Genomic DNA, 144,179 nt, shown 5'->3' with positions numbered 1-144,179 from the left:
CTGAAGGGGCGGGGGTCAATTGGGGGAAAAGGAAACTTATGTAAAACTTTAGACAATAAAAATTTTTTGTTTTATGGCAGAGAAAAAATGATTTTGCTTGAGACTAAAACCAATGACAAAAGTTTTTGCCTTTCCCAGAAAAGAGGAAGTAAGATCCTAATGCCTGGCTTATAGTACTTAAGTATCCATATGTGTTTGCAGTAATAATGTTATATGTGTATTACCCATCCATCCATTCATTCATACAGCTATGTACCAAGTACTATGCCAGGCACTGGAAACATAAAGACATATTAAGCTGGTTCCAAGGATCCATGTTTAGTGAAGCAAATAAATATATAAACACATAATTAAAAAAAAAAAAAAAACAGACAAGAGACAGCCCCCTGTTAAAAATTAAAAATTCATGCAGAAGACAACAAACAGCCACTCTAAGGTAGGTTGACAGACATGCTGAGTTTATGACAGTGATAGGCCCCCAAGCAGAGATCAAAGGTTCTGCTAGTCTCCCCCACCTCCACCCCGGCCCTCTGCGTTCCTGCATGACCTGGGTGGGTGCATCTTCAGAACGACTTCCTGCCCACACAGCCGGTCTCTGATCAGAAATTCTCTCAGGGTCCGATTCAGCAAACCTGTTTGCTTTCCCCTAACTCGGCCCCTGTGTGCCCTGTGTCCACAACTGACATCTAGGACAGAGGTTTCCAAACTTGCCTCATCCATCTTGTTTTGCGACAGCCCTGCTTTGGGTGCTGTCTGTGTTTGTTGAATGGAATGGGTTGTCAGTAGTGCAGAGTTCACAAGTTCATTTAGTCTATCTGTCCCTGGGCAGCTCTAATAGGATGTTACTCCCCAGCAGAGCTAAGACCTATTTCCATGTAATGTGCTCCTCACAGATGGACAGAAGGTGGAGGAGCATATTAGATCCTCTCTGATAGGTAGCAGGAGGAGACAGCAAGAATTCTGGGAGCCTCTGCAAGCAAAGGTTCTGGAGACTGGTCCCTACTCACTTTTTGGTATTTTAGAAAATCCCCACACACCAGCAATAGCCTGTAGCAACTGGCCACTGGGCCTCCTTGACCCAACAAGCGCTGGCAACAGAGGACTCTTCTTGCACCTTCTTCCACCTTAAAAGCAAAAATTTGTCCTACAGTTAGTCAGTCTCCATGGGTTTGTAGTTTTCTGTGTGGCTGAGTGTAAGCATCATCACTAGGTTCCACCCCTCCCCCACCATTTCCACCAACCCATTTTATGAGCTAGAGCACATGTGTCAAACACAAGGCCCGCGGGCCAAATCCGTCCCGCCAGGCCTTGCAATGTGGCCCGCACCGCGATGTCATCACTGCACTCCGCTGCGTTTCCATCACAATGACAGTTTATGACTGTTCAGTAAACCATTCGGCCCGCGATTTAGGCTGGATTTTAGATTTTGGCCCCCTTCTCTGATTGAGTTCGACACCCCTAAGCTAGAGGTTCCTACCTTCAGATTTTATTTAATATGGAGCTCCAGTGACGAGAAAGGCTCAAGAGATCACATGCTTTATCCAATACAGCAGCCACCGGCCACACATGACCACCTTCACTTTAAACTAATTAAAACTTGACATTGGAAAACTTGGTTCCTCAGTTTCACTAGTCATGTTTCAAGGGTTAATGCCCATGTGGGGCTGGTAGTATTTCATACTAAAAGTGCAGAAATAGAACATTGCCACAGGAATTTCTATCAGGCATGCTGGCAGACAAAAGCACTGATGTTGGTGAAGGAAGACATTCAGTACTTCACCCAAAGTCCGAAGTAGGACTTCTGTGAATGAAGCCCAGTTTTCCATACTTGAAAGCTCTTGCTCTCTCCACGACACTGAAGGAGGAGCCCCTTAATGCCAGAGAGAGCTTCTCAGTGGTAAGTTACCACATATTGTCACAACAGGACCATCCAGCCCTCCCTAGAAGAAGCCGTGTCAGGCAGGGTGAAGAGCTCCACAGTATGAGTTCCAGGAGCTGAGGGCCCACCATGATTCAGAGTTCAGGGTTGGGCAAGCCCAGAGGCAGGGTGGGTGGACCAGAGCTGGGACGCATTGGGCCAAAGGAAACAAGAGGAGCTGGGGTAGCACCAGTTGCTCTGTGTCAAGCAAAGGGACAGTTAGGAAAGACTGGGGAGATTCTGAAGAATGGTCTCTGTGCCAGTTTTTCCCTCGGTCTTGGCCTGGCCTCTTAATGTATGCTGCACATCCTGGGATACGAGACATCATTTTGTAGCTGTTAAACTTTGCCTTAGTTTGTATCATATGAGATTTAGTAATGAATTTTCAACCTATTATGAAAAATAGACCAGGCATAAGTTACAAGTTTTGTTCCATTTTATTTTGAGTAACTACAGAGCAGAGCCACAGGACGAAGAATAGGAACTCGGTAGACCCGGGTCTAATCTCCAGAATTCCTCGGATCTGGGCACCTCACTTAACCTCAGTACCCTTATCTGTGAAACGGGACAACAGTAAGGATTCCTTATTAGGATTGTTGAGGAAATCGATTGAGATAATATTCAAGACAATTATGTTCAGAGCAGAGCTCCACACAGGTGTTAATTAGTTGTTATCTCTATTACTGTTCCCTCATTTGGTACCTCTTTCGTAGTATTAGGTCTAGTAATAATTAATGTCGTTTTCTAATACTTTTAAAAATCGAATTTATTTAAACAATACAACAAAATTTAATCAACAATATAGTTGTCGTTGTTTTCTACTACTTGTGCCCAACGCTCAGGAAGCATTTTAATCCCTCTGTTGTAAAATTCTTGTGATTTTGATGCAAAAAATTCGGTCAATGCATTTTTGAGGCATTCTTCATTATTAAATTTTTTTCCAAGAAGAAAGTTTTGCAAAGAACAAAACAAATGGTAATCAAAAGGGGCAATATCAGGAGAATATGCAGGTTGAGGGAGAACTTCCCATTCCAACTGGCGCAGTTTGTCAGCAGTGATTCTTGCAGTATACGGTCGTGCGTTATCGTGGTGAAGAATTACGCCCTTCCGATTAATCAGCGCGGGTTCTTTTTCTCTTAAAGCTTGGGCTAACCTTTCCAATTGGGCACTATACACTGCACTTGTAATGGTTTGGTTAGATGGTAAAAGTTCATAATGAAGAATTCCTTTAAAATTCCACCAAACACACAACATCACTTTTTTCGCATGCAAGTCAGGTTTTGTCATGGGCTGCGGAGCCTCATTTTTGTCCAACCATTGAGGCCGCCTTTTCAAATTAACATACAGCACCCATTCTTCTTCTCCGGTAACAATTTGCTCTAAAAACGGCAAACGGTTTTGATGAGAGAGGAGCGAACTGCAAATTGTGACTCTTTGATTACGGTTGTTGTCGGTCAACTCATGAGGAACCCATTTTCCAAACTTTTGGACTTTGCCAAGTGCACGCAATTGATTGGAAATTGTTTTTTGTGAACAATTTAAAGTGGTCGCAAGCTCTTGTTGGGTAATTTGAGGATTTTGCACCAAAAGAGCTTGAAGAGCTTCTTGATCAAAATTGGACACACGGCCTTGACCACTCTTGTCATCTAACAAAAAATTTCCCTCGCGAAATTTCTCAAACCAACGCTGGCATTTTCTGGCACTAATTGCATCTTGACCAAGAGCACTACAGATGTTTTTTGCAGCCTCACTTGCTTTTCTTCCTAATTGGAACTCGTAAAGCATGCAGTGCCGAATATGCTCTTCATCCGCCATCTTCTTAGCCCTAGTTTTGCAACAAAAACCAAACCAAACACAAACTTTTTCAAGTAAAACTTGTTAATTGCACTTCACATGTTCTGTAGATACCACGTGTTTGAAGGTTATGTCAATACAAGTCAACACCAAGCAAGATTTTAAACGAATGTTTAAAAACGACATTAATTATTACTAGACCCGATAATTATAGTGCTGGATTCTGGGTGGCTACTGTTACCTTAGGTTTACCAGATGTATGTGTCTTATTGTGTTTAAACAATCAAAGGATCTATCTAACATCCTTATTTGAAGATGATGTAGTCACAGCCTATGTGGTTTTGTGAGCCAGCAAAGAATCATTTAATGGTTCAATTAGCTCCTTGCGGAGATACATGGTGCTTGAGACGTGCCAAATAAGCAGCATGCAACCTCTGTGGGGAGAAGAGAAGTCAGCCTACTTCCTGTGAAGACCTAGCTTCCTGCAGAGCCAGATGTAGTTCGCATTTTCCTCTTGCTTTTTCCCCCAATAGCAGTGCTCAGGGGGGATAAACTTTACTTAACCTAATTAATTTTAATCACAGCTTTCAAATCTCATACTGTGAAAAGAATTACAAATTGGAATACATTAATAGAAGCCATAGTTTATGCTGTAAGCTAATCATGAAATGTGCATTTACATTTTCTGCATGAGTTTGCAATTACCATTAAAATAAAATTCTGTGCGTCTTTTTAAATTACCAAAGTGTGAAGAGCAGATTGAGTCAGGCCAATTTTTGTGCTAAATTACTAGAAGAATGTCTAAATTTCCAAGAATTAGATGGCCTCTTCCACTGAGTTGTAGCGAGAAATGATTTCCAGTTATCTGCTCCAAGCTATTTCTGTTTTTAAACAATAACCTTTTAAACTAATTGCGCAAATGTTTCACCTACTTCAACAAGCACTCCTTTGATTTTAGTACAGAGGAGAAATTGTACTTATATATCTCTATATATACATACACACATACATACATATATCTGTACACATGTAGGTGTGTTTAGATCTACACATGTAATTTTGCTTTTAGGTTTCATATAGACTTTTATTTGATGGATGGAGAGGTGCAACTAAACCCTGCCTGGTCTCTTAAAGGACCTCAGGTAGTTTAGAAGAAACACAGAGGGTTAAATAACAATTTAATAAAGAATTAGTTCCAAAATTAGAATGTTAAGACACCTGAAGAGTACTATCATGGCTTCTGTGTGTCAGACATGGCAGCTTTTACCTCCTTCCGCATACTTCGTCTCTCTTGGTGCTGCGGTGGGCAGCACAAGCGTGATCACCTCCATTGTACAGGTATGGAGACAGTGTCAGTGAGGAGAGCAGGGAGGGTCTCTGACTGCAGGCCGAGGCTCTTCCAACAGGAAGGCTCCTGGTGCCTAGACACACAGTTTGGATGATGGACAAACAGTTTGGATGACAGATCAGTGAGGAGGAGCCAGTGGGCACGAACAGTGACCACATGTGAACAGCAACTTAAAATCTGAATCTTAGTGATGCAGAATGTTGTGGGGGTGGATGCTCCTCCATAAAACATTATGAAGCTTCAACTGGTTTGTCTTGGTCACCTGGGTGGACTCATTTATACTTTGGTTTCCTGGAAATATTTCGTATCTAATTATGCCTGAGTACATTGCTAGTATATTGCTGGCTGGTTCTCCCCACAACAACAATAGCAACAGCCACCAACAACTGCTTGCTTACTATGTTCAAGATACTATGTCATAAAAGTCCTTCCCATTTAGCACTCCAACTTTTTTCCTCAGGTAAACATTCCATTTCTGCCAAACTTTCTATCGAAGGTGGCCTTAAGATACCCACCACCAAAGCTGCCCATCTCTGCATGTGCCAGGACCGTGCGGGCCCTATCGGACCCCTGGCTGGCCTAGGGGAGGTGGACCTCCTTCAGGTTCAGGAGAGCCAGGCTGTTGTGTCCTCGGCGGTCCAGTTCCAGTGACCAGGTCTCCGTGAGATGCTGGCTTCCCTCCACCTGCTTCCTCCTGGCCTAGCACTGTCTTCATTCATGGCTGACATCGCTTGCTTTTGGATCCAGATATCAGAAGGCCCTACCTAAGGCCCAGGCACAGAACTGGGACCCCAGCCATTGTTATAAGGGACAGCAGACAGTGTGTGGCCCCTGAAAAGACCCGGGCTTTCGGACCATGCAGGTCTGGGTGTGAACTGTGGCTCCACAGTGTGCCTGCAGGGGGTCAGGCATTTACTGAACTGCTCTGCACTTTAGCTTCCTTCTCTTTCAGCAGGAATTTACAGTCTGCTCTGCAAAGGCTTTGGGTGACATCTATGTAAAGCACGAGCATGGTCCCTGGTACAGTCAGTGATCAGTGCTTGGACTCCAAGGCTCTGCCCGGGCCCTTGCCTGACCTCCTGCTTCCTTTTCTTGTGTCCCTTAGGATCGTACTTAACTCCTGTCACAGATCTATGGGCCTATTTTCTGAGCAACTGTCAGCCCCATTTACCCTGTCTACCTCCTTCCTCTCTACTCCACCCTTCAATTCTAGGTCTATGGAGCCAGCAGCCAGTCCTCCTGGACCTGAACTCCTGCTGGATGGGGCTCCAAGCTTGGTTCTCCAGTGGTCTCTGCACTATGGCTACTGAGGGCAGTGAACCCCTATGGTCTGTCCAGGTTGGCAGGCAATCAAACAGGCAACAGTGCACAGATCTCACTGCCAAAGCGTGCTCCATGGGCCAGCAGCAATGACATCACCGGGGAGCATTTAGAAATGCAGAATCCTCAGCCACTGAATCAGAATCTGCATCATAACAAGATCTCCAGAGAAGCCCCAAAGGACAAGGGTTACCCAAATCATCTCTACAGGAGATCTTGGGTGGTTCTTCCCAAGCGTCCCCGTCGGTGTCTACAGACCTCCAATAGATGTGTTGGAAACATGCACTAAAGTCAAATTTATCTGCATAGGAGCCAGTGTTTTCTTCTTTCCAGGTTGTCTAAGCAAACCTTTGGGTCCCAAAATCTACAGATAATACTGGTGCTGCCAGCTTGCTGTCCCAATGCCATTAAGTAAAGTCTCCCAAACCATACCTGCCCCTGCCCTTTCCTAATGTGAAAACACAATCACACACAGAAGCATACACACAAACATTCATGCAAACATACACATGGACACACACACACACACACACACACACACACACACACACATACACGCCATGCCATTGCCCAGCCCCAGCCCTGAACTTGTGATGTCACTTCTTTCTGAGACATCCTTCATCCTGTTTTGCTACATTTATTTATTTATTTTTTTAAGTGTCAGCTCAGAACCGCCACTCGGCTCCCACCGGGCCCTATAGGAAATGGCCGTGCGATGTGTGATGCCATGTCTACTGTCACCTCATTGCTGTACAGGGTTCTGTTTACGGCTCACTCAAGCCCTGGAAACACGGCACTCAGTAAGGGTATTTATTCATCTTTGTATTTATTCATCTTTTATCTCACCCCCAGCACCAAGCCAGGCACTTTGTAGACACGCCACAAAAGGCTCACTGCGTAAGCGAAGGGAACAAAGGCTTCGCTTGTTCCAATGGCTCGGCATTGTGTCCCGTTTAGTCCTTTGAAGTTTAAACAGAATGGAATGAAATTACTGCAGACTCAAAGTGTTTGGGGAAAATTCTGTAAAACCTTGCAACCTAAGTGGAAAAAAGCAGATCAAAGAGAAATTAGATGGCAATTTGTTTTTGTTTTTTTAAATCTGCAGCAGTAGTATTTTAATTAGAGAATATTCTTCTCATTGAAATGAGGAACTCCCAGGGAAACACTTGGTGTGTTAGAGTTTCCCTCCGTACGCTTTTCATCAGCTATTACAGGGCCTGCTGAGCAGCCTCTGTGAGGGAGAGCTCTGCGGACGCAGCACAATGAGACGCTCAGCTCCCACACAGAACTCACACTTGCAACAATTAAGCTTTCACCCCTGCGGGGAGGGGGAGGAGTCCGGAAGGCCGGCGTTATTGACTGGGTTCGATAGCTGAGGTAAGAGCGCTCAGCATAAATGACTCACTCGATTTCACGTAGCTGGATGGTCACATGCAGAACCCAGTTTCGGGTCCTCCTCTCATGTCAAATAGTGTTCTTCCCTGCCTCAGGGTGCAATCCCTTTTGTAAAACTGTAAACCTCAAACTCAAGACTCTTCACAAGGAGGCAGTTTGGACTGGATCAGGGTGTCACAGATCAGTTGAAACTAAGTTTAAGGGTGACTGAGGTTAGAATTGTCAGCTTTTTGCTTTGTTAATTAGGAATACTAAGAAAACCGATGGTCAAAATTAGGTCACAAGAGAAAATAAAGGCTGACATTGAAAAACAGAGAGATGCACTCCGGCTAAAGCACAGTTCTTAAATGGAATACATTTAGCCTGATAAAAAACAACTCACCACACTGTCATTATTCTGCTCGTGTCGCAGTGGCCAATGAGAACCAACAGTGGTTTGTAGCGGTGTTCGGGAGATCTTGCTGGTCTTCCACAGCTAGTTCCATGCATTTTGTTGGAACTCCAAAGCCAAGCAGAGTCAAGGTCCACCGGGTAGCATCCCACACCCAGGCCAGCCACCTGCTTGCTCCGTACACGGCTGTGGCATCAGGCACAACCTGCTCCTGACGCTGCTCGTCCAGAGTCTCTGTTCATCAGAGAAAGAAGAGGGAGAGCATGGAGCCTTGATGTGATTTCCCCTAGTGAGTTTCAGGCAGGATTAGGCTACACAAAAGATTTGAGTGAGGACTTTATATCGTGGTACAGCCTACTCTTATTTTTGCTTTGTCCACACAAGAAAAATAAACGGGGTACCAGTGTTGAGATATGAATCTGGGGGCTTCTATGCTAAGGGGAAATAAAAAGCAAACAGAGAACTCTGTATACACTATGTGGAAATTATGGAGTAAAAAAATCTACTGTGATTGTCTGAAGGAGGGAGGTTGTGGATAGATTTTGTTGTTGTTGTTGTTTGCTTTCCAAGTGTTGTTACTATGTTTATATTACTTTTGGGATTTAAAGTAATTTTGTAATTATAAAGAAGTGAGAAAAATTGAAGAATGACATTTTTACTAACTTTAAAGAATGTCAATGAAATATTGTGAGAGCAAATTGCAGAATACTGAGTGTGTTATAGCTGTTTTCCAAAGATGCTCCTCTAACAAAAGACCTTAACCCTCCTCCCAGTGAGCTCTTCCCCTGAACCTGGACAGACCTGCGTAAGGGCCACCAGATGAGTACAGGACACAGTGTGACCTGTGGGCTAGATTGTAAAACTGCCGTATTTTTCTGCTCTGCTCTCTGAGTTCCTTTGTTAATTCGACTTCGTGCTACAGGAAGTTCAAAGGAGCAGCCCACATGGTGAGCCCACGCGAGGAGGTCCTGGTCCACAGCCCAAGTGAGGACCCAGCATCAGCTTCCAGGTTCGTTCGTTCGGCGAAGAAGCCTCCCGGCAATCCCAGCTCCAGCCTCGGAGTCTTCCCGAGGAACCTCCGACACCACGGAGCAGAGGTAGCTGTCCCTTCTGTGCCTACGTCAAACTCCTGATCCAAAGAATCCCTAATTCTAAGCATAATTAAATGGTTGTTTCATACCATTAAGGTTTGTTACATGAAGAATGTGTGTGTACCATATTCTCTTTTAAAAAACAATCAAGAGCAAAACAAAATTCCTATACATCTATATGTAAAAAAACATCTATATATACAAACAACCCTAAACCTGTTCGTCTATTAATTTTATATATATATGTAATTAACTAAACATTTACAAATACACACACACACACACACACACATATGTAATTGATTAAACATTTTTAAGTACACAATTCTATGGCATTCAAGTACATTCACATTATTGTACAATCACCACCACCTCCAGAACTTTTCACATCTTCCCAAACTGAAATCTGTACTCATTTAACACTAACTTTCCACTCCCATCTCCCCTCAAGTCCCCCCAAACCATGCTTCTACTTTCTGTTCCTGTGAATATGACTACTCTAGGTACTTCATATAAGTAGATTCATACAAGATTCGTCCTCTTATGACTGGCTTAGATTACTCAATATAAGGTCTTATAGGTTTAACCAGATTGCAGCATGTCAGAATTTCCTTCTTTTTAAAACCTGAATAATATTCCATTGCATGTACACACATTTTGTTTACCCATTCACCTTCAATGGACACTGGGGTTGCTTCCACCTTTTAGCTATTGTGAATAATGTTGCCATAAACCTGGGTGTTCAAGTCTGTTTCCAATTCTTTTGGATATATACCCAGAAATGAAATTGCTGGATCAAATGGTAATTATTTTTAATTCTTTGAAGACATACCATAATGTTTTGTGTAATGGCTGTACCACAACACATTCCTACTAGCAGTGCGTAATGGGTCCAATTTCTGCACATCTTCAACAATGCTTAATTAGTTATTGAATAACAGCCATCCTAATGGGTGTGAAGTGGTATCTCATTGTGATTTTGATTTCCCTAATGATTAGTGAAGTTGAGCATCTTTTCATGTGCCTGCTGGTCATTTCTACATCTCTTTGGAGAGATAGGTATTAAAGACCTTTGCCCTTTTTAAAAATTTTGGGTTTATTTTGTTAATTTTTCAATTATATATTAAAAGAATATAGACAGAGGCAGAGGAAAATAGCCCATAGAATGGCATCTCACAGGTGGTGTGTTGGGAATAGAAGACGATGGTGACATCTTTGCCTTCAATGTCATGTGCTGGAGGGTTTCACTTGTTACCAGCCTGTGTCACTAACTGAACCGAGAAAACAGTTTACAGAAATGATCATTAAAATGTGATTTTGCTTAAGCATCTCAAAATATCTGACTTGAGGTTTCTTTTAATAGGACAGCCCCCAAAATAAAATAGTCTTGAGCTGACCCTCCAAAAAAATTTCATTGGTAAAATTTTAATTATGAGAAGAAAACTTCCCTTCATTGTTCTACCTGCAGATCCTTGGCCTTTCTTTTTCCATCGCTCCCCTCCTCCCTCTGGAAAGTGCTCAAGCTAGGAGAGGAGCCTGTCTCTCTTTAGGGAGACTATTTGTTTCCATGGCAACTTGCCTTCTACCTCTTCAGAGTTGTAACCTGGGAAATTCTATTAAAAGCTTATCTAGGCAGTTGCTTTGGAAATGATGTCAGATATTAGCCATTTGCTTCTTCCACCTTTGCTGCCCAGTGATCCTTTGAATTTGGTGATTCTGCTTCTATCAGATGGAGGAAGTAAAGTAAAACAATACGAAGCTGATTAAGATTGGTCGGGCTGGGTCCTCTGGGCCCTCTTGCCAGGCACTGTCATGAGCCCCTGGTGACCCAGCCCTAACTCTGCCCTGAGCCCGGCAGCAGAGCCAGCACCTCAGCAGAACTTCGTGGAGATGTGAGGTCAACTGGAGAAGAAACAGAAAATACCTCTGTTATCAAAAATGACTGGAATTACTAAAGGAACTTAAGCCTTACCTATGAAATTCTGACATGGACACGTGGTGTGATTATACATACTCTGCTGTGAAAGCAACTGGAGTTCAAATAAAGCAAGTAACTAAATTGCCTGAGGTTGGTGATCTATGCTTGTAAAGCTTCATTTATTGGTTCTTAGAAGGTTTTTTTTATTTATATACATAAAATCTATATACTTTTTATCTCTCTGGACCCTCAAACAAATGACATTTAAATCAGTTCATAAACATAGAAGATGTTTCAAAAGCAATTTTTCTATCTAGGGAATTCAGCAACTTCATCAAATTATATTGACAAAATATTTTATTGGTTTTCCTTTTTTTAAAAAAAGGCTAATTGTTGATCAATATTTTACTTCTAACTTTTGAACAAATTTCTTAGGTAAAATATTAATATTTAAATATATTTAGATTGGGATGATGAAAGGTTCTGAAGATGAATGTGATAAGGTTACATAACAATGTGACTGTAATTAATGTTACTGTATGGAACACTTAAAAACAGTAAACTTTAGGTTATGTGTATTTTACCACAATAAAAATATTTAGAATATTCTAATTGGAAAATTTAACATTTCTGCAATGGCTAAAGAAAGCACATGTAAAAGAAATAAGGAGGGAAAAAGAAAGCAAAACTCAACTGTATGAGTCTCAGGTTCCTAGCTTTCCTTCCCCAACTTTTTTCAGGTATAATCAAATAAAAACTTTATATATTTAAGGTGTATAACTTGTTTTAATATATGTTTAGGTTGTGAAAGGATCACCACAATCAAGCTAATGTACCATTTTCTTTCTTGCTTGCTTTTTCTTTGTTATAATCTAACTCCTTAGAAATTTCAAGTACACAAAACAATATTATTAACTACAGTCACCATGTTATACATTACATCTCCAGAACTTATTCATCTTAAAACTGAAAGTTTATGTCCTTTAACACTTCCCCATTTTCCCTCCTTCTCCCCCTCCCACTAAGGCCCTGGCAACCACCACTCTACTCTCTGCTTCTATGAGACTATTTTAGATTCCACATATAAGTGAATTTTGAGGAGGAAGAGGAGGAAGAGAAAACATACCAAAGGAACTTATTTTAGATTGGGATCAAGGAAGGATTCCTGGGGGTGAGAAAGTACTATTTAAGCTGGCACCAAAAGGCTGAGTTTGCTGGGAAATGGTTGAGAATGTGCCATTGGCAAGAGGGTATAGATGAAATGAAGGGGAAGGCAGTGGCACATGTGGTAAGGGTTTGTAGGAGGAGGAGGAGGGCCTAAATGGACAATTGTACATCCGTCTCACAATCCAGGACTGCTGGCTCCCAACTGCTTGCCTGCCTGCCTTCCTGATTGCCCCTAACCACTTCTGCCTGCCAGCCTGATCACCCCCTAACCACTCCCATGCAAGCCTGATTGATGTCTAACTGCTCTCCTGTCAGACTGTTTGCCCTCAACTTCCCTTTTCTGCTGGCATGGTAACCCCTAACTGCCCTCCCCTGCAGGCTTTATTGCCCCCAACTGCCCTTCCTTGCAGGCCTGGTCTTCCCCTCCACCCCCCAACTGTCCTCCCCTGTTGGCCATCTGGTGGCGGCCATCTTGTGTCCACATGGGGACAGCCATCTTGTGTGTTGGAGTGATGGTCAATCTGCATATTTCTCTTTTATTAGATAGGATAGAGGCCTGGTGCATGGGTGGGGGCCATGAAGGGTTTGCCCTGAAAGGTGTCTTGGATCAGGATGGGAGTTCCCTTGGGGCATGGGCAGCCTGAGGGAGGGGCTTGTGGTGGTTTGTAGGTCAGCCACACCCTCTGGTGACCCAAGTGGTGGCCCTGGTATCTGGAATTTCTTTACCTTCTACAATTGAAACTTTGTAGACTAGAGTAGAGCCAAGCCTCCTGCTTGCTCCATGGCCATGGCACAGCCATTTCTGTTGGAATTTGTTTACCTTCCATAATTGAAACTTTGTAGTCTTAAGTGGAGGCTTAGGCCGGCAAGGGCAGGTGGAAAGCTTGGCTTCCTCGGTTGCCGGGGAAATGCCTCCCTCCTGCTCTCTGTAGCTGTAGCCATCTTAGTTGGGTTTATTTGCATACTCGCTCTGATTGGCTGGTGGGCGTGGCTGGTGGGCATGGCTTGTGAGTGTAGCAGAGTGGTGGTTAATTTGCATATTACTCTTTTATTAGGTAGGATAAGGGGTAAATAGAAAAAAATGGATTGAGAGCTGGGGGTGAGGCAACAGATGTTCATTTGGTAGAAGATAAATTTGATTTTAAAACTATCTGCATGAATTGCCTTAAAAAATTAAAGTCTGTGTTCAAAATGCATTTTAAAAGTCAGGCAAAGACAACTATCACATGATCTCACTCATATGTGGAATCTAATGAGTAAAATAAACTGTTGAAACAAAATAGACCCAGAGACATAGAAGCATGAGACAGACTAAGGAATCTCAGGGGGAAGGCGAAGGTGGGTGGAAGAGATCAACCAAGAACTTGTATGCATATATGCATAACCCATGGACACAGACAATAGGGTGGTGAAAGCCTGGGGGATAGAAGGGGGGGCTAAAAAAGGGTCAAGAGGACATGCATAATACTTTTAACAATGAAGATTAAAAAAAAAAAAAAGTTAGGCAAATTGCTGAAATACTTGCTGAGATGTGTTCTGTTTCTTTGCTCTGAGGCACCCACCATTCTGGACCTGTGGCCAGGCACTGTGGATGTGCTATACAAGCATGACCCTTAAAGAGCTGACCCAGCAGGCAGAAGTGAAGGAGGTGTCAGCACTTCAAGGCTTGTTTTGCCCTGGTGTTAAACAGAGCCAAGGTCTGAGGAGTTTTAATTAAGCTCAAATTGGGAATGAAGAGATGAAAACCCATTCCTTGTTACAAGTCTTGCCATATATTATTGCTTACATAGCAGTGACCAGCCCTACTCGCTATACCACTGGGGAAATTATCATATGTAAATAAGAAATTTGAAGTTATAAAAGGTTCTTGAATGCTGAAAGTGATTAGTGCTCAGCTTAATCTGCAGGGATTAATATTTATGCCAGGTTAATAACTGAAAGAATTCTCCGTAAATGACTCATTTATGTGTACATTTATGATATTACACAAATAATCGCTACAATTTATTGTGAGTGGAGTATTAAGCTCAATTTCCACCTATGTGTGGAGGAAGCTTTTCTCTCAGTGTCCCTCAGATTTACTACAAGACTTGCAATGGGGGATTTGTTGGATCTGGGAATGCTACCCTGCCATATTATCTGAGACAGTTTATTATGCTGGGTTTGCAAATGCATCTCTTGTGCATAGCAGCAGTAATTTGGTCCAAATCCAGGACTCTCTACAGTACTAGACATCTTCCATGGAGTCTGATTTTGACATTTATTTACATAACATTTAATGACTCCAAACTCACGGTAACATTTTTCTAAAAATGCCCTGAGAATCGAACCAGCAACTTTTCAGTGCATGGGATGATGCCCAACCAAGCCACACTGGCCAGGGCAATCAAGGTGATATTTTAAAAAGGACTATGAAGAATGTATGTTAACACTGCTGTTCCTGAAAATGAGAGGACTTACAATCACTTCTGAAAGGAGGACTAAACAAATACACATTCTATTTCCCCACAACATTTTGGTTCATCTTATTTTATCATCAACACCTTTAGTATAGGTGACAGAAGAAATGATTAGCCTTAGTGGAGGATGGGAGAGGCAACATTAACAATATTAAGACTATAGGCATTTAGAATTGGACCTAGGCCTTCCTTGTGTTTACTTGATGAGGAAACTGAGGCCGGGCCTCTGGACGCTACCAAGTTTCCCAACTGCAAGGTGGCACCCAGCCAGGCCCAGAACAGGTCTGCCACTCATGTCTTTTTCCTCCAGGAAGTGCTATTCCCTCATAGTCAGTGACAAGCCTCTCAGTTTCAGGCTCCAAAGCAGAGCTCCTTTACTGACTGTAGTGCTTTCACTGCCTCCAGGAGCAATTTGATGAATGCTGATGTAAGAAAAGGCAGAAATGTACTTGTTACCATTACATCTAGAGTTGGCATGCCTATACTCCAATTACAAACAATAAAAACTGGAGATTGTCATGTCAGTGAATAGCCTGCCCTTGTCTCCATCATTACAGTTTACTTTTCCCTTTTCTTTGTATGTATTAAAAAAAATATAGCTATCCACCAAGAAAAAAATTAAAGGAGCATATTCATGTGTTCTTGAAATCGATTTGTAGAAACAGTCCTATGAAACGAAATGTATGCATCCCTATGTTCATTGCAGGGTTACTTATAATAGCCACGATTTGTGAGCAGCCGAAGTGCCCGTTAGCATATGAGTGCTTAGAAAAGCTACGATAATTTACACAATGGAATACTACTTGGCCATGATAAAGAAGAAAATCTTACCCTTTGCAACAGCATAAGTAGACCTAGTGAACATTATGCTAAGTGAAATAAGCAAGTCAGAGAAAGACAACTACCAAATGATTTCACTTATATGTGGAATCAAATGAACAAAATAAACTAAAAATAAAAAACAAAACAAAATAGAAACACTCATAGGTACAGTAAACAGACTGACAGCTGTCAGAGGGGAGCTGGTTTGGTGAGCTAGAGAAAAAAGTGAAGGAACTAAGCAGGAAAAAAAACTACCCGAAATAAAAAAACAACAACTTGTAGATACAGATAGCAGTATAGTGATTACCAGCAAGAAGGGGTGGGAGAAGTAAAAGAGGGTAAAGGGGGCATAAATAGTGATGGAACCTGGGGCAGTGTACACACAATACAGTGTACAGATGATGTATTATAGAATTGTACACCTGAAACCTATATACTTTTATTAACCAATGTCACCCCAATAAATTCAACAAAACAAAAAGAGGTGACATTTTAATGGATAATAAAATACTCCAATTCTAATAGCCAGCAGAACAAGAGAATCTGGAACAAAGGTAAAGGACATCTTTTAAGTAACCAATACTTAATACTTCTAAATCCCATTTGGCTATTTTTGAGTATAAAATAGGATATTCCTTCCCCCCCCCAATAACCAAAGCCCTATGTCTGGGTAGGGGCAGATTTTACGTTTCATTTTAATGAACCTGCTTCTTGCTCATCCACTGAACAGTAAGCTGAAACACGGCCTACTTTTGCATTGCAGACCAACCACCACCGCATTCATCACGGTGACAGGTTGTTATTTAAGGGAAATGGCAGATTGTTCAGATCCTAAATGAAGTTCTAAGGAATAATTATAGCAACGCTTAAACATTTCAAGCAGCAAAACCAGCCCAGGTACTAGGTTGCTTAGGCAAGGAAGAAAAATAAACATAGATTTCCTGTATTTTTTAATTTACAGTCTTACCCAAAGAGTACATGATTTCTGTTCGTTTTAAGATAGTCACTGAAGCTAGAGGCATGTAGTTTTAACTATGATTGTTGGTATGGCTAATATTGGGGAAAGTAGACTCATCTGATCCCTTCTCTCAGTGTGAGAATAAGCTACAACACATTTGAAGCTAAGGTATCTCTCTGCAGTATTTTCTCTGGTCTTTTGCCATGTCCTATAAGTGGCTGGCAAGTGTCACCAATTGGCAGGATCTGAACAGAAGCACAGCAGGAAACTTTCACTTCATCTGCTTAAAGAAACTGAGTAAGCAAAGGTAATGGACATTTCATGGCTAGTGAAGGTGTGTGAGTGTGGAGAGAGAACCACTTCCTGAGAGCTCCTTAGGTTTCTGGTTTCAGTGTCTGATCACTTTTAGGCACAAAGGTGCTTTGTTTACTCAAGTTTTCTGTCCACGTGTATATTCTGTTGTTAAGTCTGCACGTAATGCTATAAACGGAATGTCTCAGGCAGAGACAGGGATTTGTTCCTCATTGATTTATGAATTTGCCTCCATTTCTTTCTAACTCAGGGGAGACAAGCTTTCCATGTGTGCTTCCGATCAAGCACCTTACTGAGGTGCGGAGAGATTTATGATTCATATATATGTGGCTGTGGAAGAACTCTGATAAACTGTTAGTTGTAATTTGTCCTCTTCCAGGTGGTTATAGACCAAATCATTATGCTGTGCTCTTGTGTTTTCCTTCCCTCTCTTACTTCCCTCCTCATTCATTAGAGTCTTTGTGACACTGTTTGCATGCAGACTAAGAAATCATAGGAGATCCATAAAAAAATGTTCTTGATGATCTAAAAACAATTATCTTTGAAGGTATACAATCAGAGTTGTTTATACTGCATCTGCTATAAATGCCTATAATGCATTTCATGAAACCCTATTCCTTTGCTACAACTTGCAAAACTATTATAATTAAAAATTATTTTCAAAATATAAATCAATTTGTAAATCAAAGAATTCACTCCATTTTGTTGCAGAATCTTTTAAAATATACAAATTGCCTAACTCCCACCCTCCAACAGCAAATTGTGCCCCACATACCACTGCATCTTTTAATGCATGACCACACATTGTCCCGTCTCCACATTAGTGTCCTCCTGCTGCACATTTGCTTAGATTTTTAAGTTACCAAGTTAGCCATTCGCATTACACATGCCAAAATAATTCAGAAATATAAAAAAGGTAATAATCTCTCCACCACATTGATCTACCATTTCTGGATAACCACTGTTAGGGCTACCTTCTTCACTATATTTATATGCATGTCATATTACACATACAGTTTTTGTTTTGCTTTAAATTTTTTTTTTTTTTTTTTTTTTTTTTTTTTACCAAAATAGCGTTATGCATCTGCTTTACAATGTCCTATTTTCACAGCACTAGGTCTAATAGACATTGATTTGGATCAACATACATAGACCTAATTCTTCCTTTAATATATTACATAATTTATCATAATTAGTTTAATCTTTTCCCTGTTGATAATTTTTGTTGTTTAGGGTATTTTTTTTTTTTTTAGTTAAAAAAAAGTATTTTTTTGCCTTTATGCAGTGTTTCAAGTAACTTCATAACCTTATATACAGATGCTCTTCATCTTGTAGATTCCTCAGAGTGGGTAAGCCCTGTCTAAAACTACTTTACTTTTAATAGAAGCTAACATACTATTTTGGAATAAATAAAACAAAACATATCCATGATCTGTACATTACAAAATACAAACCATTGCCACAAGACATCAGAAATTATCTAAATAAATGGAGAAAATCACCATGTTCATGTATTAGAAAATTCAATATTATTAAGATGCCAGTTCTTCCCAACTATAGATTCAAAGAAATTTCAATCAAAATACCAATAAACTGGGTTTTTTAAATAATACTTAATAAGTTGATACTAAAACAGTATGAAGTTTCCTCAAAAAATTAAAAATGGAACTCCCATTTGGACCAGTGATCTGATCCCATTCCTAAGAATATATCCTAAGAAAACAAAACAAACAAATAAACAAACAAACAAAAAACAATCAGAAAGAATATATGCACCCCTATGTTTATAGCAGTCCATTTTTAATAGCTAAGATGTGGAAACAGCTCAAGTATCTATCAGCAGATAATTGAATAAGAAAGCTGTGGTATTTTACACAATGGAATACTATTTAGCTATATTAAAAAAAAAAAAAAAGGAACTCTTATCATTTGAAACAGCATGGATGGACCTGAAGAGTATTACGCTAAGCAAAATAAGCCAGTCAGAGAAAGACAAGTATCACATGATCTTACTCGTATGTGGAATCTAATGAACAAAATAAACTGTTGAACAAAAATAGATCCAGAGACATGGAAACATGGAACAGACTGAAGAATTTCAGAGGGAAGTTGGGAGATTGGTCAAGGGCATGTACCTTGGTTGCAGGCATATCCCCGGTGGGGGGTGTGCAAGAGGCAGCTGATCGATGACTCTCTCTCATCGATGTTTCTAACTCTCTCTATCTCTCCCTTCCTCTCTGTACAAAATCAATAAAATATATTTTTTTTTAAAAAAAGAATAATAATGGAGAACTTAAATTATTAATTTCAAGATTTGTTATAAGGCTACAATTTGATACATATCAATGTAAATGAATAGTAAACTTACCAATAAACTCATATTTATTTTAACAAAGGTGCTTAAGGCAATTCAATAGGGGGAAAGGAAAATTTTTACAAAGACAATGGGATAGCTGTATGGAAAAAAAATAAACATTGATCCTTATTTTCAACCAAACACAATAATTACTCAAAATGGGTCAGAGTCCTAATGCAAAATCTAAAACTGGAAAACTTCTAGAAGAAACATAGGGGAAAAAATCTTTGTAAAAATATTTTAGACAGAACTCAGAGCATGAAACATAAAATTTTAGAACAGGTAAGTTAGACTTCATCAAAATTTAAAGTCTTATTTCTTTAACAAGCATGAATGAGAAAATGAAAGAAGCAAACTACAGACTAGGAGAAAATACAGCACAAATATCAGGGAAAGAACTATAACAAAAGTAAACATAAGTCTTACAACTCAATATTAAGAGGAGAAACACCTCTATTTAAAAAGTGGGCAAAGGATATTACCAGACACTGCACAAAATAAATTACGTGACAATAAGCACATTAGTTATTAGGAAAATGCAAATCAAAACCACAACCAGATATCATTCCATACCAATTGGATAAAATTAAAAAGACTGACCATACCTAAGGCTGACAAGGATGTGGAACAATAGGAACTCTAATAACTGCTAGTGGGAATACAGAATTGTACAACCACTTTGGAGAAGATTGGCAGTTTCTTAAAAAGTTAAACAAAAACCTATTATAAAACTTAGCTAAGCCACTTCAAAGTATTTATCCCAAAGGAATGAAAACAGATGTCTACATGAAGACTTGTTCAGAAATGTTCACAGGAGCTTTATTTGTAAGAGCCAAAAACTTGGAAACCCAAAATATCCATCAATAACAAAATTAGTTGAATCTATACAACAAAATCCTGCTCAAAAATAATAAAGGAACAAACTACTAATATATGCAACAACTTGGGTGAACATCCTGGGTGAAAAGCCAGCCAAAAAGAGACTATATTCAGGAGGATTAATACTAGAAAATGTCAAATAATTATAGAAAGCAGATGGGGAGGGAATGGAGAAAAATTGAATTATCAAGGGGCACAAAGAAACTTTTGGAATTGGGGGAAATTCACAATCTTAAATATGGTTTCACAGGTGAATACATTTTACCAAAACTTAACAAACTGTACACCTAAATATGGTTTCACAGGTGAATACATTTTACCAAAACTTAACAAATTGTACACCTAAATATGTACAATTTGTAAGTTATACCTCAACTGTTGAGTATTTAAGAGTTTTAAAATCATTGGTCCCATTCAAAACAAACCCATTCCTAATTTCATTGGATTTTTTATTGAAATTACATTAAACAAATAATCTATATGTACATATAGCTACAATATTTTATCAAACTGTTTTCTTATTTAGGAAAATGTTAAATTCATTTTAACATTTTCCTAAACATTTATTTTTAAAAACAAAAATAAATTCTTGTTTTATATAATTCATGAAGACTCTGGCTTCTTTAAATTCTTATTTCCTGTTACATGTTTTCTTTAGTACTTTATAGTTTTATTGCAATTGTCAGTATAATTTTTAAAAATCTCACTCCTACTTCTAGTTATTATTTTATAGAGAAAAACTACTGATTTCAATACATATCACACTTTACCAAATTCTATAATTCCGTAGAATTTAAATAGAATCTTGTGAACTTTCTATACAATTTTACAGTCTGCAAACAAAAATAGTCTTGTTTCTTAATTTCCAGTGTTTATACTAATTATTCTACTTTGGGGGCTTTTTACATTAATTAAAACTTTAAAAATGTTGAATGAAGATAGCGAATCTCTGTTTTGTTTCAGATTTAATTAAAATGTTGCAAATTTAATTAAAAGGTTGCAAATTTAATTAAAATGACAGTCACTGATTTAATATGCAGTTGATTTAGATGAGTGGCTTTTATTAAGTTTGGGAAATTACATTTTAATCCTTCTATTTTATTTGTATGTATTAGCAAATGTCCTTTAGGCATCTATTGATATATTGTACAGCTCCTTTAAGTTGTTTATATAATGAATTACACTGAGACTTAAGAATGTTGCATTTTTCTTATAAACTCTACTTCCAGGTGTATCAATCTTTTAATATTTTGACACTCTTAATTTGGACAGATTTATACAGTGATGATAGAACTATATCATACTTTTTAATGCTATATAATATATAGTATATCTCTACTGCTGGAAACCAAGATCAGCAGTAATTAATATAAATGTGAGAGACCACCAGAAGGCTGAGTTTGGGCTCCCCTTTTATATTTACAGGGTAAATATTTATATTTTATTACTTACTGCTGACTCAATGGCCTAAAGAAAACTCCCCCAAACCTCATAATCTTACTATTTACTATACACATTACCATTGATGTCTGTTTGCATTCCTAAAAGGCAATTGTGTATTCTAATAAATAAAAGCAACTGGGGCTGAAACCGGTTTGGCTCAGTGGATAGAGCGTTGGTCTGCGGGCTGAAAGGTCCCGGGTTCGATTCCGGTCAAGGGCATGTACATTGGTTGTGGGCACATCCCCAGTAGGGTGTGTGCACGAGGCAGCTGGTCGATGTTTCTCTCTCATCGATGTTTCTAGCTCTGTATCCCTCTTCCTTCCTCTCTGTGGAAAATCAATAAAATATATATTTTTTAAAAAAGCAGCTGGGAAAAGAGACTCAGTGGAATGTGACTGCTAGAGTTGAGTTTTCCCTGGCCTCCCCCCATAATTTCAAAATTAATCTTGTCTTGTGTATCAATTTGTGCGTCAGCTCTTTTTCCAAGCCTTCAAACCCGAAAGCCATGCGGGCGGTGGCTTTTCACACTCCACCAGTTCAACCCTGATGACTAATGCCTATTTAGGTTGCCTTTTTATACTGTTATAATAAACACAAATGTAGAATAGTCTACCTCTAAAATAATTTCTGACTTCACCTTTACTTGCTTTGCTTCTTCCTTTGGTGGAAGAGACAAAGTTCATATACTTAAATTTTTTCATTTTTCTGATATTCAGGTAAACCTTCTTATATAGGAAGTCAGCTTTCTCTCCACTCTGCGTCCCTGCCTCCACTTATTTAAAACATTTTGAGTTGGCTTTCCATTATTTTTGAAAACTCTCTGCATCTTTCCAAATGTTATTCTTACCTCCATGCTCCTATTTTGTATGAACCCCAGGAATATGGCAGATTTTATCTTTCTCTGACTCACTAATGATTCTGACTCCAATTCTGAAGTGTGGGTTTCCTGTCTATACCTAGCAATTCTTAAGACACCAGCTGGGTGCCATACAAGTCAACTCAATTCTGACACTATCTACTGAGAGAGAGCATCTGATTCCTTAAATTAGAGATTCAGTCCCAAGTGACTGCACTCCCCCACACCCCAATTCAGACACCAATCACAAATCCAGATTGTCACCTGTGCTTCTTTCTGATGGATCAGCTACAGATTAGAGGATCCAACGACCACTCCTTAGATTCAATTAATTTGCTCACTCGGTGAAACATTTTATTTACTAAATCATCCTTTTATTGTAAGAGGATGGAACTCAGGAACAATCAGATGGAAGAGATGCAGAGGGTAAGGTGTAAGAAAGTGAGAGAAGTTTCCATGCTCCCCGTTGTTCGAATCTCCCTGGTCCTCAACGAGGTCACTGACCTGGAAGCTTTCCTGACCTTGTCCTTTTGGGGTTTTTATGAAGGCTCCATTACACGGATAGGATCAATTCAATCACTGGCCAATGGAGACTGAACTCAATCTCCAGCCCCTCTCCCCTCCCCTGAGGTGTGGAGGAGGGGCTAAAAGTTCCAACTTTCTAACCTGTAGTTGGTTCCCTGATAACTAGTCCCCAGGCCTGCACTACCTGAGGGGAGAAGGGGAAGGCTTTCCAAAAAGTCACCTCATTAACAAAACAAAAGACACCTTTATTACTCTCACCTTAGGAAATTCTAAGGGTTTTGGGAGCTGTATGTCAGGAACAGGGGACAAGACCAAATACATATTTATTGTAACTTACAATATCACATGCATCCTTTTAGCTTTCACAATACTACGTGTTAGGATCTAAAAAATTTATAACTGCTATTCTTTCTATCCACTCCACAGTGTCAGTAATTCTCAAATTTGTCTGTGCAAAAGAATCGCTTGGGAAACTGGGGACAAAAAGTTTATCCCTGAGTCATATCCTGTCATTGTGAAGCAGAATTTGAGGCTGGACCACCCACAATGAGCATTTAAAAAACAAACAAACAAACAAACAAACAAACACAAATAACTTAAAGCCACTATAGTTCTGAATCAGTTTTCCCACCTCTTGTTGGGACTGTGCTTATCTTCATCAAATCTGGAGAACCTTGGGAATCCCAGCCCCTCAGGCCCAGCCCTACCTGCAGGCATCCAGGTTGGGGCTATTAGTGAGGGAAAGTTCCTGTCCTTGTAGTTTTCTTGCAGGCGCTCCAACTGTGGCCATGGCAAAGGGCCTTGGGCTCCTGCCAAAGAAGCATGGGTAGTTATGGGTAAGGTGATCTTTCCGCTGGCTTTTATTTTTACTGTGCAGCATACAATAAAAAGGGAAAGAACTTTTAAAAGAGTAAAATCACATTGTCAACTTCTGAACATCCACTTCATTTTTCTGTTTTCTCTCATAGTCCTTGGAATATTCGGGGGTTTTAGTATCTCATTTCCATTAAAGACCAAACAGACTTTCTTGAGTGGGCTTAGGAACCTAGCTCTCCTCCTCTTTGTTAAGTCTACAAGAAAATACATTGCAAGTTCTAAACTGAGGTTTTTATAGGTCTTGAGGCTAAGACCTCGGTTTGAACTGGAGTCCTTCATTTACTGTATTAGCTGGGCAAATTTTCAAACATCATTGGGCTTCAGTTTCTCTCTAAAGCAAGGATAACATTTAAGAAATGCCTGATGTTATATCTGATAAGGGGTTAGTCTCCAAAATTTATAGGGAACTCATACAACTTATCAAAAGGAAGATAAACAATCCAATAAAAAAATGGGCAAGGAACTAAAGGGAGCATACAGAAGGCCAAGAGACATAAAAACATGCTCAAAGACACTAATCATCTGAGAGATGCAAATAAAACGAGAATGGGATACCATCTCACACCTGTCAGAATGGCTATCATCAACGAATCAACAAATGACAAGTGGAGAAAAAGGAACCCTCATGCATTGCTGGTGGGAATGTAGACTGGTACAGCCACTGTGGAAAACAGTATGGAGTTTCCTCAAAAAACTGCATATATCCCTACAGCCACTTCTAGGAATATATCCCAAGAAATCAGAAACATCAATCAGAAAGGATATAGGCACCCTTATGTTCATAGCAGCACAATTTACAATAGCTAAGATTTGCAAACGGCCTAAATGCCTATCAGTAGGTGAGTGGATTAAAAAACTGTGGTACATCTACACAATGGAATACTACACTGCTATAAAAAAGAAAGTACTCCTACCATTTGCAACAGCATGGCTGGAACTGGAGAGCATTGTGCTAAGCAAAATAAACCAGTTGAAGAAAGATAAATATCACATGATTTCACTCATTTGTGGAATATAATGAACAACATAAACTGATGAACAAAAATAGATCCAGAGACATAGAAACATCAAACAGACCATCCAACCTCAGAGGGAAAGCAGGGGAGGGGGAGGTAAGAGAGCAACCAAAGGACTTGTATGCATGCATATAAGCATAACCCATGGACATAGACACTAGGGGAGTGAGGACATGTGCTGGGGGATGGGAACCGTCGGAGAGAGATCAATGGGGAGAAAAGACCACACACACACACACACACACACACACACATATATATATATAAAAGGCTAAGCAACTGACTGGTAGCTATGACACACAATGACCACCGGGGGCAGAAGCTGCAACCAATAGCTATGATGCACACTGACCACCTGAGGGCAGACATTCAACACAGAAGTTGCCCAGCTGTGGTGACTTGGCAGCCGCAGTTCTCAGGACCAGAGAGGAGGGAGCCAGATTCTGGGGTCGTTCACCTGAGAACCACCCTTGTAATCTGGGGGCCCCTGAGGGATGTCGGAGAGCTGGTTTTGGCTAGATTTTCATGGGTCAGGCCAAGGGATCCCACCTGCTAGAGGGACCCCACTCACTCCGCAGATGCCCTTCGAGCCTCAGCACAGCCTCAGGTGCAGCCAACCAGGGCAGGACTGCAGAGGTTGACTCCAGAGCATGTCCAGCTTATCTTGCCCAGTCCCACCCTGCCAGCCACCTTCTAATTAATTTCCTTTCAATGTGCATGAATCCATGCACCAGGGCACTAAAAAAAGAAAAAGAAAATCCTAAAAAAGTATACTCTTAGTAAATGTTAATTCCATTGTGTCTAATAGTATCTCTTAAGTTTAAACTTTTTTTGTCTTATGCTTTTCTCATAATGGCTTGTTCTACCAAAGTTTCTTTCTTCCTTAATCCCTTGACCTCTTTTACCCAGCATTCCCACAACCCCTTCCCATTTGACTGCTGTCAGTTTGTTCTCTGAGTTCATTCATTTAATTGAGATATAATTGAAAGTTGTTTTCTAAGCTCAATTATCTGTTATTAAATACCTAAGTCACTTTGTCTACTTCACAACTAGTATTCCAACTAAAGTGCTCCAACTTCACATTTTGAAATTTTATATTTCCAAGATGCATCAGTTATAAACACAGCAAAATCTTAAGTACTGTACATCATATTGGTCAGATTTTGATACTAATGAAAACGGAAATTACCTCACATTTTTTTCCTATTTCTCCTTTTACTATGAAAAGTGTGGACAGATGATTCAGAGGGAAATAGTGGCCTAGCTTTTATCCCACCTCTAAGTTAGACACATGTCTGCCCATTACACAGACATTTCCTTGCATCCCTGAAGGTAGGATGGCCATGGGACATGCCATGGTAAATACATGTGAACCTATGTTCTTCTTGACATCATAGATTAATAGTGGCCAGAGTCCACTTCCATAAGATTCAGCTTAAAACAGACGATGGAAGGACAGACTAGGGCACAAGTCTCGACCTTAAGGAACCTATTTTCCCATCTGTGAAATGGGAATTTAACTACCATGAGACTAAAATGGATATGTCACTTGGCAATAGCCATAGCAGCTTGGTTTAGTGGGTGCTCAATAAAAATTTGTTACAGGCATGTTAATGGATGGATTTACTAAAATGAAGGTAGAATTTACAAGTGTGTGTGTCACACACATGTTGGTTGGGGGGGAGGGGTCTAATACGTTGGTAAAGGAATAAAATAATGTAACTTAGATAAATTACAAAAAAATCAGTTTTCTAATTAGAAGAATCACTTAGCAGTGCATTCTATTCTGTACTTCATGCAAAGTAGAATTCACTGAGATTGTGAAGAAATCATAAACTATTCTTAAAAACAAATGAAGAAACTTGGAGGAAAAATAACATTCAATACCCTGAAACAGCGGTCGCCAACCTTTCAGACCTTGCGAACCACCAATCGGCAACCACTGCTCTAAAATCAGCAGTCACCAACCTTTAGGACCTCATGGACCACCAGTGGTCTGCAGACCACCGTTTGGTGACTGCTGCCCTAGAATACTTAAGCAAAAATAGTCAAACATTTGTAACACTTACACAAGTATCTTCAATATGCTATGCTGCTATAGGTAATTTTTAAAAATTTATTTAAATTAAAACTTTTTCTCAATTACAGTTTATCCTCAATATTATTTTACATTAGTTTTAGGTGTACAGCATAGTGGTTAGATAATCATATGCTTTACAAAGTGCTCCCCCTAACATTTCCAGTACCAAACTGGCACCATGCATAGCTATTACAATATTATTGGCTATATTTTCTATGCTGCACTTTACATCCCCATGACTATTTTGTAGCTAACAATCTGTACTTCTCACTCTCTTCATCATTCCTCAAATTCCCCTCTCTTCTGGCAACCATTAATTTGTTCTCTGTATCTATGAGTCTGTTTCCGTTTTGTTTACATTGCTCTTTAGGTTCCACATGTAAGTGAAATCATGTGGTTGTCTTTCTCTGACTTATTTCACTTAGCATAATACTATCTAGGTGCATCCATGCTGCCCCATATGGTAACATTTTGTCTGTCATTTGAATATGTTTTTGTTGATAGAGAAACATCAATGTGAGAGAGAAACATTGATCAGTTCTCTCCCTTATGTGCTACAACCTAGGATCAAATCTGCACCAGGATGATGGTCTAACCAACCAAGCCACTGGCCAGGCCAAGATTTTGTTTTTTATTTTGATTTATTATGGCCATTTATTGTTCATTTCCCTTCCCTTCATCTTAAAGACGACCCCTTTAAAAAAAAATAAAACTGGTTGGTGGTGATGAATTTTAGCTTTTTCTTGTCTGGGAAGATCTTGATCTATCCTTTGATTCTAAATGATCAGTTTGCTGGGTAGAATAATCTTGGTTATAGGCTCTTACTTTTCATCACTTTGAATATTTCATTCTAATCTGTTCTGGTCTATAAAGTTCCTGTTGAGAAACCAGCTGACAATCTTATGGGAGCTCCCTGATAGGTAACTGACTGCTTTTCTCTTGTTACTTATAAGATTGTCTTTAAACCTTAGTATTTTAATTATAGATGTGTCATGAAAATGAGCTTTTTTGTGTTCATCTTGTTTAGGACTCTCCGTGCTTTCTGGACTTCTATAGTTATTCCCTTTAGCAGGTTAGGGAAGTTTTCTGTCATTTTTTCAAAAAAGTTTCAATTTTTTGCTCTCTTTTCTCCTTCTGGCACCCCCAATGATACAAATGTTTTACCTTTGAAGGTGTCCCAAAGGTTCCTTACTTTATCCTTACTTTTCTTTTTTACCTTTTTCCTTTTTGCTGTTTTGATTGGGTGTTTTCTGCTTCTTTATATTCCAAATTGCTGACTTGATTCTCTGCTTCATGTACTCTACTGTTGAAACCCTGTAAATTATTCTTCACTTCAGTTACTGTATCTCTCATTTCTGTCTGATTCTTTTTTTATGGTTTTCATTTCTTTTTTTATGTTGTTAAAGTTTAAGGTAAATATTCTGAACTAATTTTTATTTGTTGAAGTTTAAGGTAAATATTCTGAACTAAGTGTTTTTATGGTTGAGGAGTACTTCCCTTTAGATTAAAGCTTTGCTTCTTTTCTTGGAGGCAAGAACAAAACATAATTCTGGCTTGTTCATAGACTGTTCGTGAATTTCTTACATTGCGAGCTTTTAGCCACCTGTCTTGTTTGTTATTTCCACACAAAAAACAAAACAAAAACAAAACACACACAAAACTAAAAAACCCCTCCCTCACCCCCCAAGGATTAGAATTAATACTAAAATCAGAATAAAAAATTTGGCTCATTGTTAATCTCTTTGAAGGTTTGATGGCTAAGGAAACTGATGAAACTGGCTGTGGATTTTAATGATCACTGAAATAATTTTCTCTGATTATTAATCAGGATTCAAAAATTTTAGCTTGGCAACACAACTACTTAAAAACCAAGTAAGGCTGAACTGTACCCAGTGTCCAGGAAGATTACAGGATTGAAAATCCCAGGAGCTAATGTTAACAAACAGGCAAGTGTGCAAAAAGCCTTTTTTGTATTTGGCATCATACTTAAAACTATTATTTACTTTCATTTACCTAGTCAGATATTTTTATGAATTGACTATATGTAATAGTAACAATAACTTTCTCCTTTAAGTATGTAATGTAGAGCAAAAACACATTAATGACTAAGAAATAAAATAAAAATCTATAATGTTAAATCCTAATGGAAAAGTCAAGCCTTAGTATCCCTGCCGGCATAGCTTATGCTCTTCTCTGATAATAAAAAACATCCCTAAACACTGATTAGGTCCCTTTTGGAGGAGTGACAAATATATATATAAACAATGCTATGGTTGAGTTATGCTTTTCCTTAGTCTACAGTTTTTTTGTGTGTGTGCCAATTTTATTTTACTATTAATATATTGAAGTCCAATATTACTTCCAGCTAGGTAACCAACTTATTTGGAAATAATAACCCTCCTTTTGTTTAAATGAAGTGATGGTAGACATTTATTTACCAGAATCTAAGAGATTTTGAAGAGCTAAAAAAATGACACAATTTAGTACAAACTGTCCTTTGCCTTTATTGCTTGTATACACAAAGATTACATTATAAAACTGAGTGGAAGGAGGAAAAAATAATGAAAGAAAAAGTTACCTGCTTTAGCATTTTTAAGAATAGTTTTGATAACTTAGATCAACCTGCTAATCTGAAATAGAGCAAAACTACAGTACAATCATGATATAGTTCTAATAATCACATCAATTATACTTCCATTTTAAATTTTTCTTAAAAAAACATTAATGCTATAAAAATGAGATTGATGACATCCTTATTTAAAAGACACCTTGTACTGGTATCAAAATATGATTTATTTTAATACCAACTGAAAAAATAGATCTTATATAGCCTATTATTTCAATGAAGTTTTATTACTTTTATTTTCAAAATTGGTAGCAAAGTTATTGTTAACAATATAAATTTTCTCTCTTTATAAGTGTTGGAATTTCCTTAAAAGTGTTGAAAGGCAATAGACATTCTAGGATGGGCTTGCCAGGAAAATCAATTATTCTAATACCGATAAATAAGATATTTGATAAATTTGTAATTGCTTCTTTCTTACTAATATTTCCTGATTTCCTAGTTTTTTAATGCATATCATGTTGTAAAAGTATCTAAGTCCAAGCCTTTTCACTGGAGCAATTATTTCCATTTTCTGTATTTCTCCAGTTTTTCAAATATATAGTAAAATAATCCAATAATTATTACAGGAAGGAATTATGACTTAAGTTGGATAGTGTTCATTTACTTTTTAATTTCATTGGAGAGATATTCATATTAGTCATAAAAGCTTTACAATTTCAACACGCATACATGTTATCACAGAATTAAAAACCTTTAAACTTTATAAAGGGTTCCACTTTGTTTAATGTGTCCTAATCAAATTTTCATCTAATGAAATATGCTTTTATTAAATATAGTAGCCACCACTTACCTTTAAATATTTTATGGATGAAACTAAGTTCAGTACTGATCCAAGGATGTTGGCATCAAAGCCTTCAATTTGAATATTCCTCAAGGTATTGCATTTCTAAAATGCACCACCAATTATTCTAGATTTACCATACCCTGTCTTTAACTTCGTATATACCATCCTCGGGGGGAAAAATTTTATTCATTTTTTTTGAGATGAGAAACAAGAACAGCATCATTCTTGAGGTTCCACCTCAAAAAAAAAAAGGGAAAAAAAGGTGTTTTGCACATAGTAGCTAGTTTGATACCTCCTGGTTTTGTTAGGCTAGCCTTCACACAAAGAGCATGCATATACAGCCATGGCTCACACATCTGTTTGGAAGTTGATTGAGAACTGCTGCTTATTCAAGTCATAGATGCCCCCATGTTACGCAAGGAGACAGTTGAATTGCATGTCCACCGGGAGAAAAGGAAAATAAACAATGAAACAAATGCAGCAAATATAGGTAGTTGGCATTCAGAACATGCCAAAAAGCTAACACTCATGAATGATTGTCATTATAAAGATTTTTGTTTCTTTAAAAAAAAAAAGTCTTTGCATATTTTAAAATTTAAGTCCTAGAGAATCATGAAGTGCCTTGTCGTTTTTGTTGCTGACTTCTGATGACCTCTAGTTGTTTTTTGCATTGCTGGTAATAAGTAGAAAGGCTTTTGTTTTCATCTAAAAGCTTTTTATGTTCCTGTACCAGACGAGATGTATTTTGCTGGTCCTTTTCATCCTGGTCCAGTTCTGCAACTAGTTCTTGCCTGAAAACAAATACCAATAATAAGATATTCTACATGATAGAAAAATTCATATCTTAATAGTTAAAGATGGAAGCTTAATGAAGTATACCTTTAATTCTGGGTTTATCATTATGTAACTTAGGTACACTACTCAAGGAGATTTATGAGCTGGAATGAAAACTATCAATCACTCTTCTGGTATAAACATACAAATATCATAATTCTTTTAATAAGTAACTGTACTTAGGTAATTAATAAAAAGATAATATGGAATAATAAGTCTCAAAACATTTCATTTGATATCCTTTTTGTGAAGGAAGGAAGGGAAAAAAGCTGGGAAGGGCTTCATCTGACTACAGAAAAATAACACTTAAAGATTTTATAGTTTGCATTCCACTTTTATATTCATGTACTTATATTCTGAAGTCAGAATTCTATTTAACTACAGTGCAAAGTGGCAGCCAGCAGAACATTTGCAAGCTATTTAGAATAGACACTATCATCTTAAATCTCTTACCTACTTTAAAACTGAGAACAATATCAAGTACTACTTTTAAATTGCATGTCTGCGTTTTCAGGAAAGATCCTCAGTAGCCTAGTAAACTTTTAAAAGTTTCTTATATTTGGGGGATATTAAGTATTAGCTCCTGAAGCGAAGCTACTGAATATTCCTCAATAATTAATGAAAAATCCTAAAAACTGCCGAGACCGGTTTGGCTCAATGGATAGAGCGTCGGCTTAGGGACTGAAGGGTCCCGGGTTCGATTCCGGTCAAGGGCATGTACCTTGGTTGCAGGCATATCCCCAGTAGGGAGTGTGCAAGAGGCAGCTGATCGATGACTCTCTCCCATCGATGTTTCTAACTCTATCTCTCTCCCTTCCTCTCTGTGCAAAATCAATAAAATATATTATAAAAAAAAATCCTAAAAACTATTTCTGAGTAACATTTCTTAGTTAAAGTAAGTATTTAAATTGACTAAACATATCATAGCTTTCACATCCCCCAATCTACTATTTGCTTTTTCTAGTACAGAATTTTTCTTTCAAATGATTAAAGTATGAAAAAAGTATAGATTAAATATGTGAAATAAAAAATATAGAGTTTATGCCAGTGAAATTACTACAGTGTTTTTTTGTTTTTTTTTCCAACATAGGGCCTATTCGCTAAAATCTGTTAAAAATAACAGTGAATTAGTAACACCAATAAAAAAACAAACAAAAAAATAAATAACCTGTTAATTTAATTATAAGCAAATCTTGGTTAAAAGCATTTAAGCTGAAACCGGTTTAGCTCATTGGATAGAGTGTCGGCCTGAGGACTGAAAGGTCCCAGGTCCAGTTCCGGTCAAGGGCATGTACCTTGGTTGCAGGCACTTCCCCAGAAGGGGGTGTACAAGAGACAGTTGATCGATAATTCTCTCTCATCGATGTTTCTTACTCCCTATCCCTCTCTCTTCCTCTCTGTAAAAAATAAAATATATATATATATATATATATATATATATTTAAAAAGCATTTAAAAATTAATGGGGCGTTAATTTTCACATATGACATATGGACAGGAAGTTTTGTCCAATAAATCTAAAGTCTATTAAATTGAGGTCTGCAAAATCGAGGGTTTACTATATTAGTTGAAATCATTTAAATCACTATTATCAGTAAATTGTGATGAAATTATTTTTTTTATTTTTCTTGGAAGTACAAACAGAAAACTTTCCATAGATTACTTCAGAAAATGAGATTATTTTTTGTTTTATTAAATAGAGGAAATCCTGTTACCATTTGTATATATAGCTTCCATGATTTTTTCCCTACATTTCATTTTAGTTATCACCACAAATCAGCTTAAGAGGTATAAAATTTCATGCTTAAGCAAAGTAAAGTTTTTTAAAACAAGAAATGCAAATAAAATATTGTAAAAATTGTACTTCATGTTTCTAAGACAAAGCACTATTAGTAAATCAAATTATTTTACCTATGTCTAAGAAAACAAATCTAAGTTGCTTAACCATAACTCTAAGAGCATAAAACATGTTTATGTGCCACCAGTTTACTTTCCTTAGTACAACTATAATATGATATGTCAAAAGGGTTAATTTTTGCATGAAAAATAGTGAAAGGGTGCTTAAACATATATAAAATCTCCAAGTTAGAAATATGCTTAATCTTTAATTCTAAAAATGATAAAGTTTTCGTGTCTTTAATACTAGAGGCCCGGTGCATGAAATTCGTGCACTAGGGTGGGGGTGCCCTCAGCCCATCCTGCCCCTCTCACAGACTGGGAGCCCGCAGGGATGTCTTACTGACGGCTTAGGCTTAGGTCCGCTTCCCCATGGGGAGCAGGCCTAAGCCGCAGTCTGGCCTCCCTCTGTGGGAGGTGACCATGCTGATCTGGGAAGGCGCCAGCCCCATCACCCTGCTGCTGCTGCCACTGCCACAGCTGCCAAGGTGCTTTCATCAACACGGACTACAGTTCCTTCACCACAAAAAAAAAAAAATGACAACGTTTTTAGCCATTTTCAAGATGTGTCTTTCATAAGATATGACATTTTTTTCTTTCTTTCTTTTTTTTTTTTTTTATCCTCACCTGAGGATATGTTTCCATTGATTTTTAAGAGAGCTTGGAAGAGAAAGGGAAAGACAGAGAAACATCAATGTGAGAGGGACACTTCAATTGGTTGCCTTCTGCATGAGCCATGAACTGGGAGGAGTCTGCAACCTAGGTACATGCCCTTAATCAGAATTGAACCTGGATCCTGCGGTTGGCAGGCCAAGGGTCTATCCACTGAGCCAAACCAGCTAGGGTAGGATATGACATTTCTTAGCCCCTCCAGCAGCAGAGCTTAGTTTTTCCTCCAGGAGTGTGGTGGAAAAACCCTAGATCACCTTCTTGGATTCTTATTACCCAAGTTACCAAGAACATTGCTAGTGGTGTATTGGGAGCTTAGCCAATGAGCAGTCAGAAAAGGTGTTTCCTCTGCAGCTCATGTGCAGAGGACCCCCTGCATTGTGTCTGCTGGGCTGGGGGCATGCCACGAGTCAAGTGGCGGTGGCCCGGGGTCACGCCCCTAGCCCAGCAGCCCTGCATTGTATCCGCAGCCCTCCCTCCCTTCATGGCTGGGGCACTGTACGCTATGGGCGTCACTGTGTCGGGGTGACAGTTAATTTGCATATAACCCTTTTATTAAATTGGATTGCACCTTAACATATTTCAAACTCAAAATACTTAATTTTAATTTTTATTCATAAAAGATAACTTACTTTCTCTGTAATAACAATGCAATTTCTGTTTGAACTTTCATATATTCTTGTGCCATTTTGCAATGCTGTTCAAACACTGCCATAGATTCTTTGGAGTTTGGGCATGGTGCTAGAGGCTGAAAACAAATTTTAAAATGTTAAAACATAATTAAATCAAATCTCATTATCTAGCTAAGGTGAGATTTAAAATAATGACTGTGATGTATTATTTTTATAGCACTCAAGTAATGATCTTTTAAAAATAAGTGTCCAACCATGCTCTAGAAAATCTGTGTCCTTCTGTCAGAGTTAACTCAGAATTTAAATTTACACTTGCTGTTTTAACAGTTGTTCCTGAGAACCATGAAGAGTACTCTTGGACTCAAGGCTTTATATTTCAGGTTGCCAAAAGGCATTATACCAAAAAATATTTGGTATAATGGAGACACTAAAGTGTATTACTTAGATTTTAGACACTATGAACATGACAATATATCACAAAATTTATTACATAGAAATAAGCAATACATAGAAATTTTATATTTTATTGCACTAAAATTAAAGAACAAAAAATGCTATTCTTGGCATTCTTAAAGGTAAAGAGTATTTTAACATGACTATTAGAGTAAGAACATGATTTTGCCCATTTTAAATTTAATTAACTGAAAGAATAATTTATTTTAACAAGACGAAGAGGTTAAAAACATAAATAAATGAATATACAAAGACCGAAACACAAATGTCAGCTTTAAAGATAAATTCTCTAAACTTTTTGTAAAAAAAAAGTAAACACTGACTGACAAAGTACAGGACTCCTTTACCTGTAGTTGGTGATCCAGTGTAAGATAGGCCATTGGGATGGAGTTGTCTGATCCATTCGTATCTGTAATTCAAGCATGGATTTTATTTATTTTCTGTCATAAATACTTTAAAACAAGAGCAGGAAAGCATGCATGAAATATTGGACTTTTCCCCCTAAAGTAAATAACATAAAAGTTATTACTGGCCCGGTGGGCATGGATCAGTGGTTTGTTGACCAGGAAGTCACAGTTTGATTCCAGGTCAGGGCACATGCCTGGGTTGCAGTCTTGATCCCAAGTGAGAAATGTGCAGGGACAGTTGATCAATGATTCTCTCTTATCATTGATGTTTCTATCTCTCTCCCCCCTCCCTTCTTCACTGAAATAAAAACATTTTTTTAAAAAGTTACTATTGATAATGAAGAATCTAGTTCTGAATTCTAAAGGTAAGCTAAACAGGGAATATCTAATTACCAGATAATTAGAATGCAACCATACTCTCATACTTATAATTTAAGTCGGCTATCTTTTATAATAAAGATATAATATGCAAATTGACCCTCACACCCTCACAAGATGGCTACCTACGACCAGGCCGGCAGGGGGTTTAGTGAGGGACAACCAAATGACTGAATAGCAGGCTGCGTGGGGCAACCAGGTCGGCAGGGGGGCTGTGAAAGGCAAACAGGATGGCAGGGGGGGGGGCAGTTAGGGGCAACCAGGCCTGCAGATGGGGTGACCAGGCGGCAGGGGAGGGAGGGGGAAGTTAGGGGCAATCTGGTGGAGGGGAAAATTGGGGGCGATTAGGCTGGCAGGGGGGGGGCAGTGAGGGGCGACTAGGCTAGCGTGGAGAGGGGGGGCAGTTTGGGGGCAACCAGGCCGGCAGGAGGGGCAGTTAGGAGTGACCAGGCTGGCAGAGGTGGGCAGTTGGGGGTGACCAGGATGCAGCAATTAGGAGCCAGCAGGCCAGGATTGTGAGAGGGATGCCTGACTGCCAGTTTAGGCCCAACCTAAACCAGCAGTTGGGACACCCCCCAAGGTGTCCTGGATTGGAGACGGTGCAGCTAGGCTGAGGCGACAACTCCCCCCCCCAACCTACCCCCCCCCCCCCGGCCTGTGCACAAATTTCGTGCACCGGGCCTCTAGTAAGTTAAATAATATTAAAGCTCATTAAGCCCTTGTTTAATTAAATATAAAAAACAAGGATATACTCAAGTGCTGATCTTTTAAAAGTAAGGAAATCTGTGTCCTTTTGTCAGTTAATTCAGAACTTAAGTTTACATTGCTGTTTTAACACTTTTTTTGTTATACAGAACCATGAATACAGTACTCTTTATATTTAAATTCAGAATCATGGCCTTTACATTTATAATTCAGTCTTCACAGACTTTACCTACGCAAACCCACATCTGCTTTTTCTCCTGATCATGCTAGGTTTACTATAAGGCTGTGTCAACTCCAGCAACACTAGTGTTCCTTAACTGGGGAAAGGGGAAAGCAAGAGACACATTCTCTTCCAGTGGGTCACCTCCAATATATATAGATTCTAGTGAGCCCCAACCCTCCCAATAAGAATCACTGTGAAAAATGAGCGAGATTATTGATGGGAGTATAGTACATATAAGAAAAATGTGGCTCAAAGTCATGCCCAAACTGTTAAATGGGTTAATTCAAACAACCAGTCAAATTTTATCAAACTTTTGAACATATAGCGTTTGTTTGTCTTTTAATAGAGGTAAACTGCCCTAACTACTTGCTTAGAAGCATGGAATGGCCTTTTCCTGACATTAATATTTAAATACAATTCCAGAAGCAGGTAGGATAACTGTGAAGTAATATGGAGTTTTCTATTTCAGAAGTAGCTGCTTTCCCACTCTTAGTGGAGAATAAATGAACTAAACAAGTGAGCTGCTCTTCAGCCCTTTTTCTGACAAGCAACTGACTGAAAGAGCAGTGTGGATAAAGGCAAGGCCAGGGTAGCAGCTAGGCTCTGCATCCAATGCATGAAAAGATGTAAGAGTTTGATGGCTCAGTAACATCCTGAACTTATTGTTGACCGGTACTTTAGTAGTTTTTTGTTTTGTTATTTAACTATTGAGAATGTGCTTGCGAATAACTCCAAAAGCTAACAGACCAAATGATATAATGCATATAAGAAATACCATACAATACTGACATATGATATGCACTCAACACACAGTGATTATTATTCTTGTTATTGATACTAAATGGAGAATAAGAAAGAGAGGGTGTTTTAAAACACTCAAGTTTGTATTTCAGACTGAAAAGTAATGTTTATTAAAGAATAACAGTATTGACTAGGAGAGCCTTATTTACCCTAAAATCATACACTAACATAAAAGTTTTTATGAAATGGCTAAATGAGAAGTATAGTTAATTTGTTGTCTTTCTGACCAACCCTCTCCTCATTCCCAACAGCTATTTCAAACCATGCTCCCAAAGAACAGTACTTTCCACTAAGTTAAAACTGGTTATAAATGATTTTTCCTTGCCCTGGCCAGTGTGGTTGGAATGCTGTCCTGTATACTGAAAGATCACAGGTCCGATCCCCAGTTGGAACGAGTATGAGAAGCAACCAATCTATGTTGTACTCTCGCATTTATGTTTCCCTCTCTCTAAAATCAATAAGCAAGCCCTAGCTGGTTTTGCTCAGTGGATAGAGCATCAGCCTGCAGGCTGAAGGGTCCTGGGTTTGATTCCAGTCAAGGGCACATGCTAGGACTGTGAGCTCAATACCCAGTGGAGACGTGAAGGAGGCAAATGATTAACGATTCTCTCTTCTCATCATTGTTGTTTCCTCTCTATCCATCTACCTTCCTCTCTGAAAGCAATAAAAATATATTAAAATCAGTAAACATATCACTGGGTGAGAATTAAAAAATAAGTTAAAAAAACATTTAATAATAAATGATTTCCCCTTGACTTTATAGGAACAACTGTCTTAAAAGTTTTTCAATTTAACACTTCTATAATATTACGCAATCTTAAATCATTGACACTTGATGTATCTTATTAATCAGTACCCTGTATCTGTGTTTCAGAATTCAGTATAATATATCAAAGTTTCACAATATTCTGGGGGTGGAAAAAAGTCCAAATATTTATTCAAACAATTAAACCCTTCAATGGTGGGAACATTAGTTTTCTCTAAACCAAGAAGTGAGATTTCACTTTCTCACTTACACACAATCTGAACTTTAATTTTTAGTGTCTAATAGTAATAACTGATTGTTAGGCAAACTCTCCATGAGAGTTTGTTCTTTAATGTTTTAATTGCTAATCAAATTTAATCTTGTTTCCTGAATGTCAAGACTCACATTTCTTTGGTTAAATTAGGCCAAAATACATCTTCTGGCTCCTCAAACACAATACTTATAACCATCTCATATTCTCTAAGAAGGTGTTCCCTTCAGGTGCAGTATTGTCTTCTTTCTGCTTTATTATTAAAGAATAAGTCTCACAACTTTACAAAATGTTGCAGACGATGCCAAGTTTTACCTAATTGATCTTAACTATTAAAATTCTCAGCTGGCACTACAAATTTGGTAGTTTATTCTATATCATGACTACTTTACTTTTATATGTCTATATCATGACACTTTCATCAGATTACAGCAATGGGCTGTGTCTTCTACCTTGGCCAAGTACTAAGCCTAGGAGAACTAAGTACGTGGCCAAGTGTTAAGCTCAAGAGAACTTAGTTCTTGGTCAAGTACTAAGCCCAGGAAAACTCCAGTTTTCCCAAGTTCTGTGGCTTCCTCTACTAGGCCCGGGCAACTCTCTCAGTATACATTTATCTTTTTTTTATTTTTAAAATCTCTACTATGTTATAAAAAGAAACCCAGAAACCCATGAGCACTCAATATGTACAGTGATTATTAAATCCTTCTGCTCTTTAATTTTCTCTGGAAAACACATAGACTGCTTTCTCGTTTAAATAATAATAATAATAAAATAATAATTAGGTTGTTTTAACTTATGTATGCACTTCTAATTTTTTTCCTGAATCAGTGGGCCTTCAAAGAAAAAGGCTTTATCTACCCCTTCCCTATAATTTATTATATTAGCTTGGTTAGCAACACTTTTCTTATAAATTGTGCAAAGCTGAACTTCATTAATTATAAATTTAAACCAGAGCCTCAACTTCTAAAATTGCATTCAACATTATTTAAAAATGATAACCACACATTTGTAATAATTTCAAAGCAAAAAAAAAAAATTAGTTAATATAATAAGTTGGACCTATGTACAATTTCTAGCTATTGATATTTTATGGTACTTTAGGTTCCAGATAAGAAAAAATGAGATGGGGGTTGGAAGGGTGGGAAAGCACATGAAGTGGAAACACAGCAGTTAAGTGAGATGGACCTAAGAGAATTTGATTTTACCCGCATGTTGACTTTAATCTAGGCTGAAGTCAGGAGGCCTGCCATGTGTAGTACCAGGTTTAGACAAATGCTGTAATGTCAAGGAGAGTACTCCCTCACTGAGGATTTAGGAACCAAAAAAAGCTGATATTACCTGACTGTCAGTGGTCAAGTATGTCAAGAGCATTTCCCTGTCTGCCTCTAAGCAGAAGCACGTCATGATGAATTCTACACATGTGCTGAGTAGTGGTAAATATTTTGAGCAATCTTAGGTTGGATTCTGCTAGGGGTGAAACTTAGAAGAGTTTTTGCTACCGCTAAATTTAAACTTACTAAAACTAGAGAGTACACCCCTGGCTAAACATAGTTCTATCTTACATGACACAGAGAAAAGCCACCCAAATATTTTTTAAATTAAATTATAAATTTGATTAAACCAAGCCAAGTATTTATAAATACTTATAAGCTGTATTTTAGTTTGTGAACACAGAAAGCCGACTTTTTAATTTCAATTTAATTGCCACTATTAATAACATAGATGATTTTATATAAAATCCCAAATGGTTTAACTTTCCAAGGTCTAAGAGATTGCTGTTTGTTCTCTGACATCATAGCATATAAATAATTTTTATAGGAGAATACTGCTGAGTATTTATCAAGGTATTCTTCTAATGCAGAGGAAAAGTTAATTCTACTATAACATATAATTTTCTGCTTGCCCATAATAAAACTATTCTATCACGAGATTTTAATACTAATATTTTGACCAGATAAATTATTCATGTTAGGGAGTTTTAATAACTCTTAACAAACTTTATAACCAAAATGAAGTTTCCCTATTATTTAAAATTGATTCAAAAGGTCACAATCAGAATTTTTTTCTCACTAAAGTACCTGGTATCTTTAAAACAAAAGACTGAGATGAAGATGATTATTTTTACCATTCTGCTGAATTTAGGAATTTAGAAGATAAAGACTTTACTACTACCAACCAGTAGAATGGATCATAATGGGACAACAACAGGCTAAAGTATCAAGAATACAGTATCTCCTATTTGGGAACCCCCAAACCAACTATCTTCAAAATACATGTTTAGTATCTGGGTGAAAAAAAATGAAGAGGGCTAACGGTCCCTGTCTCCATACTCAAAAAAATATTTTTAAGTTTATTACCAAATATTTTTTTATTAATATGAAAATCTAAACTACTGTATAATGCCTGCTTCATTGTGTAATTACAACTACAGTAATGACACAAGTAAATGAAAATAAACATGGTAAATTCCACTTCATAATTAAAATGAGGAAATAAACTGGTCACCTATGGAATCATCAGGGGTCCATGGATGACTTCGAGCTGACTTTTCTGAGGTTGGTCCTGAGGTAGTAGTGATCATTCTGATGCTAGGACTGGATGACCTACTGCTCACCTATAGGAAAAAGTTAAAGGAGATTTATTTTTTTTTAAATGACAAGAAAAATATTTCCATTATAAGGCAAAGGACAGAATTTCATTTTTATCAATAGAGGTCCCAAAACACTTGCAAAAAAACCTTAAATCCTCTACATACAATATATATACATATAGACACACACATACTGAACCTTGAGCACTAATGGCCTGAAGTGTTTGTTTTGACTGCCTGCTGCACCCAGAAGACCAGATGTAAAGTCTTGGGCTTTTGTAGGGTAGGAGTAAAGCTGGAGAACCCTCATGCTTAAAGCTAAAAGCCAAGAGAGGCTTCACACTCAGGGAAAGAAGGAACTAGGAAAAATAAATCTATACTACAAAAGAAGATAATCTGTGGCTGAGTGGAGGGAAGAAAATGTGTTCACTATGAATCAGCAAAAAATTTCCATAATTGATGAAGACAACAAATGCCAACCATAACAAATTCCAAGCAGAAAAGTGAGAGAAAATTTATGATACCGAGTTAAACCTGGGGCAAATTATAATCAAATTCCAGAAAACAAAGACAAATAGATAAGAGTAAAAAGCAGCATAGAGAATAGATAGATAACCTATACAAAAATACCATTTAGATTCTCAATAGCAACCAGAAGAAAGTAGAATTACCTTCAAACTGCTAAAATAAAATAACTGAGAACCAGAATTGTTTAGCCAACAAAAGGTGAAGAATAAGGTCAGAATAACATTCTCAGACGAGCAAAAACAGAGTCTAGCATTGATAGACTCTTACCATAAGTTTTCTATAACTTTCCATAAGACTCTTTCCATAAGTTCTTCAGGGAGAAGAAAAATGTTTCCCTAATGGAAGGGCCAAATTGAAATGAGGATTATTGGTAAACACAACTATGAATCCATACACCGAAAATATTAAACAATGAAAACAGTGATTTATAGAATTACAAAATAAATAAATAATATAGTACTAAAATCTGAATAACAATAGCATCAGCAAGAGAAACATAAATTTAAAGAGATTTATAATGTTCAGGATGAGGGTAAAGATATTAACTTTAGGTTAGGCATGCATGTTAAAAAGTAATAATACACCTAACTCTCCAATCAGAAAGTAAGAATAGAGTAAGAAATATACTTATTGAATTCAAAGGAAGGCAAAGTAGAGATTTTTAAAAAAGCACAAAATAAGAGAAAATAGTAATCATCAATCTATATAAAAACCTAATATGCAAATCAACCAAATGGCAGAACAACTTGCAGAGCGACCAGTAGACAGGGGGGTGGGGGTGGCAAGCAGGCAGTGCCAAGCCACCAGCCAATGTAGGTACCAGTGGGAGCCCCCCACCCCCAACTGCCCCACTGGTCACCCCATAGATCAGCCCTGATTGCTGGCCAGACTTATGGACCCTACTGGTGCGTGAATTTCATGCACTGGGCCTCTAGTAATAAATATAAATGGATTATAATCTCCAGTTAGATATTTAAAAAACCAGATTATCAGGCTAGATTAAATGCTGTGTAAACAGACATATCTTATTCACAGTGATAGAGAAATCAGAAGGTTAACAAATAAAAAAAGATAACTAGGCAAAAACTACCCCAAATAAGTATATATATAGCTACTAGAGGTCCAATGCACAAAATTCACACACAGGAGGGGGGTGTGGGAGGAGCCTCAGCCCAACCTGCACCCTCTCACAATCTGGGACTGCTGGCTCCTAACCGCTCATGTGCCTGCCTGATTATCCCTAACCACCTCTGCCTTGGCTCCCACTGGGGCTGCCTTGTCCAAATGATGTCCTGAAGGTTGTTTGGCTGTCCGGTCTAATTAGCTTATGTGTTTATTATTATAGACATTAGTATCACTGAGAATATATTTTAGAGCATAAAAAATTACTAGGGCCCTAGCTAGCTTTACTCAGTGGATAGTGCATCGGCCTGCAGACTGATGGGTCCCAGATTTTATTCTAATCAAGGACACATGCTTGGTTGCATGCTTGATCCCCAGTAGGGGGCATGCAGGAGACAGCCAATCAATGATTCCCTCTCATCATTGATGTTTCTATCTCTCTCTCCCTTCCTATATTTTTTAATAAAAATATACATATTAAAAAATTAATAGGGAAAGAAAATCAGAACATAACAATTCAAAATTTACATGCTATGTCTATTATAATATAGGCTATACCTATACATAGCTTTCAAAGAGATAAAACAATAAAACTCTAAGAAACATTCACAAACAATCATAGTGAGACACAATATTTTACTAATGCTCTGTAGCTCTAGCTGGTTTTGTTCAGTGGATAGTCAGCCTGCAGACTGAAGGGCCCTGGGTTAGATTCTGCTGACAGGCACATACCTCAACTGTAGGCTCGATCTCTAGCCCTGATCAATGCGGGTGAGGGAGGCAACCAATTAATGTGTCTCTCTCACATCATGTTTCTCTTTCTGTCTCTTCCCATCCCTTCCATTCAATTTTATTGATATTTTACAGAGGAAGGGAGAGGGATAGTTAGAAACATGGATGAGAGAGAAACATCGACTAGCTGCTTCCTGCACACAATCCTACTGGGGATGTGCCCGCAACCAAGATACATACCTTTGACTAGAATTGAACTTGGGACCCTTCAGTCCACAGGCTGACGCTCTATCTACTGAGCCAAACTGCTTAGGGCTATCATATATTTAAAACACACGTACATATAAACTAAAATGGATTTCTTAAGAATTTTTTTCTTGAGGAGTTATTAAATACCCAATAGTATATGGAGTTACATAAAGTTAAACATAAAAAAAAATATATAAATTCATAAAGGATTTTCTATCCAGTTTCAGTATGTAAACACAGGAACACTCAAAGACTGCATCAAATAAAAATGAGAGGTGGCACAGTAGTGTAAAGTACCCTTCAGAAGAAATTACTAGATGTGAGTTCTAATTATGATGAAATATCTGATTTAGTTTACCTCAAGTCTTGCTTTCCTTACCAGAAGAAGGGGTGGGGCCCAGTAAAAATGTGATGACTTTTAGTGTTCCCTCCAGTGCTAAAAGTCTATGAGTTTAAACACTAAAAACCCACAGTTGGTTGAGAATACTAAATAATGAAAGGCACTCATAATAATAATTTCAGTTATTAAATCATAAAATAATTTGGAAGAAAAGAAAAAATGGTAAAACATTACTTTCTTCTTGGGTACCTATTGAAATTGTTTCAGAAATTTCCAAAAGCTTTTCTCTAACATTAACAATTTAAAAACTCAGTATCAGACTGGTAGTTCCAAAACCGTAGTTCATTCTTATCACTTACAAAGGAGTCGTGTGTACCACTATGCTCATTCTGTTTTCTCCTTGCTAATTCCTCTCCATCATATAAGGCCCAACTCAGGTTCTCTTCAACAGATTTGCTCATTCTTTCTACATCCCTGGTTCTTTGTACACAAAGCCAGAATCTGTGTATCAAGAAAGGAGTGCCTAGCAGTGTGCAGAATAGAAAATGTTTACTGGTTATTATTGGATCAGTTCTGAAAGTCTCACCCTGATCTTCCTCAATTTCCATAGGCAGTTTATCTTACCTATCCAGATCATCTCTCCTCTGACAATTCCTTATATACTGTTTCCCTTCCTGCTCTTAAGTTTGTCCTTATATTCATTCAAGGATTATATGGTATAGTGCAAACAACACGTATGAAACAGAAATATATAACTGCCATTTTTATAAGTCAAAAACAATCAAATATAAAAAAATTCACATGATTTAGTACAGTGATTTTCAACCTTTTTCATCTCATGGCACACATAAGCTAATTACTAAAATTCTGTGGCACTCCATAAAACATATATTTTTTTCCAACCTGAAAAAGAAATGATTTTGATTCATTCACACCTGATAGTCATTATTGTGTTGGTTATTATTTTTTAATTTGACAATCTAAAAAAAAAAGAGGTCAGTGCCCCTGACTAAATAATCAGGTACTATATATTTTAAAAATTCTTGCTGATTTAGTCTAATACTTGGGAGGCCTGGGTTTAAATCTCAGTTCTGCTATTTATAGCTGTGTAAACTGAAACAAGTAACAGCCTCTCTGAGAAGTAGACTCTTCATTTATCAAGAGTAGATAAATAGCAATAGTTAGAAGTCAGGCCTTGGAGATAATACAGAGTTTGAGTCTCTGGTCTGCCATCTAGAGCCCTGTGACTTTAGCTAAGTTCTTTAACCTCTAAGACGATAGTAAAATGAAGACAGTATTACCTACCTCATCAGGTTGTGAAAAATCAAATGAAATAAGGTACTTGAAGTGGCTTGATATAAAGATAGGTATGTATGAATAGATTTGTAGCACCTAACAATTCCCTCTCTAGATAAAAAAATCACAGTTCTTACATAAAACATATTCAGTGACTAAACCCTATCATAAAGACATTTTGCTCCTCAAATTTTTGCAGTATTCATAGTCTGTCCTACATAAACTTCAACTTTAGTCAGAAATGCTTAGACTTTCAAAGTTTGTGATTTTGAAAAAGCATAAAAATCGCCCAAGGGCAGAGATCATGGGTACTTTTGTATTATAGTCCCCAGGATTCAGAAAATTATTGACTATACAACAACCACACAATCAATACTCACTGGATAAAATGATAAGCTGTTAGCACTCAGAAATAAGACTACTGCCTAGGCTTATTTACCTTTCACACATCAGAAGACTAAGAATACACACCAAAGAGAACCAGTGATGAAATATATCTCTTATTTTTAGATTGCTGTTACCCCTGGTACAAGTACAGATGTTATGACATTATTGCTAAGTCTTTTTAACCTCTTTTACTGAAAGCAAGTCTTGTGATTTAAAAAGAGTACAATGATTTGACCATAGTTATACTGTAATTTGTACTGTAAAACATTTTTTAAAAATGCTAGCAAAGGAGGGTTTCACAGTCAATTTAATTTTATATTGTTTTAATATTTTAAAATAAATATAAATATTTATGGCATGTGAGACTCAGTATCAGTTATGAGATATTAAGTAAGATACAAGTAATAATTAGGTTTATAAAGTATAAGAATAGATTTTGTATATTAAAATCTATTTTGCATATTTTGAAACTCTGTCATATTAACACAAATAATCCTATTTGGACCTATGAATTATAGTATTCCTCAAGTTTATTATCTTTCCCAACAGAATTCATTGTTACTTATTTCTATTCACCTCATGTGCAGCCATCTTTTTCCTACTTGAGATTTCCTACAGCTATAAAAAAAAAAAAAAAAAAAAAAAAAAAAAAAAAAAAAAACTAAAAAAAAAAAAAAAAAGCTAATATTTTTGTCAATTTTCAAAACTAGTATTTCTTTAAAGCTTCAAGAAAAGCTCTAATGAGCTACATATAAATCCCTCAAAAGTCTTCAGATTTCGAGGAACCGGTTATCTCAATGAATAATATAGTATTCATATGTTTATGTAAAAAAAAACTAAAGAAATATTTTAAAACTAGAGGTCTGGTGCATGAAATTCGAGCATGGGGGAAGGGTGTGGTCCCTCACCCAACCTGCATCCACTCCAATCTGGGACCCCTCGAGGGATGTCTGTTTGCCTGTTTAGGCCAGATCCAAGTAAGATCAGGCCTAAACTGGCAGTAAGACATCCCTTTCACAATCCAGGACTGCTGGCTCCCAACTGCTCACCTCCCTGTTTTCCTGATTGCCCCTAACTGCTTCTGCCTGCCAACCTGATCACCCCCTAACCACTCCCCTGCCAGCCTGATAGATGCCTAACTGCTCCCCTGCCAGCCTGTTTGCCCCTAAATGCCTTCCTTCCCCTGTAGGCCAAGTCACCCCCAACTGCCTTTCCCTAGAGGCCCAATCACCCCCAATTTCTCTCCTCTGCCAGCCTGGTCACCCCTAACTGCCCTCCCCTGCAGGCTTGATCACTGCCAACTACCCTCCCTTGCAGGTTTGGTCCTTCCCAACTGCCCTCCCCTGCTGGCCATCTTGTGTCCACATGAGGGAAGGATCTTTGACCACATGGGGGCAGCCATATTGTGTGTTAGAGTGATGGTCAATCTGCATATTACTCTTTTATTAGATAGGATTGAGGCGTGGTGCATAGGTGAGGGATAGCTGGTTGGCCCTGAAGGGTGTCCCAGATCAGGGTGGAGGTTCCCTTGGGGCGTGGGGTGGCCTGAGAGAGGGCTGTTTGCAGACCAGCCACGTCCCCAGTGACCCACGTGGAAGCTCTGGTATCTGGGATTTATCTTCTACAATTGAAACTTTGTAGCCTTGAGCGGAGCCAAGCCTTCTTCTCACTCTGTGGCGGCTGCCATTTGTTGGGATTTATTTATCTTCTATAATTGAAACTTTATTGCCTGGATTGGAGGCCTAGGCCAACCAGACCTGCAGAAGCTTGGCTTCCTCCATAACTGGGGGAAACCCTAGCCTCCTGGCTCTCTCCAGCTCTGTGGCTGCCACCATTTGTTTGGATTTATCTTCTATCACTGAAACTTTGTAGCACTGAGTGGAGGCCTAGGCTGGCAAGGGCAGGTGGAAAGCTTGGCTTCCTCCATTGCCAGGGAAACCCAAGCCTCCCTCCTGTTCTCCATGGCCACAGCCATCTTGGTTGGGTTTATCTGCATATTTGCTCCTGATTGACTTGTGGGTGTAGCTGAGATATGGTCAATTTGCATACTATTCTTTTATTACATAGGACAAGCCATAACTGTATTTTTTGAAAACCTGAAAAAAGGCATAATAAGAGGTATAGGTAATACCTGACAATCTTTAAAAAATCTAGTTTGTGGGCTCAATTTGTGTTAGTGATTACAACTTGATATGGAAGATGTCTTATTTTATAGTAGCTGTTTTTTTTAAAAAAAAAAACACTGGTAAAATTACAATGGCCATGATGTTCTCAAACTATTAAGTTATTTAGGTTGCTCCTTGAAGACATTGCAATTATTAGGTCTAGTAATAATTAATGTCGTTTTCTAATACTTTTTTAAATCGAATTTATTTAAACAATACAACAAAATTTAATCAATAATATAGTTGCCGTTGTTTTCTACTACTTGTGCCCAATGCTCAGGAAGCATTTTAATCCCTCTGTTGTAAAATTCTTGTGATTTTGATGCAAAAAATTCGGTCAATGCATTTTTGAGGCATTCTTCATTATTAAATTTTTTTCCAAGAAGAAAGTTTTGCAAAAAACGAAACAAATGGTAATCGGAAGGGGCAATATCAGGAGAATATGCAGGTTGAGGGAGAACTTCCCATTCCAACTGGCACAGTTTTTCAGCAGTGATTCTTGCAGTATGCGGTCGTGCGTTATCGTGGTGAAGAATTACGCCCTTCCGATTAATCAGCGCGGGTTCTTTTTCTCTTAAAGCTTGGGCTAACCTTTCCAATTGGGCACTATACACTGCACTTGTAATGGTTTGGTTAGATGGTAAAAGTTCATAATGAAGAATTCCTTTAAAATTCCACCAAACACACAACATCACTTTTTTCGCATGCAAGTCAGGTTTTGGCGTGGGCTGCGGAGCCTCATTTTTGTCCAACCATTGAGGCCGCCTTTTCAAATTAACATACAGCACCCATTGTTCATCTCCGGTAACAATTTGCTCTAAAAACGGCAAACGGTTTTGACGAGAGAGGAGCCAACTGCAAATTGTGACTCTTTGATTACGGTTGTTGTCGGTCAACTCATGAGGAACCCATTTTCCAAACTTTTGGACTTTGCCAAGTGCACGCAATTGATTGGAAATTGTTTTTTGTGAACAATTTAAAGTGGTCGCAAGCTCTTGTTGGGTAATTTGAGGATTTTGCACCAAAAGAGCTTGAAGAGCTTCTTGATCAAAATTGGACACACGGCCTCGACCACTCTTGTCATCTAACGAAAAATTTCCCTCGCGAAATTTCTCAAACCAACGCTGGCATTTTCTGGCGCTAACTGCATCTTGACGAAGAGCACTACAGATGTTTTTTGCAGCCTCACTTGCTTTTCTTCCTAATTGGAACTCGTAAAGCATGCAGTGCCGAATATGCTCTTCATCCGCCATCTTCTTAGCCCTAGTTTTGCAACAAAAACCAAACCAAACACAAACTTTTTCAAGCAAAACTTGTTAATTGCACTTCACACGTTCTGTAGATACCACGTGTTTGAAGGTTATGTCAATACAAGTCAACGCCAAGCAAGATTTTAAACGAATGTTAAAAAACGACATTAATTATTACTAGACCGATACTTTATTTTATGCTTATATGAACTGCAAAATTTAAGAGATATAGAGAAACCTGAATTACGATAAGAACTGGATATGAAAGTAGGTATGAAAAACAGAAATACCCACATAGCAATTTAAGGCAGCAAAAGAAAACTAAGCCAAATTTAAACCACAAGGGCAAATTACCATCAATAGACATGAATAAGAATTGGAGTTGGACCAGAACTTTATCTCTACATTTATAAAAAGAAATTGGGTGTTATTTTACAGACAAAAATAAAGCTTTGCTTCTTTTTATGTCTCACCTGAAAGACTGGGAAAATATTTTCATGAGGCAAGAATTTATGGCCAGTGCAACTATTTAGACTGACATTTTAAAGTTATTTAAAACCCTCAGAAATCTCAGTTGCTAAAATTATACAAGCACAAAACACAGAGATTATATGTCAATTTATATGATATTCTTGCTAAAGAAACACTTGAATGACATAAATATTAAAAAGAAATAGACCCCAGTTGGTAATTTGGATTTTTAAGGGCACTTCTAGTATGACAGTTACAGATAATTCAATTAAATCCATACACGGCAGTGTGTACTGAAAACATTTTTTTCTAATCTGAAGGTACAGGTTCAATCTAATTCTGGTTTCACAATAGTGCACAATAAGAAAATTTTAGAATTTTATTCTTATATGGTCTTTAAATTCTCTAATATAAAGATACAAAATTTCTATGAACCAATAATTATTTAAAACTATTATGTAAGCTTCTGATTTAGAATTTTCATAGAAAATTTTATACCAGCCGAAGCTGGTTTGGCTCAGTGGAAGAGCTTCGGCCTGGGGACTGAAGGGTCCCGGGTTCGATTCCGGTCAAGGGCATGTACATTGGTTGCTGGCACATCCCCAGTGGGGGGTGTGCAGGAGGCAGCTGGTCGATGTTTCTCTCTCATCGACGTTTCTAACTCTCTATCCCTCTCAATTCCTCTCTGTGTAAAATCAATAAAATTTATTAAAAAAGAAAAAAAAGAAAGAAAAAAGAAAAAGAAAGAAAATATTTATACCAAAGAAGGGTGCAGTTGAAGATGGAGATAAATTATATCCCTTAAATAAATAAAAACAATGTATGATACTACATCTCTGGATATGTGATTAAAGGCCTTAATATTTTCCACTGTCCTTTATAGAAGCTTCTCTTATGAACAGAATGACAGCAAGTTTTACTTCTTTCCAAGTGCTTTTTTGCTTTACTTCTGGATAGTAATACACTACAGTGAGAATAAGGAAGAAGTAAGCGAGTCCTGGAAGGCACACTCTGGGGAGCAGGCATACAACATGTATTAAGCATCTACTGTGTGTCTGGTACTTTCATATGTTATAAGAACCATGAGGTATGGGTATTATGGTCCCCACTGGGAGATGATGTTGCTAAAGTTTAGGAAAACAAAGCATCTTGCCCAAAGTCACATATCTGACTAGTAAAAGTAGATTCTGAACTCCCTACAAAAATATAGTATGTCTAGCTTTCTTAATAATCATAATTGCATAGTCTTCCAATTGTGATTTTTACTGACATCAGCCTCCACCAAAAGAAATCTTGAAAATAGATCTATATTATATACATTCTCAAAAAGGGTAGGCAGGTATACATGAGAATGTATAATTTTAGTGAAACACAGAAAGGCTCACCCAGATGTATAAGACATAAACTTGTGCAGTCATCTGTAGAAATTTTTTATCAAGGTGTGTTAGCCTTGTTCAATCATATGATACAATGAACATTCAACATTACTGATGACTCTTTAAATAATTAATAACAATGTAGACTATCAGAAGCCCAAAAACTTGACATTAAAGAAATTTAGGATTACTTTAGCATGTGTACCATTCAGTTTTATATACACAATGATGCTGTGTAGAGTTTGGGTGCTTTGGATTCAGATCTGGATTTAAAGCATGGCTCAATGGTTAAACATGGACCTATGAACCAGGAAATCGAGGTTCGATTCCTAGTCAGGGCACATGTCCGGCTTGCAGGCTTGATCCCCAGTGTGGGGGGTGCAGGAGGCAGTTGATCAATGCTTCGCTCTCATTGTTGATATCTTTCTCCCTCTCCTACCCTCTCTGAAATCAATAAAAATATATTAAAAGATAAAAAACAAAACTTGGTGATAGCAGTTACTAATGGTGTAAGGGAAGTTAAGAGACTTGGGTAAGTTTCTCTAACCCTCAGTTTTTCAAGCCACAAAATGAGGAAAATAAGCAATATAAATTTATAGGGTTAGATTAAATAAATATATTAAAGGCCTGACTGGCACAAAGTTGGTACACAAATAAATGGCACCTGTTATTGTTATAGCTTTTAAGTGATCTGGGGATAAGATATGCTCAAACTATATCCCAAGAAACCTGAAACATTAATCAGTAAGAATATATGCACCCCTATGTTCATGATAGCACATTTTATAATAGCTAAGATTTGGAAACAGCCTAAGTGCCCTCAGCAGATGAGTGGATTAAAAAACTTTGGTACATCTACACAATAGAATACTATGCTGCTATAAAAAAGAAGTAACTTTTACCACTTGCAATAGCATGGATGGAACTGGAGAGCATTATGCTAAGCGAAATAAGCCAGTTGGAGAAAGATAAATATCACATGATCTCACTCATATATGGAATATAACAATCAACATAATTTGATGAATAAGAATAGATCCAGGGACAAATGGTAGGGGAGGGGGGAGTTAGAGAGCAACTAAAGGACTTGTTTGCTTGCATATTAGCTAACCAATGGGCAGACACTGGGATGGCGGGGGCTTGCCTGGGGTGGGAATGGCTGGGGGGGGAGAGGCAATTGGAGAAAAAGGAGACATGTAAAACTTCAGACAATAAGAAAAAAAAAAAAGAATCTGCTCAAATATGCTCATTGGGGACTGAGCCTTCTTGGTAGTATAGACCCCCCCCCCCCCCCTTCCCCCTGCATGCAGCCAAAGACCAAAAGGAACACACCTGGAGTAGAAGTTGGGTTTAATTTTTGTTGAAGAGAACAAGAAAGCTCACCATGGGGCACTGTGGAGTGTCTCAGTAAGAGAGCTTTATAAAGAGCTCATTACAGGATTTGGAATTTTGTTTTGTGATTTGGGGAAGCTCCAAGGAAGGAGGGGTTCGTTCTAGATTGGCTACTGTCACAAAGCAGGGACAATACTACAGAAAAGACCGACCAGAGTGAGGCTAAAACAACAAATGGACAAGCAGCAGCACCCCCATATCAGCTGGGAGAAGGCAGTTAGGCATTTTGTGGGCGACACAGTAACCTTGTTTTTGTCTATGCTTAGACAACATTTCAAAATGGTCTTGTTTTGTCTCATCTCATCTCATCACGGTCTCAACATAACTTTGTCTACTGGTGTTCTGAGAAACTGTTTATATTTTAACAACACTGAAGCCTCAGTGTCAGATCAATTCCTGGTTATCAGTGGCTGCTTTTTCTCAGTATCTTTTTAAAGTATCTAGGAGGCCAGATACTTTGAAATATCACCTATTACATGTGCTTTATAAGCTTCCTGAATTATTAACTTAAAACTGAGTCTACAAAAATACACAACTACTTTTAATAAAGAAGCTTGCTTGGTTCACTATACCTCTCAAAAAAAGTGGCAGTATAAAAACAACCAATTTAATTTTATTATAGATGGAAAGTCGAAATGATCTTATTAAGATCAGTCTTGAACCAAGAGCTAAAATATAGACTCTGATCATTTTACCTTCCTCTATAACAGTGTTTCCCAAACTTTTTACCTTCCTCTATAACAGTGTTTCCCAAACTTTTGACACCCCTTCTAAAATTTTCGTAACGCTGAATACCCCTCATACTCACAAGAACATAGAATTAGGCGCAGCTAAGCACAGTGCAATGCATATCCCCACCAAACTCCGGTGCAACGCGTACCCCTGGGAGTACGTGTACCACACTTTGGGAAACACTGCTCTATAAGATATAATGTTAAACTTCATTAGTAAGTTCTCTCTTCCTCTGATGATTGTACTAGGTGGGCAAATTATTTTCCTCATCAATCACCATGGTCTTAACGGAAACCAAACAAGCAAACCAGGTGTATATGTTTAATCATTAATTGCTTAGCCAGACTTTGAAAAGAATTATATCTTCAATTTTAAAAATCCATATTATGCATACTTCTCTTCTTCAAATGATGAGTTATTTTCATAAGTAATATAAATTATTTAATGGTCAATTATCATAACAGCTTTAGGGGAACATGTTTTCATAGTAAATTAGGCTTACTGTTTGCCATTCTCATCCCAAACTGGATATTAAGCATTTTAAGTTTTGAATACTTCAGTAATTTTAAAAGAGTGAATCAGTTTTAAAAACTGGCTATACAATGGTATATATCACCTATTTTAGAACACATTTTACTGCTATGTCACACTCCCTTCACTCCAGCTCTCTTGGGGTAATCCATGACAACTCATGCAAATGACTGTCCCACAATCATGGTCTGCCTCAGTTCCAGTGTTTTCCTACTTGAAGATATTGTAAATAAAAAGCATAGCAATCATAATCTGAAGTAACACAGAACTTGTGAGGAAATAAGTAACGAAAGGAACAATAATCGTAATCTCAAGTAACACAGAACTTGTGAGGAAATAAGTAATGAAAGGAGAAATAATCGTAATCTCAAGTAACACAGAACTTGTGAGGAAATAAGCAAGGCTTGGTGTGGTGAGGTCAGTGCTGAATTATAGCAAGGCCTTTATTAGAGGACATAGAAAAGCACTTGTTCTAGCAGATGCTCCTGAACTGTCTAGGGCAAGTTTCTCATTCCTAGTCAACAGGAGAACACTTGGCTAGAGTTTCTCATAACTGGAATATCAACAGCAATAGTAAACAGTTAAAAAAGTTGAACTCATCAAGCCTGTAAAGAATCAAAGCAAATACCAGATGTTAAACTATCTGTTACTAAATGCCATCATTAATACTTTAAGTATTTGAGGGGGAGAAAAGTGGAATACTTCATTCATAAGTTCTGGAGTCTCACAAAAACAAATATATTGAAAAAAGCTGCTATTAAATAAATAAAATCAAGATTTAGAGTGACTTAATATAATAAAATAAATAAATTAATATCTGTATACATATTTTATCTGTGTATGTATATATCTGTATATATGAATATATGTATAGGTATTGTGAGAAATAAAAATATTTCCAGATATAAATGAAGATCAAGGATATTTATAATTTAAATATCACAAGTGATTTTTGTTAGCTAAGTTGATGGCAATAAAGGCTTTCAAATTTTTATTAACAACTATAAAGAATCTCCAAAATTAAAAGTATGTTATAAAAATGAAATACCTTTCTAGGACAAAAGTACTAATACATTTAACCATAAATTAAATCACATTGTTTATAATATATAATCCTATAATTTTATATGAATATGGACCATTATGTGATATTTTCATTAATTCAGATGGATGCTGTACTCACAAAATTTACTTTTTTCAGCACAACTGAAAAAAAGAATCAACAAACACCTCATAATTAGTTCTCATTCATATTAAGAATATGATATATATGTTATATACATCAAGTTTATCAATCTGAATAAGAAGTAAAAAACAATGATTAAGCTGCAACTTTTATATACTTGGAGGGGGGGTTAAAACTCTGTACTAGTCAGTAATGGCTTAATTATAGCACTGTCTGGATCATCTACAAAAAAGCAATGATAAAGGGATAAGAGGAATTTAGCAAAGCATCCAGAAATATAAAGATGAAGAATAAAAATCTTAACCACTGGGATAGAAGCTATTCTACAGTTTATCTACTTGCTTAGTAAATATTATTTTAACTTAGTATTTCATAAAACTATAAATTCAGTCAATATGACAAATTAAAAGATGTTAAGAGTCCTCTACATATGTCAGTGTTCTATGTGATTTCAGAGGAATGACATCTTATTGGGGAAGTATTTCATGATTTTCTTTAGAGGACAATGATAATTATTAAATTACTAAATTATAAGATTAAATACTTCCTTATTAAAGCATTCACAAAAACCACATAACATGCAGAGTGCTATTTCCTAAATTATACTTCAAGTTTAATTAATAATGGCACCTAGATTTTTTTTTCTAAGAACTTAATTCATGTATAAATAAACTTCTCTATCACAATTTTAGGTCAACTCATAAAATAATTTGGCAGAGTATAAATAGTTAATTCTTTATTTCTGCCCATTATTATCCTTCAGAGACTGAGAATTTGAATGTTAAGTCTTACCTGACCAGGTTCTGTTCCAGTAACAGTCAAGTCTTGGATGGATCTACGTCTTGGCTGTCCGTTGCCTTTTAAAAAATAAAAAAAGTAAAATACCAAAATCTATTCAGACATACAATAAGGATTTAATCGCTACAGTAGGAAGTTCAAATTTGTTGCTCCTTGAATCTATACAAAATGTTTGTGAGAAAAAAACTGAATTTATTATTTAAAAAAATAAAGAGAGAAAAGTGTTAAAAAAAAAAAAAAAAAAAAAAAGGGAAGAGAAACAGCTGGAATGTTTTAACTCAAAAGTTGCCGGCAGACAACAAAGCATGTCCTAATACAATAACCACTCCTACCACACGAGTAGCTGCTGAACTCTCTCCCACCATCTTCTGTCATGTATTTAAATAGATGAATGCTTGGGAGGTGGGGCTGATGACGGCATCTATTTCAAGGGCCTTACGTTACAGCTTCTACAGCAAGACAGCTATCAGGTTGTAAGACACGACTGACTTTAACCAACAACAGTACCTTCTTCATTTCAGGGCCTAAAAGGATGCTTAGGCTTAAAATTTATTAAACCCAGTCACACTTACTTAAGCCCATTAGTCTTTGTCAGAATCAGGTAATGTACTGGTTGTGAACAACAACTCGTTAATTTCCTACTGGAGATGAATGACTCTCATTCTGTTCTCAAATATACAGCTTGTTTAAATGGGCTATTGAGTTAATCCTGCTTTAGGAACTTCAGTGCTGTAATAACTTAAAAATCAGTTCATGAAAGAATTCTACAAATTTAAGCCTTCAACAAAAGAGAATGAATTAAGCATGAGCTTCACTCAGCACTTTTATTTGGGATGAGAGATCAGCTGTCTAAAAGGAAACCCCAAAATATTATGAGTAACAGCTGACACAATACTCGAAATTCTTTTGACTCTGAAAGCTATATTATGCAATTTCTCAATTGTGGGCAGCCCCAGGAACATGTACTCTAATAGCTGTGACCTGATCAGCAGGCAGAATTCATTCTTAAAATTTACACTTCCATACCCTAAGTATCTTATTTTAACCAATCAGCAATATAATTTAGCATATTAATCCATTAGACCCCATTACTACTTTACACATAAACTAAAAGGATCATATAATAATGTCTGATGCAATAATGTGTAGTGAATACAAAAACTCAAATGTTTAGCCACCCTTAAAAAGTGTTTTAGAATTCTTTATATAATTATAACTCAAACATAAACTTCAAATTTCATTTTATCCCAGTTCTAACTTTTGATTACAAACTAACAAAGCAATAAACTGCACACTTATTGAATCAGGTACACTAAGATACTTTTATGAAAACTTTTAACTATTCCTGTTTTTGGAAGACAAAAAAAGATCTCCAATACCATGACTAATAAGCAATTTTAGGCACATTTTATTCAACACAATCATTCTAAAATTAGCTTACATGAGATAGGCTTGTAAAAGTGTCTGGAATTCTTTTTTCAGATAAGCAACATTTGCGAATCTAGGGAATCACCCAGCACATGTGTCTAAAAATCATTACATCACCATTGCAATAACAACAAAAACAAACTCTAACCTAGGTGGAGGTAAGAGAAAAGGGAAGTAAAAACTTTTAAGGAAATAGGGTAGAGAAGAGCTGACAGTTCACAAATGCCATAAAATGAAAAATCTTTAAGCTATAGCATGAGTCAAAGCAAGCAATATTAAGCAATGTATTTAATTAGCATAACCATAGCAGAAACCATATGGCAAATAGTTCAGACAAAGCAGAAAAAGATTACAATCAACAAATACTTGTTGCTCCAATATTAAGTTTTAAGTCATAATTTAGAAATATGAATGTAAAAATAAATAAAATACCTATCATTAAAAATGAACATTACTGGGTGTGTTCTTAGTAAATTTAGATTGATTCTAAATTTTTTTACAACTAAATGCTAATTTAGAAACTCACTTATTTTACATTTTTAATGGTTCCTTGATATGTGCATATCTATATTACACATGGTAGTATAAAAGAACAAAAAGTAGAAAAGAGGAGCAAGATGCCTCTCTAACCAGGGTTTCTTAGCACTGGCATTGTTGACATTTTAGGCTGGACAATTCTTGGCTGTGGTAGGCTGTCCGGTACAGTGTTGATGTTTAGCAGGATTCCCTAGCTTCTGTCTACTATATGTCAGCAGCACCTGCCAACTGCGACAACCAAAAATGTTTCCAGACATTGCCAAATGTGCCCTATGATGACGAGAGGGGGGCAAATTCACCCTGATTGAGAACCACTGAAACTATTATTTTCTCCTAGTCTCTCTCTCATCTTGTATAGTACTGGCTGTATTGCCCACTGTGTGAGTATTTATGGGTGTATGTGTATGTGTTTACCCCCTAAGACCTGGATTAAGATTGTACTACCATTTGCCTAAATTTTCCTGATTCCCTCAAACATTTAATATAATCACAGCTCAGCAATATGTGTGTAAAATGTTACCACTTTAGTTAGAATATGATTCCCTTAAGTACCTTTTACCATGAAGTAAAATGATCTCAAGTACTTGTTAATTTTGAAAGCAACCCATGACTAAATAAAAGTACAATGTAAGAAATAGTTTAACTCTATTCTCTGAACAGCCATAGTGATGATGTAAAACAAACTACTTTGATAACCAGAATGAAAAGTAATTCCTCTAAAAAAAAAAAATGTTTTTATAGACACAAAATGGACCCTAGGAATTGTATAACTTATATTTTATACATATTTATAATTTATATGGATTCTATATGTGTGCTAATTCCTGGCCACTGAACCTCATTATAATTTGTTTAAACAGGCACAATTTATTAAACACTATGTAAAAGACATTGACCAGACAGTTCTGATATAATCAAAACTAAGTAATAAAGACATTGTCTCTGTTCTCAGTTTTGTTTCCTAGAGAAGAAAAAAAAAACCCCACTAGGTATTCAATAATATGCAAAAAGCATAATCATAGGCAAAGTACCAGAGTGCTAGAGAATTCACCCAAAACACACCATGAATGTGTGGGAGGGAAATTGCAATTTTCTTATCAAAATTTGGGGGCAGGAGGTAAAGGAAAACCTAAAGTAGAGGGTTAAAGAAATGATAATTTGGATAACATGTATTAACCAATATTAAATTAAAGGTCACACATGCCATTAAAGCGTCTATAAAAAATGGTGATTTAGATTCATCTATAAGATCATCACCATAAGAAATAAAAGCAATTTACCAACTTGAAGTAGCACGTGTGAGTTAGGTATAAAAAGTAATTTGTGGAAAGATTCTCCTGATAATGCACAAAAATCAGAATTGAACATGATTCTTTGGCAAGATACCATGTGAAACAGCAACTTTCTTTTAATTTTACTTTGTTTTCTAAGTTAAGGCAAAATGGTATTTAGCAGTCCTCTTTTCTCAACTTCATATTTCACTTGTTACCAACAGAAAGAGGCTGGGATAGAAAGCCTAGTGGACACCCCTACAATAGTAACTAAGGAAGAAAAGGAGTCAAGGACAAGAAATATTTTTTAAATAGTTGTTTCCTCTTTCTGCTGGGTGCAAAAAAAGGTCTGGGTTCAGTTTATCTACTCACCTAAAAGCTGAGAGGAAGTTGGTAAAGTCTGGGCAGGCATTCTCCCTTCTGTGAAAAGGTTTACTTTGCCTTCTATTTTATCCTCATTTTTGGATATCTGGGGTATCCTGTCAAGCCCACTTCAGTGTAGATAAATGTATACATTTTCAATCTGTCTCCCTAATTACTGCATGCAAGGTATCTATTTTCATGTCCTACAAAAATTGGAGCAAGAAGCATTTTGTAAGTACCAGGGATCATTATTCCGGTTCCACAGTTATTAGACCAACTCAGGTGGCCTATGATACCTGATATGACGATCTCAGGGACATCCAGAATGTTGCCAAATGAAGCAGTTTTACGATGGCCCCGTTTAGGCTTGGAACAGGCTGCAAAAACACATATACACAGTATACATGCAAACAACCACAAAAGTAACACAGAAAACAATAAATTACAAAAACAAAATAGTTTTCAAATAGTTATGTTAATAACACTCCGTGCAGAAAGGCATGCAGAACTATCTGACTTTTCATCCATGCTCAGAAAAGGCGTGATTAAGGAGCAAACAACTACCAATACAAGATGTTTCACACACTGGCTTTAATTAGCAGAAGAAAAAAACAGAAAAAAAAAAAAAAAAAGGACAGAGACAAACAAAGCTGCAAGGTAATAAGGAAGCTAAATATAAATATGTTCATAGAAATAATCTACCTAAGTGAAACCACTGATATACCATGGAGGGGCTAGAATGAAAGTGGGGAGGAAGGGAGGAGTTAAAAGAAATAAGCTACCATATTTGTTTTAATATAAAAATACAAGAATATATGTTCAAGTTAGGTATTTTTTGAACTGTGCTATAAAGTAGAATTCTTTGGTTAAATGATAATTATTTCATCAAAGTATAAAATGTACATACTTTTATAATTATAAATTTTTATATAAACTGAGTGGCCCGATTATTATGATCTCTGAGCACATAATAATCTGGCAACTCAGTGTATATCCTATATAATAAAAGCTAATATGCAAATTGTCCCCTCAACCAGGACTTCGACCAACAGGCAGACTGGCCAACCGTCCATATTTCCTCCCTCTGGCCAGGCTGGCCGAACCCCACCCATGCACAAATTCACGCACAGGGCATCAAATAAACAAACAAACAAACAAACAAACAAACAAACTAAGTGACCAGATAATTATGCGTTGAGAGATAATAACAATCTGACCACTCAGTGTACACTTCTAGTAGACCGAGTTATTTATTGTAGTTTCCAAAGTTTAGGGTACATTCCTGCTAAACATAAATAGTGCTGAAAAGCTAGAGAAAATTAACCTTTCAAAGTAAGGCAATTTACTATAAACATATGAACTGTGTAGAATTCAGTGACTATTCAATAGCCCCTGCTCTACATTTAGGCAGAAAAAGGATGGGGTAATTTAAATGCGTATGGTAATCTTTAACTTAGAGAAATGTCATTTCTGTAAAGATTATAAACAGTATTTGACTAGAATATTGACACTGTCAGATATAAAATTATTATAGCACGACTTCCTGTTTTAAGGAAGAAATCACTAATATGGCTAATCTATCTTGAATGATATCCCTGAAATGGAAAGGATTCCCCAAAGTGTGAGGGCATATCCCTATTCATCTAATACTATAGTGAGACACCCTCCCTCCCCAGAAATATTTGTGACTCAGAGACCAGAAGAGCTTACCAGTGGCTATTGACCTCCAATCAACTTGATTGTTTCTGAAGACCCATCTGTATGGCAGAGATTGCTGGTGCCCTCTCAATCATTATTTTCTCTTTTTTCTTATCAACAGAGCCCTGACTTTACTCTGGAAAAGCTCCATGAAGAGCTTGGATATGTGCCCTTTGGCCTTCTCCTAATTTTTCCTTCCTGTTGTCTGGATAGTGTGGATGTGATAACTGGAGCTGTAACAACAATCTGGAGCACCCAAGTATCTATAAGGATGGAAGCCACACAATAGGGTCTGTGGCACAGAGGGACAGAAGGAATCTAGTCGTCTAATGATCATGGAGCCTACCTCCAGATTTGTTTAAGTGTTAACAATAAAAGTTTATGTGTTAGACTCTGTTACTTTGGACATTCTGTTATATCGACCTGATCTTAATGCTGATTAATAAAATCATTGATCATGATTAGTTGAAGTCAAGAATAGTATGATTGTCCTCTGGACAACTTCTATCTGAAAAGAGCTCCACACAATATCAAAATATTTAATTTAGAAAAAAGACCAAATGAATGACAAAAAAGCACACACAAAAAAACCAAAAACCTCATTAGCTAATTTTTAAAATATATATATGCTAATATACATGTACATACATATATGACACTATGAAAGATTTTTTTTTTTGTTTATATTTCCACATTTTTCACAAAAGAAATGTATTTACTTGTATAATGAATGAACTTCCCTCCACCTCTGAAGGAATCAGAAAGAAGGCAAGTTAAACCACCATTACTAAAATGAAGCCTAGCTAGAAAAGGTTAGATGTTTAGTCAGGGAACAACACATATAATTTTTGTGTGTGACCAGTCCTTCCATAATTAATAATTTTAAGAACTGACAAAATGGAAATGTTAGTGTTTTCAAGATCAAATATAATTAACGTAATCTTTTATTTTACAATTAAAAGCATTAACCACAACCAAATTATACAATATATGAATCTGGAGTACATTTTTTTGCTAATTTCAAAACAAGATATTTGCTATTATTTGAATTTAGCACAAAATTCTAGTAGAATCACTCATAATCTTCCAGCCCTGGCCATTGTGACTCAGTTAGTTGAGTGTTCTCCCATGCACAAGAAGTTCGCTGGATAGATTCCCAATAAGGAAACTTTCCTGGGTTGTGGGTTCGATCTCCTGTCGGGGTGCATATGGGAGACAACCAATGTATCTCTCTCACATCAATGTTTCTCTCTTAAAAAATTAAAATATTAAAAAACTTGCAAAACATGGTTTTGGTAAAATTTCAATTTCTCATTTAGATTTATTTTCTGCTCATGTTCCCACTGAAAGAATAACATTTGATAAAATCTGTAATTAGTAATGTATATATTGTATGGTCCAAATAATTTTATAAGTCCTATCATCTTCCTTATTTGCAATTTGAGAGAAATATGTATAATATTGCTAAAAGTTAGAAAGTATACTGTAAGCCTACTTCCTGCTTCAAAAATTTTTAAGACACAAAAATCCCTGATAATCCTAATACTGAAACAACTGAAACTATCATTTTCGCTCCTCTTCATACTTTTATTTCCTTTTTACCTGTAGTTGCAGCAATCCTGGCTTCTATTTCAGACATGTCAGCACTCATCCTCTTGCCCTCGGAGGTTGGGGGCAAGCTCTCTACGCTGTTCCCACGGGAAGCTCCCAAGCTTAAACGGCCAGATTCACTCTGTTAAAATTACAGGTCAATGTGAATTACTGAAACTCTTTGGATTTAAAATCCTAGACAGCCTAGAAGGAGGAAAAATACCAACGGGGATTCTTATGAGTTCTGTTTCTGAAAGAAAAGGGAAGTTTTCAGGAAAGGAAGCTAAGTTTTCAGGTGTTAAGGGAGAGCAAGCTGTAATACTGGCCTTCAGAGAAGGGTGGTCACTGGAGTTAAATACCCCAATTATTAGTTAACCTAAATGCCTCAGGCAAGATGAATAAAATCACACCTTAAATAGCAAACATATAATATACCTGAACAACATGAAACGATAGATTTAGGACAACTTTAATTGGATAGTACAGCCAAGAAAATAGTCATTTGACATTTTTAAACATTAACCATTAAAGTTAGGAATCAACAGAGAGAGAGCTGCACAGTTGGCAAAGGCAGCAATCATCAGAAGGGAAAACAATTTAGTAATAGGAGTTTCTCATATGTCTCTACTCTTAAGCTTATCTGTTTCAGAAACAAGATTCAGAATTTGTATAATGAAAGATGGCAAATCATTTCAGTTGGTATAACATTATGACTACCAAGATTATCTTATGATTTTACTTTAATAACAAAACAAACCTGTTGCTTTGCCTGATTTTTCAATAATTTTGATTCTAAGCGTTTAATAGTATCATTTGTGGAAGGAACTTGCTCCATATTAGTGTCACTTTTATTACTGGTATTTGTAGAAGCAATGTCCATGAATGAGCCTAGGAAAGCAGAAACATTTATGAATAATAAATACAAATGCTTCATCAACATGTAATGTAAATTCTTTTCTAGACTAGCAAGACATAAATAGAAAATAAGACTTTCTAAGCTAATGAAGATAGCCCCCAAAAAAACTTTTAAGTGAAATTTAAGAATAGCACAAAAAGGGAACCCAAATACCTAAATAGTCTTCTCATAGTCAAAGATGCTTTTTTAAAGTTGTTAGCCTGAACTAGTAGAATGAAGTGCCCACTAATCAAGATGGGGAAGATCAAGATAGGAGTGAATTTGAAGGAAGTATCAGGAGCTTAATTTGAAAAATGATAAGTTTGAATTCCCATTAGATATCATGCAAGTAGTTGGATGAGTGTAGAGTTCAGGTCTAGGATGGAGCAAAACATTGGTAAATAGACAGTACATAAAGCTATAATATTAAATGAGATTACCAAGGAAATGAGTGTAGATAGATAAGCAAAGAGTCTAAATTAATGAGCCCTGGGCACTCTAACATATATAGCCTGGGAAGATAAGAAATAATCAGCATAGAAAACCATCAGAATAGTGGCCAGAGATATAACACAATCTAGGCTAGAATGGGATCCTGAAGACCAACTGAAGAAAGTGCTGTAAGAAGGAGTGCAATGAATTATATCAAATGCTACTTAAGAGTCAAAAAAGATGAGAACTTAAAATTATTCATTTAGATATAATAACTGGTGACAACGTGAGAAGAGCAATTCTGAAGTACTTGATATAATATAAGCCTGAAGAGGAGAGGACACCCAAGAGAATGGGAAGAGAAGCTAGAAAATCAAATATAGAGGTGAGGGGAGGGGACAATAGTAAGATATGTACACATATAATACCTTAATAAAAAAAGAAAATCAAATATAGGGAATGATACCAGTAGAAAGGCTAAAACTGATGATGCCAGAGACAGGGAAGGATTGCTGGAATGGGATTTAATACACAAGTTCACAGGCTTGCCTTTGGCTAGAAGCAGGGTCAGTTCAGCCATAGTAACAGAAGAAAATGCAGAGTAGATGGGCAGATATAGTGAAGGAGCTTGTGGAAACCATCTACTAATTACTCTCATTTTTTCAGATAAATAGTAGACAAAGTCAGCTGAGAGTGAGGAGAGTTTGAAGTTTGAGGAGAAAGGCTAAAATATAAAATTAAATCATGTGGGAGAGGCGAGATGGACTAAAATAAAGTACAATTGTCCAGAAGCATTAAATAGAGATTTGAGGATAGTAAATGTGTGTCATCTTCCAGCCACATTCAGCTGCACTGATATGTGGAGTAAGCTGAGAGTCAGATTTAACCAGGCCTGTGGTTTAGCCAAGCAAGCTTGAGTAAAGGGCTAGAAGGATGGGAATTATTCCCAATGGAATTATAATAGCTGCTTGGAATTCAATGGAGGAAAAAAGGAAGAACCTAGGAGGACTGAGGATCAGTGAAAACATGAAAGGGTTAAAAGTCAAGTATAAAAACAGAGAGAGGGTTTGAAAGCAAAAGCAAAAAACAAAACAGAATTTTAGAGTTCACTTTAAAATTTAGCACAACTAAAATATTCAGTAAAACTGGAATTTGGAAATAACTACCCAAACAGTAACCAGCTTAAAATAAATATAATTATTTTTGAGGTGGGAGATATAGGTCAGTGAAAATATTTGTCAATGAAAATAAAATTTTGAGTATATACATACACATACCTTTTAATTTTAATTAATAATAAAATTTCATAATGTATTCCCAAATATATAGTTAGTACAATTTTGCTAAGTTAGATTATTATTTCTACTATCTTTTTTTTAAAATTTCTTATTTATTTGAGAGAGCAAGGGAGAAATAGGAACATCAATGAGAGAGAAACATTGATCTGCTGCCTCCTGCAAGCCACCTACTGGGGGTTGGGTTGGCAACCTGGGATAGAACCAGTGACCTCTTGTACATGGGTAAATGCTCAACCAAATGAGCCATACCAGCCAGAGCTATACTATCGTTTTTGAATGACCATAATCTATGAATTAATCCCACTTCTTCATATTTAGAAAACTGAGGAACTGTGAACTAAAATTGTAGAATAGTCTCTGTAAACTATTCTATAAAGAGCAAAAAAAAAACAAGGTAATCATAATCAAGAATAATGTTGTTACATATATATATATACACACAATAATTTCTAATAGTATTTGATCTAGCAGTATCTATATATAAACTATCTTTCAAAGAAAGAATAGCATTCACAGTAATATAATATCCAATTGCTTTATATATAACTATGCAAGAATTCTAAGACATGGAAGCACAACTCTAGTAACTCTTTTAATCTTGGACTTTCATGAAGAATGGTGCACCTGGAAACTCAAAATGTAATCAATCTTGTGAAATGAAGAAATTAAACTGAAAATGAGGATTATAATTTTAAAGACACAAAAAAAACTAGATGATTAGTCTTCTGATCTCTCTGCTTACCTGTACTGGTGGCTGAGTTGCTCTGTCCCTCATCTGAGTACTGACAGGGATACTGCAGGGGCTCATCTGCTCCTGGAAAGTACTGCAGATAAAAAGCAAATCCAACTTAAAATTCCTTTCATACAAATGAAATCCTATACAATTAACTTGAAAAGTACATCTGAATTATTTTGCTGTCATGGGACTTGAATATATCTAAGTTTTTGTTATTTATAAAGATGACAAAAACATACTCCTTTTTTGAATTTTAATTGTGATCAATGCCATCCTATAGAATAAAAGCCTAATATGCTAAGTGTCCGGTCGGCCATTCAACCAATCAAAGCATAATATGCTAATGATATGCTAAGGTCACTCAACCATTCGCTATGACGTGCACTGACCACCAGGGGGAAGACTGTTCAACTGGTAGGTGAGTTTGCTGCTGGGGTCTGGCCCTTTGGGACTGAGAGAGATGGTCCAGACACACCCTGGAGCTTTCCCATGGTCCCTCCCAGGCTGGCTCACCTCCCACATCCCTCCTTGCCCTAATCATGCACTGGTAGGATCCCTTGGCCTAGCCTGATCCCTCTCGCAACCCAGGACCCCTCAGGGAATGTTGGAGAGCCAGTTTTGGTCTGATCCCACAGGCCAGGCCGAGGGACTCCACTGGTGCAGGTATCTGTGCAGCAGGTCTCTAGTGTATTAAATAATGCAGAGACCAGAATCTTAAAGAAAATAGCAAATATTCTCTAAGGGAATATGACATACAATAGTATCATTCCTTACAGTTATATAAAACATATTTATGTTCTCAAATTAGGATGTAAACTTCCAAATTGTTGAAATTATTGTTAGTCTGATAACTGAGATTGGTGTGCCATAGAATGATTGTTAGAACTAATATTTTAAATAAAAGGAAAATATTATGCATATCTCTCTATGACTTGGACATATTAGAAACATTTAGTGCACAAAAAATTACAATTTAAGAAAAAAAACTTTTCAAATAAAAAAACATATATTAAGCACAATTACAATTTGACCAATTTATATATCCCAATGTTTTAAGGTATATGACTCTAGAGATTAAGTTGTTTTCTTATGAAAATATCTTTAGGGCCCAGAATTTTATATATGTATGTAGCCGATACCCAAATATGATAGTTAGTTTTAATCAGATTAGTTCAAACTGATTTGTTTAAATTATTTTCAACAGAATGAACAAACTAAATCTTTGGCCATTTAGGAAATCACTTAGCTATAGTTAACAATATTTGAAGATTCTTCTACTGAGCAAATTGTTTTGAAATTCAGGTACTTTTATAGTATGTTAACTTTTTAAAGTCAAAGTACCACTTGATAGATTTGAGTCCTAAAATTTAGAGTCCTAAAATTATTCAAATAATTCTGTATCTGATTTATAGACTACGAAATTTGGTAATCATTTAAGAAGGTTGTTCTAAATTTAAAATTTCTATAAATTCTAGAAGAGAATTTAACTTTTTAATGGCAAATGAAAGGCAGAAAATATGCAATGAAAAAACAATAGGTAAAAAAATCACTTGTGTCTATAAGTGCAATTACTCTATTGCCTTGTATAAGTGATTGCTTGATAAGGAAAATTAGAAGTTTAGCTTAGCAAGTGTTAAGAGTCATAAAATACCTAGGTCCTATAAAGGCCTTAGAGACCATCTAATTGCAGATGAGGCAACAGGCCCAGAAACAAACACATTTACCCACTAAGTTAAGCAGGAGGAAAAAGCAAGTCCTCAAAGCTAGTCTAGCCCCTTTTCATTATAAATAACTAAAATTTTCCCCCACCCCCCAATAATGTTTCCTCCTCTGATTATTGAGTAATAAATGTCCTTTGTAACTTGGAAAATACAGAAAAAAATAAAGCAGAAATTAGCAATAATGTTCTTTTACTTTAAAACTCCATTGTACACATCACATTCCCCTAAACCCAAAGCCCCTCAAAAGAAGGATTATACCCGCATCAAGTGAGTCATTATTTTAACAATCTCCTCCATTGAAGGGCGTAGAGAAGGATCTTTAGACCAACAGCGAGTCATCAGGCTCTCAATGGGCTTAGGTAAATTTTTGATCAGTGGTGGTCGAGTACCTATGAATAAAAATTAAAGGAGTAGGAAATAATTATTTACCTAAAGAATATTGTGAGTTGTTTATTTATTTTTATTTTTATTTTTTAAGAAATATTTTTTTTATTGATTTTTTACGGAGAGGAAGGGAGAGAAATAGAGTGTTAAAAACATCGATGAGAGAAACATCAATCAGCTGCAACCAAGGTACATGCCCTTGACTGGAATCGAACTTGGGACCTTTTAGTTGGCAGGCCAACACTCTATCCACTGAGCCAAACTGGCTTCAGCTGCTGTCAGCTTTTTATATGTAATTCTAAAACAGTATTTATTTTATAGACCTATAAGATTTTTTTTGGAGTAATAAAAGTAGGTTGTGTGTGTGTGTGTGTGTGTATTTTTTTTTTTTTTTTTTTTTTTATCTTTCAGGTTAACACTGTATTTTCATAAAGGGGAGAAGCTACACCTTTCAAAAAGTTCAATGAAAACGTTTATATTCAATATGGTAATAGTAAGCCTGAGAATAATATTTCACTTGTTACAAATATTCTTTTAACAAATAATAATGGCTTAATTTGTGTTTTATTAAGAAAAATGAAATGGTAGCTTGGGGTAATCTTATTTGAACTACATTTTAATTCAGCAAAAATTCCAAATGTGTTTGAAAAATCATCTTCCATTCCTAAAAACTTATTTCCAAATGACTCCTTTGTGGGAGGGAGTCCTTTTGGCTGCTGTGAATCAATCATTTCAGAAGCTGAAAACAGACAATTTCTGTATAATTACCAAACTGTAATATTATAAGTAAGGTCTCCAACTTAAAGAAGGCCTCAAATACAATGAAACCTTTGTGATTTTACCAATTAATAAATTAGTTTTTTTATCCCTTATTTCACTGACATTCAATTATTTACTGACAACTGACAGAGAGAGGGGAAAAAGTCCTGGTCAATGCTCTGGTATTCTCTACAATGACATTACAGGAAGCAAAATGATAGGTAGTACAGGAAACCGGTAAAGTGTTAAGGTTACTCAGTTGATAGTACTGTTTGATAGGTCTACAAATGATCTAAATAGGCAGATATCTGTGCATCACTTTTAAAATAGTGTATTAAAATGCCAATAATCAGAATGATTATAATCAAGTGACAGAAATTAAAAAACAGACAGTGATGTTAAAAGTTAGGAAGGCTAAGTAATTTTCCTTCATGAAGAGTTTATTTTCCCAAAGCAAATGTGAAGTAACTTGATTAATGAAGAAGATGAGTTCTAAAATCATGGGTCGTTAAAAACATTTCTAATTAGAAATATAAAATGAATACAAGGGGTGTAAAGACATTGAATCCATAAATCAACATAACTTAAAAATGTGAAGATTGGATCAGAAAGATATAGACTGAATCCCAGAAATACCAGTTATAATCTTTCTTTAAATCCTCACCCAAGGATATGTTTATTGATTTGGAGGGGAAAAGAGAGAGGGAGAGAAACATTGATCAGTTTCCTCCTGTATTCGCCCCTACCAGAGATCAAACCCAAAACCCAGGCATGTGCTCTGACTAGGAATCAAACCCACAATCTTTTTGGTATGGGATGATGCTCCAACCAACTGGGCCACTTGGCTGGGGCACCAGCTATTAATCTTGTGTGTGACCTTGGGCAAGGTACTGAATCTCTCTAGGTCTCAGTTTCCTAGGCTGTAAAACTGTAAAGTGAGGCAATCATAGTACCCACGTCATAAGGATGAGTAAGATATAAAGAAAAAATATATAGAACACTTTGTGTTTTGCCTTTCTGCATAGCTTAAGTAACAACTCTTATTATTATTCTTTGCTTTAATCTCTCCAGTGAGATCCTTATGCTTCCTCAGGAGAAAAAATTAACTCTCCAATGATCTTAACAATGTGAGAGATTTTTATATACTTGTTAATTTTTAAATTTATTTCCTCCACAGAGTGCAGGCCGTTGCTTCTCTATCCCCTAAGTAGTTAGTTGATTCCCGCTGAGTACTGATAACCTTGCTCAAATCAGCACAGCCAGCAGAACCCCTCAGCTAACTTATGCAAAGGTCAGGACCACTCTAAGCCCTGCCCTGCCTGATTTTGGGTCGTGGGGATAGTGAGATAATGATAGTAGAAATGTATTCTGATACCAAAGATGTTAAAGATAAATGGTCTTCTTTGGGGGTAAACAATTTCTCATATAGGGAATATTCAAATATATTTTTTAAAATATTGGTTCACAAACCGTTATGAACAGCCCACATGATACGGAAAGCTGGGCCACCAATCTCATCAAAGGGTTTCCGACGCGTTATCACCTCCCAAAGGATAATACCCCAGCTGAAGACGTCACATTTTTCACTGTAATTGCTACCTACAAAAAAATGTAGTACAATTTCAAGACTTTTTCCCTCATGACTTAAAGAAACAACTGTTTTCATAAATTTTAAGAATGAACATCGTGTACAAACAAGAGAAGCCCACATGCAGAACTGAGAAATTACTCTTTCTGAAGTTCTTTAAATCTTTGCAAAAAATACCTTTGTAATGAATTAAGTGTTAATAATAAACTAGAAAATCTACTTTAGAAAGTTAGTCATGTTCTACCTTTTCATCTGGGGCAGAGAATGAAACACTTGTACATTCCTTTGTATATTTTTTTAATCTTAAATTTTCTTCTCCCATTCTCTTGCTAAAAAGCACTATCCTTCTACTGAAGCAGAAGAAATATCTAATTTAGTATTAAGATTTTCTTTTCAATATATGGTAAGATAGAATTCTTGATTTGAAAACTTAAAAATAAGTTGTAAACAATGAATATTATGAATAAAAATTTACAGTTGGCAGATTACGCAGCAAAATGTAAAGGATTTATAAGATGGTGGGTGAATCTTTACAATAAACAGCCAACCCCAATCAAAATCCAAACCGCAATCAACCTACTATACGAATGAACAATTATTATAATAGCAGCTCTTCAGGTACTTAGCGTACCATATGTACTACACATGCATTTAGCGGTACACTATAAGCATTACAATGATGTTAGAATCTAATTTGGGCTAAATATGTTGACACTTTTCAGAAATAAAAAAATCTGCATGGCCGAATAGTCTGATTTTTTGCTCTAAATAATTAACAATAACTTTTATTTCTCTCTTTTTTTTTGTGTATGTATAAACAAATATTTTTGGTCTCCATACTACAGGAATGCTGTTATTTTAACTCACAGAAAGGTATATTAAATATATGATTTTTAAACAATGCTAAATTATATGCACTCTGTACTTGAACTTGAAAACATTATTATTCTCAGGCATTGTTTAATTCTGTATAATTTAGTACTCGCTTGTCCACTAACTTTTAAATTGAATTTTATGTCAAAATGGTTCCACTCAAATGACCAGTTGCATAGCAAATTTTTCCTCTCTCAGGCTATGGCTAAAAATGAAAAAAACAAAACAAACAAAAAAAGCCTTCAAATCCATAAAAAAATAAAAAAGAATAAACCTTAATCAGAATCTGATTACTGAATATATTTGAATTTTATGGGCATTCTTGTGTCCTAACATACAAATCATACATATTCAGTTAAACTTTTCATATTTAAACCACTTGCTGTTTTTATAGAGAAACCTAGCATGAAATTTATGGATCATTCTTTTAGAACTTGAATGAAATAGAGATGTAAAAGAAAGTAAACATAAGCTTATTCTTTAATTGTTACACTTATTACTGTGTTTTTGCCTAATTACTTGCATTTTTCCTAAGGCATGCTCATTTAGATGGTATATTTTTAATTCTTAGGAAACCAATACAAAAGCACAGTTAATTCCCATTATTCCTGGCATTTATGTTCTATAAAGTTGTTGTGAACACTGAATTGGTGACACTGAATCATCTGCTCCAGTGGAAATACAGGGGTAGCTTCCTGTGAGCCTCTTCATAACAGAATTGTCAACTGACCAATATATGGCATGTGTGTTTCTGTTCAAGTCACTTTATTGAATGTGTTTGTTGATTCGCTAATATTGAACTCATGACCATCAGCACTCTAACTCCTACCTGAATGAAGATTAGCTAGTAAATGTATTTTCTCTGCAAGACACATGATAACCTTCTTATACTTAAGAACACTAGAAAGCGATTCAATACTATTCTTGGAGGCCATTTAAAACAGTGAAACAGCACACACACACACACACACACACACACACACAAACACACACACACACAACACACACACACACACACACACACCAGAACAAAAACGTGGCACTAAAGAGATGAAAAAAATGTCACAGTATGAGAGCTAAAGGCAAAATGCTGCTTTGTTTGACCTTAGCTGGGATCATGTGTTTTGGGGAACTCAAAAAATTTCCCTGCTTCACCATGAATACTGATTTGAAGGTCCCACACAGGTAATTTTACAGGTAGGGAATCTGAGAATGAGGATCAACTGCACATATGCTTGAACTTGCATAGAAGGTGCTAGACAACTTAAATCTTGCTATGAGATTTAAAATCTAAGTTTATGTTTACTTAATACCTCCTTAGACTTTAGTATATACCTTATAGTTACATACCATATGGAAATAAAACAATAGACAAGATCATGAACATATTGGTAATAAGTTTACTAATCACATCATGCTTGTCATTTTACCTTCGAAGACTTCAGGTGCCATCCAGGCAGCACTCCCCTTGTTATTGGTCATGTGTGTCTGAATATCACAGGCTGTACCAAAATCACAGATTTTTAAAACTGTCCCCCCTGCGACCAGCAGCAAACTGTTAAAAATAAATAAATCACAGGTTGCAAGATTAATGTTTGATTCTACAAGAAAAGACATCTGTGGAAATAGAAAGGGTTAAGCAAAATGTTACCATTCAACTTCTGTGAAATGTTACCTGGTCACCAGGACAACTTAAGTTCAGAGGAGTATCAGTAAAAATTAACTGACCTCTTAGGAAAATTGCTAGAACCATATTTTGATATCTCCATCTTTTTCTTCATAATCTTTCCTGACTATAGTTTTCTCTGGGCCAAAATAAAATTTAAATCCTAAAATTTACAGATTTATGGTATATGGATAGATAGAGAATGAAGGTAGTCATTTAAGCTGTGTAATTATGAAATATAAAACATTAGAAAACTGAAATGAATTCCTTCCTTTTGTGAGATATTTTCATGTATTTTGTTTAATAACTAGGCAGTTATCCCAAAGCCAAAACATGCTCTAATAAAGAAGGAAAGGAATACTTAGGGAGTTGCATCTGATGTTTCTGGCTCTTCCAGGAAAAGGACACTTTGTCTGATGCTTGTCTATATCCTTTGAATCATCAATTTGTTGCTGGAAAAGAGCTATCATTTCCCTGATTTTGCTTTGCTATTCAACTCCATGGGAATGGGGGAGGGGTGAGTGGGGGGCGGGGGGAGACTCAATTTTCATAACCAGCAAAAAAAAAAAGAAAAAAGTTAATGGCTAAGTGATTTCTTCTTCACTTAGCCAAAATAGGTAGCTGAGACAACAGCCAACAGCCTCAGAAGTCAAGTTAAAAAGTAAGTGTCATTATCTGGGGTTTAAACATTATTTGACCAGGGACTTGGGGATAGAGAAATCACTTTAAGCCTCGGAGTAGAAATATAGTATAATAATGAGATTTGGGGCGGGGAAGTGGGGGAGGGGGGAGAGACATGTGAGGACTCTCTCTGTCACAAAAAGTTTTAGCCTTTTAAAATACTTATTTAGGAACTTTTTTTTGTTTTGTTATTATTAATCCTCATCCAAGGGTTTTTTTTCATTGATTTTTAATTGGGGAGGTGGGGCAAAAACAGATTGATTGGTTGCCACCCGCACGCTCCCTGACAGGGACTGGGGATGGAACCTGCAACTCAGGTAAGTGCCCTTGACCAGAAATCGAACCCACAACCCTTCTGTTTTAGTTGACGCTCCAACCACTAAGCAACACTGTCCAGGGCTACTTAGGAAATTTTGAAGTTTTTTCAAAGTCCCAGAATCCTCAATATGGAGAAATCCAGAATATTTTCAAATTCTACCCAGATATCAGAATTGCCCTTTTTCCTTCCTATGAAAGTGTAAATAATAATCACTCTGTAAATTTTCCTAGAATATCTACTATATGTGGATTATATATATTGTGCTAGCTGTTAGGGATACACAAGGGACTGAGACAGACTTGTCTCTGCTCCCATGAAACTGTCTAGAGGCAACAATATATACTGTAGGCACAAATAAGATAGGCTAAAATATTCTAAGTATGCTAATATAAGGTAGGAGTTATTAAAAATAAAATTTTAAATAAAAATGCCACTAAAGACAACATTCTAAAATGCAAGCTTAGCCTGACCAGTGTGGCTCAATGGTAAGTATCAACCTATGAATCAGTAGGTCATGGTTTAATTTAATTCCTGGTCAGAGCACATGCCAGAGTTTCGCACTCAATCCCCAGTAGGGGGCGTAGAGGAGGCAGCCAGTCAATGATTCTCTCTCATCACTGATGTTTCTCTTTCCCTCTCTCTTCCTCTCTGAAATCAATAAAAATAAATTTTAAAATGCAAGCTTAGATAAATTACTAACTGATGCTAAGTAAAAATAAACACTCTTAAACCAGCCAAAAGGGAAGAAAGAAGAGAAGCTCATGTGCGACTTATAACTTGAATGAGGGAGAGGGAGAGGGAGAAGAAGAGAGACAGAGGCAGAGAGAGACACTTACTTTGGTGGTTTCAGGTCCCTGTGAATTAGAGCTTTGGGCTGCATGCTGTGAAGGTAAGCCACTCCTTGGGAACACTGTAAACACCAACTCATGGCATGGGCAGCAGTGTAATATGGCAATGGTTCGGCACCATGCAGCACTGCAAAAGAAAGGCACAAACTAAAAAGAACTTTATTGCATATAACAAAAGATACAAAATGACTGCAAGCATGACTGGATTCTTTTTCATACAGGCTCCTACCAGTCCTGTTTTTAATTATTTTCTAAATAAAAAGATGGAAACATCTAATAATTTCAAATGGATAACTACCAAATAAGCACCTAACACTTTATAGCACTTCCATTAAATTATACATACATTGAAGTCAAATTAATATATATTACCATACTTTTTCATATTGATATAAGTATCTCACACAATTATGTAAATTATAAGCAAAATGATGCACACTATTATAATAGTATAGGAGACAAAATGTATATCAAAATGTTTACAATTACACTTTCTATAATAGTTAATGACTAGAAATAGTTTAACTAAATAAAACAATGGAGTATACCTATTAAGAATGATGAATGCATTGGCAGTAAATATAAGTAAAAATTTATATAAAATAATGTTAATTTGAAAAATAAAATGCAACAATTTACTTTATATAAATGGTTCAACAAGAGATGACACATTTACATATATGGTTGGTGTTTCTTAGAGTGAAAGAGTTCTGTTCTATAAAGGTAACTAGTTAATAATACAGTTTTCTTTAATTGTTACAATTAAAATGTTTTGCGAAGTGAGTTTTCACGGTTTTAATTTTTGTAAAGAAACCAAAATAAAGCAGATTGAAATGGAAGTATAGTTATAGAGTTCTAAAATAGGAAGGCTCAAAGTTAAGAGAGGCAAAAAAATAAATAAATAAAAGTTAGAAGATATTTTAAAATCTATTTAAAAGTAAATTTTACTTTACTCAAATGCTTCTAATATGAAAAAAAACACACATCAATTTAAAAGGTAGATATACCTCAATTTCTAAATTTGACATACTAATGTTGTAGTGTCTTATCTTTTTATTTTTAATCTTTAGCAGATTTCTTTTTTAAATTATTTCCTTTGGAAACTATAAAGTTAAATGTGAAAAACATTAACCTTACATTTTATGTTAAAAGCTTTTCAATTATACTAGATACAGACAGTTCTAATGACACTCACCATTATATAAAGAGCCCCCTTCAGCATATTCCATCACAAGGCACACCTAAAGGAAACAAGCCAGAATAATTAACCACAGGGCTACAGCTATCTCAGAAGACTTGAAAGAAAACTTAGTTCAATCATTGATTTTTATAAATGCATTAAAAGAGATTCTTTTGGCCCCTATGTAAATGACACTAGTGAGGGGTTTGGTTGTACTCAGGGGGAAAAAGGTATCTATGATCTAAAGCCTTGTCAGTCTAGGCACCCACTGTCTAAGAGCAGAAAAGTATGAAAAACATAATCACAAGATCTCTGGGGGCTTTCTCCACTGCTAATGAGTAGGTGTCATCACAGAATAGCGTAAGCCTCATAAGATGAGGTTACTGGATAAGAACACCCAAGACAACTCCTTCAATAATACTGGCTAAAAACAAATACATAAAGTACAATCCTCCCCTTCCCCCAAATAATATAACAGCAAAATAGCTAAACTACACTACATCTGTCATGTCATTTCTTATACTGTTGACAATGAAAAGGTGTCAAACTTACTGGATTCAAACAGGCTCCATATAGCTTTACAATATTTGGATGGTTCACACGGGATAACTGCCGAAGCTGTAATAAATTAAGCTTTCTTTTAAAAAGTGATAACTTTTGAGAAACTGATTTCACAGCATCATTAAAATCTTAAGGTTGCACAAAATATTAATCATTCAACAATCACTGTTTACTACATAGCAGCACTGTGGTCTTAAGTGCTTGCCCAGAATGGCTCAGAATCCCTGCCCTAAAGATCTCCCAGTTTAGTTGGGCAATAGACATGTAAACACATAATTAAAGCAATGTGCAAAATGTCATAACAGGATAACAAGTACAAACAAGAAAAAATTAACTTGTCCAGAAATGTTAGGACAGCATCGGAGAGATGGCACTGGGCTGAGTTACTGAAGCCATAAAAAGCTATCTTGTGGTTGTCATCATCATCTTTATAGCTATGGTTGAATAATCTATCTACTCTATGCTGGGCCCTGGTGGGAACTTTATAGATATTGTACAATTCTCATAACTCTATAAGATGAGGGATCTTTAAGATAAGGCTCAGAGATGGTTAAGTGAGCTGCTAAATACCCTGCAACAAGAGTCTGAACTTTGGTCTGACTTAAAACCAGTATTCTTCCTACATAGTTGTACTCTCTTGACTACACTCCAGATCACATCTCATGAATAAATTCCCTCCTCTTCATTTCCACTACCATTGCCTTAATAATTATAATCTGAACCACTGCAGTAATTGCTTTGTCCTAGTTGATCTCCCTACTTCCAGTTTTAATCCTACGTGATCCAATGATCCATACTGAGGTCAGTGAGGGGTTTGGCTGTATTCATTTCTCTTGTATACATCTCAAACTTCTATTAATATGTCCCCTTAAACTGCTCCTTGCTGCCTTTCTTCTCTACCTTCTCCTCTCTTTTCTGTCTTTTCCCCTCTTCTTCCTTCCCTTTTCTATTACCTACAATATACTGTTGGCCCATATGAAGTCCATTAAGGTAAACGTTTTTACGAATGCAACTAGAAAGCTGTACTTTTCTACAGCCAATATTTGTGACTTTGGTCCTAATAGAATTAAAAACTATTTATTATACATATTCATTTGACTACATATAAACACATATTTATTGTAGTCTAAATTGTTAATATTTAGCATTGAGGTTCAGTTGGCAGGTTATTCAAGAATTTATTCCTGCTCTCTCTCCAAATCCCACAAAGACAGTAAAGGTATTTTTTTTTTTAAGCCATAAACTCAGAAGGATAAACAGAATGTAAACGTTTTGGAAGTTGGAAAGCAAATGACTAGCAATAACTGACAAAGTAGACCTAAAAAGAAATGAGAAAAAGTCAGAATTAAGCATATTTAGCTCACAAAACCTAAAGAAGGTTGAGCAGTGGTGATAGCATGAAATACATAAGCAAATAAGCTAATAAAAGAAGAGAGAGATGGGTTGAAAGTTAGACCCAAAGATCTCCCTCCCAGACTTCAAGCAGCTTAGTGGCTCTTTATCATCCCAAAGATTAGAGGAGTGGATACTTTAGAGAAGATTAATAATAGTCACTGATTGGGAACACCAAACAAAATTAACAAATGAGTTCAAAGTAGCTGCCTCTAAGAAGCAGAAAACTTGATAGTAGGAGGTATAAGGAACTGAAATTTTTTAAGTCAGAGTATATGGAGAACCAACAATTTAAATTAAACATATGTATAACCTCGATTAAATTTTTTTTCTCCAAGCTATTATAATCTTTGACTCACTTCCTAGTATTTAACACTTACGCTTTTACCTAGTTTTGTGAAATTGTCAGAAGAGTATATAATCAATGACCTAATCTAAACTATAAAAAAAATTATGAGTAAGCAAGGCTGAGGCCAGACTCCTAGAGCATACTACTGGAGATTATCTTTCTTTATAATATTATCAAACCGTTCATTAGTATTTCTCAACTCATTCAACTAATTACAAAATCCAATTCATCATATCACAAGCAAGTTCTCATTTCTCAATGTTACACATTTAAAAATATCATTCAGTATATTTAAAAATTATAAATAAAATCACAGATATGAATTCAGAAGGTTTATAAAGACTACTTATCCACTGGCTGATAAGGTTAAAAAGTGATAGAACCACTGATTTTGTGAAACACTTAATTTATGTATAAAATTAAGAGAATAAATCTGATAATATAACAATCTCATGATTATTAAATTCTCCATCAATCCTATATAATAAAAGGATAATATGCAAATTGACCCTACCCGCAGAACAACTGGGAACAACCAGTTGCTATGATGCACACTGACCACCAGAAAGAAGATGCTCAACGCAGGAGCTGACCCCTGGTGGTCAATGTGCTCCCACAGAGGGAGCTTTGCTCAGCCACAAGCTGGGCTGATGGCTACAAGTGCAGCGGTAGTGGCAGGAGCCTCTCCGGCCTCCTCTGCAGAACTAAGAATGTCTGACTGCGGGTTAGGCCCACTTCCTGTGGAATTGGGCCTAAGCAGACAAGTGGACATCTCCCCAGGGATCCCGGACTGCGAGAGCGCACAAGCCGGGCTGAGGGACTCCCCCAAGTGCATAAATTTTTGTGTACTGGGCCTCTAGTCTATACAAATAATAGCCTAGGTGGTCATCACAAGGAGGCTGCATGTGCAGGGTGAGGTCTTGATGCTGCATGCATGGCACAGAGGTGTGGCCTGGTGGCCGCTCCATGCAACAAGGCCTGGGGGTCCCATGGCCTTGCGCACCTCAGAGGCGGGACCCCTGGCTCTGCCTATCTCTTTGGGGCAATCCATGGAGGAGCTCCAAGGTCCCGGATTTCGCAAGCCAGGTCACTAGTATATCTATAAAGAACAGAGTTGTATTTTCATACTATATGAGAAAAACCAAATTTAGAATTATTTTTCCTTAAAATAATCTCATTCAAATTTCTAAAAATATCCAGTCAAAATGAATGCATTTCCCTTCTTAATTTTGGATAATGGGTGAGAATAGTATTTCTTTTCTATTTTAAAATTTAAATTTTAAATTTTATGCCTTGAAATAGATCTGAATTATATTTTAATTCAGGGATGAATTCATTTAGTTAAGTCTCCTTTCCCCCTTATTTTTAATCAGAATGAAGACTGTGAATGAAAAAATGTTCCTATGACATTACCTTTAGTTACACAAACTAAGGGCCCAGTGCACAAATTCGTGCACCTTAAAAGGAACTGTGGGCCATGAGGTTATGGTAGGCACAGGGGTAGGTCTTGGCCCATCCTCTGTGCCACTGTCCAATCCCTCCCACTATAGCCCCCGGTCCCCTGTCTGCCAGCAGCCCTGTTCCAGCCACTGCCGCTTCCATGCACTGACAGCACCGGCCCCATTCACACCCACTGTCAACACGAAGCAATTGGGGCTGGCGCCAGCAGTGGGTACAATCAGGGAAGGCGCCGTAAGTAGGTGCAAGTGGCCAGCTACTGCCCCAATTGCCCCTTAGGAGCAGGGGGAGGTGGAAAAGCACTCAGAGATAATTAAGGCCGGCAGCCGCCACTCGCACCTGCTGATGGCTCTGAGTTATTGGGACCAGCATCAGGCACTGGCAGCAGGTGCAAGCAGAACTGGCACTGACAGTGGGTGCGAGCAATGGCTCCAGCTCTGGCAGTGGGTGTGAGTCGAACTGGAGCCAGCAGCAGGTGCAAGTGCCAGGTGGAACCACGGCACATGGGAGCAAAGAATTTTCAGTAACCACCAGAGGCTTGCCCCGATGACAGCGACTGGTGCCCTGCCTTGGTTTGGCGCCCCCGCTCACCTGCCATGCCCAACGCCCTCCATGTTCCATACATGCCCCCTGGTGGTCAGCGCACGTCATAGCAACCAGCTGTTCTGCCATTCGGTCTATTTGCATATTAGCTTTTATTCTATAGGATAACTGATATTCAAGTTCATGGATAAGTGACAATTGAGAAACGTTTTTTCATAATTAAATTCAGAATATCTTAGGTGAAAAAACTATACAATAGAAATGACATTTCATCTTACCTCTACAATGAAAGCTTTCCTCTCAGATTCACTTTCTATCTGTTTGATAGCAACATCTTTTGCTCTCCATTTAGCTTTGCAAACTACTCCAAAGGCTCCTCTTCCAACAACCTAAATTAAAAAGGAAAAACACACACCATGGGAATTAGAAACAAACAAATCCAACCCAACATATAACACTAAAGCCAAACTGAAAGACTTACTAAAGTGAGAATAAATGAAAAGCATTTGTCTCTATATTTGAAAGTTTATGATGTACACATCTCTTTATTCTCAAATAAAGCCAAAACAGCAAACAAAAAAAGATTCTTGAAGACAGGAAATAAAAGAGACAAGATGAGGAAAGAGAAAATGGTCTGAAAAAAATAAAAAGAAACATAATCAATGTTTTAGCTATCATATTTATGAAATTAAAAATAGTTTTGAATAATTCAGTAACACTAGACAGGGAAGGGAAAAAGTTAAAATGTAGATAAAAGATTGACCACTGTGAAGGACAGTCATTATGTCTAAAATAAAATGTTTTGTCAAGAAAAAGAAACCCTGCTGATACATGCTAACACATCAATAAACTTAAAAAATATTACACTAAGTGAAAGAAGCCAGCTATGAGATTCCACATATTATATAATTCCATTTATATGAAACTACAGGTCTGGTGCACGAAATTCTTGTACTTGGGGGCGAGGGGCTTCAGCCTGGCCTGCATCCTCTCAAAGTCCAGGAGCCCTTGGGGGATGTCAAACTGATGGCTTCAGCCTGTTCCCCAGACATCCTTTGTACTCCCGTGGAGGCAAGAGAGGCTCCCAGCACTGCCGCTGCACCTGCCAGCCGTGAACCCAACTTCTGGCTGAGCAGCGCTCCTCTTGGGAGTGCACTGACCACTGGGGGAAGCTCCTGCATTGAGTGTTTATCCCCTGGTGGTCAATGCGCATCATAATGACCATTCAATTGATTTGTATATTAGCCTTTTATCATATAGGATGTCCAATAAAGGTAAATACATAGAGATACAAAGTAAATTAGTGGTTTGCCTGGGGCTGAGAGCAGAAATAGGGATTAATTGTAAATGAGGAGGAAGAATACTACCAAGGGGGAAAATAAGTTTGAAAACTGAATTATAGTAATGGCTGTACAACTCAGTAATTTGTATATATCACTGTAACACTTTAAATGCATGTATTGAATATTTTGCCGAGACCGGGTTGGCTCAATGGATAGTGTGTTGGCTTGGGGACTGAGGGGTCCCGGGTTTGATTCCGGTCAAGGGCATGTAGGGGGTGTGCAAGAGGCAGCTGATCGATGACTCTCTCTCATTGATGTTTCTAACTCTCTATCTCTCTCCCTTCCTCTCTGTACAAAATCAATAAAATTTAAAAAATAAATTAAAAATGCATGTATTTTGACATGTAAAATACATCATTAAAATTATTCTTTTAAAAAATATAATAAAGATTGGTCATGTATTATATCATTATTGAAGTTAACTGATAGGTCCCTCATGGGTTCTTTGTTCTCAGTCTAGTCTACTTTTATAAATGTTTGAGATTTGCCATAATATAAAAATAACAACTAAACAAAATAAAACCATCATTAGAATCTATCATTGTAAAGAACCTTATTCAAGTGCCATTACTGTGATCTTTCAACTTCCATTGGATCTATTTACTTTTCCTTATGGTAAAATGAGAACTCCCTATATGGTTCTCATTTATGACATATTTTCTATGTAGTAGGTAACTAAGTGCCTACTCATTTGCCCAAAGCTATACGGTTAGTAAAGAGCAATCTGGTTGATACCAGGCAATCTAACGCCAGAATGTTAGGAATGCTAATTTGTACACATATATCTGTATTATATCTCAGAAAGTAGCAGCTATATCTTCCCCTTGGAGGAGGAATCTTCACTTGAACCAAGATCACATGGTCAGTAAGTATTCAGAGAAGCCAGGATTTAAAGCCTATAGTAGGTAATGACCAATTCACCATTCAGCTTCTGTGTGTCATCAGCTTATTTCAAGGAAACTAGACTGACGCTAGGCAAAAGTAAGCCAATCTTTCATTTGGTGACTTTCCTTTTTCCCTTTCCTAGCCCAGGGTGCTCAGGTTCTTCCTGCTCTTTAGATTCTTGCTCTTCTCCACACCTCTCATAAGAGAAAGGAACCAACATTAGTAATTTGCACTTGTCATCCAGTTGCTTTAACATAAATGGACATTGGCTAAACCTGGCACCATCAGAATAATAGAAAGAGCTTGTCTGGGCCCTAGAACCCAACACATGTGAGTTTGAACATTGGTTCTGTTTAAATATTATTTATGATGCTGGGCAAGTTAATGTTTTTTGAGCTCCTGTTTTCTCAACAGTAAAAGAAAGATGCTTATATTTTCCTCAGTGAACATCTACAGGGTTCGCAAGTCAAAACCAGGTATTTCTTAAATACTAGAAAAGAACAATAAGTTGGGTATGAACCAGTGTTGCACTACTCATTTCTCTACAATTGATCATGATAAATAGCAAACAGGCCCTAAATCAAATGTAAACTTTATGGCAACATACGCTAAAAAGGTATGGATGGAGACACTCCTATTTATTTGATATTACAATGATATTATGATTACGCAGTAATATACTATATTCTTCAACCATGTACTTATAAATATATCAAAGCAACTAGTATTTAGTAGGTCTCATCTTGATTCATTTTCCTATTCTTAGGAATGTACACATAAGGATTCCAAACACTTTATTTGTGGATCATGCACTTGTTGCAAAAACTGTATTATAATAAGTTTGTATGACTAACTGTGATGCACAAGTGCCACCTAGTGCTGAGACGATGGCTGACTCTGAGTTTTCAACTTAAAACCATGGGAACACAATGTTTAAGAAAGCAATTTTTTGGAACACTCTAATACAAAATAGGAATAGTCATGTAAAGTGAGAGCCCAAGGTCTCAAAAAGTCTTGACTCAAGTTAAGGCCATAAGCTATTTTATAAGTATGGTGAAACAACAGATCTAAAAATGATTATTATGAAGTCCAAGATGCCCACCCAGGTTGTATATATAAACTGAATTGCATGATAGGAAAAATAATTGCTGTAACTTAAAGAAGTGAGGTTAGACGCATAGAGTCAATGTTTAAAGAATTTAAATTTTGGCCTATCTAATAATTCTGATCACCAATTCCAATATGTGTGTGGGGGGGGAGTTTATCCACACCACCAAGCAATTCTCAGATACCAGTTGGGTGTCTTAAAATTCAACTCAATTTGGACACTATCTAGAGATAGCAACAGATCTCACACGTTACGGGCTCTCAACCCCCCATGCTTCTAACCAACTACACTCTTCTTTGGTTCAATTCATTTGCTAAAGCAGCTATTCAGACAAATATCGTGGGCCTGTGGGTAGCATATATGCGCTAAGCAGCCAGGGGTGAGGCAGGATGCCCGCAGGCTGCTCCAGGCCTATACACACAGGTGCTGAGCAGCCAGGGGCAGGGCAGGGCAGGGCGCCCACAGCATTGCCATGGCGACACGGTAAATGTTCCTGTCCCCCAGCCTCTCCAGGCCTACTAGCGCAGATGCCAAGCAGCCGGGGGGTGAGGTGGGACACCTGCCCACCATCTAGCCGGGGCAACGTGGTGGATGTCTCCAGACCCCACCCACTCCAAGGCTGTGGCCAGTGAGAGCAGCCAGGGTCCTGGGGACACCACTGTAGTGTCCAGTCCTGTCAGCCCGGCCTGGGCGGCTGGAGTTCCAAGTCCTTGTGGACTGGAAGCGGAAGCCCAGAGTGCGGGGAGCACCAGGAATGCTGCGAATCGTAGTTCTGGTGGCAGATGCATTGAGGCAATCTCCCTAGACACTAGAGCAAAGTGAGCCTGGAACAAGTTAATGTTGCAGGTGGGGGATGGAGGGAAAGCAAAGGTGAGAGAGATAAATAAAGTCAGAGTGTAAAGGAAAAATTAAAAGGAAAATGTCCTGCAACTTCTAGGAAATCTCCACCAATGGGGCAAAGGAAAAAACAAACAAACAAAAAAAACCTCTATTATTCTGTGAGCGCCAAACCAAACTGGGTTGGGGTCTCAGACATTTCACTCATGATTGATAAGACAGACAAAAACTCCCGGATTGGAGAAGGCTCCCTTGAGGGCTCCCAGATTGGAGAGGGTGCAGGTCTGGCTGAGGGACCCACCCCTGTACACAAATTTCATGCACTGGGCCCTGGAACAGCAGAGAGCATGTATAGAGCAAGGTATGGGAACTTCCCATACCCAACCTGTGTGACAATCTCCTCTAATCGCATGTGTTCATCCACCTGGAAACTCTCTAGACTTTGTCCTTTTGGGTGTTTATAGAGGCTTCATTACAAGGGCATGGTTTATTTAGTCATTCCTTATTGGCTGCTGATTCAGCCTCCAAGTCATCGTCACTCAATGGAAGTTGGGGAGGTGGGACTTAAAGTCTAATCAGAAGGTTGGTTGTCCTGGCAACCAGCCCCCATCCTCAGGTGTGGTCCAACTACCAAAGACATCCTTATGGTTCTCCTCACTTACGAAATTCTGAGGCTTTTGGGGAACTGTGAGCCTGGAACCCTGCACAAAGACCAAAGACATATAAAATTTTTATTTTGGTTATCTGAAATATATATTTCTTATAAATCACCATGTTGCAGTATCAAAAAATGACTTCATTTTTTAAAATGGCATATATGTACAGATATTAAAGGCGAAAATTAAACAGTATATAAAGAATTGAGCTGAAACCGGTTTGGCTCAGTGGATAGAGCATCAGACTGGGACTGAAGGGTCCCGGGTTCAATTCCAGTCAAGGGCATGTACCTTGGTTGCGGGCACATCCCCAGTAGGAGCTATGCAGAAGGCAGCTGATCGATGACTCTCTCTCATCGATGTTTCTAACTTCTCTCTCTCTCCCTTCCTCTCTGTAAAAAATCAATAAAATATATTTTAAAAAAAGAATTGACCCCTGCCTTTATGATATAAAAGTGAGATAGAGAAGAAATTAAAGACAAACCAACACAATACTTTTTTAATCCCTAGCTGAAGAAAGTCAAACATGAGAGTACATGACAGCAGCTAAGAGCCATCCCTTCCCCTTCTGAAACAAGTTGAGGGATTAGAAGGCAAAAAGGATTTATCCCCCTACTTTTCACTAAGAACCTCTGGAGAAAGGCAGCCTCATAGAATATGTTTTGCCAACATGGGAAGCAACAAATGAGTAAGAATGGCAAGGGAGATAGACAGATGGAAACCCTACTCAGGTTTGCTCAGCCCCAAAAGAACATGGAAATGACACAAAAAATCTTGCCCAGAGAAAAGGTAAGTTAAAATTAAATAATCTTTAGACAGTAGGAAGGAGGCTGTTGTGCACAGTGTTGGAACCTATATCAGAAGCTGTGGGATGGTTGACATATCGAAAGTTTGATGATCAGTAAAAGCCAAACAGGAAGATCTAGTCAGCAAGCAGGGAGAAATGGGGTAAGGTCCCTGCTTTCAAGAGGTGAAGGTGAGGCTTATGCCAAGAGAACATGAACCTCATTTATTTACTCCTGAAACAATATTTCTTCAATGCCCCTGGAATATCAGAAATCTAGCAGTAAATATGACAATGTCCCTGATTTACATGGAATATACTTTCAATTAAAGGAGAAAGGAAAGAAGACAGTCAATAAACGAAGATGAATAAAAAGAATATCAGATTCTAAAAAATGCCATGTAGGAAAAAATAGGATGATGTGACAAAGACATTAGTGGAAACTTAAGGCAAGATTGTATGGGAGAGGCAACTGAGGATGTTAGTAACTTTACAATGAATGGCACAAGGAACCAACCAAAGAAGAATTAACTAATGTAAAGGCCCTAAGAAGGAAAACACCCTCATTCCTATTAGACCACATTTGAACCCCATCTATAATATATAGCAGTGTTTTTCAACCTTTTTTGGGCAAAGGCACACTTGTTTCATGAAAAAAATCATGAGGCACACCACCATTAGAAAATGTTAAAAAATTTAACTCTGTGCCTATATTGACTATATATAAAGTAATTCTCTTGAATAGGAATCAAATAAACACAAAGAAAGTATTTTATAATTACTTTATTATGAAATATTAAGTAAACAAAATAGTGAAAAATTATAAAATTCTTGTCTTGTCTGCACCTACGGCACACCAGGCAACATCTCACGGCACACTAGTGTGCCGCGGAACAGCGGTTGAAAAATGCTGATATATAGGGTAGGCACTCAAGACATAGACATAAACAAATCAAAATCTTTGCTCTGTTTATATTCTTATTAATGAAAACAAAGAAGATATAAGAAAAATACACAATTTTTAGAAAATGGTAAGTGTGCTAAGAAGAAACGGAGTGTAATTTGAGTGTGCATACATAGCAGTCCTCAGTGAAAAACAGGACATTTAATAATGTCCCAGAGAAAGTGTTCAGTTTGGGCAGTGCAGAGTTGGGGAAGGGAAGAGTGAAGCAAAATAAGGCTGGAGAGCTGAGCAGAGTCTAGATCCTGAATGGTTCTCTGCACCATAATAAGGACGCTGAATTTTAGTCTATGAGCAATGGGAAGCAAATGAAGGGACTTGAGAAAAGATGTAATATGATTTCACATTAAAAAAATTCATTCTAGCTCTTATGTGAACGATAGATTGGAGGGAAGCTAGAATATACAGAGAGATCAGACATGAGGGCTATTACAGCAACCCAAGGAAGAGAGGGTAGCTGTGAGGACAAGATTGATGGTAGTGCAGAAAAATGGGCAGATCTGGGTTATATTTTACGGCTAAAGCCAAAAGAGCTTGCTGATTGTTTGGATGTAGGCAAAATGGGTGGAGAGGAAGATGTACACTAAGCAACAGTTCATAAAGGATAAAAAACAATTGGGCAAGCAGATTTTTTAAAAATAACACAGAGTTCTGTTTCAGTCATACAAAGTTTCAGATGCCTACTAGATATCTGGGTGGAAATACCAAGAAATATAGTGGAAGCATGAGTCAAGAAGTCAGGAAGGAGATAAGAACTTGGGACAGTCATCAGCATTTAGTTGGTATTTCTAGTCAATTAATTGGATGAGATCACAAAAAAATAATATATAAATACTGGGGTCCCAAAAGTGAGCTTTGAAGCACTTCAAACACAAACTGAGAAAGAACCTGCAAAAACTGAGATGGAATAGTCAATAAGGAGACAGGCAAACCAAGAGAGTGTCACAAGAAGCCTAGAAAAGAGTTTCAAGAAGCAGATATAAAAACAGCAAAAGCAATAAACCAATGGCTCTCAAAGGATGGATGGTCTCTGAAAACCTAAATTTAAACTATAGCCGGGACCGGTTTGGCTCAATGGATAGAGCATGGGCTTGGGGACTGAAGGGTCCCGGGTTCGATTCCAGTCAAGGGCGTGTACCTTGGTTGTGGGCATATCCCCAACTACAAACTCTGAATTTAAACTACAAAACTTTACCAAAATTCTAATTCAAATTCACAAATCAAATATGCTTTTGAATTGCATTCATATATGAGTAACACAAGTTTCTTTGATACATTATCATAACAATTATTTTGAATGCCAACTTTCTCCAAGGATCAATTTTCACCAAGAATGTAAAAAAGGGTGTACATCCAAATTATAAGTATCTTCCCCATCATAGACATCTATCTAAAATGGTGAACTTAGAAATAATATTTCAGATATTTTTCACAATCACTCATCTGTAAAAATAGAAGAGAGGAATGAAAAGAGGACTTTGGTTTTAAAGAAGTCAATTTAGAAATATTCTCTTCTAAATTTATGAATGTTTTCTAAATTAAAATATTCTTAGTTCAATATATATATACATATATATATATTTATGATATGCATCCCCACCACCCATGGTTTAGTCTCTTCTTGATTAGGGGTCCACAACTTTAGTCTCATGTACAATAGTAAGACAGATTTAAATTTAATTTCTTAATAAAAAATGTATCAGAAAAATAAGAGAGATAATACGTAGGATATTTCCAGGCAAATAGCATTAAAAAGTACAAAATCAGAATTTGGTGTGTATGTGTGTGTATAAAGAAAGCAACTCCTTAAAAACCAATTTCCTTAGGATGGAAGACTACTCCATTCCTTCATCCAAGTCAATTTATTAAAAAGAAAAATATCTAAACAAAACTAAATAGAAAAGGATGTATGCCCTTGTGCTTTGAATTTACTATGAAATAATTCTTCTTAATTGTCCCCAATTCATGTTATTTTTAGTTCAGTGACTACAGCTGTCAGTTTGGCCTGTTCTATGGACTATGCTGCCACTACACTAGCTAGAAATCTGGAACGTGATAGAACCACCATAGATTTTCCATTTATTAATTAGAACTTGGAGTTTCCAGCTATTTCAGAATTTCAAAGTCTATTAACTGTGTCAGAGTACAACTACCATGGGCTGACAAGACAGACTTGATATCACAAGAGATAATTCAAACATTTTTCGAGAAATTTTCATGCAGTCTATAAAGTTTGCCATAAGACATCTGACCCACTTAATAGGCCTTTCTTTCAAATAATATATTTATATCATCTTTTAAACTGTACATGCACAACATAAAAGTTATCGTTGGCCTAATTCTTCAATATGATCACATTCCAGATCTACTAAAACCAAGGATCACTAAGTTTCACACAGAAGAGTTTTTTAATAATTTTGGATATCCATAATAAATACTGACTAACAAATTTACGGACTCAGTTTTTTTCAGGCTACTATTAAATTAGGTTTTTCTCTATTATCAATTGCCCATATATTCATAACCTAAAACTACAAAGTATATTAGGTTTTTCTCTATTATCAATTGCCACATTCATAACCTAAAACTACAAAGTTCATAACCTAAACTTCCAAAGTTCTTCATATGTTTCTCTTTAAAACAGAGCCTTTGCATGTCTCTGTAATGAAGCTTAAGAACATATATATGGTGTAATGATTATATGTGCTTTGCTCATCTATATATATAAAAGGCTAATATTCTAAGTGTCCCTCCGACAATGAGACAGATTGCTGATGTACACTGATCACCAGGGGACAGATGCTCAACTCAGGAGCTGTCATGACATGCACTCTCCATTTACAAAGAAACAGCACCATGGACCTGGTGCCAACAAAGCAACACTGGGCTTCCCCCAAGTGGGACACAGGCCCCGCCACCACCATGGAACCCACCAAACTGCAGCCAGTGCCGCTAATACCCCGTGGCGAAAACTGCAACCCACAGCCCCGTCCAGCCCAGGCCAGCCTGGAAATGATCGCTGTGGGTGCTGGGTAATGATGTCATATAGCAATGCCTGGTTTCCTCTCCCTAGCAACTAGCCTCCTTGTAGTTTCTTCAATCCAAGAACACAACTTGATTCATAGCCAGGTGCAAACATTTTACACTTTAACCAAATGTCTGTGAAGCATTTTCCCCGTGCCTCATCTCATTTGATCCCCATAGAAGTCCTGGAATAGGTAGACAGGAGACTCAGTAGAATCCTATTTTCTTTTCATTAACCAGAAAACAGAGCTTTAGAAAGTTTAGAAACTTGACCCAACTGAAAAGAAGAAATGGTGGACCTTAAAAATGACTTCAGGTTTTCTCACTGTGCAGAATATAGTCAAACACTGCTGCAGTTAAATATTTTTACCCTTTGTTCTCCCCGAGTGATCTACAATAATAATCTGCTTTGTGTTGATATTTACTGCTGTGTTGCTGATAATTACCTGAAAGAGAAGTTGGGGTGTTTCACTGGGCTGGAAAAAGTTTAGCTACCTCAGAAAGCAGGTCTAGCCGAAAACAGTTTGGCTCAGTGAATAGAGCATCGGCCTGAGGACTGAAAGGTCCATTCCGGTCAAGGGCATGTACCTTGGTTGCGGGCACATCCCCAGTAGGGAGTGTGCAAGAGGCAGCTGATCGATGATTCTCTCTCATTGATGTTTCTAACTCTCTATTCCTCTCTCTTCCTCTCTGTAAAAAATCAATAAAATATATTAAAAAAAGAAAGAAAGAAAGAAAAGAAAGCAGGTCTAATTAAGCAAGTTTATTCTATATATAAAAGGTAAGTTGACTTGCACATGCACGATATATAAAAAGTGCTCACTGGCGCAATCACACATGTGTGTTTTGATCTGTCATTGTTGACAGTGAATTTGGTTGACACTTCTATTATAGAGAAAGGGCAAATAGTGCTATTAAAATATTTCTAATTAATTTCCTTTCAATGTGCATGAATCTGTGCATCCGGCCACTAGTATGCTATAATTGAGGTCAACACTGTGAGTCTTCCTTTTGAAAAGCAAATAGACCACAAATGGTCTATTTAGCATTTTATCAAAGGCACCAATACCTGGCTTATTCACAGCACCTGACCCCTGATAAACAAAACATATTTGCTAGGTATAATGGAGTGTTATGGAATCTACATTTGCAAAAAGAATCAAATTTCATTTCTAGTAAAAATGCTGCCTTAGACAAATCACTAACTAATCTTAACCACTGGTTTTATCACAGATAACAGAACCAATGGTCACTGGGTATGCTGTAAAAACTTTGTTTATTCATTTAACTAACATTTATAAAAATCTTCTAGGTACTAGGCACTAGAATTACAGGTATGAATAAGGCACCTTACATTTTGGTGGGGGATACACAATTTTGGTTACTGGTAAGCACCCTAAGGATAAATAGAAGTAACAAAGATCTAGGTTGCTCAGAAAAGCTTTTTAAGAAAGTAACATTTGAGGTGGGACTTAAATGGTGAGAAGGAGCCAACCCTGAATTTCTGGGTCATTCATTCCAGGCAGAGAAACAACTGCAAAAATTCATCTTACTGCTTTTCTCAATCTTCAATGCTTACTTTATTTAGAATCTAGTTTCAAACTCTTTTCCACTCAATGAAGCCTTGTGTGGTTAAACTTACTTTAGAATTATAGCTTAAGTGCTCAATTTATGTTATAGCCATAGTTTTAAATTTGTGGTCCTAAAAATGTAATTAACTGTTCTGTGTTTATTATTGTCTCATAAGTCACAATTTCAAATGAGAGAATCCTAAGATTCTTCTATTCATTTTTCTCAGTATCTTAGCAGTACTGTGCAGGGAGAAGAATGTTCATTAAGTGCTCAGGACCAATTACTATAAAGGAAATCAGTATTTTTTTTCCTCATTCAAAAAATAAGGTTTGGTTATAGAGTATTTAGAAAGAACTAAAGAAACATCCAATGGTAAGAGCAACTGACTCAGGAAATCTCAAATTCAATTCCTAATTCTATCACTTTAGGTGTAACGCTTCTGACAAATCAAACTCAATGAACTCAATGATCACTTGTCATTATCTTAAAATGGGGATATCACTTGCCCTGTCTCATTTGAATTAGTTGGCCCAACTACATTCCATGGGAGATAATTATCACTGTCCTTAAAGCATAAGTATTGGAAACAATAAATGTGCATTCATTTTAGAATGGAAAGAGAACTTAAATGATCTTATCCAATCTCTCATTTCATATGAGAGATGAGAGGCCCAGAAAATGTTAAAATTTACTGAATTACATTATGGCAGAATCAGTATAACATCTAAAATTTTTAAATACCCAGCTCAGTACACTTGTCACCATACCACACTCTTTAACCACTTTTTGAACCTAGTTTTTAAAGTAGATACCTCACAATTTATTCTCTACACTTAGATCCAGATGATAAAACCTAAATTACTTTTTTTAAGAAGTACCTATGTAAATTTCTAAGGCTAAAACCTTACATAATTTGATATCAGAATTGAATTTAGGATATGCCACACTGATATTATTGAATCGCAATATCAGGAACATGTACACCTATTAAATGATTGCATATTTATTTGACTTGTAGTTGAAATATTTTTCTAACAGTTTCTAATTGAATTGGTATAATTCTGATTCAATTACATTGTTATGTGAGAAATACAGATTATAATCTTCTTTTATGTATAGGTAATTTACATGTACATATAAAATACTTTTTGTTTTAGGTCATTTTTCTGTGTTCTCTTATTCTTTTTAACTTGGAAGCAGAATCAAAATTAAGAAATAATTATTGAGAGCTCATTGTACATCTTGAATCACATAACACTATTTCAATGTGTGCATATGAAGAATATATGATGGAAATTATGTAATGGCTTCAACATCAGAAAGGCTGAAAGTCAACCTTAAAATGCAAATAAACTGGATATTTAAAAGAACTATAAAACTAAAAAACTGCCTAATATTAGAAATTTTCATTTAAAAACAAAAACTTAGATCTCAGAAATATCTAAATATACCAAATAAAGGTTGAAACATTATCTCAACTCAAAGAAGGGTCTATGGAAACATAAAAACTTAATCAGAAGTTAAATGGCATTGGGGGAAGAGCAGCAAAATGTCTCCTTAGTAACTTTCATTCCTCTAAGTAGCAAGAATGTAAAATGCTTTAGAAAGTAGTGTGCAAAAACTAAAGTTGTAAGGATCAAATGATGTAAGTCTGTGAAAGCATTTGGTTGACCATGAAGTACAAGTTATTATTATATAACAATTTGTAGTCTACAAGTGTGACAGTTCACCAGAGTAGACGTAAATGTTTATTTAAAAACTGCAATTCTTTTATACTGACTCACTGAATTTTTATTCTTAAAAAAGAAAGAATGCTAGCCATGAATGCTGGATCAACATTCTGAAAAAGGAATTTATCATAGTGTCAATAGAAAAAAAAAACCAAAAAAAAAAAAAACCACATACACACAAAATAATTCCCCCCTCTTTTCAAAATACAGGTCCTTTTTTAGCCATGTGACCTTAAAGCAGGTCACTTCCTCTCTGGAATTCAGTTTCCTAGTAATATGTGTCACACACTGTGTTTGGTGTTTTGCATATTGCCTAGTAGGATCTGTTATACAAATAAATGAAATAGAAATTACCCCTATTTTATAGTTAGAAAACTAAAGCTCAAAGGGGATAGGAAACTTGCTCTGAACCCCACGGCTAAGTGGTATGGCTGATATATTGGACCTTCCTCTAACTCCAAAGGCCTTTCTCATTCCACTTATACTCCCTTGTAAAATAAGGTTGTTCTCAGTGATCTCTAAGGTTACTTTATGAAATAAAAAATATAATACATTATTTTTCCAAAACAGGCATAGAAAAACACTTGTTAAATGATAATTATCTTACTATTTCTAGTGTTCCACTACATAAAAATAATTTTGGACTTTGAAAGTAGTGATAACTGAGAATCTATAATATAGGACATACAGGGTTCTTCATGGCATACGTAATGCAAAGTACTTAATTTTAAAAATAATGCACAAATAATATTTGATAGTATTTTCAACCAAAGTTTAACAGTTTACAAAGTGAGTCTTTAAAATCTATATAGTTTTTACTTTTCCAAATGTTATGGTCCTTAGAACCAATCTACTCCTCTGCGAATGTGAAAAGAAGCCATGTACTAAAGGCACGCTATTAACCTTGCTCTAAACTTAAATTACGACAGTATAGAGAATGGATTCAGATTTCCTTACAGGGATTTCTGAGCTGGTGCTTCTATTCTAGTTGTCACGGAAGTCATTACTTATCTCTTCAGAATATGCTACTTGGAATAGCTTTTCATCGCAACCAGCCTACATCACTAATGTTGACATTCATCTAAAGTAACTCAACTTTAGAAGGCAGAACATTGAATATTCTGGCTACTGCCCTAAGGAATCGGCGAAAGAAACCATCCCACACTCGGGGAAACACTTTGTTCTACAGGAAGATGCATTAATTTATCGAGAATTTACCGAGCACCCATGACGTGCTGGGCAGGGCGAGGTGAGCAATCCTGGGCCCCGAAGAGCGCCGCGTCTCAGTGACATGACACCCAGGACGGCCCGGGTCTGGGATGGGTTTACTGCTTACGGACGCACTGTCTCTCCAGTTCACCACCTTCCCCTCTGAGATGGCTCAAATCCGGCACCTGAGTACAAATCCAACTCAAGAATGCCTAAGGAAGGCAAAGAGAGAACTAACTACCTCGGGGCAAGCTGTACGCTCCGAGTTCCCTCCACACCCGGGATCTGTGGGGGGGATGAGGTCTCCGGGGCGAACCCCGCGGGGCCCCGCAAAGCAGAGGGACCGAGGGGCGCCCTGAGAGTCGGGACTAGAGGCAGAGGCGGGAGCGGCCGGGGCCCGCACCTCCTAGCCGGGCCTCGCTCACCTCTTCCACCTCGATCTCTTTATAGTCGATTTCTTCAAAGTTGAGGACTTGCGAGGGGGCTTCGATCATGTCACTGGCCGAAGACGAGGAGGAGGAGGAAGCCGCGGAGGCTGTAGACATGTTCTCTCGCGGAGCCCGGGGGGATCCGGGGAGCCTGCCGCCCGGATACTCCGGGGGAGACCCGCGCCCACCCGCCTCCGGACCGGCCTTCAGCCTGGAGCCACGGCGACCCGTGGAAGGGACAGGGGCCGCGGCCACTGCCGAGTCCCCGCTCCGGCTCCTCGGCTGCGCTTTCCGCCGCCGAGCCCCGCCCACCAGACTTCCGGTTCCGGTTTGAAATCGGAAGCGAGAGGAGGGACGCGAGCGAAGGGAGGGAGGAATGTTGTAACTGAGACAGAGAGAAAGGAAGAGCAGTTTAGAGGGTGCGGTGGGGGAGGGTGAGAGGCTAACTTGGATCTGCAGAACAAACTTCGCGAGATCTTTGTTAAAGCGCCGCAGCAACAGTTGGTACCGCGAGAGCTAACGCTCTGACGTCCTTAACGTGCGCGAACGGAAGTGGCGCAGAGCGAGACGGAGTGTCGGTGCGGTTGGCCATGTAGGAGCCGGCGGGAAAGTTGAAAGCTCTGGTTTCAACTCTTGTTTCTTGATGTAGGACCAGGTTATGGACCCGCTCCGGTGTTTTCCAGAGACCGGCAGGCAGCCGGGGTAGTGTTGAACTGTTTTTGTTTTGTTTTGTTTTTGTGTGGCGAAACTTACTTTCTAGTCTAGTGGTACTCCTAAACCAAGCCGAACTATTTTTTTTTTTTTTAAGAGTTCTTGGGAAATGTGTTTCCCTCAATATATAGGGAAGGAAGCAGTTACTACGGTTACTTAGAGCCAGTCCGTGACTCTATGAGAAGTTCTAAAGCAAATACCAGAGCAAGCCAGCGCGTGTAATCTGGATAACAACACGTAGACTGATTGCTCAGGAACAGAAGTTAATGTTAGATATAGTTTGTATGTATCTGAAGTTGTGGGTTGCATTAATAGTACACATAGAGTGTGGAGCACCATGTATTTATAATTAACCATTAACAATAGCCTTGAAAAAAAAATTGCCATTTTCGGGACATGAGAAAATAGACTCAAAAGATTAAAATGTTAAACAAAAATATTGACTTCCACAGTGAAGTGTATTTTTAAGTAAGGTTTTATTGGGCCTGAATGCAAGCCAAAAAGAAGATCAGTCTTGGGACATGGAGTCTAAAACCACCAGAAGTATGGTTAGGTAGAAAAGACAGCATGTATAGCATGTAGAGTTTCGCAGGCATTTTTGTACATCAAAAATTTACATTAGCTATAAGCAGAGGGGTGGGAGGAGGTAAAGTGAGGCCAGCTCTAGGTCCACATAAAGAAATGTGTTCCTGTGCATTGGCTGTGGGAAGCATTCTGGTGTAAACAGCATGCAGAGGCTCCCAGGTGTAAACAGCATGCAGAGGCTCCTGGAGTTAAATGATGCCTAACTAAAATAATGTATGGAAATAGCCACCTGGATATTAATCCAAAACTCCCAACAGGCAATTAAGGAATGTGAGCAGCAGCCATAACAAACCAACAGTTCTGTCTCTTTCTTCAGGGGCTATGATTTAGACATCTCAATTTCTCCTAGTCAAAACAATTATGGTCCTCACAAGCTAGTAGAACCTACAATGTATCTCTAAGGTGGATATTAGGGCCTGTGTTTTGCTGTCAATAGAATTTTTAGTTTTAAACTAGCTGTTATTCTTTAGTTAGTTTGACTTGAAGCCTAAAGAGAAAATTGGAATTAGAGATGAGGGTTTAAGGACCAAGGATGTCAAATTCTCTCTGTAAGAGACTAATGTTTCTCTCCCTTCATCTCCCTCTAAAAATCAATAAAAACATATCCTCAGGTGAAGATTTAAAAAGAAAAAGAAGTTATGAATTCCTGGAAAACACTGGGTTTTTTTTTTTTTTTTAATTCTTAGTTCTAGAAACTCAATGAGAGTTTGGTGAATGGATAAAAGAATGAAAGAATATCTTCTCACGATACTCTTTGGATGATTTTACTCAGGGTTTTGACTATAACACTGTTATGATGACTCTCAATTTCTCCCAAGGTTCAGGCTTTTCTAGAATTCTGAACCCATTGGACGTCTTTATTGAGATGTAACACATAAATGACAAGATTCTAAAAGCAAATTTAAAAGTTATCACATACCACATACTTGTTCTGTGTGCATTTTCTGTGTGCATTTCCCATCATCTACTCAGTTGACCAAGTGAGAAATCAACTTTATTTCTCCATGTAAAATGATGCTTAGTGCATTAATAAAATCAATTTGAAGCAGGTTAAGTCAATGGGGTAACCATTTTTACCTTTAGTTATTCTATACAAATTCCCAAGCCAGAATGATCACCTTTTAACTTTGTGCTCTCACTCTGCAGGTCATACCTGATTTAATACCTTGCTTTTAATACAGTGGATGCTACCAAATGAGAACTCAAGAAATATTTGTTATATGTTCTGGATGAATGAATAGCTTTTGCCAGTCCTCCCTTTCCTTGGAGTGCAAGAGGTGTTTTCTATACCTTTGGTTTAGGACTAGAATTCTGCTGACAAGGGACTAATCACTATAGCCATGAAGCTGTTCTTCGGCTGTTCTGCCTGTAACCCCCTTCCTACTCCCAACATTTTGTTATGAAGAATATCAAACATACAGAAAAATTTACAATGAAGACATATATTTACTACCAAGATTCTACCATTAATATCTTTTTTTTAATATATTTTATTGATTTTTGTACAGAGAGGAAGGGAGAGAGATAGAGAGTTAGAAACATCAATGAGAGAGAGTCATCGATCAGCTGCCTCTTGCACACCCCCTACTGGGGATATGCCCGCAACCAAGGTACATGCCCTTGACCAGAATCGAACCGGGGGCCCTTCAGTCCCCAAGCCAACGCTCTATCCATTGAGCCAAACCAGTCCCGGCCCATTAATATCTTATTGTGCTTGCTGAAACCGGTTTGGCTCAGTGGTAGAACGTTGGCCTGCGGACTGAAAGGTCCCAGGTTCAATTCCTGTCAAGGCCATGTACCTTGGTTGTGGGTGCATCCCCGGTGGGGGGTGTGCAAGAGGCAGCTGGTTGATACTTCTCTCTCATCAATGTTTCTAGCTCTCTATCTCTCTCCCTTCCTTTCTGTAAAAAATCAATAAAATATATTTTAAAAATCTTATTGTGCTTGATTTATCACATCTGTCCATCAGTACATACAAACATACATACATGAATCTATCTTTTAAAAAATATTTATTTATTTCAGAAAGGAAGAGAAATAGAAACATCAATGATGAGAATCATTGATTGGCTGCCTACTGCACGACCCCTACTGGGGATTGAGCCCGAAAACCAGGCATGTGCTCTGACCGAAATGAACCGTGACCTTCTGGTTCATAGGTCAATGCTCAACCACGGAGCCACACTGGCCAGGCTCTTTTTTGGTGTTGGATGCATTTTGAAGTGAATTTCCTACATGATTTTGAACACTACCCCAATATTTTTGCTTCTGTCCACTGATTTTGACTTCTGATATTCATATCAGTCTAAAATTAATTCATGTCTATTTGCTTGCAGACCATCTTGTCTTTTTTGCGGGGCATGGGGGTAATGTCTGCCTGACACCTTTTCACTAGCGTCTGATAAAGTTTCAGCAGTGTTTATATCTCTAGATACAGTCATCCCCAAGGTCCAATCTACCTCTTTCATTCTGTGACTTGATTATGAAAACTGGTAAATTTCCATATTTCATTTAAAGTAATTCAAGTTGTGTTTTTGTCACGTGTGATCAGAATCCTAAGTACAGTTGATCCTTGAACAACAGGGGTTTGAAGTGGTGGGTTCTCTTATATGCAGATTTGTGGGTGTTGTTTTTTGTTTTGTTATTGTTAATCCTCACCTGAGGATATTTTAGAGAGAGACAGAAAGAAACATGGATGTGAGAGAGACACATTGATTGGTTGTCTCCCACATGAGCCCTGACCACAGTTGGGATCGAGCCTGCAAACCAAGGTACATGCCCTGGACTGGAATTGAACCTGGAAACTGTCAGTCCATGGGCCGATGTTCTATCCACTGAGTCAAACCAGCTAGGGCTGTGGGTATCTCCCCCCCCCTTCCCCCCAGTAAATATATTTGTTGTTTCTGATCTGTGGGTAGGAGTCTGCAAATGTGGAGGACCAACTGTATGCATAGATCTTCACTATTTTATATAAGGTATTTGAACATAAGGTATTTGAACATCCAGAGATTTTGGTATTTGTGAGGGGTCTTGGAACAAATTCCCTTTGATACCAAGGGAAGTTAAGTTTTGGGGGAGTCAGAAGTTATACCAGGATTTTCAGCTGCATGATGGGAATCAATGTCCTTAACCCATGTTCAAGGGTCAATAAAGAGAAATGAAGGAGAGGAGCTGAATCCATCTTACTTAACCTCAATTTTTTTCCTGCCACCCACTCTGTTTCCCCATTCACCATTGGGCAATTGGAGCCTGATGGCTGGGGGAAGGAACGGAGAGTTTGGCTGTTCCTGCCCACTTACCAGCTCCACCCCTGCTGTGGGTTGCCTCATAGTGACCGGTCAAGCGGGCGTTCTGGTCATTCTGCCATTATGGTCAATTTGCATATTACCCTTTTATTATATGGGATATTATATAGGACAGAAGCTCAGTGTATGGGTGGGGACTGGCCAGCCTGCTCTGATGGGGGCCTTGGATTGGGGTGGGGTCCCTGCTGAGGGGCAGGGATAACTGGGCAGGGGCCATGGTTCTGGTCTCTGGTCATTCTGGTCGTTCTGCCGTTTTGGTTGCTGTGCTTTTATTATATAGGATTGCCTCCCCAAGGAATGTTTTAAGACTTTTTCTAATGCCCCAAAAGTGCTAATACCACAGGTATTCTGTATATTTGTTTTTATACTATGTGCATATTTCTGTTTATATATAAAAAGAGTAAGAATTTTCCTTTCCGCTGTTTTCATCCCTATGGGTCATTTTTCATCTGACATACTGCACTTTCCAGTAATGATGGAGAGAATCTCTTTCGTAGCGATTCCAGAAGAGCAGGAACTTTCTTACGCCTTTGGTGTCCTGGCTGGTTTGTCAGTGGTTGGAGTGTGGGCCCAGGGGCAGAAGAGTCTTGGGCTTGATACCTGGTCCAGGGCATATATGTACCCCAGTCCCAATTAGTCTTCTGGGTATGAGCAGGAGGCAACCAGTCTATGTGTGTCTCACATTGATATTTATCTCTCTCCCCTTCCCTGTCTTCCACTCTCTGAAAAGCAATGGAAATAAAAAAGAAAAGAAAAATAAATTTAAAAAAGAAAAAGTCCTTGGCAACTTTACTCTTGAGTGAGGAGTGGAGGCCAGGAGGTTGGAGGTTGCAAATATCTTAGCTTAAATCCAGAACTTAAGGAAGCAGGGGCTTTGAGAAGGAGCAGCTGCTAACCAAAGGAAAATCTGAAGACTCAAAGCAGGGAAAGGTATGCAACCAACAAATGTTCATCCTATCTAATAAAAGGGCAATATGCAAATTAACTGTCACTCCATCACAAAGAAGGTGGCACCCATAGCCACAAGATGGCGATGGCGGTGCCCAGACCTCTCAGCCCTGCAGGAGTTACCCAGTCCTGGAGGGGTGGCACTGAAAGTGGGCAGCATGAGCGGCCTGGTGGAATGCTTGCTTCGTTCTGTGCCCGGCTGTGGATGGGCCTCTGGGCTGCAGAGAGCCTCTGGGCAGCAGGTGCGGGGTGGCCAGGCCCTGCAGAGAGCTACTGGTGCATGGATTCATACGACCCACAAGTTGAGAACTGCTAGCAGGGTCGCCTAAGACCATCAGAAAAACCAGATATTTACAATTCATAACAGTAGCAAAATGACAGTTTGAAGTAGCAACAAAAATAATTTTATGGTTGGGGGTCACCACAACATGAAGAACTATATTAAAGGGTCGAGGCATTAGAAAGGTTAAGAACCACTGGCCTACGCAATTTAAATCTCTCCATTCTTAAAATTACTAATTTTTAAGATAATTCTCTTTTAAGATTTTGCAAGGGTAAAGTTCAGCCTCATATTTCTAAAAAGTCATTACAGATTAATCCATTCGCTCATTGAAGTTTAAAAATAAGATGTGATTGTGGTGTTAATGATTGCTTTCAGAAATAACTGATATTTTAACTAAAATAAACGTAGAATCAGACAGAATAGAGATTTTTATTTTCTGAGTTTCTAAGGCAGGCTTAAACATCACGATGTCCTCAGCATCAGCTTTTTTTAAAAAAAAAAATATTTTTATTGATTTCAGAGAGGAGGAGAGAGAGAGAAAAAAACATCAACGGTGAGAGGAAATCGTTGATTGGCTGCCTCTTGCAAGTAGGACCGAACCTGCAACCCAGGCATGTGCCCTTGACTAGAATTGAACCTGGGACCCTTCGGTCAGCTCTATCGGATGCTCTATCCATTGAGCCAAATTGGCTAGAGCAGCATGTATGTATGTATGTATGTATTGATTTTTAAAATATATTTTATTGATTTTTTTACAGAGAGGAAGAGAGAGGGATAGAGAGTTAGAAACATCGATGAGAGAGAAACATCAATCATCTGCCTCCTGCACACCCCCTACTGGGGATATGCCCGCAACCAATGTACATACCCTTGACCAAAATCAAACCCAGGGCCCTTCAGTCTGCAGGCCGACGCTCTATCCACTGAGCCAAACCAGTCAGGGCTAGGGCAGTTTTTAAAAGTAAAAACTTAATTAGTTAATAACATATTTCAGGAATAAAAATAATCTTGATAGAAATAATGTTTTTCACCACAAAAGCACATTCATTAAATGTTTTATTTCAGAGACTAATGTGTCAAATCAATGTTCTTGAAGGTCTTTCTCTGAAGAAATTCCAGAAGCAATTTGGCTTCATTTAGGAATAAATAAGGGTGCTTCATTTCACACAGCCTCAGGGAATCACAAATTAAAACTTTCCACTAAAATGGATGCCATCTACTATTCATTATTTCAATAAACAAACCACTCCACTCTGCTGAAGTTGCAATCAGGGTAAGGGATATATAGTGCTTGAAATCTGCAAGGTTGAGAGGGCCTAGTTTGCATTCTTTTTCCTAAGCGGCCCATTTCACATCTTCCTCTGAGCTCCCCAGCACCCCACAGAGCTGCTCTCAGTGGTATAAAGCTCCATTAAGTAAATAGAGGCTCCATATTTAGAAGCCATCTCTGGGTATGCAGAGTGTTCAGAGAGGAAAATTGGTACTATCAAGATTAAGGTGTTAATGAAAAGTTCAGTTAAATTTCTGTTGGGATGCTAATTAATCTTTTAAAAACTGTTAATTGATTCAGTGATGTAACTCAAACTTTAGCACATGGTACAGGAAAAGTAACAGGGCCTTTCAGTTATGCTCAGGGGCATTCAAAACATTAACGGAAATGGTCTAAATAGGAAATCATCAGAGGGGGTTTTAGTTTAATCTTCAGTATTCACATGTTCTATCTAAGTTTGGGAAATCAGTATTTACTGCTCAGATGTTTGAAGAAATATTAAAAGTGTTATAAGACATTCATGCAATGATTTATGACAACTGTTCCTTAAGGGAATATCCCACCTGAAGTGCAGATGACAATATTAGCATGGATTATTAAACCCACACTAGTAGTTTTAGCTTGCATTGTTAAATACATTATTGCAAGGAAATAATCTGACAATTAAACATTTTTATTGATTTAGAGGAAGAGAGGAAAGGAGAGAGAGAGAAAGAGAGAGAGAGAGATCTGTGTGAAAGCTCAACATCCTTTGGTCACTTCCTGCACAATTCCCACTGGGAATCAAGCCTGAAACCCTGGGCATGTGCCCTGACCTGGAACCCAACCAGCAACCTTTTGGTGCATAGGATGCAGCCCAACCAACAGCCATGCTGGCCAGGGTAATATGATGTATTTTTAATATCTGAAGCCTAACTGTGAGGTCAGTATTGAGCTAAGTGGACTATGCTATGTGAATTATAATATATTCCTATCAACATTAAAATATTTTGTGGCTCTGGCCAGTGTTGCTCGGTGGTCAGACCATTGGCCTGTGCACCAAAGGGTCATGAGTTGGATTCTGAATCAAGGGCAGGTTCCAGGGTTGCAGGTTCATTCCTCACCTCTGGTTGGGGCTTTTGTGGGAAGCAACCAATCGGTGTCTCTTTCTCTCTCCCCCTTTCTTCCTTCTACTCTCTTTCTCTGAAAAGCAATGGGGAAAAAATATCCTCAGGTGTGAATTAACAAAAATAAATTATCATATCAATAAATGAATCACATCAATATTAACTATTTTTTAAAAATATATATCTTATTGATTTTTTACAGAGAGGAAGACAGAGGGATAGAGAGTTAGAAATTTCTATGAGAGAGAAACATCGATCAGCTGCCTCCTGCCCATTCCCTACTGGGGATGTGCCCGCAACCAAGATACATGCCTTTGACTGGAATTGAACTTGGGACCCTTCAGTCTGTAGGCTGATGCTCTATCCACTGGGCCAAACTGATTAGGGCAATAGTGTTAACTATTAACATGTCAGTCTATCTCTAAAGCTTAATGTATCTGAAATGGTATGTGAAAATATTGATATATAGTAAAATGCCTGGAAAATATGTGGTGCCCCAAAATGTTAATATGAATGCTATATAGAAGAACAGAAATAGATAACATGATGCAACAAATTAGCCGCCTACAGATAGGTTAGTGAGTATTACTCCCTGAGATTCTGATACAATAGGTCTAAGATGTGACTGGGGCAGCCTTACTTTCTATTTTATAGCCCAATCAGAGTACAGAACCATTAATGACATACAGATATTTACATTATGATTCATAACAGTAGCAAAATTATAGTTATGAAGTAGCAACAAAAATAATTTTATGGCTGAAATCGGTTTGGCTCAGTGGATAGAGCGTCGGCCTGCGGACTGAAGGGTCCGGGTTCGATTCAGGTCAAGGGCATGTACCTTGGTTGCGGGCATATCCCCAGTAGGGGTGTGTGCAAGAGGCAACTGATCAATGATTCTCTCTCATCAATGTTTCTAACTCTCTATCTCTCTCCCTTCCTTTCTGTAAAAAAATCAATAAAATATATATTTAAAAAAAATAATTTTATGGTTGGGGATCACCACAACATGAGGAACTGTATTGAGAACCACTGGGAAATTTTATTCTGAGATCAAATTAAGCAATTCTTGATTAACCTAAATATTTTTTATTCCTCCTTATACATCCAGATAATTCAAAACTTAATTAATTGGCATAAGCCATCTTCATTAAAAGAAAAACAATAACATTCGAATTGACACATGGTACTTATTAGATTAACAAAAATGAAGTCATCTTTGGTTTCAGTTTCTTATAATATTGCTTACCTTAACTTTCCTGCTCAGAATTGATTTCTGCTTTTTTCTAAATGACTCATTATCAACTTTAATAACTCTCAAATTGATCCCCTTTGAAAAACAAAGAATACATTATTTCCTGTGCCTTTAGCTTAATTTGTAAAGAAAAATAGGTATCAGAAATGATAATTCACCTCCAATGAAGCATACTGAACAGATATACAGACACTTTCTGAAAGTAACAAAATTTATCTGGAGGTTTATAATAAGAAATTAAATCTATATTAAAAGTTTAGCTTTGAAATGCCATTAGATCTTGAGAAAGATTGTGAGACATTGAACATACAGAGAAAAAGAAGTTAAATAACTGTCTTTCAAGATTCTTTTTTACTTTAAATTTTTAATTTACTGTATAATTGGGTTTATATTAGGGGGAAATTATTGGGGTTTAATATATTATTTTTATTCTTGATACTATATGGCTAAAACAGTATATGGGTATATGGCTGGTCTCACAGAAGAAAAAGTCCTGCATCAAAATAATCCCTGTTGTCAAAGTGAATTAAAAAAAAAATTAAATTCATAGCAAGTGGGCTATTATGACTGCATATTGTGTAGTGGTATATGTGTTCCTAGATAGCTCAGTCATAAGTCATTTATGCACTCCTTCATCAAGCAACAGTGATTTACTGAATGTAAATAGTAGTGGCCACTAACTATAGTGCCCTTAAAAGCTATTTAGCCTGGTGCTAAGAAGTTATACATGATCAACTGAGAGTAAGTTTTACCCTGCTCATATATCCAGATAATTCAAAACTTAATTAGTATAAACCATCTTTGTTATTAAACTAACTAAGTGGAATCATTTTATTATATTCTCTTTTTTACTCTAGGGCCTCTTCTATATAACAAGTAGGGGCCCAATGCACAAATTCTTGCACCTTGAAAGGAACTGTGGGCCACGAGGCTGCAGTGGGCACTGGAGCAGGTCTTGGCCCATCCTCCGCAACCCTGCCCGGCCCCTCCTGCTGTGGCCCCTGGTCCCCGTAGGTCTGCCAACAGCCCTGCTCCCACTGCTGCCACTCCCATGTGCTGACGACGGCAGAGCTATTGGGGCCGGCACCAGCAGTGGGTGTGAGCTGCGGCTGCTGCCCTGATCGCCCCTCGGGGCTGGCAGCTGCTGCTTGCTCCTGCTGATGGCACTGAGCGCTGGCAGTGGGTGCAAAGCAGGGCTATTGCCAGCATTACATGTGAGAGGCAGATGCCATCCCTGATTACCCCTCAGGAGCAGGAGGAGGTGCAAAAGCCTTGAGGGTGTGAGCGGGGCTGGTGCTGTCAGCAGGTGTGAGCACCAGATGGGACCACAGCATGCAGGAGCAAAGAATTTTCAGGAACCATCAGAGGCTTGCCCTGATGACAACCACCAGCCCCCAGCCTTGGTCTGGGTCCCCACTCACCTGCTTCACCATCCTGCTGCAGCTGATGCCATTATGTACCATGCATACACCCCCTGGTAGTCAGCACACATTATAGCAACTGGTTGTTCAGTTGTTTGGTTATCCTGCTGATCAGTCTATTTGCATATTAGGGTTTTATATAGAGAGAGATTATTGTTGCATGCCTAGTATAGCAGACACTATGAGTGCCTCACCCATATCTTCTCAGATTCTTTTACTATTTTCCATTCATCCCAGCTTGACTTTCAAAGGCCCATCAACGACATCTTTGCTGAGGGGTTAACCTTAATCCACTTTGCCCACATGCTTGGGTAGGCTGAAGAAATGTGGAAATTACTGTCCCTCAGGTGATAGCCCTCAACTGAGTGATTTATGGGGTAAAGGTATAAATACTCAGGTTCTTCACCCCTTTGCTGGAAAATTTTAGAGCTTTCTTGTGGTGTAGACTGGTGTAGTTGCCTTAGCAATGTTCCTGTGTTGAAGGTCTTTCCTTTTTTTCTATTACTTTCCCTCCCCTCTGTCAGGGTAACTGCTCCAAATAAACAAGTGCACTCAATCCTTGTCTTAGAATTTGCTTCTTGGGGAAACCCAACTAAGAATTTAGTAGTCTGCAAACAATCCAAGAAGGACCTTGGTTGTGGCAGTGCAACTCTACTAAATACAGATGGTAGGCGTTTTTGTTTCTTTTTCAGGCCTGAAAAACATACCTCAACATATAAGTGGCATGTTTGATTGTAGATTTAAATTTATGTAGATGCTTTATTATATTAACTGGTTTCACTTCCAGATCAAATAACCCACTAAATGACGGAAATAACTGGATTAAGTGATTACATATGCCACTAGTGTCTTGGAGCACAAAATTCATGCACAGGTAGGGTCCCTAGGCCTGGCCAGCAATCGGGGCCAATCTATGGAGCGACCGGTAGGGAGCCCTGGCTGGCACCTGCCTTGATTGGCCTGGTGCCACCCACTTGCTGGCCCCACCCCTGCCACCACCACTGGTCACTTCCCTCCGTGGGGCTACTGGCAGGGCAATTGGGGGAGCCCCTGCTGGCACCTGCCTTGGCAGGCCTGGGGCCTGTGGGCTGAGGGCAGTTCCTGCATTGAGCGTCAGTGCGTGACATAGTGACTGGTCATTCTGCTTTCTGGTCAATTTGCATATTTGGCTTTTATTAGAAAGGATTTTTAAATTGGACACAACTTATTGTACATCTACTATGTGCCAGGCACTATGCTAGGCTTTAGAGATATAGCAGAATAAGAATAATGATTATTTAGTTTTAACTCTCTATCCTCATGGAAGCTTAAAGTTTCCAGCTATGTTTGCATGATGTTCTTGCAAATGTATGTGAGTCTCATAAATGTTAATAGTTGTTAATAGGTCATTGGTTCTACTCAATGTGTTTAAATTCCTTCCCACCCCCCCAGTACTTATATTGCAAGATTCAGATTTCCTCTGTTATGCTTTTCCTATTTATTGTTTATAGTTAACTGATTTTGCATTTTTGGTAGGACTACTTAATTCTTTTTTTCTTTTCTTTTCAGTTTCAGTCATTATTCTATTTCAAGAATTCTATTCAAAAATAACTTTTTATTATTGTAGAATTTGTTCATTTCAAGGTCTACTTTATTATTCCACTAATGTCTCATTGAGATCAACATTTTTCAATGTTCTCATATTTGGCTCAATGATATTTACACTTAAGATTTTTAGTTTCTTATTAAATGGAAAAAATGCTCAAAACAGAATACATTTTAAATTATTGAAATAACTGGTCCAAAAGACAAATGATTCTTTTTTTTTTTAATTGAATTTATTGGGGTGACATTGGTTAATAAAATTATATAGATTTTAGGAATACAATTCTATAATACTTTATCTGTATATGGTATTATGTTTTCATCACTCACAAATTATTCTTTTTTAAAAATATATATTTTATTGATTTTTTTTTTTTTTTTTTTTTTTTTTTTTTTTTTTTTTTTTTTTTTTTTTTACAGAGTGGAAGAGAGAAGGATAGAGAGTTAGAAACATCGATGTGAGAGAATTGTAGATCAGCTGCCTCTTGCACACCCCCTACTGGGGATGTGCCTGCAACCATGGTACATGCCCTTGGCCGGAATTGAACCTGGGACCTTTCAGTCTGCAAGCCGACACTTTATCCACTGAGCCAAACCGGTTTCGGCACAAATTATTCTTAATGTTATGCAGAATAGCATCTAGCAGTTTGAAATAAGTACCACATTTAGCTTTCACATTGTAGCAATTTTCAGCTTAATTTATAAAATATTAAGTTAAAACTTCCTTAGAAATGCACAAAATTCTTATAAATAATTATTGCCTTCCTGACATATCTCAGGGTAAACATTTATAATTTAAGAGCTAGGTTTTTGTTTTGTTTTGTTTTGTTTTTCATGTTCATTCATTGGATTGGATTGTTCACTTGAAATTTGTACTCATCCAAACCTGGAGGAAACAGCAAAAAGTTTATATACATAGATTCTGTTATTTTAAGATTTGCACTCATATAATATGTATGTTCCTTTTGGAAAAAAAAAAAGACCAATTGTTTATTAGTCATTCTTTGTCTTTAATATTCTTTGCACGTAGAAATGATTCTTATCAGTAGTTGGATTTTTATTTGTCCTCCCAACATTCACTTACCCTTCTTCTGGCATAAGGATCTTGGTTTTCCTTTGGGGAATGACCCCTCTCTATACTTGGGTTTTAGGCGAAATCAACTGTTCCCCTCTTCAGTGGTGGGAACACCAAGTAGGTGTGGCCATGAAAAATAGTACATTCTTTTGGCCACAGTGATTGGTTCAGGATGGATATGTAAACTAAGTCAGGGAATCAGAGCCAATAGACTTCAGCTAGCACTGTGGGAAAGTGGTATTCTCTTTTTGCTAGGATATCTGGACTGGTAGTCTGAATATTTGGACTAGTAGTCTAAATATCTTTTTGGCCATTTAGGAAGAGCTTGTTTGAGAACAATGTCTGTAAAGGGAATTGTAGCATGGATGGAGGGAACTAGCATCTGGGTCCAGTGGGGCCTGGGTATACTTCCCCAGACTCTTACTTACATGAACCATTGAGTTCCAATTGCTTACTATTTAGATTATCTGAAACTAGAAGGGAAACTGTCCCTTTCTCAATAAGATTTGTATCAAAACACCAAATAAATAGTCTTCTCTTTTAAAAGCCTTTCTGTTCTTGGAGTATGTGCTAGAGAGTTGCATTTTCTTTACTGTAAAGCAATAAGAGGTGTCTATGGTGTGAAAACCATATTGAGATGCATAAAGGAGAATAGAACCATTGAAAATTTGACCTAAATCTACAATCATATAGTAAATCTGTTATCTTTAGAGATATATTGTTTATTCAACAAATGTTTACCTACTACTTTGGGCATGGAAATAGAGCAGCGAGCAGCACAGATAAAAATTTCTGATTGCTTAGAACTTACATTCTTGTATTATTCCTGAAGACTTGGTAACCAGCACTGGAGCCATTTCTGGAGCAGATAGTATACAGGAAGACTTCATTTCTCTGTCTAAAACGCAGTGGTTTCCCATTATCTATCTATCTCTCTCTATATGTATTCATATCTATCTATCTATCTATCTATCTATCTATCTATCTATCTATCTAGATAATGGGAAACCACTGCCTGATTGTGGTGGGCCAGCTGGACCCCACCCGTGCACGAATTCATGCACTGGGCTGCGGGGACCTGATGTGGCAGGGGGCCACATGCTGGGGCTCTCCCTTTTCTGTGTCCAGCAAAGAAAGAGAGATGAATGAACCAGTTCTAAGTGGAGGCAGCCAAGGATTGAGAAATAATAGAAAGAAAGAAAGAAGACGCAGAGATAGATTTAAAAGCTGGGAGCTGGGTGGGATGCCACCTTCTCTGATGGAGAGGCAGGACAATGATGACCCCACACAGCTCCTTTATTTTCATACCCCCAAATACCAGGAAGTAACACCAAAACTTAGGTCAAAGGAGCTTATTTGCATTCTTAAGTAGGTCCTAGCATGCCTGGATTTACATATCTAGTCCCTCCCCTGCCGACACCTGGGCTGATATGAAAGCCAAGCTGACAACATGTCCAGCCTCATTGGGGAAGTATGTTCTCAGGGCGTGGCTCTGCCTGAGTTCAGCTGATGATAATTAAAAGAAATGCCCTTGTGCCTTCCCAAGTACACTAGGCCTCTAGTACTTAACTAAAATCTAAAGGCCTTCACCAGGATCTGACCCATGCTCACTTGTCTGAAACCTTATCCAAGAACTCATACTCCCTTTCTCATGCTGTTCCAGTCAAATAAATTTTTCTTCCCTTTCCTCTAACATTAATCTGTCTCGTAAACTTTTTGTATCTTCTCCTTTTCCATTTTGATAATTTCTTCCCCCTGACACCTACATGGTCACAGCTTAAATGACCCTTCTTCAGAGAGACATTACTCCCCACCCAGTCTAAAGTGGATCTCCTTAATATTCTGACAAAGAACCCTATTTTTGTAGTTTTATAATATTATGTATATGTATTTGTTATTTAGTGTTTATTTACTACCTCTCCACCACTGTAAGCTCTGTGAGGTCAGATACTATATTTATTTTGTTCACCACCAAATTACTCAGTGATTGGCATAGTGCCTGGCACATTGTAGGAACTTAAACATATTTGTTGCATAACTATGAGGCTTGATCTCTGGTTCTTTAGATGTAGCTTTTACCATCTCAACCCTTTTGTGAGCCTCATGCCTTCTAAGTCAAGGACCCTTTTTAGTCTTCCTTAGCCGCCTGTCCTGGGGTCATTCTGGTACAGCAGTCATCATCTATTTATGTGATAGTCTGGGCCTCAGACACCAAACTGGGAGAGTGACCACAGAGACCTGATGAGATAACAAGAACCAAAACAGAAACTCCACCCTTCCAGCTGGTTCCCCAGAGCTGGAATTAAAAGGGCCAGAGTAACCCCAGAAGTCATTGGTCATCATAGGGGTATTGAATCTGAAGCCTGACTGTGGGCAGAAGAGGCTCAGGAAGCCACATGATGAGACTGGGAATATGGACAAGTGTGTCAGCTTCTGAGCTTCTTTGTTTGGAGGGTGATGTGTGTGTCAGTCAGGATGGTTATATAGTGGACAGCTGTTTATGTCTCCATATTAACTGCATGTGGAATGGCTGGATAATCAGGCAAAGATTGACACTACAGATGGGAAGATCAGTATAACCTGGGGTGCTGGGGAAGTCAGAGGCTGGAGCAGTGAGATAGCTGACATAACTGATCTTGCCTAGTCCCATCTCATTCTGGTTCTTTGTTGGTTTTAGATTAGATGGAGTGTAAACACTAAATCTTAGCCTACTGTGGCCTCTTTTAAACTTAAAATATTATATCCAAGAAATTAATTTTTCTCCTCAATACTAGTATTTTATTTTTTAAAAATATATTTTTATTGATTCCAGAGAGGAAGGAAAAGGAAGAGACAGAAACATCATTGAAGAGAGAGAATAATTGATCGGCTGCCACCTGCATGCCCCCTACTGGGGACTGAGACCACAACCTTCAGGCCCACACTCTGTCCACTGAGCCAGAACAGCTAGGGCAGTAGTTGGCAAACTACTAATTAGTTACAACAGAGCCAAATATCAACAGTACAACGATTGAAATTTTTTTTGAGAGCCAAATTTTTTAAACTTAAACTTCTTCTAATACCACTTCTTCAAAATAGACTCGCCCAGGCAGTGGTATTTTGTGGAAGAACCACACTCAAGGGGCCAAAAGCTACAAGTGGCTTGTGAGCCACAGTTTGCAGACCATGGGGCTAGGGCAATGCATTTAGTTTTTGATGTATTCACTGATGAAAGTAAATTGCAGACATTGGTACATTTTCCCTTACATACTTCAGCATTCATATCATTAACAAGAGTTCAATATTTTTTACATTTTTTCTTTTGAGGTAAAATTTACATATAATAAATGCACAACATTTTAGTATACTTTTGCTGAATTTTGACAAATAAATGCACCTATATAATAAAGATATAAAACATTACCACCATGCCCCTTTCCCTGTCAATTCCTGTCCCAAGCTCCAGAGGCCGGGGTTTCCCCTCCTCCCCATCATAGTTTCAAGACATTGATTTACACCAGTTAGTGTCATGAATGAGGCCTAAATAATCTTTCTCCAGTGACCTGTTCTTCTCATGATCCAAATAGAAAAGAACTCTGCTTCCAAAATTTAAAATCAACCCAAACTTGAAAGAAAGAACTTGGCACAGTGTCAACTTCCTCATGACTTTTCCCAGTTAGAGTATTGTGCTGTTATTTAACTCACATTCTTTAGGGTGCACCAGGGCCAAGGGTCACAGGGTCACACTAAAAGACACAAAATAATATCTCTCTAGTTATCCTCTCGCCTCCATTTCCACCCTCTTACTCCCTCAACCCCCTAGGCCCACTCTGAAATCATTCTGGCCTCTTAAATTCTTACCAGTGCTTTCAGGAAGCCTCCACACGTCTCACATAAGCTTGCTACCATGGCCAAAAGTATCCCTTAGTGTTGACATTAGCTTGTTACACTTACTTGGTACCTTACTGGTTCTCCTAAAGTCTCTGCTAACCTGAAGATGAGTTACTTCCCAGGAGCATCCTTGGTCTCATAGAAATAGACCTTTAGTGGCCAAATCTCACTTGTCCTCTAGATATATTCAAATATTTTCTGTGGGTTCATTTTGGTATCTGTTGCTACTATTCCAAATGACATCCTTGAAAACTAAACCATTGATAAAGTCCACATATTTTTTCTAGGTTTTATTCTTCCAATACAAATATTTTATATTTTATTTTGGATGTTAGCTTTCCTGCATTCTTTTTCATGTATTAAACTGCAGACTTTAATCCATTACACAATGGCACATCTAAACTATCTGCTAGACACTGAATTTGGATTCTTCTAAACTATCTTATCGTCAATGATTTTGAAATAGTGCAGGTTTGGCCAAAAATTAACTTTACCTTTCTTGGTTTTATTTAGGTAAAGTATTTATTAAATATTTGAAAATCCTATTTTATCCTTATTTTTAAAATGAGTTCACAATAGAAAAATGAAGGGGAGCCGAAACCGGTTTGGCTCAGCGGTAGAGCGTAGGTCTGAGGACTGAAAGGTCCCAGGTTCGATTCCGGCCAAGGGCATGTACATTGGTTGCAGGCACATCCCTGGTAGGGGGTGTGCAAGAGGCAGCTGGTCGATGTTTCTCTCTCATCGATGTTTCTAGCTCTCTATCTCTCTCCCTTCCTCTCTGTAAGAAAATCAATAAAATATATTTTTTTAAAAATTAAAAATGAAGGGGATAGTAAGACATAAAGGCCTAAGTATCTTAACAATGAATTTGGGACAAAGATTAAATTTATTAAGTGAGCTGAAAGCCGTGATTTACTAATCTCAATTAAATGTTCATTAGACTTAAGTGGCTTGTCTGCAAATTAAGGTGTAATTTAAAAAAATGAAAGGACATATGTGGAATGCTTTAGAAATATACTATCAAAGATTAGGTTTAAAAGGTAAAGTATAATGAGAGATTGTATGTTAGTAATAGTTTGTAGCTCTTTGAGAAAAAAATCCAATGTTAAAATAGTTTATATAATTTTTCTATTACTATTTATTGCAATTAATGACACATATACTATGTAATTTTTATTCAGTGTAGATTTATTCCACTGATAAGTATATCCCTGAGTTTTTCTTTTCTTCTTTTAACCACTCTTCCATGAGAATCTAACAAAATTACTAGCATCTAGATTAGCTCAATGAATATGTTGAAAGAATTAATGAATTTGTATGAATAGTTCTATAGAAAAGCTACTGTGGTGTTAGGTTGAAAGATATGCAGCCAAATTGCTCCAAAAAGCATAAACCCCATTCTTGAGAGACTGCAGCAATCTAAAAAGGATGTATGTTTGTTTGTTTTTTAGAAGAAATTAACACCAACCCTGTTTTATTGTGTTTAAAATGTTTGGGTAGAGAAGTATATTGTGTTGAGAAATTGTTTTACAATTTTTTTGAAATTGTTGCTTCTCATAGGTTGCTAATGTGGTTACTTTGAAGTAACATAAAAAACAGAAATTTGTGTGTGTGTGTGTGTGTGTGTGTGTGTGTGTGTGTGTGTGTAGATGTTAGCTTGTAGAGTGTAGGAAATCTATTTTTGGTAAGGGGAAGAATATGATATAAAAGCAGAAATCCAACTATTCAACAATAGATGTGAGATTAAATAAATTATACTTTGGATAATAGTCATTCCAAAGAATCAGGTGGTTCTTTATGTAATGTCACAGAAATATATTTCTTTCATATTATGGAGGGAGAAAACAAAGTTGATATAATCCTGTTTTCTTAAAACAAATAATCTGTGTGTGTGTGTGTGTGTGTGTGTGTGTTCACACACTTGTATCTTTGTCCACTGAGATAACGTTTCTGGGAGGGTACAAACCAAAATGTTAGCTATTTTTGGGAAATGAATGGTTGAAGTTGTGATACAGAGATTTTTAATTTAATATACTTCTGTTTTAATTGAGAGAGTGTGTATGGTTGTGTGTGTTTAAAACAACCAACTTGTATACATTTTGTAATGAACTATTTTTTAAAGAAAAAAGAATAATGTGGTATGTAGAAGCCTGGTAGGCTGCTCTTAAAGTGCATTTGTTAATAAACGTTCTTTACTAGATTTATATAAAATGATAAAAGCAGAGTCAGTTGGTAGAAGCTGGAAGTGAGGGGCCTCTCTCCATATTCTTCTCCCCTTGTAATCTTTTGACAGCCCTCAGGGCTCTGCTGAACACAATTTGAAATACACTGGTGTCTTCCCGGGATGCTTTGATTTAGTCCTTCCTGAAGGTCAGAGGGATATACAAGCTCTCTGATTCTAAAGCACAGAGAATAAAGAATGCCTACAGGTAACCCTGGAATTCTCTCACGCTACAGGATAGGAAGCATTTGTGTCATGTAAGATATTTCCAGATGTACCAGAGTAGAGAAACACTTTTTCATTTTGCATTTCTTGGCTTATAATCTTACTTCTTAAAATCCAAGTTTTATAATTTATGCCCTTTTTATATCCTCAAAGTAACTAGAACAGTTTTGTTAAACTAACAAATATAGGTTCCATAAATGTCTTGTTGCTCTGCCAATCTTAAATGTAATGAGACAAACAACTTTAAAAATAGAACATTGTTTTGTATTTTATCTAAGAATATGCATTTTCCAGGTCCTAACAAAAATATGTTTTTCAAAATCACAAATACAATAGCATTTAACAGTGCAACTTAAACTCATTTTTAAAATAATTCTTCTTCTTTTAAAAGGTACACATAATTTTATTTTTACTGTTTCATACCTAACATTTAATTTCTGGTGTTATTAGTAATTTAGGAGCACAGTTGTTGTTGTTTTTAAAACCTCATCCAAAGATATGTTTTTATTGATTTTATAGAGAAAGGAAGGGAGTGTGAAACATCAGTATAGGGAATGATGCTGAGCCACCCAGCCCAGGTGGGAGCACAATTTCTTAATACCATATATTATGCTTTACTTGTTGTTAAAACTTATAATTTATTTTGCTATAAACATGTTAGTGTGTTTAAAATAGTAGAGAAGACATTGTAATTTATTTATATAGACCCAAATTTTTGTCATATGTCTTAAATGGCTTTATTAATTTTTATTTAAAAATGTGTGTAGGTCTATGTGACTGAGTAATCGAGGGAAGTAAAACAACCAGAATATAGAAGATGAAAAAAAAAATCTCTCTTCTCCACAAGGTGGTACTGTGGTTCTTTTACTCTTTCAAAAACTAAGCTTTGAATTTATATTTTTCTACTTGTCTTCCTTCCTCCAACATTTTACAGGTGATCTTCAATTAGATTCTAATAAAACTGAGAAATCATTTCAAAGGAAACTTGATACTTTTAAGTTTGAGGTAACTGTCAAGCAACTAAAAATTCTATATCTAGCCGTCTTTAAGAGTTTTTCTCTCCTTAGCTTTTTTTTTTTAATTCTTATACAAACTTTGCCTATGGTTTACAGTATTTTATACTACATGTACTATGATAGTGTATATAGTAGTTTTTGTTGTTCTAAATAAATAACATTATCAGACATCTTTTAAAATGTTTCCATAAGTGAGTATAAATGCAGCTCTTCGTTTTTAGGCAATTCAAGTTTCAGGCAATTACATTTTCTGTCTCTTCTAATCAACCTCAATAATTAAGAACTTGATTTGAAAATAAACCTTAGTTATGTAGGTAAAATTTATAGACATGCTTTAAAAAAAAAACACCTCGAGTAGATCTTGTGCTGTTTCTTCTTATACTGCATATTTCAGCTTATTTGGAGATTAAAAATATGTTCATATATGAGTATGGAACATTTCATACAAGTTTGTTTTTCTCTGTACGAAACAAGACGAATAACTGCAAGACTGGGTTCTGGTTCCAGCTTCCCGGTTCCGCTTGGAGGACTTTGGTTGAGCCCTTGCATAGATTTCTGGGTCACAGCGGCCTCTGAGCTCAGGGCAGCGATGGTGTTAGGGGTCCGGCATTAGAGAAATATAACGGTTGGAAGTGAGGGAGGCAATGGGACATGTGTCATGCGGAGTTCTTTCTTAACTGCCCTATTATTTGGGGTGGCCCAGGGACGGGGGCGAACGGAGATTAAGATTTGCTTTGGAGAGAGCTCAGAGTCCAGGAAGTGGAAACAAATCTTTGATAAATTTGCTGGCTACAATAATTAACATGGGGGTGGAGGGGTGCGGGGGGAGAAGAGAAGAAAAAAGATTCTGAGAAATTGGAGAGACAAAATCAAGGGAAAAACACAGGATCGAAAAGCGACAGCAAAAGCCAGAGAAGAGAGAAGGTAGAACAGAGAAAAGAAAAAACAAAACAAAAAACGGAATCTAACGAAGACGGGAGTCGGCGTCTTTGGTCTCGTTTACCCAGTGGATAAACGTGGGTTTTTCGGAGGTTAGGTAACTGCCCACGGTCACCGAGTTCAGAGCCGGAGCCAGGGCTTCCGGCTCCGCAGGCTCCGCAGGCTCCGCAGCCGCTCTCCGCGGGGAAGGGACCCGCGGGGCGGGCGGAGCGGGGAGGACCGCGCGGGGCTGGAGCTTCTGCATCGGGAGGTCGCAGCGGAGACAGCGGGGCGGGGAGCCGTCATCGCCTCCCCAAGCAAGTGCACGGCCCGGGGGGCGTCCTCAGGGGTCCCCTCCCTGGTCTGGGCCGAGGAGTGAGGCGGGAGCTGAAAGGCGAGAGGCCCCGCGTGTCTCCGCTCCCCGTCCTTCTCAGATGCTTCCTGGGTTGCAGTGGGTTTTCACAGCCGCGGGCATCGCGGATGCCCCCTTCTCGGGACCCCGCCTCCAGCTCCGACCGACCGACCGGACCCAGCCAGGCTCCCTGAGGGCTGCGGGCGGGGACTGCACTGGATGGGTGCCCATACAACCACAGGCTTTTCGGGCACGGACAACCATCCCTCTCCATGAGACCAGCCTCAGAGCGGAGGAAACAAACGCGGGTGTTTTACTAACCTCAGGGTAACGTCCACGAATGCACACAAATACTTAAGGTTAGGGAGCTGTGCACCTCCTAGGATAAAAGCAAAAACAATCACCAGGAACAATGCCCCACACACCCTGCATCGCAAATCGATGCAGTTTCACTTTATGAGCATTTCTATTCGAATGAATAGCTCCTGCCAATCCTTAGTGATTGCTTAATGATTATTAATTGACGAGACACCTTTCACCTGGAAAAATGGCTTGTCTGCATTGTCTTTCTTCGCAGAGAACTGCAAATTAAAGTTTCTTTGTTAGGGAGAACAAAGAAGAATCCAAATTATTTTAAGGAGGCTTTAGCGGTTTGACTTGGCAAACTGTTGCTAAAGATCAAACCTTAGCTCTCTGACTCGCCGACCCTCTCTGTCACAGCCTCGCTGCGGAGTTTTCTTTGCAACTCCCAACAGGTTCAGGGGCCTCCATTTTGAGCGATTGGCAATTTAAGAGTTAGGAAATTTGGAAGCCTCCTCTCTTTTACTTTCACCCCGCAGGTAAAGGAGGCCTGGAGAAGTCAAGGCCATCGTGGAAGCTTGTACCCACGCCGGGACCCGACACCAGGTCCCTGCTCCGGTGCTCTGCGAGCTCCCTCCTGGCAGTGGTGGCCAGACTGTTCCGAAGACCTACTCCCGCCACGTGGCCCTGCATCCTATGCTCATCCTCCCTCTTGTGAGCCCAGTGAAAACTCTCGAAAGTTTGTCAACTTCTTCCTTTTCATTAAAAAAAAAAAAAAAAAAAAAAAAAAAAAAAAAAAAAAAATTATTTTCTTGTGCTGTCAGATTCTTTCTGACATAGACCAGGGGTGGAAAAATGTGTGGTATAGAATAGAGCCATTAGTAAATCCATCTCGTTTTTTGTTTCATTTGACAGCAACACATTAAATTAATCCCTGTCCCAAAGAATCACATTAAAGGAGCTGTCAATGCTAATCCCCAGCTCATTGTTGCTACCCAGCTCCGGGTTGATTTTAATAGGTCGCTCTGACATTTGTTTCTTCAAAGGCACATGGGTGACTTCATCCAGATCCAAATCTATTCGTATTGAAAAGTGGAGGCAGGGCAAGGTTCTATAGACCCTGGATTCTCCGGGCTTCTCCCTTGGAGTTTGGGTTCTTGTTGGAAATATTGACTCACGTATACCTTTAACTGAGTAAACATGCTATAACAATAAAAAGAAAGGAAGCATCCTCCCTGAGAAAAACAAAAAGCTAATATTTTAACATTTAAAAACAGGATGATATATCTATTCTTCTTATAGTTGTTTTTAGCATCCTGCATTTGCTACCACTGTTATCTATAAATATGACTGTATACAAACCAGATTTAAGATACAATTTATTTAAAAAAATAAAGTGGCTGAGAGAGGAATAGATTACATAAACAAATTAAAAAGGGAAAAGAGGCAAGCATAAAAAAAAACCTGGAGAAATATAAGAATAAAATATCTATAGAAAAGATGGGGGAAAATAGGATATTTACTGACAAGAAAGAATAACAAGTAGTAATTTGGACTGAAAATATTAAGGGAGTACAGAAACTAGGAAAATATATTTCAATAAGATTAAATTATTCATTTAACCAACATTTAAAAACTATGTAATATGAAATGTTTCCTTTAAATGTAATCTCTCTGCCTCTCTCTTGGCTTCTTTGCCCTACATCCCACCCTGATATAGATTATCCAGCTTTTGTGTTTATGACATTTAGGGATTCCATATAGGGATTTAATATATGACTATCATATATTAGTTTTTGTCTGGATGGATAAGAGAAAGCAGAGGATTGATCTAAACATAAACCATTTAACCTGTTCTTAAAATATGCTTCCCTCCTGGTTATTCTTATTTTTATAGGTATTTGGCAAGGTTTTAAAGATGAAATGGGGGCTAAGATTTGAGAAATGGGCATCTGTTATTTAACAAACTTATTTTACATGATTAGTGTACAAATACTACAGATCTGCTATATCCATATAATCAGAAAAGGAGTATGTATATTCTATTTTTATAAACTGAACCATACTTTATCCAGATTGCAAAGTGATGCTGTAAATGCCTCATTTTTCCCTGAGAAATCTTTTTTTCTTCTTTACCAAACATGATACAGATGAGGATTTTAGTTATTTTACTTTTATTATAATTTTCATCTCCTTTTTCTTTATCTCCTCAATTATCTCTGGACATAACCATTTTAAAGTTATTTTTATACAATCTCTATAAAAAAAGTTTCACTGAGCTATCTATTGAAGGCAATTTTATTTATTTATTGAACAACTGGGATTCATTCTGAGAAAATGGGCTAGGATTTTTGGTGGTTCAAACAATAATACTGCAAAGGATCAGTAAGAAAAGAACTATGCATGCATTCAAGAATCTAGACAAATGTCAGGAGTATGAGAAATAAGAACTTAGGTTCATATTGCTTCAGTGGACTAAGACCTAGTTGACATTTTAGAAATTGGTAGGTTAGAGTAGACATGAATGGAATGCTAAAACTCCAGGGACTCCAAACTTAACTGTGCCTATACTCAGCACAATGTCTTGTATATAGTAGGTACTCAGTAAATAATCCTTATATCAGCAATGAATGTGTGTGTAACACATGCATAGAGGAAGGAATGCAGGATAGAATGAATACAGAGAGGAAACTGAAAAGAGAAGACCAGAGGAAGTGGCAAAGTTGGATATTGCTAGTTGTGGAATTGGGCATGGTTGGCAGTGCCTTGCTGGATTGCAGTGAGTGAAGAGCTGGCTTAGTGGGAATTAAAGCCGAGGGTAAAGCCAGTAGGCAATAATGCAGTAGATATCTTAAGTACTTACCTCTGGAAATGTATCCATATGCACAGTTCATTTTATTCATGCTCAGATAAGAGCTTTGCCTTCAAGGAATATGTATTTCAAAGGAAAGCATGTGCTCATATTTAATTAATTCACTATGTGTAATGATGTTGTATAAGGGAGTGACTTTGAATTTCTGGGTCTACCTCATGGTTCTCTTTTGTGCCATCAGGAAAAAATCTTCCTTTTCATCTCTGCTGGACAGATGAAGCAGGGAATACCCTAGTTACTAGGTGTACTGATTACTAATGCGGATTTTTTTCAATAGATGGAGTTACACATTTGTTGATATATGTACGATTTGATATGTATGCTATTTGTTGTATTGGTAGTAAGCTTCAAAACTTCTTATGTCAAATTTTCTGAAGGTGTTAAGATCATAGATATTTTTTACGCTTAAAATGTTGAATTTCGTGCCCCCCAAAAAAGAGCATTTGCGGGAAGTTTTAATTCATTACTTTATTTTGAAGAAAAGTGCTGCTGAAAGTTATTGTATACTTTGGGAAGCTTATAGTGAACATGCTCCATCTCAAGATACTTGTGAATGCTGGTTTAAATGGTTTAAAAGTGATGATTTCGATGTGAAAGACAAAGAATGTCCAGGTCATTTTGAACCATGCTTTGATCATAAGACTACCAGAATGGGCCAGAAGACACGGCTAAGTAATTTTGCTTCATGATAAGCACCAGCACACACTTCAAAACTAGTTAAAGACATGTTAAAAGATTTGCCTGGGAAGTATTAACCCACCCATGTATTCACCAGACCTTGCTCCTTCAGGTTACCTCTTGTTCTGATCGATGGCACATGCACTTCTTGGGCAGCTATTCAAAATGTACGAAGAAGTGGAAAATTGGGTCTCTGAATGGTTTACATCAAAACAAGAAAAGTTCTATTGGAATGGTATCCACAAATTACCTGAAAGATGGGGGAAGTGTGTAGCTAGCAATGGGCATTACTTTGAATAAAGCACTTTTGAGGTTTCTCTTGAAATTATTGTGTTTCCTTTAATTACAAATTCCACCCTTTTTAACCAGTACACCTGTTAATAGTGCGGGTTTTAGTCTAGGGTTTTCTTTGTCCATGGTAGAATAGAGCCCTGAACACTGCTTTTGCCCTATCACTTATCTGACCTTGAGTTAAACACAGCATTTTTAGTTTTTAAAAAGAATTTCTTTTATTAGTAATAACAGGGTGGAGGAACAAATAAAGGTGAAAGGCTACTACCATTATTCCTTTCTTTAATACACTTAGATTTTATGGAAACACAAATGTATACAGAAAGACCTAAATCAGATGCTATGTTTCAGATTCCACTTCTCTCTCGAGACATTTGTCACAGGAGTTGAAGTATACCAGTATATGTCTGGGAAGAACAAGGTTTCTGAGAGAATGGTGAAGATCTGAACAGGGTGTGGATATTGCTGGCAATGTCATGGCTTGGACTGGTTGGGGTAGGGACAAGGAAGACGACTTTACCCTTTAATCAGCTCTTATCACTTGCCATTGCTTGTGAACACAGCACACACAGCAGGGAGCAGGGTGAGAAGTCAGATGCAGGATTGTTCCTAAGTGTTCATCATTTACTCAGAGCTCTTGATTGCCTCTCATTACTGACCCATGGCATATTTCTGTGGCATTGCTTTCTGGGTAGTAGACCAGGCTGTGGAATATAAAGTAGACCCAAGGGGAAAAACGAAGGTGGATGAACTTATATACTTTTAGTTTTGTTCTATTGCTTCTATGCCTGTAGAAAAGACTGTAACTGACAACTGCGGGCCATTTTCAAACTTAAATTATATCTGTGCAATTTCAAAAGAAAACCCCTGGGCAGGCATGATACCTTTTTCTATGCCTGCCAGGGTACCAAGTACATTGAAGGCATTTAGCAAATAACGTTAATAATTTAAAGCAATGGGAGCATTGGATGTATAGGGAGATAAGAAACTGAAAAACCGAGGCCCACTAATAATTAATAATGTCTCAGGAGGTGGTCCCACTGTTTTTGGATCTTAAATCCCCTTGCTCAATTTCTTGCTGGAGTGAATTCCGCACAAAAATGAATAATCTTTAATTTGATACTTAGTCACTTCAGTGCCCTGTGCTGAGCTGGCCAAGATTGCATATTCTTATGAAAATTTACGCATTCTTAATCAGTTTGATAATGTTACTCCCCAGGGCTTCTAAATGCAAAAGCAAGAGATTATATATTCAGATATGTGGCTTTAAAGTCATAGGATCTTCAGAGAAGTTCATATTTTTCATTTTTAAATTTTTATTCTTGGAATTCAAGGGAAAACAATACCACAAAAACTTCTAATTAAATACATAATGAAACAAGGCCTGGCACCTGCAAGTTCAGGCTGCACCAGGAATGAATTCTTGTCCTTTTATGTGGTAAGTCTAATTGACACTCATTTTAATAAGATGCCAGGATAACTATAGTAAACCTTTGATAAAGGTTTGATTACCAATTATTTTGCCACTCCTGGTGCTCACATCCTGAAGATTGGGAGTCTGCCTTTATTTGGGTTAAAATATTCAGAGATCATAGAAAAGGCTACCCCAAGGAAAGATTGGAAAGAATGAAAAGTGTATCTTCTGTTCTCTTCTCTTGCCAGTGTATTTTTCTTCCCATGTCTTGTTCACCCCTTAGCATCTGCCTTGGCTTTGGTTTAGACTTTCCTTCTCTTCCCATATTAAAGCATATGTTTTTTTGGATTTTTGAACTAAATTACATTTTAGATTGTTTTCATCATTTGCTTTAATCCTTCCTTTCCTCTATATCCCCTTTGTCACAGTCCTATTTTGAGACAGCTCCATCTCTTATATGAATTACTGCAATAGCTTATTGAGAGCTGCATTCAGTCTAGTCTCCTTGTAGTTCATCTTTCTACCTGTTGTCAGAGTTCTTTTTTCTAAAACACAAGTCTGCACTTGTCCCTCCTCTGGTTAAAAAATTTGACACCACTTCTGAAATTCATTGGATAAAATTCATACTTTGTAGCAGAGTATAAAAAGTACTTTGTCATCTTGTCCTTGGCTGCCTTCCTAGCATAATCAATTGCTTCATGGCCGGAGATCTTTATATAGGTCACTTTGCTCCATCCATACCTTTGAACATGACATTCTGTCTGCTTGGATTGTGTTTTTCCCATTGGATCCCTTGGAAGATGCTTACCTTTGTCCAACTCCCCAACCAGACAGTATACTTCCTGAGGGTAGGACACTATTTTATTTATTTTGAGATTTTCAGCATTTATTCTAGCTGTGGTAGACTGACAATATATATTGGAATGAATGAAAACTAACTTCATTATTTAATGCCTTTTCTAACAAAGAGCTTAGGAAGTTACAAAGTTGATGTTGCTATCAAAATGGGTGATTAAGTGTTATATTTTCCAGTAACATATTTGTATTTTAATTCGGGCTTTCTGGAGTCAATTGTTTGAGGTGCAGGACAAGCCATAAAAGGCGGAATTTATCAGTACTGAATTTCATGAAGAGATTTTTTTTGAGCCTTTAAATGTCTCTGAAATTATAATATACCTTTCTTCAGGGTCTGCAGGGTGTAGTGCGAGCAGCAGGAGGAACTGGCTGAGGGACAAGACTCCTTCCCTACAGAGGCTGATGAAGTGGGATCTAAGGCTGGGACCTTACTGCCTGTAACTGCATTTATTTCCTTCCAAATAGTTTTATATAAGCGTAGATGATCCAGGAAAAAACATAGATTCTAAGTGAAACCAATCAAAACAACAAGTCACTTGAAGTGATATCACAGTGGGAAAGTTCACTTTGTGATCAATGTAGTGCTCTTTAAATATTGTTGTATCTAATAATATACTCTCTTACACTTTCTATGTTGGTATTACTGATCAAATGACACTTAACAGGCATCAAATAAACACTTATTTTCTATGGCATTAATTAAAGAGGATGCTGTCATATTATAGTAGAGACCTCACTGCAGAAAAATCAAGTGAAACGGATCAGTAAGATTAACCTGAGATGAATATTTCCTTCCCCCAAATTTAACCTTCCAAGATTTTTAGGTCTTGTAATTCTTGATCCCCCCTTTAATAATAAGGTATACATTTTTTACCTTCTTTCCTTCCCTCTTTACAGTACTAATATTAATAAGTCTCCTTCTTTTTTTTGGTTACACCAAATCTTCCTTTCTTTTTGGTTGGTTAAACCAGGATAGTGAAATTCATTACTCAAGCAGCCATCTTCATTAACTGGTGTTTTTGTTGGGAGTAGATATCTTTGAGAACATCAGCTTTCACCGAGGCTTCTTCCAGATAAATGCGTCCTTTTTAGACGAGATCGGGCGCGTTCAGGGTGGTATGGCCGTAGACTAAATGCGTCCTTTTTAGTACTATTTCTGGCAAATGGGCTAGGCATTGGAGGCTAGCCTTGGTTAAGAACTTATGAATTCTGCTTATGGTTTAAGATAAAGTTATTTTTAATGTTAAGTCCTATCTATTAAAGAGGGAATATGCTAATTGACCATTACACCTCACAAAAGGTGGTGATGCCCACAGTCAATAAGAAGGGGATATGCTAATTGACTGCAGAGCACACAGCCACAAGATGGCAGCGCCCAATCCCCTCAGTCCTGCCAGGGCAGCAGGTGCAAGGCACGGCTGGGCCTGCCCCCAGGCAGGTCTGGCCACTTTTCATGCGCCTGCCTCCGAAGTCCCCCAGTCCCTGCCCCAGGGCTTGCCCTCGGACGTCAGCTGCCCAGCCTCCCAAGGCCAGCCCAAGGTGCAAGCAAGCCTCAGATGGCAGCTGCCCAGTTGCCCAGGGATGCTCAAGGCCCAGGTAACCAGGGTTGGCCAAGGCTTGTGCTGCCAGCAATGGCAGCAGCAGAGGTGTGATGGGGGAATTGCCTTTCCCTGATCACCAGGTTGCCTCCCGCCCCTCAGGGCTCCCAGACTGTGAGAGGAGGAAGGCTGGGCTGAGGGACCCCCTTCCCCTGCTCCGGTGCATGAATAGGATAGGGGTGCAGTGTAAACATGTTGGATAAACACATAAACTAACAGATGTTTAATAGAATTTGCGCTTATTCCTCCCTTGTGAAAATGTTGCTCAGCTCTAATAAAACATATATGCAGTATCCTCCAGAGACTCTTAAGTACATAAATGGAGGTTAAACAGCTGGACAGAATGGTTATGTTTTTAAATACAGCTGTGAATCAAAGTTAGAAAGCAAAAAGATCCTTTTAACTTCAAAGGTAGCCAATTAAGTTGCAAACACTATTGATAATAGTTTTTTTATTCAGAGCCTTATTATATAAAACACCATGCTGTCTTGAAACTGAAGAGGTTGCTAAGAAGTCGTCTCCATAATCCATAATCGAAAGAATCATAAATGTAACAATTATTTCCCTCTATGATTACTTTCACAATGTCTTGGTCTCTGTAGGACCCTTATTGTTTTTTCCCCCTTTCATCTCATTGCGACAATCAAGCAATTATAGTGTGATTCTTACTTAAGATTAAATTTTGCATGTCTACTGAGGTATATAAAAGTCTCTTTTTTCATAATTGTGAAGAATATTTATATAATTAATCAACTTTTTGAGTAAGTAGCATTGATTGAGATATATGCTTTATAAGTAATACCTATTTGGTCTAAATTTTACAAATTTTACCAATCCATGATTTATAATGAAGCAATGTAATTAATTTGAAGGTGGACATAAATAGTATAATATTCAAATTGGACAAACTATTCTGTGTGATGGGAAAAGAGATAAAGAATAAAAACAGTTCTCATGTGGTATATTTAAATCTAATCTTTAAAAATTTCTGTCATCCTCCAGAAGCTATTTCTGCTTTAAGTACTTTAAAATGTTAGTAGTAATCTAAATGAAGATGTTAGCATTTCTCAGGTTTGATATTGTCATTCTGTAGATATCATGCAGTGACAAAAGACTCTTGCAAAAATCTATTTTTTTCTTCCCTACATTTAAGAAGTTCAGATAATATTTTTATCAGAGTGATTGCTCTCCAGTCTGGAATGGGAAACTGGCCAGTTTTTTTCTTTTTGGTGGAAACCCTGATTTGTAGGTTGAGTTTAAGGAAAGGAAGAAGCTCTCTTTCTTCTTGACCACCCCTCACTCACGCTCACATCTAGGGGAGAGAAGAGGGAGTGAAAGCAAGTAGGAGAGGAAAAACTGAAGGAGAGTAACTGATGCATTTTGAACAAGTAAACTTAAAGATCTCCACCTCTTAGTTCAAACTCTTCTTATTTAAAATTTAAAAAGCCATCAAGTTATGTCATCTTAATAAAACCTAACAGCACTTTATACTATTTTAGACTATATTTATAAAACATTCAAATATTTCTTCTTTCCATTTGTATTTTAACAAAAATCAAAATACATTTGTATCTTAAGGAAATACTATCTATTTTATCACAAATCCTTATGTTTACCATGATTTCAGAATCCATCTAATTCATTCTCCTAATTGTACGGGAGAACAACTGAGAACAAAATAGGTTGCTATATCATAATTAGGGTGATTACGTACTTTATTGTCCAAATATGGACACTAAGAACAAAATAGGTTGCTCTAATAATTATCCCAGGACAACAAGGTTAAACTGGGAAGCTTGGATTTATGAGCACCTTAATTAAAAAAAAAGATTGCCAGATGGTTGAATCATTAAAATTAACTTAATTGCCTTTTTAGGTCTTCTGCTATTATGACAGAGGGAAAAAGTTAAGTTCTCCATTCTAAGAATAGCTAACATTTTTGAATATTTATTATGTATCAGGCATTATTTTGAGTATCTTATTTGTAAAATCGTGATTAATTTTCACGATAACTATGTAAGATTGTTACTCATCCCAACGTTATAGATAACTGATTTCTAGAGAGGTTGAATTTCTTATCCAAAGTCACAAAGCTATTAGTACACTGTAAAAAAGATGGGTTTCAAAGCCAAGTATTTTGGTTCTATTATCTTATTCTTCTCATGCTGCTAGCACTGATGGTTGTGGAGGCAGGCCTAGGATAGCAGTGATATTTGAAGAGCTGAGCAGATCTCAAAGGTTTACAACCTTAGGAGTCATAAAAAATTGCAAGTCCAGGGTAGGATGTTTTGAAGTAGATACTTAGAGATCAATGTACAATATCTGGTATTATAAATCAAAAATTACAGAATGAAGCTGCACTTATGGGTGCCCTTCATTGTGCTTGCTGAGGTGTGGGGCTTACATATGGCTTCCAGGCGTGATATCCAGGCGTAGAGCCCAGGACCAACAGTCTGAGGCAAAAGGAGCATCTGACTGAAGTCACGAGTAAAGATAGGGAATGGAGGTTCCTTACCATTTATTTATTTGATCCCTCACGATCTCTGCCTTGGATGCAGTTTGCTATAGTAGAAGAGAAAGCCTTGCTCTTGCTTCCAGGGAATACGAGGATGAAAAAGAGCTGGTAGAAACAGGGACAAAGGGAGGCTTTTCTAGTCAATGCACTGTGGCTTCTTGGCACAAGCTGCAGTCCTGGCTACCACCAACCTGTTGGAGACCTTAACAGAGGCTCTGCCATGCTGAGGCTATGCTGAGAAATCACCGAGGAACCACTCGACTAATCATTTCTCGATTTTTAGCTCTCTGTGTAGTGGGGCATTATGACATTCAAGAACTGGGAGCAATATAATGCCATTTTTAATATACTATGTTTTATTGGTCTTTTAGGCAGTTATTTTCATCCTTATCAATCAATATATCTTTAATTATAATAATTTGTCATTAGATTGACTTTGGTGTAAACATACATCTATTACATATACTTTTAAACCCTTTGATATATTGTGTCTTAAGTTTTTCTTTAGTATGAGAACATCCTTATTCACCTGGGTCTTAATTGCTTGTATTTCTTAAACTGGCAATCTCAATCTTGATTGTGGTGGTCAATCTTACTGAGGACCTTTTATTGAATATTGGTACTATGGGGAGAAAATAACTTCCATCTTCAAAGTATAGAAGTAGAAACATATAACAAAAAGGAAAACAAAATAAAAGATAAATAATTTAATCAAAAGTAACATAAATAGTAGGAAAATGATAATGGAAACTACAGTACTTCTCAGTGATTATAGTTTAAAAGTGCATTCACCAGATATTTTATCCTATCCTAATTTGTTTGAACCTTATTGAGTATTTTTGCAAAATAGTAAAATACAGTGTTAAAATCTAAACAAAGTATTATCTTAAAAAGCTAACAATTTGTAATTTCGGATTACATTAATAAAATACTTATATTCTTTCATATGTACTATTTTTAAAAACATATTTTTATTGATTTCAGAGAAGAAGGGAGAGGGAGAGAGAGATAAAAACATTAATAATGAGAGAAAATCATTGATTGACTGCCTCCTGCAAGGCCCCCTCCTGGGGACTGAGCACGCAACTCAGGCATGTGCCCTTGACCGGAATAGAACCTTTGACCCTTCCAGTCCACAGGCCGATGCTCAGTCCACTGAGCCAAACTGGCTAGGGCCATATATATTATTAATAGCCCTTTAGTTTTTATTTATTTTTATTTTTTCTTTATTGATTAAGGTATTACATATGTGTCCTTATCCCCCCATTGTCGTGCCCACCAACTCGAGCCCTCACCCCCCTGGTGTCTGTGTCCATTGGTTAAGCTTATATACATGCATACAAGTCCTTTGGTTGATCTTTCCCCCTTTCCCCCACCTTCCCCTACCTATCAGATCAGGTTTAATCTACCTTCTGTAAGTACCTCCTGATGTTTGACAGTCTGGCTGGTGCTTCTCTTGTCTCTGGATATATTTTTGTGCATCAGTTTATGTTGTTCATTATATTCCACAAATGAGTGATATCATATGAGGTACACTCACACCTGCTGTTGGCTCTGGCCCCACTTGCACCCGCTGCCAGTGCCTGGTGCCAGCTCTGATGGTTCAGTGCCATCATCGGGTGCAATGGGCAGCTGCTGGCCCCAATGGCCCCTCAGGGTTTCTCCACCACCCCCTGCTCCTTAGGGGTGATCCGGGCAGCAGCCGCTGCTTGCACCTGCTTGTGACACTGGCCCCAATCACTCTGTGCCATCAGTGGGTGCAAGCAGGGCCTGCTAGGTCAGCATGTGGGATCAGTGGTGGAGGGAAGGCACTGATGGCAGAAGGGGACCAGGGGCCATGGTGGGAGGGGCCAGGCAGGGGCACGGAGGATGATCTGAGACCTGTCCTTGTGCCCACCGCAGCCTCGCGGCCCACAGTTCCATTCAAGGTGCACTGGGCCCCTAGTATTCTATAAATCTAGTGCTGAAAGATAACGTCAGAAATCTAATTCAGGAAAATGATTTTTTTTTTCTCTCTAACAAAAGAACACACACTCCTGGGATGCACACAAAGCACAAGACCAAATCAGCAAACTGCATAAGGAATTCTAAATTCTTTAAAAAAAAAAAAAATAAAAAAAAAAATATATATATATATATATATATATATATATATATATATATATATATATATTATTGATTTTTTTACAGAGAGGAAGGGAGAGAGATAGAGAGCTAGAAACATCTATGAGAGAGAAACATCGACCAGCTGCCTCTTGCACCACCCCCCACCGGGGATGTGCCCGCAACCATTGTACGTGCCCTTGACCTGAATCGAACCTGGGACTTTTCAGTCCACAGACTGACGCTCTACCTTTGAGCCAAACCGGTTTTGGCAGGAATTCTTAATTCTAATCTTGCTTCCGTCACAGTTTCTATGCAGTATTTGGTAGATCAGTTCACCTCTATGATGGATGCCCCAAGTAGATAATAGGAAAAAGAACGTCTTTATTTTCTGAAGCATGGAAAGGCTGTGTCCCTTTTTAAAGAACATCTCAGCAGTTGAAAGGACTTGAAAGTTCCATATTATGGACATGTTATCATTCTTTGCTAAGAAGCAAATTATATAAAATACTAACAATAATGGCTGAATAAGGCAGAAAATCTTTAAGCATATTTTCTGTTTATGGCTTTGATTTCCATTCTAGTCTTCTAGATAGACAGAATTAACTATATTTTCTGTATATGTGTTTTTATTTCTTGATCAAATTCTTGTTAGAAATATTATGTTGTAGAACTACACTAACTTTCCTGGATTTAGTAATCTAAGCTTAATCATCCACACAGTTTCTCCCTAAATCCTTACCTTAGCGCAGTGGACTATTGGTATAGGTCACATTAACTGGGTAATTTCTGAATCTTTATTACTTTCTGATGTTCTCATTGAACCAAAAATAAGAGATCACTGGGAGTAAATTGTGAACAAATAAATAGATTGGCTATTTAATTTTTTTGTATACATATGTTCATATTTTTTAGAAGTTGAGGTAGTCTTTCATTTCAGGTTAAAGAAATAAAAATGAAGAATCAAAATAATATATTTTTCAGTAATGGCTTTCTTAAATTAAATGCTTGAATTATAATATCCAAATAGGAATAACCACAGTTTATATTTCAACTTCAATATATGCAAGACTTAATTATAGACATAATTAATAACAAAATAACAAAAACATTTAAACACTTTTAAAATAGGAAATAGCACAAATCTATTCAACAAAGGCCTGCTTGCTGCACCTTATTTGCATTGTCTACCATACAGAACAGATAAAATACATATTCTTGTTATTTATTAAAGACATTTCCATTTTAATCTTGAAGGCATAGGTTTGAGTTAAATACCTTTTAAATAAAAATATTTCTTGCAGTAAATATGTTTACACTTCTTTTATGGTTCTGATTATATTTTTATTTTAACCATAAGAGGGCACATTATTCAAGAAAAATTAAAGAAGAAACACAGCAACAAAAAGGAAATAGGCTTAAAAGTGGTAGACAGATTAAAATTTGTATACTTATGCTTATTTTCCCTCATTTCACTTTAATTTGCAATGTTTTTTTATAAGTTTTTTTTTTTTTAAATTTGAAAAGAATTCAAGTATATATAGTTTTGAAAAGAGGCAGCAATAGAATTTGGGGTGCCAGCTAATATGGTAAGAAAAACTGTAACCCACTGTTTGTCCAGTTACAGTTTCATTAAGGAGTAACTTTTCGTTGCTACTGCTCCCAGGAGAATGAGGTTGGCCTAGTTGAATCTGATGAGGTTGACTACTATGTGACTAAGGAGGACATAAATCATGGCATTTGAAGAACATCCTGAGTTCAAAGGTACGTAAGATTAAGTTATTATGAAGTAACTAAATGCCAGTCTCTGGTTTTGTAGTTATTAAAAAAAAAAAGGGGGGGAGCGGGGGAGGTGTGCACTCATGTGTGAATGGATTCAGCTCAGCAACTATGCTTCACCACAAACATTTATAACCTTTAAAATTTGTTACAAGTTACAAAGAGAACAATAGATGGCCCCAGAGTGAACACAAGGCTCTATTTCACTAGAAAGGCTTCACTGAGGTCATAAACTGCAAGAAGGCAGGCAGCTCAAGTGGCTTATGAATGACTGCTGAGTCTCAGAATGAGTTCATTTGTTTTCCATCTAAGGCAAACTGTTCTTGTTTCTAATGTTCAGTCTTTTGCTCTAAAGGCTTCAGGTTTTTGATCTGTAAAGACTGAAATAGATACTTGCTAGTAATTAACAATAATGCTCTTATGATGTTAAGTTAAAGGACTACTTTAAAGGATTAATTAATTAGTTTATTTGATCAAATTAATTGAGTACCTACTAAGTTTCAAGTTCTGGACTGGATGCTGGGCAGTAAAAATGAATGAATACACTTTATTTGGCTTAAAAATACAATTTAAAAAGTTTCTGAGAAACAAATCAGCAAATAACTATAGTACTATATGAAAATTTTATATATTAATGAAAGAACAGAAACAAGATTTATCAAATCTACTACAAAAATTGCATTATATTTTTAAGGAAACTGAGGAGTTAGGCAAAATTGCAAGTATATATTATCTCCAGTTTAAGACTGCAGAATTACTCTGGTAATATTTTTCTGAGAGTCAATTATAGAATAAATTGTAGTAATTAGTAGCATAAAACTAGATAATAATGTAATTAAGACCAAACTATTTACTTGCTATAGAAGATACTTTATGCATCTTAATTCTGCTCTTTGCCAGCTAATAATACTCCATAGGAATTTCTGTGTGGCTTTTACATCTGGTGGCTATGGAATTAGCATGTACAAACAGAGTTCAGAGTTATGCTTTAATTATGATTTAAATGACGATTTGAGTCTGAGCATGAGTTGTCAACAGAATTGTGAGCTGGGGGAAAAAGAAATAAGGACTGTTAGTGGAATAAAAAGTATATTTGCAGTCACTTACTTTAAAGTGCCTTTGTTTTAAAAGAAGTAATTAATGTTAGGAATTAATTGTTTCAGATTTCTGGTTTTAAAGTTATCACTTGGTTGCTAAGATGAAGCCTTTTCAAAATTACTACACAATATGCAATGACAGGAACATTTCAGTTGAAAGGTAGAAAATATAATTGAAAAGCTAGCTTTTGAGTGCCTGCTTATCACTCTAATTGATAGAAGACAAGCCTGACGAACTAAATTCTGTAGTTCAATAAGAAAATGTATTTAATGGGATTTCACATTATTATGCATGGTTTCCTCTAAGAGCTAAACATTATTGCTGATGTTTTTATTCAATAGTAGGCTTTAAGTGGAACCTGAATGGTATGTATTAACTATTATAAAGCAATCATTAAGACAAACTTATGTGCAAACAATGGATTCAGATATAGTATCTAAAAATCTTCTAAGGTTTCGAAGATCCAAATAGGATATCCATAAAATTCCTAAAATGCAGCCATAAAGAATGATGTTATATATATATATTTATTGACATAGAAAGTACATTATAAAACAGGCTACACAGTATGAAGCCAACTACTGTAAGAAAAAACAATATAGCCGTAACCAGTTTGGCTCAGTGGATAGAGCATCGGCCTGCAGACTGAAGAGTTCCAAGTTTGATTCTGGTCAAGGGCATGTACCTTGGCAGCTGATGGATGTTTCTCTCTCATCTATTCACTCCCTTCCTCTCTGTAAAAAAAAAAAATCAATAAAATACATTATATATATATATATATATATATATATATATATATATATATATATAAATGGGAAAAATTGAAAAGGACATAGTTAAAATAGGAAAGGACTAAGTATTAACAGTCATTGCAGGCACTGGAATTATGGGAGATTTTAATTTTCTATATCTATATCTGTGTTTTCCTAATTTTCCTACAGTAAATATACTTAACTATGTAATAAACAGGACAGAATATTCCAGTTTGCCTAATGTTTAGCAGGAAAACCTTCATATGGCTTTAGAATACAACTGTATACTGTTGATGATATTTAGTTGGTCCTAACATATATTTATAACTCCTATTTATTCAATTCTTTTGGTGTTTTTTTAAAACATATTTTATTATAATAAGTATTAAAATTTAGCAAAATATAACGTAAGTAATACCTAATTTGTCTCACACAAATGAGAAACTACAGAAGCTATTTCTACTCAGAAACAGAAAAAAAGGACAATTGAACAGTGGATCTGAATTTTAATCTTGCAAATGTAGAGATAAATATTTAAGATAATATGAACGGATTTTATAGAGTATGTGACCTGGGCATTTAGGAAAAAATGAAATAAAAAGGAAATTGATCTAAATTTTACCACATTTTGAGTTTGTACCGGGGAAGGATGATGATAGAATAATGACTGGTCAAACCAATCACTCAGTAGAGAAGGTGTGACTTTCCTTAAAGAAAGATGTAGGGCCGGCTAGCACCCTAGCTGCCTATTTCTGTAAAGGTGTATCCCTCCGAGTGAGGAAAATCATGGTCCAATTGATCTGCTCAAGGAGAGTTTATTTTCTTATTTCTATTTAAAAGAATAGCTTTTAGCTCAGGGCACTGTAATTCAGACATCACATCAGTGAACAGCTGTACCACACATACAAAAATGAAATGAGATGGGTGCCTTTGTGCTGAAGGTTAAGCAGGAATTTCCATAGATAGGAAATAGCCTCTAAACTCTTTACTTGAAAACACACACACACACACACACACACACACACACACACACACACACACTAGAGTTTTGTGGCATCTCTACTACAGGTTAAACAGGATTGAGCTATAAAAGAAAAAAATTGTTTTGCTAGTCAGATTAATGGCTAATCATGAGGTAAGTATTTATTGAGTTGTTGCAAGTAAATGTTATAAAATCAAAGTTTAAGGGAAGAAGTTATGTTTCTGGGGACACAGTATTAAATGTCTTTCCTCTTTTTAGGATTAAACGAGGTGCTCTAATGGGTGTTTTATGTTTTTCTGCTTTCTAGGCTGTCTTCATTCTGACATGTGGAAAATACTTTTAATTACAAGTGAATAATCAATTTTCCATTATAATTTTATTAACTGTCAGTAATTAATCAGTCTCACAGTTTTACTTAGAATGTTGGTTTGCATATATCCATCTGTAATTTTTTTCACCCCATATGAAAATTTGTAAACCAATCATGTTTCAAATTGATCCTTTAACCAAGTGATCGGCAAACTCATTAGTCAACAGAGCCAAATATCAACAGTACAATTGAAATTTCTTTTGAGAGCCAAATTTTTTAAACTTAACACTTCTTATAACACAACTTCTTCAAAATAGACTTGCTGTGGTATTTTGTGGAAGAGCCACACTCAAGGGGCCAAAGAGCAGCATGTGGCTCCTGAGCCACAGTTTGCCGACCACGACTTTAACCGATGAACTGATTTTCTTGAGAGAGAAAGCTTAGAAAATGTTCTAATTAGAGATGAGACCTGATTTTCTGTGCATCACTGTTTCATATATTCTACTTCTTCAAATTATGCTGTAGGAAGTTACTTTAGAGTTTGGTGTTTTCTATTTATTTTAATTAATTAATTAATTTATTTATTATTGATTATGGTATAACATAATTGTCCTCATCCCCCCATTCCCATCCCAAACCCCTCCCTACATATACCCCCATCCCTCTGTTGTCCATGGCCACTGGCTAGGCTCATTTGCATGCACACAAGTCCTTTGGTTGATCTCTTCCCCTTACCCCCACCCTCCCCTACTTTCCCTCTGAGGTTTGAGAGTGATCACTGCTTCTCTTTCTCTGGGTCTGTTTTTGTTCATCAGTTTATGTTGTTCATTATTTCCTCTAGATGTGTGAGATCATGTGATCCAAGAAATACCCTTGTAAGAACCTAAACTGCGACAAGCCATAATGATTATGCTGAGAGGCAAATGAATCAGTCTGTAGTGAGTTCCTTTCTGGGCCAACAGTTCTTTTGAGTTACTAATGCTGTGACCCTTTAATACAGTTCCTCATATTGTGGTGACCCCCAGCCATAAAATAATATTGCATATTACCCTTTTATTATATAGGATTACCAAACTTGCTTATTACTAAGTCCTGCAATTTCTTCAAAAATTTTCAAGAAACCTAGGTTTTAGACCCGATTCTGCTACTAACTGGAAAGGTGATTGACTTGTATAAGCCACACAATCTTTCAAAGGCTCAGTTTTCACATCTGAACAAAGAAAGGCTTTGAATTAGATAGCCAGGGAATTCTCGTCCAGATATTCAGTCCGGTATCTTTTCTTTCCGATTCTGATACTACCATTTAGATTATAAGTGATTGGTGACTGGTGTGATAGCTTTTGTGTCATTCCCATTCAATCTCATGCATATAATTGTCACTTGAAGCTTCCTTAAACACTAATCTTCCATGTTGTATCCTTGTTCAGAACTAGCCTAATGGCTCCCTGTTGCCTATTGCATTAAGTCTGACTTCTTTGTCAAGTTATCAAGATTCTACAAAATGATTTCTACTGAGTCAAGCTTATCTTTCATTACCTTATAACATCACCCCTTATCTCCCATCAGTTTAGACTTCTGACTGATTTCGTTAAAGAATTTAATCATGATCCTTCCCCCTCTTGAAAATACAATACATTTCCCTCTGAATGCTACACTCTCTTTTTACTTTATTTCATTTTCCCCATTAACATTTATCCTCTCCATGCACTTTTTCACCCTGCCCCTCCTTCTGCAACTACCACACTGTTTTTCATGGCCATGAGTTCTCTTTCTTTTTTTGCTAATTTTTTTACACTACCTTTTAAAAATAATCTCAAATCCTTTGCTCCCTGGAGATTATACTTAACTATTTCATTCCTTAGTGTTCTCCTTTCCTTAGATTTCCAAGAGTATTTGTATTCTGTATCACAAATTAGCTATCTATAGACTTGATTTTCAACAGATCTTGTGTGGGGTCCATCTTCTGTGTCTACCACAGCCTAACAGAGTACAAAGCCTAACACACCATAAATACATGTTGGTATTTTAGCTTTCAGTAGCACACACATTTCTCAAAGTAAGGAATAGACTACAACCTTGATGTTTGACATAGTCAAACAAAATAACCAAGGTAGAGCTCTGTTGGAAGGAAAAACTGTAACATGATTTTAAAAAATCATACACCAGCATGGACATGGATAATTGAAGAACCTAAATAGTCTATCACATAGAAAATTAACTCTTGAATTATTTTTGGTATTTATATGCAATATTAATTTGGGCATTATGGGTATCATCATTTAAAATTATGCAATTAGGAATTGAATTATCTATGTTATCATAAAAACATTTTTGGTTTAAAGGATACCACTTTTAATTACTGGAGAAATTTAGTGCAATTTCAAGTTATATATTGTTTTAACAGTTCAGAATTAAAATAGATTCCATGAAATTTGTAAAGAAAGCAGCCACATAATAAGCCATCAAGTACTTGGTTATTCTCTCGGTAATATTTAGCTCAGTAATATTTGGAATTTGTATGCCTCTTTGGGATCCATAATTTATTTCTATTACATTAGGTTTTAAGATAAAAGAGAACTTATCTGTGACACTTCATCTTTTCTTCATATCTGTCATCAAACACCCAGTTGTGCAATTATTGTTTAGTACTTTCCTATTTTGCAAGGCACCTTTTTTTTGTTGTTGTTGTTCATCAGATTTTTTTTAAATTTCCTTGGTTTTTAGATTCACTTGTTGATAGTTACATATTTGTTGTTCATAATTTTTATCTTTGTTTACTTTCTCTTCTGAAAGAACCCCCTTCTGCAATTCATATAATTCTGGTTTGGCGGTGATGAACTCCTTTAGCTTTTTTTTTTTTTAGTGAAGCTCTTTATCTGACCTTCGATTCTGAGTGATAGCTTTGCTGGATAGATTATCTTTGGCTGTAGGTTCTTACTATTCATCACCTTGAATATTTCTTGCCATTCCCTTCTGGCCTGCATGGTTTCTGTTGAGAAGTCAGCTGACAATCGTATAGGTGCTCCTTTATAGGTAACTACCTTCTTTGCTCTTGCTTCTTTTAATATTCTCTCTTTGTCTTTAGCTCTTGGAATTTTAAGTATGATGTGTCTTGGTGTGGTCTTTTTTGGATTCCTTTTGTTTGGAGTTCTGTGCGCTTCCTGGACTTGTAAGTCTAATTCTTTCACCAGGTGGGGGAAGTTTTCTGTCACTATTTCTTTCAGTATGTTTTCCATATCTTGCTCTCTCTCATCTTCTGGGACCCCCATAATTCTGATGTTGGTTTGCTTGAAGTTGTCCCAGAGGTTTCTTACATTATCTTCAATTTTCTGGATTCTCTTGCCTTCTACCTTCTGTGGAGGAGTGTCTTCTGGCTCTTTATGTTCCAAATCTTTGACTTGATTCTTGCGATCTTCCTTTCTGTTTTTAGGACTCTGTAAAATATTTTTTATTTCAGACAATGTATTCTTTATTTCTTGTTGATCCTTTATCATTTCTTGATGACTCCTTATTAATTCTAGTTGATCTCTTTTCATATCCTCATAGGTCTTATCCATCTTTTCTAGGAAATTCTTGAAAAACCTTATAAGCATAGATTTGAACTCTATATCCAGATGCTTTTTGTCCTCCATTTCTTTCATTTGTGATCTATTTTGTTGTCGCATTTCGCAGTTACAGATGGGACGGGGTTTCAGGGTGGAGCCTGCAGCTTTGGCTTCCGTCAGCCACGCCCTATGCGGGTCCTTCAGTGCTCGCTGCCGGCGCCTCTGAGAGAAAGGTGCCCTCGATTTTCGCCTGCTGCCAAACAGTCTATGCTCTCCCACAATGAGCCCGGTATTGGGGTTCAGTTCCTTTGGAAGTGGAGTTGGAGGTGGCGTTCAGAGCAGTCTGGAGCCCCAGTCTCCTTCCCGTCAGGGCAATCCCGTGGCACAGCCGACTGTCCCTTCTCTGTGCGCAGTGGGCGCGCCGCCGGGACCTCCTTTAGCCGCTCCTCGGGGTTCCGCCTTACAGCCCGGCTCCCTATGGCTGAGCCTGAGTCCCTGGGGTCTGGCCCAGAACCGGGGTTCAGAGCAGTCGGGGGCCCAGCACAGTCAGAGTTTTATCTCCTTCCCGCTGGGGAATGCCCACCAGGCACTCGGCCTCCCCCTCCTCTCCGGCTCTGTCCTCTCCGTGCACCGTGTCTCCATACCTTGGGCTTTTCCAGCTCCTCCGCGCCTCCTTCTGGTTTCTCCTTGCTTCTCGCTGTAGAATTTCCAGTCAGTCAACCTTCCTGTAGTTCTGGGCAATGTCCGTTTTATATTTTAGTTGTTTTTTATTGAAATTGTTGTGTGTGGCTGCCGCTAGGTGTTCACCTGGGCGCAGCCATCTTGGATCCTCCGCAAGGCACCTTGAAATAATTTTAATTATTATGACAAGTGTGTTCTAGAAATACTGTGTGATTCTATTGTAATTTCCATATGACTTTTCCTGATCTCTCTGGGTTTTTTATTATCTCCTGTGTATAAGAAAGTTTTGCCACACCACTGCCTTCAAAAAAGTTTCAAGTATCCCAGATTAGCAATGTACCACAGGGCAAACCCAGGCGAGCTTGTAGTTAGAATTTACCGTATTTTTCAGACCATAAGACACACTTTTTTCCCCCATAAGTGGGGGGAAAAAGTCCCTGCGTCTTATGGTCCAAATATAGCCTACACATATACTTTAAAAAAAAGTTTTACTTGCCCGGCTCTGTGTGGTCTCTGTGTGCTTGCCCGGCTCTAAAATGGTTCTAAATGCTGCTGTTTACTTTACAGGGTTGATTACATGTGTTTATGACTGTGATGTTGGGTTTTAATGCACATAAAATATTTTAGGACACTATTTGTTTCAGAATCTTTTTTTCTTCATTTCCCTTCTCTAAAAACTGGTGCGTCTTATGGTCCAGTGCATCTTATGGTCCGAAAAATACAGTAAATGTAAACCATCATGGGCCTAACACAGGATACTAAAGAGAATCATGATTCATATTCTATGTTTTCTAAGATTGCACAAGTGTCTAGACTCCTGAGAGCTGGATGTCAGCAGACTTTAACACAGTGATTCTCAGTGTAGCAAAAGTGGTTGTTAACCATATCAGGGATTGAAAACTGGAAGGCCAAAGCTATCTCCCCAAACACAGGAGACCCAGAGAATATGAACTATAGCAGAGACCTTGTGGTTTCCACCTGTTCAAGAACAACTTGGGCAAACATTTCAGTTGGTTTTTATTCCCTTCCCTCATTCTGCTGGTGTTTGGTTGCTTTTCACTGCATGTGCATTATGTATCGATATATATTTTTTAACCGAGTGCAGTCTGCTTTTCTGTGATTTGAATCTGATTGTACAGCTACTTGTCATATAAAGTAACCACTCCCACTCCCCCTGCCCCCATATCCACAGAGTTTATGTTACAAGATGCCCTAATGGATGCCTGAAACTGCAGATAATTCTAGACTCTAGTTATATATATATATATATATATATATATATATATATATATATATATATAGTGTGTTTTATTTGTTTTTTTTTAACCAGGCATTCTTACCTATGCTGAAGTTTACTTTATAAGTTAGTAGGCACAGTAAGAGAATAATAATAATAAAATTGAACCATTATAAAAACATACTGTAGATAAAGGTTATATTTCTCAGAATATCTTATTGTACTGAGATGGAATTTTTGGATTGGAACCCGGATTCTTTGTCCACCAGAGTTGAAAAATGAATCCAAGGATAGAAAGTTATGTAGCAAAGGTGGAGATTTATTGAAGAACTAGAGGCCTGGTGCACGAAATCTGTTCAGGGGGGATGTCCCTCAGCCCAGCCTGCACCCTCTCCAATCTGGGACTCCTCAAGGAATGTCCGACTGCCCGTTTAGGCCCGATCCCTGAGGCGGGATCGAGTTTAAACGGACAGTCGAACATCTCTCTCACAATCTAGGACTGCTGGCTCCCAACTGCTCGCCTGTCTGCCTTCCTGATTGCCCCTAACTGCTTCTGCCTACCAGCTAGATCACCCCTAACCACTCCCCTGCCAGCCTGATTGATGCCTAACTGCTCCCCTGCCAGTCTATTTGCCCCTAACTGCCCTCCCTTACAGGCCTGGGTCCCCCCCCCACAACTGCTCTTCCCTGCAGGCCTGGTCCCTCCCAACTACCCTTCCCTGATGGTCATTTTGTGTGTTGGAGTGATAGTCAATCTGCATATTACTCTTTTATTAGATAGGATAGAGGCCTGGTGCATGGGTGGGGGCCAGCTGGTTTGCCCTGAAAGGTGTCTCAGATCAGAGTGGGGGTTCCCTTGGGGTGTGGGGTGGCCTGGTTGAGGGGCCTGTGGTGGTTTGAAGGCTGGCCTTACTCCCCAGTGACCCAAGTGGAGGCCCTGGATTTATTTATCTTGTACAATTGAAACTTTGTAGCTTGGAGTGGAGCCAAGCCTCCTCCTTAGTGGAGGCATCCATTTCTGTTGGAATTTACTTACCTTCTATAATTGAAACTAAGTAGCCTTAAGTGGAGGCCTGGGCTGGCAAGGGCAGTGGAAAGCTTGGCTTCCTTCATTGCTGGGGAAACCCAAGCCTCTCTCCAGCTCTCTGTGGCTTCAGCCATCTTGATTGGGTTTATTTGCATATTTGCTCCTGGTTGGCTGGTGGGTGTGGCTTGTGGTGTAGCAGGGGTATGGCCAATTTGCATATTATTCTTTATTAGATAGGGTAAGTACAGATTCCCACATGGGGAGTGGGAAAGAGTCTCAAAGAATAGACTCGGAAATAAGAAAGAGGGAAATGAGTCCCACTGAGTTCTTTTCCCCTATGGCTTATAAAGGCTGCAGATCCTGGTGCCTTTATATCCCCTCTGATTGGTCATTATTCTCTTAGCCTGGTCACTATAGTAACTCCTAGGCTCAAAGGTTGAACATCACTTGGGAAATGTGAGGTTCTTCCCCCCTCCTTCTTATTATTTTTCTATTCCCTTTGGGCTTTCTTCCTCTCCTTCTGAATGAAGGGCTTCCTTCTCTTTATTTTGTAAATATGAATCTTTTGCTATTCCTAGCTCCCTCCTTCTATGGAAATATATTTGTTGCAGCTTTTCACCTTCCCCTATTCTATGGAAATATACCTTCTGCTGCTCTGCAGCCCTGTGCTTCCTCTATGGTCCCCTTAATTTCTAAAATTTCCTAAACCTGTCCTATTTTACCCCTAAAATTCCTGTTTCAGTCCTATAGTCACTTTACTTCTTGTGATGATGTGAAATGATACAATGCCTATGTGATGAGGTAAAGTGAATACTATGATGGACAATTTAAAATGTATGAATTGTTAATTTATAGAATATTCCTTTTAATATTTTGAAGTTGTGATTGACTATGGGTAACTAAAACTGTGGAGAGTGAAATCAAGAATAATGGGGGAACTACTGTAATGGTATTGACACCATCATATTATTTATGTTTTAGAGTTTGCAAAACACTTTCATAGATATTGTTACATGCAATCCTTATGACAAGCCTGTGATGTAGGTAGGGCAGGAGTTATTTTACTCATGAATAATTTGAAACTCAGAACAGTTAATTGATTTTTTTAATGGTTTAAATTAGGGGTGTCGAACTCAATCAGAGAAGGGGCCAAAATCTAAAATCCAGCCTAAATCGCGGGCCGAATGGTTTACTGAACAGTCATAAACTGTCATTGTGATGGAAACGCAACGGAGTGCAGTGATGACAGCACGGTGCGGGCCACATTGCAAGGCCTGGCGGGACGGATTTGGCCCGCGGGCCTTGTGTTTGACACATGTGGTTTAAATGGTAAGTTTTATGTTATGTATATTTTATAATTGAAAATAAAAATAAAGAATTGGTACTGAGACATGCTATCACATAGATAAACCTTGAAGACATTATCTGCATGAAAGAAGTCAGATACAAATACCATATATTATGATTCTGCTCATATGAAAATGTTCTGAAATTGTGATGATAGTTATACATCTCTGTAAATATACTAACAGCTATTAAAATATATACTTTAAATGGGTGAATTGTGTGGCATGTGAATTATATCTCAATAAAGATTTAATTTATTAAATTTAATTTGTTAAATTTTCTAGTTAGTTTTAAATCTAGGATCACATTTATTTGAACTTATGAAGTCTTCAAATGGTATCCAGTAAATTCTGGAACCAGATTATGGTGATGCATTGGAAAAGTAAGAACTGATAAATGAAAAGACTGAGATGTAGGACATTGGCAGGGCCTGTTCAGGAAGGTCTGTGACTGGATGTGGCAGCTCTCCCTCATGGTGGTGAGAACAAAGGAAGATTATTAAGCACACTAGCTCGAAGTCCATCAGACCTTTATTCTGGTCCTTATCATTCATTAAGCAACCTACACAACTCATTTTCTTTGTCTCTACCTCCAGGCTGGAAATGGAATTGTAGGATTTGATAATCAAAATAGCAATGAATAGATGCAATCTTTTTGCTTGTTTTTGTTATTATGGGATCTTGGAGAAAAACACATCTTGTTTTTAAATTGTTTTAGAAAGGGGGGCTCTGGTCTTTATCAATATGACCCTTTCTGATATCTTAACTTCCCTCATCACAGAATATTTATTTCTACAGTATTCTAAATCCTGACTGCTGTCATTTTGCCTAAATCCTTTTGTTCAGGAGGTGCTTGTGTAAAAATTTTATTTATAGTTTTGAAAAGGTGCAGGAAATATATTTGAATGATTTTTGGCTGCTGACAAGCCCTAATAACTGATAGTCCCAGGCATCAAACTGAATGTCCTTTAGCAAGGAATGGCTATTTTGAACGGACAATACAGAAACTGGAGAAAATTTTTTTTTTCATGCACGTGTGATTTTATTATGGAATTCTATGATGGAAACCAATCAAGTGTCCTGTATATGGTTTATGATGTTATCAGCTTCTAGGCTGAAATTTCTTTCTCATTATTCATGTTTATTTGGCTTAAAGCAAATTAAAAATCAGACAAGAATATTGTGATGTAATTTTAATTTTGCAGATGTAATCTAACACCTGAGCAACTTCAGAGAAGTTGCCTTTTATTTGTGCTTTTTATAGTATTGTTCTGAAAAATGCTTTTGCTTTTTCAGAGGTATTGTGCTTATCTGTATGGGTTGTACAATTTGAAGCACTCTAGTAGCACTTGATATTAATGGCAAACAAGAAAAGCTCTGCATATTAGAGTTATTTTCTAGCTTCTTAGATTTTAAAGATGGGATTTTAAAACTTAGTCCACTATGAAGAAGAAATTGTAGTGGGAGTTCTTTGAACATGGTATTGTATTTTTTTTTTTTTCAGAGAGAGATAGCTCATCTGAAAGTGTCTTCATGGAGAAGGTAGCAGCTTAACTAGGCCTTGATCTGTTAGTATTGGGTATGTTGCTGTAAGGCTCTGGGGTGTGGGTTGAGGTGAGTGTGCTGGTGCAAGACAGCACCAGGTGTTAGACCAGTGGAGTCAGACTTGACCTTGGTTCAGCAACCTCTGTACTTGAGTTACAGCTAAGAAAGAATTTAGAGCCAACACTCAAACTATAAGAGAAAGTTTATTTAAAATTCACAGAGGTAGAAGTGAGCCATAGAAGAAATGGGCTTAATAAACAAGTTACAGAGGCAAAAGAAGGGCCCTTGAAGCTGAGGAGAAAGAGAAAGACAAGGAAAACACACCCTGATAAAGGAGTTGGGGAAAGGTGAGAGAGTGTTTCCTAGAGAGAGAGGAACTCAATGTACATTTTTTAAAAAGATTTTTTCTTCAATTTGTACAGTAAATGGGGTAAGATTCATGAAAAAAGTTTGTGTTATTCCCTTCTGAAGTTCCAAGTTGTTATCATGCAGGTTAAGTGCCAGAA

At 37.5% G+C, this 144,179-nt stretch overlaps 1 protein-coding gene across 6 annotated transcripts; it reads right to left on the bottom strand.

The window, feature by feature from the left end:
* Positions 1–29,408: 29,408 nt before the first annotated feature.
* On the bottom strand, positions 29,409–94,929 carry MAP3K7 (mitogen-activated protein kinase kinase kinase 7). 6 transcript variants are annotated; one of them, XM_036413803.2, is made up of 17 exons: positions 94,598–94,925; positions 80,342–80,452; positions 76,313–76,378; positions 75,776–75,821; positions 74,569–74,707; positions 72,497–72,621; positions 70,076–70,204; positions 67,721–67,851; positions 65,748–65,829; positions 63,138–63,268; positions 62,393–62,522; positions 59,389–59,469; positions 55,488–55,552; positions 40,854–40,962; positions 35,166–35,227; positions 34,366–34,481; positions 29,409–31,125 (listed from the first exon to the last, which is right to left on the bottom strand). In XM_036413803.2, exons 1-17 carry the CDS (start codon positions 94,715–94,717, stop codon positions 30,945–30,947), a joined length of 1,824 nt encoding a protein of 607 aa, XP_036269696.1. In that variant the 5' UTR covers positions 94,718–94,925; the 3' UTR covers positions 29,409–30,944. The 6 variants fall into 6 exon arrangements, with proteins under 6 accessions (XP_036269696.1, XP_036269697.1, XP_036269698.1 ...); XM_036413804.2 differs by lacking the exon at positions 59,389–59,469; XM_036413805.2 differs by lacking the exons at positions 62,393–62,522; positions 63,138–63,268 and having other exon boundaries at positions 94,598–94,929.
* Between the last annotated feature and the right edge of the window lie 49,250 nt (positions 94,930–144,179).

The sequence above is a fragment of the Pipistrellus kuhlii genome, unplaced genomic scaffold, assembly GCF_014108245.1.
Source record: "Pipistrellus kuhlii isolate mPipKuh1 unplaced genomic scaffold, mPipKuh1.p scaffold_m20_p_5, whole genome shotgun sequence".
Classification (NCBI taxonomy): domain Eukaryota; kingdom Metazoa; phylum Chordata; class Mammalia; order Chiroptera; family Vespertilionidae; genus Pipistrellus; species Pipistrellus kuhlii.
Note: the sequence above shows the minus strand (reverse complement) of the source record. Positions and strands in the feature narration are given on the sequence as shown.

Excerpts from the sequence above, each read along its gene's own strand:
- MAP3K7 (XM_036413803.2), bottom strand. The coding sequence starts at position 94,717 with ATGTCTACAGCCTCCGCGGCTTCCTCCTCCTCCTCGTCTTCGGCCAGT. Across the intron at positions 65,830-67,720 it reads TAATGACTCACTTGATGCGG|TACTTTCCAGGAGCAGATGA; the intron begins GTATAATCCTTC and ends TTTTATCTGCAG. Across the intron at positions 59,470-62,392 it reads CAGGATTGCTGCAACTACAG|CCTGTTCCAAGCCTAAACGG; the intron begins GTAAAAAGGAAA and ends GTGTTTTTGCAG.